The sequence below is a fragment of the Hippoglossus hippoglossus genome, chromosome 8 (assembly GCF_009819705.1).
Source record: "Hippoglossus hippoglossus isolate fHipHip1 chromosome 8, fHipHip1.pri, whole genome shotgun sequence".
Lineage (NCBI taxonomy): Eukaryota > Metazoa > Chordata > Actinopteri > Pleuronectiformes > Pleuronectidae > Hippoglossus > Hippoglossus hippoglossus.
The window spans coordinates 20,888,245-21,028,109 of NC_047158.1; the positions used below are offsets into that span (position 1 = coordinate 20,888,245).

At 45.3% G+C, this 139,865-nt stretch overlaps 9 protein-coding genes and 1 non-coding gene across 16 annotated transcripts; 1 reads left to right on the forward strand and 9 right to left on the reverse strand.

Annotated features, from left to right (window-relative positions):
* Positions 1-4,980: 4,980 nt before the first annotated feature.
* On the reverse strand, positions 4,981-6,432 carry zgc:162612 (forkhead box transcription factor). The gene has a single exon (XM_034593001.1). It carries the CDS (start codon positions 6,058-6,060, stop codon positions 5,116-5,118), a length of 945 nt encoding a protein of 314 aa, XP_034448892.1. The 5' UTR covers positions 6,061-6,432; the 3' UTR covers positions 4,981-5,115.
* Positions 6,433-39,699: 33,267 nt separating this feature from the next.
* On the forward strand, positions 39,700-43,102 carry s1pr5a (sphingosine-1-phosphate receptor 5a). Its single transcript, XM_034593292.1, has 2 exons — positions 39,700-39,857; positions 40,550-43,102. Exon 2 carries the CDS (start codon positions 40,834-40,836, stop codon positions 42,004-42,006), a length of 1,173 nt encoding a protein of 390 aa, XP_034449183.1. The 5' UTR covers positions 39,700-39,857; positions 40,550-40,833; the 3' UTR covers positions 42,007-43,102.
* A 2,837-nt stretch (positions 43,103-45,939) lies between these two features.
* On the reverse strand, positions 45,940-48,823 carry spc24 (SPC24 component of NDC80 kinetochore complex). 2 transcript variants are annotated; one of them, XM_034593293.1, is made up of 6 exons: positions 48,733-48,823; positions 47,562-47,745; positions 47,255-47,399; positions 47,028-47,132; positions 46,392-46,468; positions 45,940-46,291 (listed from the first exon to the last, which is right to left on the reverse strand). In XM_034593293.1, exons 2-6 carry the CDS (start codon positions 47,725-47,727, stop codon positions 46,185-46,187), a joined length of 600 nt encoding a protein of 199 aa, XP_034449184.1. In that variant the 5' UTR covers positions 47,728-47,745; positions 48,733-48,823; the 3' UTR covers positions 45,940-46,184. The 2 variants fall into 2 exon arrangements, with proteins under 2 accessions (XP_034449184.1, XP_034449185.1); XM_034593294.1 differs by having other exon boundaries at positions 48,721-48,735.
* Positions 48,824-49,556: 733 nt separating this feature from the next.
* kri1 (KRI1 homolog) lies at positions 49,557-55,850 on the reverse strand. Its single transcript, XM_034593291.1, has 18 exons — positions 55,604-55,850; positions 54,534-54,610; positions 54,317-54,419; positions 54,135-54,234; positions 53,836-53,890; positions 53,704-53,753; positions 53,524-53,626; positions 53,362-53,439; positions 53,163-53,269; positions 52,846-53,074; positions 52,555-52,725; positions 51,893-51,965; positions 51,556-51,665; positions 51,309-51,471; positions 51,104-51,234; positions 50,621-50,685; positions 50,444-50,539; positions 49,557-50,365 (listed from the first exon to the last, which is right to left on the reverse strand). Exons 1-18 carry the CDS (start codon positions 55,686-55,688, stop codon positions 49,870-49,872), a joined length of 2,292 nt encoding a protein of 763 aa, XP_034449182.1. The 5' UTR covers positions 55,689-55,850; the 3' UTR covers positions 49,557-49,869.
* Positions 50,796-50,894, reverse strand: LOC117767078. Its single transcript, XR_004614839.1, has one exon. It is a non-coding gene; the product is annotated as a Z30 small nucleolar RNA (small nucleolar RNA).
* A 4,567-nt stretch (positions 55,851-60,417) lies between the features above and the next one.
* Positions 60,418-69,996, reverse strand: ldlra (low density lipoprotein receptor a). Of its 2 annotated transcripts, XM_034593552.1 has the most exons (19): positions 69,684-69,995; positions 66,562-66,690; positions 66,349-66,471; positions 65,846-66,226; positions 65,636-65,758; positions 65,428-65,550; positions 65,186-65,305; positions 64,951-65,076; positions 64,297-64,468; positions 63,991-64,218; positions 63,781-63,899; positions 63,522-63,661; positions 63,052-63,193; positions 62,629-62,772; positions 62,456-62,542; positions 62,153-62,383; positions 61,952-62,032; positions 61,685-61,848; positions 60,418-60,924 (listed from the first exon to the last, which is right to left on the reverse strand). In XM_034593552.1, the coding sequence occupies exons 1-19, from the start codon at positions 69,766-69,768 to the stop codon at positions 60,868-60,870; spliced, it is 2,775 nt and encodes a 924-aa protein (XP_034449443.1). In that variant the 5' UTR covers positions 69,769-69,995; the 3' UTR covers positions 60,418-60,867. The 2 variants fall into 2 exon arrangements, with proteins under 2 accessions (XP_034449443.1, XP_034449445.1); XM_034593554.1 differs by lacking the exons at positions 60,418-60,924; positions 61,685-61,848; positions 61,952-62,032 and having other exon boundaries at positions 62,159-62,377; positions 62,451-62,542; positions 69,684-69,996.
* A 5,238-nt stretch (positions 69,997-75,234) lies between these two features.
* Positions 75,235-78,015, reverse strand: LOC117766108 (clusterin-associated protein 1 homolog). Its single transcript, XM_034592818.1, has 9 exons — positions 77,755-78,015; positions 77,561-77,672; positions 77,056-77,320; positions 76,733-76,828; positions 76,343-76,426; positions 76,129-76,262; positions 75,843-75,984; positions 75,467-75,518; positions 75,235-75,374 (listed from the first exon to the last, which is right to left on the reverse strand). The coding sequence occupies exons 1-9, from the start codon at positions 77,885-77,887 to the stop codon at positions 75,235-75,237; spliced, it is 1,158 nt and encodes a 385-aa protein (XP_034448709.1). The 5' UTR covers positions 77,888-78,015.
* A 495-nt stretch (positions 78,016-78,510) lies between these two features.
* On the reverse strand, positions 78,511-91,274 carry smarca4a (SWI/SNF related, matrix associated, actin dependent regulator of chromatin, subfamily a, member 4a). 3 transcript variants are annotated; one of them, XM_034593260.1, is made up of 34 exons: positions 91,061-91,211; positions 88,864-89,127; positions 88,551-88,683; positions 87,483-87,956; positions 87,214-87,312; positions 86,864-87,119; positions 86,427-86,553; positions 86,132-86,305; positions 85,763-85,936; positions 85,505-85,675; positions 85,371-85,418; positions 85,158-85,288; positions 84,919-84,982; positions 84,702-84,844; positions 84,432-84,579; positions 84,143-84,306; positions 83,939-84,005; positions 83,709-83,819; positions 83,354-83,596; positions 83,128-83,241; positions 82,851-82,958; positions 82,613-82,699; positions 82,475-82,521; positions 82,207-82,373; positions 81,911-82,074; positions 81,515-81,781; positions 81,013-81,090; positions 80,695-80,913; positions 80,347-80,606; positions 80,139-80,244; positions 79,939-80,040; positions 79,696-79,828; positions 79,466-79,605; positions 78,511-79,187 (listed from the first exon to the last, which is right to left on the reverse strand). In XM_034593260.1, the coding sequence occupies exons 2-34, from the start codon at positions 89,083-89,085 to the stop codon at positions 79,155-79,157; spliced, it is 4,974 nt and encodes a 1,657-aa protein (XP_034449151.1). In that variant the 5' UTR covers positions 89,086-89,127; positions 91,061-91,211; the 3' UTR covers positions 78,511-79,154. The 3 variants fall into 3 exon arrangements, with proteins under 3 accessions (XP_034449151.1, XP_034449150.1, XP_034449149.1); XM_034593259.1 differs by having other exon boundaries at positions 78,978-79,187; positions 85,371-85,421; positions 91,149-91,274; XM_034593258.1 differs by having other exon boundaries at positions 78,978-79,187; positions 85,371-85,421; positions 91,061-91,224.
* A 1,130-nt stretch (positions 91,275-92,404) lies between these two features.
* LOC117765755 (cysteine protease ATG4D-like) lies at positions 92,405-97,781 on the reverse strand. Its single transcript, XM_034592221.1, has 11 exons — positions 97,623-97,781; positions 95,677-95,929; positions 95,316-95,399; positions 95,039-95,212; positions 94,526-94,817; positions 94,372-94,436; positions 94,087-94,214; positions 93,743-93,821; positions 93,565-93,641; positions 92,993-93,112; positions 92,405-92,811 (listed from the first exon to the last, which is right to left on the reverse strand). The coding sequence occupies exons 2-11, from the start codon at positions 95,867-95,869 to the stop codon at positions 92,641-92,643; spliced, it is 1,383 nt and encodes a 460-aa protein (XP_034448112.1). The 5' UTR covers positions 95,870-95,929; positions 97,623-97,781; the 3' UTR covers positions 92,405-92,640.
* Positions 97,782-100,127: 2,346 nt separating this feature from the next.
* On the reverse strand, positions 100,128-133,871 carry LOC117765754 (microtubule-associated serine/threonine-protein kinase 1-like). Of its 3 annotated transcripts, none has more exons than XM_034592218.1 (27): positions 133,730-133,871; positions 127,058-127,086; positions 117,278-117,372; positions 116,256-116,331; positions 115,283-115,355; positions 114,011-114,171; positions 113,355-113,430; positions 112,410-112,619; positions 111,333-111,434; positions 109,559-109,691; positions 109,402-109,469; positions 108,858-108,934; positions 108,544-108,752; positions 107,981-108,119; positions 107,736-107,868; positions 106,245-106,410; positions 106,028-106,129; positions 105,664-105,786; positions 104,777-104,886; positions 104,528-104,688; positions 104,179-104,438; positions 103,895-104,077; positions 103,584-103,813; positions 102,684-102,806; positions 102,474-102,607; positions 102,200-102,387; positions 100,128-102,104 (listed from the first exon to the last, which is right to left on the reverse strand). In XM_034592218.1, exons 1-27 carry the CDS (start codon positions 133,766-133,768, stop codon positions 100,483-100,485), a joined length of 5,022 nt encoding a protein of 1,673 aa, XP_034448109.1. In that variant the 5' UTR covers positions 133,769-133,871; the 3' UTR covers positions 100,128-100,482. The 3 variants fall into 3 exon arrangements, with proteins under 3 accessions (XP_034448109.1, XP_034448108.1, XP_034448111.1); XM_034592217.1 differs by having other exon boundaries at positions 127,058-127,089; XM_034592220.1 differs by lacking the exons at positions 127,058-127,086; positions 133,730-133,871 and adding an exon at positions 124,997-125,193.
* Positions 133,872-139,865: the final 5,994 nt, after the last annotated feature.

Here is a 139,865-nt window from a genome sequence, read left to right on the forward strand (position 1 = left end):
GATAACTGGAAAACCACCACAACACCTATCGGGCCTTTAGATTCCACAAACTCCGATTCCACAGCAGCAAACACACATCAGCCTCTGGCACTTAGAAAACAATCTCGGGGTCAAAATGAACCAGTTGCTTTGTTTTTAATGTGATTTTTTTATTACTCATCTGAAATATGAATATTTTGACACAGTCTTAAACATAACAAGCTTAACTTTTACCTTAAAACTGTCACAGGTTCATTTTCAGTCGTACAAATCCGTGTGCACGAGACTCTCACTGCTGTTCTAAGGATAAATATGTTATTAAATCAGATACAACAGTTCACAACTGTACTATATGTTGGTTTGAGTATTTAATTACAATAACACAAGATATAACCAACACTGACGTGAAGCTTCTGGAGTTTTGAACTAAATGAAACGTTGTCACCCAGGACAAAGGATTATAAAGATCCGAAAACTCAAAATTGATATATTAATACTCATAAAAACAATATCACAAAGTCTTTCCTCATCAATGTGCTCTGTTGCTCTTCTGTCCGTCCTCAGCGATGGATCCATCACATCTCTCTGAGGTTTCCACGTTTTCTTCCCCTGTTGATATGTTTTGGTTTTTTCCCCCTCACTCGATAGTTGAGGGTTAAGATCAGAGGATGTCGCACCTTGTTAAAACTGTGATTTGTGAATGTGGACCAAAACAAATAAAATGTGATTGATTGATTGGGGTAAAGGTTCATTGGTGCTCGATTATAACCCAGTGATTTGAACTATAGACACTACAGGAAAGTGGGTTGAAGATAAACCCCGTGCCAGTGGGTAGAAAGGAAGACACTGGGCTGATTAACCCAGAAACAATGTAAAACAACAGGTAAATACGTGCACGTGACTTTCACTCTACCCGAGAGGATGAACTTCTTCTCACAGCAGATACAACAGCTCTCAACTGTTCTATATTAATATTCTATAGAACGCTGGATTAAAGATTGATCGTGGGCAGAAAGTCGCCCGAGACGAAGGATCATTCTCATGCTAATATAAATAAAAACAATATCCCAAACACTGGATCAACTCGCTGTCTTGGGTTTTCTACCCACAAGGAAACAATGACATGTTGCTGTGGTGCTCAGTTATAACTCATACACACTCTGATACAGTGTGTTGGGTTGTTTGAACTCAACATGACTGTTACTGACACTGACTCAGAAGCATTAACCATCATCTCTGCCTTTGCGAGTTTGATGCTGCTCCAAATTAGGAAATAAAAAAGAAAACCCATCAGGCTCGAAGACAGGAAAAATATATTCGAGGGGAATTTGGTCCAAATGGTGCATTTCACATTCTTCTGGAAAAAAAACCCACATGGGCTCATTGATGTTTCTGTCCTGACTGGACCAGCAGGGGTCATCCCAGAATGCACCTCTCCCCCGGCCTCTGGAAGCAGGAGGAGTTGGAGTTTATCTTGCCTGTTTGGCTTGGCCTTGGCGAGTGGAGAGCGAGCGCATGGCAGAGCGGCCATGTCAGGCATGACTGCAGATCTGACTCAATCCACTCGCTCTTCCCAGGGAGACGACGTCCACATCACAGTGACGATAACTCAGAGCCGATCATCCACGTGGAACTGAGACGCTGCAGCGGTGCAACATGGCACGCACCACTGACAGGCTGTCACATAAATGTACGTTCAGGACTTCCACTGCAGAGATGAATCATCTTAATACGACGCCGGGTGAAGTTCTCTGGTGACAAATTCAATCTGAAACTCAATGCCCTTGTTTCAGATTCTGAGTGACTTTGCAGATTACATAAAATTTTACAGTTTCGAGCCATGAAGGAAAAGAAAAGAGTTGTGTTAAAAAACAGGAAAATCTTGCTGCTGATCATTAAAAAGAGGCTTTGCCTTTTAATACCTGGCGAAGATTTAATAAACCGTGTCACACTCGGTGACGCACAAAGGAAAAAAGGGAAAGTAGAAAGAGTTGCAGCGGCGCAACTGGCAACTTTTACCTCCTTTAGGATGGAAAACTGATGTGCAGTCATAGCCACACACACACACAGACACACACAGACACACACACACACACAGTCTGGAGTGTCTGACTTGCTTATTTTATCAGGTGCACCAGCTTCCCAACACCCCCTCCAAAGAAAAGACCCTGACTCCTTTCCCCCCCACCCCCCCCCCCCACCCCCCCTGGCTGCTGATCAGCTGCTGCAACTGCTTCACTTTCTCTTCTCTGAGTTTCTCGCTGAGAAAACAGGCTCCAGTATAATGAAAAAAGATTTCTGAGGTTGAACCATATTCACTCAACCTTTACTTCACCTCTGGATACAGAGGATCTCATTTACTTTGAGAAAGTACAGAAAATAAACAAAACATTAAAAGGAAAAAAGGTCGAAGAAGAAACAAGAGGAAAAGTAAAAGTCTGAGGAATAAATACAGAACATTTGATTTAAAGCAAATGAATCAACTAAAACAAGGAGAGCAGGAGGTGAAATGAGGTGAGATGAAGAACTTTAAATACCCAAAGGATGAAAATGAGTTGAGCTTCAGATTGTTCTGTGTTGTTTCGTGTTGCAGGTGCATGAGGAGACGAACTGGAGCCCAGTAAAAACAGTGCTTCCAGTGTATTTCAGTGGTTTGACTGGGTTTGCTGGGAGCCTGCGTTAAACGGACAGAAGTGAGGAGAAGCACCATGAAGCTGAACTGCAGCTCAGAAGCTTCAGCAGGACTCAGTCCCTCCTGCATCAATGATGTGCAGACACGGGACGTAAACTTCTTCAAAAGTTTCACGACTATAGCAAAGTACTGAATCTCAGAGGAAACATTCGTACGTTCATTTGTATATTTGGTTTTTTAAATCAGATAAATTCTAATAGCAGAAATACTGTGGTGTGTGATTTGAATCTCATTTCAACCGCAGCTCGTGCCGCACTGTTTAAGATCAGCCGTGCAAATATTAGACATTTGGCTATGGGGAAATAAAAAAAAAAGGGAGAAAACCTCAAAACAGATTGGATTAAATCTAACCATGTGAAAGTTTGGGCCAGTTTGTGAAGATGTCCCTGAACGGAGGGAAATAAAAGAGGAGGCTGAGTGAGAGAAGGAGAGAACGAGAGTGAGCTCTTCTTTCTCTCTCTCTCTCTCTCTCTCTCTCTCTCTCTCTCTCTCTCTCTCTCTCTCTCTCTCTCTCTCCCTCTCAGGAGTGGGCAACTTCACAGCTCAGCATCAGGTAACAATCTTTTTATTTGTTTCGGTCCCTGACTGTGCCAGAGTCTCTGGAGCTCTGAGCGTGTGGTGGGATCCATCAGCTCCGTCCAACAGCTCCAGCGTGGTAATCCATCTAAACCAGACTCGGGAATAGAATTAAATAAATACTTCCATGCTCGGGAAACCTAGAATTATTTTACTACTGTCATTCTCAGGGCAGAGCGGCGCTGCCTTTCGCTGAAGTGAAGAAGAAAGGAAAAATAAATGGGTTAATGTGAATTAGGGCCACGGAGCCACGGGTGGAGAGTTACGAGCTCGTGTGTCTTAGAGGAAGAGACTCGTTAGGTGGAGCTGGTGAAAGATGATGGATGACGAGTTCATCTCGTTGACTTTGATTCAACCAGTTCAGTTTTTTACCTTTTAGAAACAAGGAGAAATTAACCTGTTAGAGGTCAAACTGTGAGATGTCACCAAACAGAGAAAATCCAACTTTTATGATGGTGAAAATTAACTGATGGATTATTATTTTATAAGAAGTATAAACTAAATTCTAATTAAACCCACCACAGAAGACAAATGTCTTTTAAATGTTATCATTCATCACGTGGCCTATAATTTAAATTAGGAATTGATCTGTTTATTTAGGACTTTTAGGATTTATTTAATGTGCTCAAATAAAATGACGAAAACATAATTAGAAACATATTTTGGATTTAACTTCCTCATAATAAACATCGGACAGAAGCTTATGATTAAACTTATCTTACTTTTCTTGTGTTAACAGGGAGACAAGTGTGTGTGTGTGTGTGTGTGTGTGTGTGTGTGTGTCAGCAAATAAAGCATTTTTTTTAATTAAGCCAATTACACACACACACACACACACACACACACACACACACACACACACACGCACACACACACACACACACACACACACTGACAGGCCTGTGCGCTTATCTTTGGTCTGAAGTTCATCAGCTGCTGATTAACAGACTAATTCATCCTGTTTTATTATAACTGGTATAATAAATAATTATAATACAACATAACAATAATATTTTTGCATTAATATAAATGTTAATCCGGACGTTTCCAAACTTTGACCCTGACGCAGCAGGATTTTATCCAACGTGATGCAAAAGGTCACTTTATCAATTAAACATTACACAATATAAATATCATATAATATTATTTTACAAGCTGTATTGCAGTTTTATTTTTATTATCACAATATAATAAATAATTCCCTGTGATTTACAATTACGCAAATAACTGGAACTGAACCGTGATTCAGTGCATTAGGCCTCATCGAGCTGCAGCTGATTTAAATGGAAGATTTAATTTTCTATAGTTGCATTAATACATTTTCTTTACCTGCCAATGCAACACTTTAATAACCTTTCAATTAAAAATATTTAACGCTTTAAATAATGAGGAATAGTTTGTTTAAATGTCAGAATCACGAGTTTTATCCTAATGTTAATTCGAAGCAAGAAAATTTAAGCTTTAAACCTGAAATGTTTTTTCCTCCACGAGGGAAATAAAACACGAGCGCGCGGATCTGCACAAAATATACAACTGAACCAAAAAGTTTAAATATTTCCTTTTTTTATTTCCAGAAAAAAAAAACGTATAGGAAACTCGTCATTTAAATATATTTTTTTAAAATAAAAAAAGAAGACAAATCCAGATCAAATGATAAAAAAAAGCACCTGTTAAAAAACGTTTTTATCCAAAAAGGGGGGGGGGGGGGGGGGGGGGGGGGGGGGGGGGGGGGAATTAGGGGAAGAGTTATTTTTTTTTATCTACAACATTCTTTAAAAACACATCTTCCTTCTTCCATCGCTGCAGAAACTCGGAGCTTCTGCTCGAATTGTCTGTTTTACCTGAGAAAACAACGAGTTCACCGCGAATCACTCGTTGCTGCTGTGCATGTGTTTGACCAGGGCCACGCGCTGAGTCTGTAGTTTCTGGTACTCCTGCTGTAAACTGAGGAAGTGCGGGGCCGCGGCCGGGTGGAACAGCGCCGGGGAGCCGTACGCAGCCCCGGGGGTCAGCGGGGAGGCGTAGGCCGGACACTGGGCCGCGGAGAAGGGTTCGATGCCCGGCTGCGAGTGGAGGAAAGCCTTGGCTGTGAGCGCGCTGCGGGAGAAGAAGCTGGACAGGGCCGGCAGGATGCTGCTGACAGGTGGGATGCCGGCGCACGCAGAGGGCGCGTGGTGATGGAGGTACGGGTAGATCTCCAGACTGGGCAGCTGCAGAGCCGCCGCGCCGAGGCCGTACGCCCCCGGGAAGCCGTGCAGTCCGCTGGGCTCCAGGTGCTGCTCCTTCAGCGGGTCGAAGCGAAAGTGCTGCCGCTTGAAGCGCTTCCTCCGCCGCAGGAAACTGCCGTTCTCGAACATGTCCGAGGAGTTGGGGTCCAGGGTCCAGTAGTTGCCCTTCCCGGGGTTGCCGGGCTCCCGGGGCATCTTCACGAAGCAGTCGTTGAGAGACAGATTGTGCCGGATCGAGTTCTGCCAGGCGGGGAACTTCTCCCGGTAGTAGACGAAGCGGTGGCTGATGAAGTCGCAGATCTCGCTGAGGGTGAGTCTCTTCTTCGGACTCTGCAGGATGGCCATCGTTATCAGGGCGATGTACGAGTACGGAGGCTTCACCGACGTGGGACCTTTGGTCTTAGCGGGGGCACCACACTCCGGCGCGGGGCTGTACGTGTCCCGGTCTCTGCTCGGGCTGCTGGAAGCCTCCGTGCCTGGCTCCTTCTCATCCAGAGGGTCCGGCTGCTCCTCTCCGTTATCTTTGAGTCCTTCCCCTACCACGTCGATAACAATATCCTCCATGATGTCCAGACCCAATGTCATAGTAGATTTCCGCGGGTGAAGCCGACACCACCTGCCAACAGGTGGGAGAGTGACAGCTCTTCTCCTGAACCGGGAAGCCTTTTTTACGCACGACTTGTCTCCATTCACAAAAAAATTGGAGCAACGGTGGAAAATCCGAATTCACTCCTCCCCCCCCCTACTTCTCTGGAACCGGATTCTCCAAACCGCAACACATCGGTGCTGATTTCCTGTATTTCGGTGCCTTAAAGCGCAGAAGTGCAGTCGGCGAGTGGTTGTGCGTAACGCGTAAAAGTGCGTGCGCTCTCCGAGGTGTCCAGCATCTTCTGCAACCTCCGCTGCTTTCCTGCGGCTCGGGTGGATGTGATGTCACGTCGAGGCGCGAGGAAAAGGATCCTGACCAATGGAAACGACGCAAATGGTACCAAGGAGGCCGATACACCAGCCTCCGAGCGCACTCTCATCATCATCATCATCTTCATCGTCATCATCATCACCCGAGCATCCGTGCCAAGGGGACGCGGGCGATGGAAAACCAGCCTCTAAAAACATCCGCATGAACAACAAGGAGTTTGATCCGGAGAGGAACAAAACTTAGAAATGTTCAGTTTGATCAAATCTGAATCAAATAAAGGAGAAAAAGAAGCTTCTGATCATTTGGAACAATCTGATCCACCAACTTTTATGGAGGCTGCTCGTGAGCTGTATAACTTTTTTTTAAAGTCATTTTTTAGTTTTCAGAAATGATTCAGAAGTTTTCCAGAGTAAAACAGAATAAGAAAAATTACGTGAAATGTTTTATTTCTATGTTAAAAAACTAATTTTAAAAACGTATTTTTAATATATACAAACAAGAAAAGGGACCAAATAAAACACAAAACACTCAAAGACACAATAAAGATTTCTGAATAATCTCAGAGACTATTTGAGGACATCACATCACCGAGGGGGGGGGAAATCCCCAGACACTTCTGTACGTGAGGCAGGGATTTAAACCCTAATCCCCCTGGAAGGCTCCTGCAGACGCACGTTACGCACACACTTGACGCACAATTACACGTTTTCAGACGTACAACAGAGGATAACAACCGCAATGACTGATTTTGTTGCTGCTGGGGGAAAATAATAATTTGTCGCCTGCAGCTCTGCGTCGCGGCGTCTCTCGGGTGAAGAGGTTCAGACTCTGGAGGTTTCGCTCACACCTCAGTCCCCCCCCCCCCCCCCCCCCCCCCCGCTCAAGACAACATATTGAAAAATATCCCCCGTGTGTGTGTGTGTGTGTGTGTGTGTGAAATGGAGAAGGGATAAGATTTAATCTGCATAACCTGAGATTTTTTGAGGCAGAAAGTGCGCAGTGTGTTTTCCATTTGGGGCTCAGACCTGAAAGTCCGCGGTAACCCCGCCGGATTATCTTCTTTAATAATGGGCACCCGAGAGCAGGACGCTGATATCGGGATGAAAGTAATAGATTTTCACTTGCGCAGACATAAAAGCGGGGAGCGGGGCGCGGAGGGCGCTGCTGGTATCGTTGGGAGGCCTCTGGTTGTTTGTGTTTAATGATGGAGCCCTTTGTTGGGGATTCCCACATTTCCTGCCTCTAATCGTATTGATACCCCGGGGCAGTGGGGGTGGGGGTGGGGGGGGGGACTGGGTCCGGGCTGGGTGGGCTACACGGTACCAGGCTAAAGCTGCAGATGATTTTCCCAAATTCATCACGCATGTCCTCAGATTGGAAACAGCCCCCCCCACCCCCACCCCCCCCCAGTGTGCGCGTTGTGTGGCTCCACGCGAGGAGCAGGGGCGTCAAATCCCCGCGAGGAGCCGAAGGTGAATGTGGCACCGAGGGTTCGATCGTGTGGTGCCACGTGCTGGAGTCACTTCTGGGGGACGAACGATGACGGAGATAGAAAAAGGCCTGAATGTTTCCTGATGTTATACATTTGCAGATATGGCCTCCAATTATGTATATTGCTGGTAATAAAGCCCCCCCCCCCCCCCCCCCAGCCCCAGCCCCCCCACCGTGACAAAGTTTAAGGTGTTTTTCTTCCTCTTCTTATAAAACAGGGCGAATCCACGAGGCCCCTGTTTTTACGCACAGGTTTGAACAACTGTCTCTCACAGAAAGCACCATTGTTAGCGGGTCCTATTTGTTTTGTATCGCGGATGAATGAGTGGGAGGCTGAGCTGCGGCCACCAGGGGCTCGGTGTAATAACATCATCTGGCAGGAACTAAACAGGCCCCGGGGATCCCGCTGGATCACGGCGGATAAATGAAGGTCAGGCTCCGGCGGCTGGATGAAGCCGCGACTGGCTCCTTCAGTTAGAGATGTTTTCTTATCTCAGTGAAAACCTGAAGCCGCTCGCATGATTCAGGGACCGATAATAATGAGAAGAGTGTTTCTCATTGGGAGAGTTTGAAACTGCTTCAAAGGGCTGAGGTTGTTTTCACATCCTCCTCCTCCTCCTCCTCCTCCTCCTCCTCCTCCTCCTCCTCTTCCTCCCTCATCTTGATTCCCTTACAGTCTTGGCAGCGCACTGGACAATAATACAACGTGTAATTTAAGGTATCGTGAATCATAACTGCAAGAAACAAAAGTCAGAGGAGCCAAAACACACATGTGAGACACTTGTGAGCGTTAAACACTGACATCACGTTTATGAGCTGATGAACTGAGCCCGTCACGTGCACGCGCGGATACAACCTGTTCACTTCACTGTGTGTGTGTGTGTGTGTGTGTGTGTGTGTGTGTGTGTGTGTGTGTGTGTGTGTGCGGAGTCTTTTATGAGGAGTGACGGAAGCAGAAGATCAGAGGACCTGTCAATCACAGCAGAGTGGTGAATCTGACCGTTTGGCGACATCTGGTGGTTCTCAGTGGGTGGTGCACTGGCTGGCCCTGAAGTGAAGATCAGTAGAACAACAAATCACAAAATACAACAAATTAACAAATGAATAAATAAGGAAACAATAAAGGAAACACAACATGAAGGCAGTAAATAAAAAACACAATAAATAAGAAAACAATACAACAGAGAACAATACAACACAACAGCAAATTAACAAGTGACTAAATCACCGGAATAAATAAGAAAACAATAAGAAAACATGACAGCAAATAACAAAACGCATTTGTCAGCATATTCCTCATAAATAAAAACGAACAGTGTGTCGATCCAATCAGCGACGAGCTTCTTCCATTGCACCATTTAGGTTAGAAGTTAATTCCTTTGTGTTTTAAGATCGGTTGTGATTTGCACCGATAAGAAATCACTGCTCAATAATAACACAACAACAATCTGGAACGTAAACAACGTTCAAAGTGTTTCATCACGACCTCATCAACTCTCTGAAGGTGGATTTTATTGTGGGGACGTTGTATTAGAAGCTAATTGATCAATAATCAGCCGATAGATACATGAACCTGAGCTGATAAACTGAGTAACTGAGTAAAGTTTGGTTTAAACATCTAAAGTATTGTGTAATTATTCAAACTCTCGTGTTAATCAGGTTCATGTCTGAATATGAATGTCCATGTGGACATCGTCAGAAAGGAAATTCAGAATATATGTTTGATTCTAATGATGTTTTTTAAGATGACTTTATAACTTTTTACAACTAAATCGCTCCTAAACAAAACAATAAATAAACAAACTAATATTAAACTAGATTTGTGTCAAAACCTTGTAATTGGTGGATTTTCAGGATGAATTCAACATGAATAATAATATTTATCTGGTAAAACATGAAGTTGATTCAACCTTCATCAGGAAAATGTGGCCTATTCATCTCTTTCAACTCTAAAATCAAATTAATATGTTGATATGTTGAACAATGAGCTGATGATTCTGGATAAACAACATTATTTTGTTACAGGGGGAGTTTACACAACTTTTTAATGTGAGAGTAAAAACAATTCACAGCATGAAGATGATCAATTAGTTGATGTAACTGGAATTTATTTAACACCTAAAGTATTCTGCACTAAACTCAACTAAACACGCTCCTCACCTCGTCCAGCAGGTGGCGCTCCTACACCAAATATAAGTTCTTGCTTTCCAAAGAAACATTTAGTGACATTCATTTCTAAACTTTTGAAGATGTGGACAGACACTCGACTTTATAACCACACACACTTATCCACCTCGGTGCTTTAAGGTTCTGGAGACGTCTCCTCCTCCCAGACATCATCGTGCTGTCAGACCCCTGACTGTTTATACAGTGTTGGACAAGTAAGACAAGTAAGACACAGAAACACACTGCACTTTGGTGTCAGGACTCATCAGAGCTCGGCTGAAAACCTCCTGCCCTCTGCCAGACGCTCTTTGGAACACACAGCGGAGTCTTCCAGCGTTTCTTTATATTAGGACTGACAGCGGCGGTTTGTCTCCAGTGTCGAGTTCACCCCTGAAGTCGGATGAGGCCTGAGGATGGAAGGAATGCACGAGCAGTGTTTCAAAGCCCAGTCAGGGGGTCAGGGAGCTGGCTGCTGCTGCAACAAGTGAGCTCATGAGCCAGGGAGAGTGATGAGAGGAGGTGAGGCTGGGCCTGACGGAGGTGGACGGAGGTGGATTCGATGACACAAGTTGTTGTTGGCGTAATAACAACTAGTCTGACACCTCCTGTCACCCAGCGTTTGGTGAATGTGGGTTTCTCTCTGATGTTGTATATCTTGATCTCACTGTGTAAAATACTTTGAGTTTAGACTGCCGCAGGGCCACAGGCGCCTCACAGCATGAAGGTTCAAATCCCGGCTTCGGAGAAAGAGAAATATGAAGAAGCCGAGAGGGACTGGTGTGTGTTTGTGTGTGTTTGTGTAACTCAGGCAAATGCATCTATAAAACCAATCCTGCATCTTGTATTAGTGTGTGTGTACATGCAGATCGAACATTTATCAGAACATCAGAGTTGAATTTAGACGTAAAAACATTAATATGATTAAAATGGGTCTTTTTAGTTGATATGAAACCTCCTCTGGAACCAGTTAATGTTATTATTTCAAAAGGAGGTTCATGTATGAGCGTGCATCATGACAACATGTCAGCAAAGTTCAAAATGTTCCAATGGAGGCTTTGTGAAACTCTTTAAATTCAGCAGATCCAGATTCTGATTTGGATCGAAGACGCAGATTGGCGTTAAGTTAATTGGAGAATCTAAATTGGCCGTTCACGCCGTGTTCACTTCTCTTTTCTCCGTCCTGCTGCCTCAGACTTATACAAAACGCATGTAGTGTTAATGACATCACGTCAAAAAGGAGCCGTTACAGAGAAGTGCATGTGATGTGCATGTTCAGACGAGGATCTGAGAAAGGAGAAGATCTGAGAGCTGCTGGGACGCGAGATGCACAGAGTCGTGGGCGATGATGCTGAGCTGCAGCCACACACTTTCTTTCATGAGGCCGCTCCCATGTCTGGATGTAAGAGATCTCAGAGGTCGAAAGGGGCGAGACCACCTGGTTTTGGTAAGAACTGAACTTTAAGATGGTTTTTTTCTTCGACTGAAACCTCAGAAAACCAAACTTCTCCTCTTACTGAGCACAAATCTCCTCGCAGCTGCAAAAATCTTCCAGGTTTACTGAGCGAGATGTTCACACGCACACACAGAATCACTCTGAAGGTGCTGGAACATTTGTCAGAACTGCTGCTGTGGCACAAAGGCGCCGCAGTAAATTACTCCCTGACATCTGAAGCAAGTGGTTGGGTCACATGCTCTCTCGTGGGGGGAGAGGGGCCACACGGCAACTGGTCCCAGGACGCCCGGGGGGTCACGACCTCTGGGGGCTGCAGTGTGTATTTAGAGGTCAGGCTGCTACAGCGAGGGCCCGGTGTTCTCCCAGCTCCGGCCCCTTCCTCGGCCACCGGCACCCGACTGACAGACACACACATGTGCACGAGGGGATTTGTAGATGAATGAGTGTGTTTTTTATTATTTTATTACCTCCATCAGGGAGGTTTGGTTTCCAGTCGAGTTATTTTAGCAGGATTAAGCAAAAACTACTTGATGGAAACTTCGAAGGATGTTGAACCGTTCAGGGACAAAACCCATTAAAAGTTGGTGCAGATCCGGATCAGGGGTCAGATCCAGATATTTATGAGTTTGGTGCAGATCCAAATAAAATGACTGATCTAGTGAATTTAAAATGTGGTGAGTTTCAAACGACAAAGCTCTAAGTTTTCTGTTTATTTGGTTTTTCTTGTACATGATCTGGTTGAAATAATCTTGTAATTTGGGACGTGTGTTAATGTGGTTTGAAAAATCTCAAAACATATATTAACATGACATATTATCATCTTTATATCTTATACATATTTAGTCTGCATGTGCACACACACTAATACACGATGCACGCTGCTGGATAAATCCTACAGACATGGTTTTATAAATATATATTCTTTAAGTTTTACACATTCACGGAAACACAAGCTCACACCAGCCACACTCTGAGATTTCTGTTTCTCCAAAGAGGAACCAGGATTCAAACCTTCTTAAAGCTTTAAAGGTAATAGAAATAAAACCAACTAAAGAAACAGATAAATCCTGCAGGACAGTTTGCTGCAGGACAGTTTGCTGCAGGACAGTTTGCTGCAGGACAGTTTGCTGCAGGACAGTTCGCTGCAGGACGTCCACCGACACTCGAGCTCGCACCGGTCCCCCCTCGGCCACCTGATCCCGACGCCCTCAGCTGTGATTCTAAACACATTCCAGGGGTGATTCCCACCGGACAAGTTCCACGCTGACAGATACATTCCTGCACTGACATGCCGTCCACACACCCACCTGGTCCCTGTGAGCTGCCACATGCTCTGGAGGCTCCACTGTCCCCGCTCCGTGACCCCTCCGACCTCTGACAGCCGCCGCAGCACAGGCGCAGAGACGATTGATTGAGACACATAATAGATTTGTTTCATTTGTGGTGGACGCTGTGCCCTCTCTGCTGGTTTTTCCACTGCTAATGTCTGGAGAATGTATTTTTGTTGGCGCGAGACTGTTTTCTCTGGAGAAGTGAAGCCGTGCAGGATGACAGGCGGCGGAAGGTTCCAGTTTTACATTCTCGCTCCGCGGCACGAACCCACAGGCACAGTGCTGCACCGAACTCATCATCCAGGGGCAGGATGTGCAGGTTATGTGGACAATGTGCACGTTGCTCCAGATCAGTTGTTGACAGACGAATGTGAGTAAATTCGAACAGAAGGGAAACAGCTCTTCAGTAGGGTCGGTGTCACGAAGCAATATTGAACTTAATGTCTTCAAGACTCAACAAAGTTCACTACGAACTTCAGATTTGTGGATTTGAGACTTTCTAGCACAAACCCTGTGTTGGTTTTGGAGAAGACGAAGTATCAAAAGGTCAAATTGTGTTAGTTCTGCTGACGTGACACTGAGGTGACACATCAAAGTTTGAAAAGGCCGCCGGTCCTGTATAAGTTTAAAAAACGATGATGTCGACACTCACAACTGCTGCTGACGAAGAAAACAACCATCATCAGCCCCGGGTTCCAGGGTTGAACACAACATGGATAATTAACTGGAAGCGTATCTGACCCTGTTTGCTCTTGCTAAATTCTATGTTCACAACAATGCAACATGTTTTCCTCTGACTGCGACTCACAGGTGTATCCACCCGTCAGCCTGACATCACCATCTCAAGCAGGAACAAAGGGCGGGCAGGTTCTGACAAGTCCTGCATGTTGGAGTCAGGACTTAATGTCGTGTACGGGAACATTTCATCAGGAAAGAAAAGGATTTCTGATCTGCTATGACAGAGTATCGATGACTGTATCAGCGTGAACGTGGGAAAAGTGCTGAGCTGGGAAATGACCAAAGAGACGACGAGAAGATTTCCCAGAGGCTCCAGAGTCCGAGCTTATTGATGAGCCAAAGAAAACAGGAACCAACGAGACGACTTCCTGTCCGAACTTTGTCTTTGCCTCCTGGCGTCCGAACTGATTTTCTATTTTCTAAATGATTAAATCTTTATTGCTGTTGACTTCACTTGACAGTTTCACAGTCGAGCACCGGGAGGGAAAGTGAGAGTGAAATACAACGAGCTGTGTGTGAGGTGTTGGTCTAAAAAGGAGAAGTGATGTTTCATAACACAATGAGGTGAATGCAAATTCACAACTTTAAAACAAAGTTCAGATTAAAGGTGTGGACTAAGGAAGGTTTATCAGAAAGGTTTATTTAAACGGCTCATTAGACAGATGAAAAGCACATTTTGTGTTATTTAGCTGTACAATTTAAATATATAATAAATAATAATAATAATAATAATGTTATCTTGAATGTTTTTTAGGATTTCACTGGTATTTCACCTGCACCACTCACACGACTCTCACCAGTTTCAGTTGTACTTTGTCCTAAAGTAAGATCAGGAGCTGCACGTTGAGTCAACACTCGTCTGACAAGCTGCGTGATTAAAAGCCTCATAATGTTTATTACACAGCTGCTAAAATACACAACGTGAACACAACTGATATCACATCCAGCAAATGTGTGTTTAGTGGGATATTTATGGCACAAGCGGAGCCACAGTAACACAATCAATGGCACCAATATTCTGATATTAACCCGATAAAGCCAACAGGTCAGAGTCATCATCAGATTATGCTCTGTGACATATGGACATGGATTATTCTATTAATAACTAAACACACAGTAATCAAAGTAATGTCTTATTCAGGATAAGGTCAATATCAGAATATTTGAGTCCATGTAAACGTGATCAGTGTCACTTTAAACCTGTTTGATCCTGGATCCAAACAGGTTTATAATCACATGTAATATACATTTCTCGAGTCTGTGACGTTTTGAGACTTTAATCTGTAAAACTAATGAGCTGAAACCATCGACATGCTGAGATCTGGACGTTTTCCATCTTTTAATTCTACTTCAATCTGTGTATTACTCTGTTTCATTGTGTATGTACATGCTGTGCAGACCTACATGTGTCTGCTTTGCCCTTTTAATCCCTTTGCAGCGTCGGCCCCATTTTCCTCCTGCACCCGGCACCGCGTCCAGGACACGTGTTCCCAGAACAATGAAGACATTGAGTGGAGCCATCATCCCCCTGCACCCCTGGTACCCATAAATCTTCCCCGAGGTTCAGAGGAGAAAATTCCTGCAGACGCACTGGACCTCACGCTCGTCTGATCTGACCGGGTTGGGCAGACACACACACACACACACACACACACACACACACACACACACACACACACACACACACACACACACACACACTCACACACACACACAAATGCACGCACAATAATATGTCATTATGCAGGTGCATAACCTGATAAACTTGGTTAAAAACAGGAAACTATGTTTGCTTGTCAGATGAAACGATGAGGTTAATAATGAGGTTTCCTGAAATGTCTCAAAACCCGTCATCACCTCAATCATCTCAATTTCAGGACTTAAAATGTTAATTTCATGTAATATGAGTAAATAAAAAGTCTCACACACCAAGTTTGCTTGATGTCCTGATGATTTTACACGATGATATCTCTGGAAACTTGAACCAAGAAGAAACAACGACCACGAAGCGTTGACGTTGGACCAAAGGTTGACGATAAAGACGTCAGGCAGGAGCTGAACGATCTTAGAGGACGTGATGAGATTCACACTGTGTGAAGCTGTCCACTTCGCTCAAACGGTCACGGAGTAAAACGGGGTTTTACCGAGCAGCTCTTAAGTGGTGAAAGTCACAAATCAATCCAGACTACACACACACACACACACACACACACACAGCGCTTGGCAGCAAAGCCTCAATCACACGATACAGAAATCCCTCACAAGCTGAACAAGCTCCACGATCTGCACTGAATTCTTTCTTTTGTGCAACTCGAGCTTTGTGCAGAGCCTTTTTAAGCAGAGTCATGTGAAAGGGAAGTAAAACAGGCTCCGAGTTCAAATAAACCAAATCTGCTTGAAGTCTATAAATCACCTACAGTTTGTCAATGCACAGTATTTTCCTCTGACCTCAGTTCAGTGACTTTTAAATCCCGGTCGTCTTTTCAAAGGTCCTCACTTGTCAAGATAAAACTCTTCTGAACAAAAGAAAATTCGCTGGCACAACTTTTCCTCAGAAACTTTCGGAGTCTGAGTCAGCCTCAAAACTCTAAAAAATCGTGTGGGTGAAGGAAGGAGCTGCACATGTTGTGTGTCATTGTGTGAGTCTGCACATGTTGTGTGTCATTGTGTGAGTCTGCACATGTGAGTGAGGTGGCTGTGATTAGAGGGTGGCACTGCACTGTTCCCTCCAGGCCAGTGCGCCCTGTTATTTTCCCCTCGTCAGCCCGTGCTCTCAACTGGGAGGGTGGGTCCGTGACCTCCCTCCCACGCACAACCACGGGAGAGGGAGGCACCCGCTTCACACAAGCCTCTTTGGTGACCACAGGAGAGTTCACAGGAGCCCCCCCCCCCCCCCCCCCCCATCAGCAGAACTCCTCAGAGCTCGTGGAGAAGAGCTTATCACTGAGCTGCATCCTCCACTCTCTCCTCCTCACTGTCAACAGACTCCAGCTCCATCTGGACTCACGGGAGTCGTCAGGAGTGATGCAGCGACGCAGAGGTCACGGCAAACTTTCAGGGATTTGTGCCGCATTCCCTTTAACTGTTACAACTGCAATAAGTAAAGAGACCAAAGCCTAATTCGTGCATCTTCATTGAATCTGCGCCGTAGCTCCAACGTAGTCTACGCATAGACGTGTCCTCCGCCTCCATCTCCTCCAGCGTCTTTCTCTTCTTCGTTGCAGTTCTTTTAGAATCAGTAATTGCTCTTCAACACCGATCTGCTCCAACTTGACGACACTCGCCAAGTAAACACAGACGCCAGAGAATTTGTAAATAAGCGAACCGGAAACTCTAGCTGCTGTCAGACATGCAGTGAACTCCGGAGAATCTCCTGACATCAAGTGGAGGATGCATGTGAGTGAGAGGCTCCGGACTTTCTGCGGAGTTTCTCCAGAGGATTCCTCACAAGCGAGTTGATGTTGTTTTTAACACACGACAAACAAGTAACTCAGTAAGAGAGCTTTGGGTGATAAGGGCCGAATTAATACATCACGTCCTGCCTCCTACATGCTGCCCCCCCTCCTCACCTGAACGCTCCAGAGATGTCTGTGTTGTTTTTGAAAGTCCAGACTGAACTCTGTGCTCATCTTCCAGAGTTCATGTCTGAAGACGGCTTAACTAAGTCTCCCCCCCCCCCTCCCTCCAACAGAAACCCTGAAAGGACGGCACCAGCGTGGAGCCATGTTTAGCCGGGTCGCCCTCTAAAGACTCAGGGAACCGTCTCACGGAGGGAGCAGGGGGGGAAAAAACAACAACAGTAATAAAAAGGCCATTGTGATGCACACAGTGGAGCCAGTTTAAAGTTTGGGTTCATTGAGCTTTTAAATGGAGTCAGAAGAACAAACTGGACAGTGGAGGGACTCAAGCTCAACAGCAGCACAATGACTGGCGTGACGCTGGAGTTCCGCTGGCTGCACTTGGCGGCCCCCCCCCCCCCCACTACCAACGGTCTTTTGATCGGAACTAGAACCACAGAGTCCGGACACGGACAGGAGAACGAGTTTAGACTCAACACAACAATGCACAGGACGTTATAAAGATTTAAACACATACAGTAGTTTGCAGGTTTTTATCATTGTAGTGTAATGTTGCTTCCTCGCTATATAACCTACATTTAAAATAAAATCTCTCTTATAGTGTCGTTGGCACAAAAACGACCTTTTCCATCACTTCATATTAAAATTACATATTTTAATAAAGAAGATGGGTTTTTCCAATTCAATCTAAATGTGGTTTAGGAAAATATGACCCACTTCTTTTTATTTCTGAAAAGTGATAAAAGCCCGAGTCAGCTCTGATTCCATCCAACATGAATTCAGACGTGGACCCCACAGGCCGACCACACATTCCTGCCCCAGCAGTTCCCAGACTCCCTCTGCAACCGTAAAACATCACAGGAAAGAAAACTACGAGCCAGAAAACACCAACACTTGAAAAAATGGCCTTCCCACTCGTCCGTCTGGGGGAGACAATAAACGAGCTTATGGGGAAATGAGGATGACACATGAGAATGTTTATTCTTTCGAAGAGGCGTCCTGCATGAAGCCTGAGTTTCTGCTTCTGGTATTTCACACACACACAAACACACACACACACACACACACACACACACACATGTGACAGCAGAGAAAGAGAAAAGAAAGACTGATACTAAAACAAAATGAAACACACACACAAGAGGAAAAACAACAGTGGGCGTCAGGCTTCAAATACAAACCACAGAGAAGCACACGTCTGTCTGCTGCCTTGGAGAATTGCGGTTGAAAGTTGGTACATGACTCAAGCTGATCAACACCTATCTGGGTCAAACCTCTGCTCGCTGCTCGCGTCCCCACAGTGTCTGCAAACCAGCCCCTGAACACAAGGGGGGGGGGGATTCATGCCATTAAAGCAGCTTTCAGACGAGCACCGAACTCCGCAGACGCTCCGTATCTTCTCCGGAGGGGGTGCCGTCTACGGACTTTCTCCGCCTGGAACTCTGAGTGTAATATCAGTAGAGCTCCAGGAGAATCCGATGTGAAAAGAAAGCAGAGGATCCTTTAACCCTAAAGTTAAAAAACACAAATAACCTCGCTGTCTTTCCTAATTAGCTCAAAGTTCTCCCGGGTGCCACGTTTCCATCAGAGCCGATTAAAACCTGCGTCCATTTGAACCGGGACTGATTCACAATTCAGTCTTTAGCAGACAGAAGCCAGATGTTCGCAGCTGTCAGTGGGGTTTTTTTGAACAGTGGAAAAGGGGCTTTTATGTTCTTAATCTCACAATGGTAAAGAAAGTGAAAAACAAATCTCGGTTCAACAAGAAAGTCCTGAACAAACAGCACCTGGAGGTCGTTACTGTCAGTTTCGGGTACAAGTCCTTTTCTAACAGGGATTCATCGCTGTCTCTTCTGAGCTGTCAGGAATCCATCAGCTTCCCTCCGTGTGCCGTCGGGCCCCCTGCAGGCAGCAGCTCAGAATGCAGTCTGTCGAGGTTGAGCTCGAGGTATTTATGGGATGTTTTTTTAAAGGAGGAAACATGGGGGGGCTGTTCACATCAGGAGCGAGAGACGCTGGGAACCCGAAACACAGTTACATCACTTCAACAAAGGAGAACTTCACAGAGCCAGTGAGCACTTTTCATGTTTTGATGCCGTTCAGACCCGTGTTCTGTTTCTCGTCCAACATGTCGCTGTTCCCTCACTGTTCCCTCGTATAAAGACCCCCCCCCCCCGCCCGTAAGTCGGTATTAATCAAGCTCAGCTCATTTAAAAGGAGCAGGAGGGAGGGCCGCTCTCCTCCTGCCGTGTTATACAAGCCGTGATTAACTGTGACAGAAGACAGAAGAGGGGATAGCGGGGAGGCAAGGGGGCTCTGTTCACCAGGAGAAACACGACTTGTTTGTAGTTGGCTGACTTTATCTTATCAGGAATCACACGCTCTGTTTAGTGTCTCCTTCCAGAAGATGCAGAGAACAGGTTTACAGTGTTAGGTGGAACCCCACAGCTCTGCAGGCTCATACCTGTTTGTTCTAATGTGATCCTGACACTGTGATTCTCGATCTGAGCCGCTGGTGCCTCAGGTGCCAGGAGGAGAGATTGATGAGCGAGTCAATTAAAAGTAATGGACAAACAATAAATAGGTGTTTCTGCCAAACTAACGTCTTCCTGCATGTTTGAGCCTTATGCAAATTTAAGTCAATGAAACTGGGATTTTCTTTACAGATGCTTTCTGAACAGCAGTTTTTAAGAAATTGTCCGGGGAAACAATGACGTTGCAGTTTACATCACATGTTTGAACCGAGATATTCAAATGCAGGGGACAAGGCCTCAAAGTGGCAATAGACCATTTTTTTGCTTATTAATTGAGCAAAACAACTTGTGTTACTTTAGTGAAACTTATTACATCATTAATAATAAGCAACACGTAGTAATGGTTATAGAACGATGACACCATCGAGGTACAAGCCTCCCTTTCACTTCATCATTCTGTCAGACACAAGGTAAAGAATATCCTGGGGAAATGACGGACAAAGGAAATGTGTCTTTCACAGCGAAACCAAAACAGAAAGAGGAGAACACTGGTTTTCCCCGGTCGATACGTGTAGCTTCCCCCAGGTAATGGAAACGGTGAAATATGCAGAAAGTGATGGAGCAGACGAGCGTTTGAGGTTTCGTTCATACAAACAATGACACACATCTGTGGCAGAAACATCAGCTGCAAGAAATGACCTCAGTGACACAAGGCCTGACGTCAGTGCCAGTTGAGCTGGGAACCACAGTCACCGCAGTGTGTCTCTGCTCAGTGTGTCTCTGCAGGTTTCGTCCTCACAAGCACGGAAAAGGTAAAGCTGGGTATTAGCTCCATTATATTTATTCCTTTACACGTATAGTTTAAAACTCCAACAGGAGGTTATACTGTGATTAAGACGTATACGTGTTCACATAATGAGACTTTACGTCTTGATTCCGTTATTGCTTGTTCCAGGTTAAAGTTAATCAGATCAGGTTGATATCAGAATAAGACCAATAAGAGGCGTGTTGAGGGATTCCTCAGGGCTCCGACTCCGGGCGGTGAACAAGGACATGTTTCATAATATTTTCTAGAAAAAAGCCGCGCAGCCGGAGAGACGGTGCAGAGGACAAAGGAAAGTCAGTGAGAGTCAGTGAAAGTACAGTTTGTACAAGAAGAGAGTTGCGGCCTCTTGTTCCCGTCTCCATGGTGCTGCAGAGTGTTTTCACCAGACCTGGCCCTGTGCCTACGCAAACACCCCCCCCCCCCCCCCACCCAGACCGTGACTCCCCATGACCCCTCAACCCTTCCACTAACCCCCCCAGATGTCACACAAGACCACAGCTGCATCCCAGAGTCTGAGGGGAGAGAGAGGGCGAAGGTCCGAGGAGGGCGCTTCTTCCTCTTTTAGATCACGGGGAGGATCTTCAGAATAATTCATCTGCCTCTAAGTGCCGTGTTTCGGTCTTATCGCCCCTTTTTTCCTCAAACTGCGTCCGACACAGGGGCTGGATGGAGTTTGTCTCTGCAGCTGGGAGGTCGGCTTCCCTCTGGGACAATGTGAGGATATGAGTGTTTGATGACAGCTCGTGATAAGGAGCTCCGTGTGTGTGTTGTGTGTGTGTGTGTGTGTGTGGGGGGGGGGGGGATGTGTTGGGTACAAGGGCAGCCAGACTCTCTTTCACTGCCACTGTCTTTCAGGCCTTGGAATTTTATTTCTAAACATCTTTCTTGTGTTTAATAAATCATCAAATCATCTACTTATTGTTCAGCTGATACTCAACTGCTGTTCTCTGTTATAAACTTGTTTTACTTGTCGTATAAGATCCTTGCATGATCACATTGTAATTCACTAGTAACTCATGTGTATCCAGATATGAATACATATATAATATCAGTCCAAACCAGTGCATTCATTTTTATTAATTTGGGTATTTTTATCTTTTGGGCCTGAAAAAGCATTGCAAGATAAGATAAAATAAAATAAAATCCTTTATTAGTCCCACTTTGATGTGATAGAAAGAATAGAAACATAAATAAAAGTAATAAATAAGTAAAATATAATATAAATGCAAGGAAATATAAATATTATACGATGTAAATATAGACATAGATTGCACATGAGAGGTTTAATGCATAGATAGAAAATGAGTATTGCACATTCTCACTATTCATGAATGTGCACAAATCTTTCAAGGACGATTCCGTGAGTCGAAGCTGCAGCAGGAAGTCGCGTGTACGATGACAATGAAAAGGTGAGTTTACAGTTTGTCTATGTTTCCTCTGCTGCTCCGCAGGACGGATTAAGTCTGTTATGTTTTCAGATTTCAGCGATTACAGGGATGAACATTGTTTTACCAGAAACACACCGATGGTTGAAGTTCCTACGGATCAGCTGGATCCTGTGTGACCCTCCAGAGAGTCACAGCTCAAGAAATCCCTAAATCCAGAGCCTGGTTGATCCTGGTGTGCCACACTGACCTTTGGGGTCAGAGGCAACAACAAGGGACAGAAATAACTCAGGCTGCACAGCTGAACGTGAGAGAATAAACGGTTTCCTGTTTTGTTGGGCTCCTTCTCTTTGTGCCTCTCTCACTTTGAAAAAAGACGCCCTCCCTCCCATGTGATGACGGACGGGACTGCGTCACACAACTGAGCAAATGGCTTTCACAGTCACAGCACAATCTGTTGTTTGGACACAAACTGAAAACACAGCCGTACACTGGCAGTTAGAGGGAGTTTCTCTGCGAGGACTTCTCTTTCTCCTGGTTGACCTCAGCCCACAGGTTTGCAAACTCACTGGATGTGTGGTTTCTGCGCCCAAACGCCATGAATCCACAAGTCGGGTGCATCGCTGCCACGACTGTGACTCAATCCGCACGGACGACGGGGCAGTTTACGGTAATGTACCTGCCCCGTTTCCCGTGCAATCACAGGAAGGGAAGCGGACTCATCCGTGGTCAGCGAGGCCATGTGTTTCCTGACCCGCTTTCAATAATTAGCAAACACGCATCCTCCTGCAGGCACCTATCTGCTCCCTGAGCCCACATCAAGGCCTCGGACTGTCCTCGGAACAATGGGCTCAGGAATCCCTCTCTCCGCTCTCCAAGTCATTTAGATAACTGTATCTCTGTGTCTAGACACACGGGACACGTCGCTGGTATCACTCGTTGAAACAATGCCATGTTAATTGCTATTAGAGTGACCCTGGGCAATACAACAAACACCGAGCAGAGACGGGGAATTCGAACATTGTTTCGGAGAATTTGCAGATCGACCCCCTGATTGCCGGTGTTTGCTCGGAGATGAGAACCCACGTGTGTTTGTCGGCGGTAGAACATTTACATATTCCAATGTGAAGGACATAGGAGAGAAAGAGAAACACAAAAAAACACTATTCCTGATGCCAGCTCTCGTCATAAGGGGATTTTTTTAGTATCAGCGCCAGAATCTGGCGGGTCAAGAGACACCCACGACATTCCAGACCTTCACAGTGAGAGCGAAACTATAGTAAGTAATGACTTCCTGAGAAAATGCATCGCAAGAACTGTTACCACTTCCCTTCATTTCCCGTCTCATCTTTCATGTTGGACTCGTGAGGATCCCAGAGGACATTGTGCAAAGTCCCAGGCCCACCAGCGGGTTTTTTTTTCTGTCATAATTGGCTGAACACTTTGGAGCGAGGAGAGCAGAGCGAGGCAGGAAGAGGAGGGAGGAGGTTTCAAAGTGGGCCCTCGGTGAAGAATGGGTATTTTCCAGTCGTGTTGTGCCGGCTGGGTAATTCTGAGGTCCTGTGCTTTACTAGAATCTTGTGCAAAGTGAGAACCCTCATGTGGTTCACCACCCATTACGTCTACCGCCGTCTTGACACAAACCAGCTGATAGAACAGGGAAGGAAAAAGTGTGGAATTTAGGCAAAAGTTCATATCTTCTCGTTTGGATCTGGGCTTTTTATAACGTCTAGTAAAAAGGAAAGAGACGGAGACAACGTAAAATGTTGTGCTGCAGTGGAAAGACGTGCAAAGATACAGTAAAGTTGGATGTTCCTTACATCTACCTACTAATTCTGTCTGTCTGTGGAACGAATATCTCACGAACCGTTCGTCTTTTCACCTTCACTCTTGGAATGTGTATTCTTAGTGACCCGGGGAAAATGCAGTGTCGAACTTTATGCGACACATGATTTCCATCATGGCAGCAACATTCATAGAATCACTACCTCTTTAGCGATTTGCCTACAAAGTAAAAGCACAACGTTTTGTTGCTATAATGCTTTTTTATCAAGTCGAGCCCTATTAAATGCGCTGCCAACGTGGAATGTGTAAAAAAAGAGAAACAGCATTAAAGTAAATCCTTCAAACTTCAAATTGAGTAAAAATAAGATCCGGACGCACAACGACTTCATTGCAGATAAACCAGGCCGGATGAACACAAAAGTTTTCTCACTTCATTCTGCACCATAGACTGTTTATAAAAAGTGTTTGAGGAGAAGAAGGAATCAATCTGAAGCAGCTGCGGAGCATCAACACAGGTTTATGTTGCAGGTTGAGAATGGTCACTGCACTGATTTGCATTAAAAGAGGAAGTTTCCTGCAGTGAAACCAGCGACCGCCCCTTCAACATCCCAGCACGCCCCCGCTGGGATTCTATATTTATTGTCATGCCTCCTACGCAGTAAATCTTATGTATATAAACGATAAATGTAGATTTCCATCAATCATGCTCATGCTATATATAGTCGTGGAGAGCAGAGCACATTTCACTTTGTGATGCAACGTGCTGACCACATGTGGACCAGGACAGCAACGACCTGAACACAGTGAAGTCATGGGAAACAAAACACACACACACACACACACCTCAGACTGAAACTGAGAGAGAAGAGACAAGAGGCCGAGGTGTTTACTCACTTTAACGTTTTTAATACATTTATATTAAAGCTTCATTAAAGATTAACGAAACGATGGAGGGAGGGGGGAGTCATGTTCTATAAAAAGAGGTTCAAGCACCCTACTGGCTTTCAGCTGCGTTTATTTAATGTCATGTTCAGCAAAGGGAAAAATGAAAAGATTGACATTACCCCCCCCCCCCCCCTCGCTGTCAAACTGTGAGACTGGTTGGACAGCACGGTTACGACCTTTTTATAAACCTGCCAGGCGATAAAGAAAACAGAGGAAAAAGGAAAAGCATGTTTAAAATGGCCAAAGAAGGCCAGAGTCATATGGTGTGTGTGTGTGTGTGTGTGTGTGTGCCTGTGTGTGTGTGTGTGTGTCTGTGTGTGTGAGACAACCTGAACAAACATGGAGGAGGGAACAGAGAGCACCTTCTTTAACATCTGAGATATGTGAGATTTGTTATTAATAGTATTTTAGTATTTGTTTTGGCAAATTCCTCTTTTTTTTGTGGCCTGTTGGAACAGATACCTTTGTGCCAAGTTTTAATTTTGTCCAAGAGGTTTTGACATTATCAGTTACTGACTCTTTGACTGTTCACATCTTAGTCACTATTTCCAGCTGAGATCTCTGGAGCACCAGGGACGGAGCCGGGAGCTGTGAAGGGATTTTGATGTAATAACAGCGTAATATAATATCTGTGTTTATCACATGAAGCAAACTGGCTCTGAAAATCTGTTTTTCCACACACATGACCAAGGTGAAAGGAGGAGCTGCAAACCACAGACCTCTTGAAATGACTTTTTACTGTTTTATCATCGTTCCATCTATTTTGTCTGGTCACATCTAGAAAGACTGGAGGAGTTGCCTGGTGAGATGTAAGAGTGACACTGTAAAGACACTTTTCCACTGGTCATAAAACCCACAAATATCCACTAACATCTGGAGTTTGTCTGCATTGTGAATGGGTTCGATCATCGTTCTGTCCAAGGTCAAAAGAGTCCTCGGTAGACGCAGGGGTTTTTATCGGCGCCGATCAGCGGCGATGGAAACGCGACACCCGGGTGAATTTGGGCGAGACGACGAGGTGAGAGAGCGTCTTGGTGCATTCGTGACTTCGAAAACATGATGCAACAGAAACGCAATCTTCTCCACTGACAGCGGGAGAAGGGTGGAAACAAGAGGAGTGGTCCAGTCCCCGTTCCCGAAGACAAAACAGCTGAACTGGGAACATTCAGTACATTTTACTGCTGAACTGCAGGAAACTGGTTTTCATGTGAAAAGCTCTGAACATGATGGACAAGAGAGGAAATACACAAGAATAACAGGAAACCTTGACGTGATAATGCCGAGTGTTTAGTGACCCGCAGGCATAAAGATTCACAGGTCAGGAAAGATTTGTATCCTTGCCCCCTGGTCCGATTACACTGTGATATTATCTTATCAGAGATATAAAGAGATCCGGAGGGAAAAGAGGTTGTTTTCCACTTTTTAAAAAAGTTCTCACGGCTCAAAGTTCAGGTTACGTAATAAACTGGTTATTTAGCTTCACCCTCATGCAGCTTTTCTAAAACAAACAGATGACGCGGCTCATTATTTAGGAGATTCTAGCATCTTAAACAGCAGTAACTCAAAGTGAGAGCTGCATTATCAGACTACGTCTTTGTCTGAGGCCCCCGAGCGCTGCAGGGAAAAGACGTTCACACATTTCTAGAGACACGAGTGAGAAGACAAGTGAAGGGACGAAGTGTGATGTTCTGTGGTGAATCACCTGCTCCACCCAGAGTCACTCAGAGCCACTGGCCTCCGCCTTTAGCAGAACGCATCAGGTCATGTACACAAAACAAAGAGTGCAGTGATGTATATACAACAAGAGGAGGAGAAATCCCAAAGGATTCACATGAAATATATATTATAGTATATAATGCATGTCTTCTTCTACGTCCTCGGATAATTTACCGCCATCAAAGCAACATTCATAGAATCAATTCTTGTTTTTTGGCAATTTGTCTTCAAAGTAAAAGCACAACATTCGTTCTGTTGCTGAAATGGTTTCTAACGAGCTGAATCACAGAGCTTTTATTTTGAAATGTTTTGAAGATTAATCAACAGACTCTGAAGCAGCCGAGATGCAACGTATGGAAAAAATAACAGCAGCTCAGTAAATCACACTTGAACAGTCGTAAAGAAAATTCAGTTTCATGTGATGAAAAAACATTGACTATAAATATCTTCAGTGCAGATAAACCAGGTAGGATGAACACCAAGTTGTCTAACTTCACTCTGCTCCAGAGACTGTTTATTAAAAAGTTCTGCACACAAACAATAACAAGTGAAAGAATATTGTAGCAGAGTTTGAGGACGACTCACTGAGGAATACTTCTGAAGCAGCTGCGGAGCATCAACACAACATTTACAAACCCTGCAGGAGTTTTAAAGCTGCCAGGACAGGGAGATGGTTCTTACAGACCAGGAGTCCGACACCAGTCTGACACAGATCTCTTGTTGGCTGGAAACATTACTGCTGTGTGAGAGGAATCGTCTGTGGGCCTGTTCCGCTCATGCACCGGTCAGCGCAGCGGAGCCAGCCGCAGCTGTGCACTGCAAACATTTCACCCGTCATCGAAAAATGCTCTCCTGGTCTTTACAACTGGCACAAAGACGAGCTGGAAGTCTGAAAAAAGCCCAAATCCTCTCTTTGTTTCCTGTCGGTGGCCTCGGTTCCCTTTGCCCTCGGCCTTTTCATTTCACAGGTGTGGCTCCGTCAGGCATGTCAGCCCAATATTTGTCACTGGGCTGTTTGTGACTCAGCCGCAATTAGTCCGTCTGGGGCTAGTGTGCGAGTGGGTGTGCAATTGGTAGTTGTGTAGAAGAAGTAGTAAGAAATGGAGAATCGCCTGTTGTGTTTCTGTGGAAGGTGTGAAAAACAACTTCTTTCACTAAACCTGTGGTGCATCAACATTCTCTGCAGTTCCTCTCATTTCCAACAAACTGGTGCCAAACCACAAACTACTAACGCGACCGCCCTCAAGCTCTCTGCCACAGTTTCCTGAGGAAATACCCACAGCCTGAAAACTGCCCAGCATGTTTCACAGGTCTGAGACCAGAAGGTTCACGGCTTCCTCATGGCATCTCACTCTCACACACACACACACACACACACACACACACACACACACACACACACACACACACACACACACACACACACACACACACACACACACACACAAACACAGAATATAAACAAGTGAACTTAGTGTAGGTCGTTAGCGTTAATTGATTAATTCGTGTACTTGATGTAGGATGAAAGCAACTTTAAACTACTTGCACATGTAACCTGAGTTTTATTTTCACATTTATATTTAGATCAGAACTTGTGCCGTGAACGGACAGAAGAATAAAAGCATCTGCAGATTTCTGTGCAGTTTAAAGTTTATAAATGAATCCAGCTCCTTCCTCACCTGTCTCTCTGATTTATGGATTTAACGACTCCCTCGACAAACCACAGTGTAAACATTAATTACCGAGCTGCTCGTTCCTCACCACATACAACAAGTGAAGTGACGGGGGGGGGGGGGGGGGGTAATCTTAATGGTTCAAATATTCAAGGAGCTGGACGGCGAAGAGGAGGTCACTCGTGATACGGGAGAATCATGATCGATGCCTTGCTCAGACAGAGAGGGAGAGTTTTCTCCAGGAGACGCAAACATGTGCCGAGCAGACGCCCTCAGAAGAGTTAAGTCCTAACAACACACACATGGCAGCCGGGCCTCTGACTGACGGAGATAGCTGGAGGCAGGATCCTCTCATTAAAACCGCTGGTATCCAAACAAGAGCTGAAATCCACTCATGCTCAATCATCTCCCCTCACAAGCTTTCCAATAAAACCTGAAACAAAAACCTTCCCATCTGATCTCAGAACCGCACTCGGCTCGCCACGCTGCGATGATCCGTTTTGTCGTGATTAGGCTTCGGATGCGGCTCTGAACCTGGTGCGGGAACAATGGAATAACATTGACTCCAGAGCTGAAGGACAGTGGGGAAGAGAATACGGGGGTGGGGGGGGGGGGGGGGGGGGGGGGGGGGTGGTAATTCGGTTTTGAATTGATACACGACGCAGGACGGCTGGAGCTGCTTCCAACGGAGGATCCGACCAAAGAACATTTTGGATCTCGGGGCTAATCTGGTCATAGTAACGCAAACCATGTGTTTGAATATAAATTTACCTTCTGCGGTGATGACCACAGCTCCTCTTTCACTTTGGACAGCTCATCATATAAACAGTGAAGCGGCAGGCAGACTGTCGGTTTCCAAGCAATATCATGAAACACACACACGATCGCTCGGAGCTGCGAGTCTCTTCTGTGAAAGTGTCCAGACGAGATTTGTCTCGTGGTCTGGGAACAGAAAGGTGCGTCGGGCTGCTGGCGTTCTTCAGAGAGGTCACGGTTTCTCAGCCCAGAGGGTCAGACATGAGGCCGGGGAGAATAAACGTCTTGTTTCCTGGTCGGGCTTTACAGTGGAATACCTCACATACCTTCACAGCTCACTGTAGCACAGCTGGGACTCAAACCAGCGGGGGGGCCGGGTTCCTCTGGCCCCATGTGGTCGGCCGGAGTCACAGAGAAAACCATCAATCACAGCAACTGTCTCTTTCATATCAGAAGACAAAGATATTTCAATAACACCCCACAGACGTTTTCTAGAAAATAGGGTCCAGACATTCTGTTGCATGTTAAAAAACGTCATCAACACGTCCGCTTTGAATTTTCTGGACATTTTCCTGCTGGATTCTCACGTGGACTTGGACATTTCACGAGGCTGCAGGACAACTTCTGCAGAAAAGTCTGCAGCAGCTGACTCAGACTCTCGTGTCCTCACCTACGGCCCCTCGGGGGAAAAATATCCAGAGATCAGAGCGTGTCTGAAAGCAGCTTTATAAATATTGTCAAATCGGCACAGTTGACTTCACATCGCGTGTATCTAAGAGGAACATGTCGTGAGAATAATGTTTTATCTCCTTTTTGAACAAATTACGGAGAAATGACATGAGATCAGCCGGGTGCGTGTGTGTGAGTGTGTGTGAGGGTGTGTGTGTGTGAGGGTGTGTGTCTGTGAGGTGACTTATGTGAAGATAAAAGTGAAGATGAAGTGCGTCTGTGTGACTGTTTAACTGAATCAAGCGTGCAGCCTGCAGACAAGTTCAATAACCCGAGTTTCACACTGTGACACAGGGTGTGTCTAGGTGTGTGTACAGTATGTGTGATAATCACACACTCTATACAACGTGTGCGTGCTCACACTGTGTGTGAGCACGTTTTACAAGTACGTGTGAGTGTGTGCGCGCCTGCCGAGCTGGTTTTAATAGGTTCCAGAGGTTGAAATGTGTCAGCCAATAAAAACACAAGAACCCACAAAATGTTGTGCAATTCACTTCCTGCAGCAAAAGGTTTATTGGCACAGCGAGTGCCAAAGAGAGATGACCTGTTCTGTGAGTTACGTGCACGGGCTTATAGCGATTATACCTTGCTCCAGCCGCAGGATACGACATAGGAAGGAGAGTCAGAGCAGCAGAACTCGCATGACGCAGGACAAGAGGTTCAGGAAACGCTGCTGGTCCCGCTTTAGTTTGAAAACTCTGGGACAAGGTTTAAGTCTGGACGGAGAAAAACAGAGATGTTTGGAAACAAAGACGTGGACACTCACAGCCGGCTGTTGATTCGGTCTTTTTCACAAAGTAGCCTTCACTGACTCAACTGGCTTCAGCTTCCAGTGTCGGACACAACATGGATAAATAATTACAAGCGTTGCTGACGCTGTCGTGCAGTTAAATTCTGTATTTTCCAATAATATAAACTGTTTACATGTGTAGGAGACGAGTTATCACTTGAGCAATCTGCAACAATTCCCGTTACCAGCGAGACATGCATTCCCAGTTTAAGTGACTGGTCACGTGATGGGTTTTCAGATGTGTTAGTACGGTTGTGGATTCAAACCGATGTGCTCGAGTGGACAGAGATCATTTTGCAGCATTTTGTTGTTTTCAAACTAAAACGTAATAGTATGGATGTAGTACTAAAACTTGTCCCTGATCCAAAACCCTGCAACCAGAGAGAGAGCTCATCTACAACCCGGTAATTTTAAAACAATCATCCTTATCTTCTGCTCATTACAGCGACTTATCTGATAAAACACACTCCACATGCTTGTAGTGAAAGTCTGACGCCCACAGACGTTTAAAGTCCATCCACAGTGCCTCCCTTTCTCTTTGGGGCTTTTCATGACGGACTCACATGAAACCAGAGAGGGAATAACAATACTTTTGGTGTCAGTTAAGTACAGGATCAGTGAGACGTCCCCGGCCTGGCCTCTGATGGTCAGGGTGAGCCAAAGAGCCTGGTTTCCCCCGCATGGGCCCACACCGCACTCACAGAGCACGCTCGTAATGAAGGGTTTCTGCTCGGGGCTTTTTTTTGGAGCCACTACGGGAACAATGTATTATATTTACTTTCAGAAAACTAACTCAAATATAAGCAGAGAGACACTGAAGAGGGGAGATGTTCAGACGTCACAGTGTCGGTACGAATCTACGAAGTTTGTTGTTTCTGTCATAATCACAGAAGGTCTTTTTTATTTTCCACAGGTTTCCGTAATAATCTCAAGTTTGTAAACAAATATAATGTAATTCAATAACTGGGATTGTTGAATTACATTATATTTGTTGTGAAATGTTGTGGCTCCGATTATCTGTGTTTGTTTACAGGGTTGAACTCTGAAGAGTCTCGTTATATAAAAGGCCACAGGAATTAATTTCCACTGAAATCGCGTTCGAGGGAGCCAAATTTAATACAAACTCGTGAAAGATGCTCTGATGGAAACGAGCCGGTGGTCTGAGCCCGGAGCAGCAAATCCATCCATCACCGCTCCGGGATGAGGGACGATCAGCTGACCGCTCGCTGACCCCCGCTCGTCCTCCGCTCGTCCTCCGCTCGTCCTCCGCTTGTCCTCCGCTCGTCCTCCGCTCGTCCTCAGCCGCTGTCGCTCAGACTTTCTGTTCACGTGCAGAATGAAATACACGTAACAATGATACTATGCACACGTTAATGTATTTTTATGCACCAAAACCCAGACGTTTAACATGCATCTTAACGCGCCAGTTGCCAGAATCGTTATTTTCATTATCTATTCATCATAATAATCATTATTTCGTTATGTCCGTCCTTCTGTCTCAGCCTTGTGAACATGATATCTCCAGAACACCTTCAGGGAATTTCTTCAAATTTGGTACAAATATTCAGTTTGACTCACCGATGAACTGATTAGAATTTAGTGATAAAAGGTTTAAGGTAAGAGTCGCTGTGACCTCACAGAGCACCTTCTTTTGACCTTTTGAACATAATAACTCATGAACACCATAAGGGTGTCTCTTCAAATGTTCGACACATGTTCACCTGCAGTCAAAGAAGAACTGATTCAAGTCTGGTGGTCAAAGGTCAAAGGTAAAGGTCACAGTGACCTCATAGGGATCTGGAAAAAAATGTATGCTGACTGAAACTGCACTGGTCGGTGGAAACATGCAAACGCTGTGCGATGTTTCTAACGGCTGCTTCTCTAAATCTGCCGCTGATTTCAGGACTGACTCTGCAGCTCAGCGATGAAATGGATCTTGACGTGAGACGGTTGCTATTTCCAATGTGACAATTATGTTTCTTTCCAGAAAGACTTGCTTTTGGTGAATTGCTGAATAATTTCAAAATCTGTAGATAAATGCAATCTAATCAAATAAAAGAAAAACAAAAGCTTTGTTTATAAGAGGTCACGAGCCAAAGAATTCAGGAAGCCATTGTGTTCAATTGCAATCGAGAAAAATAATGAGCGTAATCAGTCACCGGCGACAATCTGCCCAACACGGCCTCATATTTCCCTTTATCAGCCTCCTCTCACACAAGAATCCTTCTGGACTGGAAGTTCACCTCCTGAGTCTGTGAAACCTACAGACGTATTTTCATTAGGAAGTGAAAAGCTCCGACAACAGAAATGTGTGTGTGGTGATTGGCCGGCGAGAGGCACAGCTATTGACCGTAGACAATGGAGTGTTGTAACGGGGTATTTTTAACCATCATGCTAAGCACCGTAAAATGACTTCTACCTCATTTACTGTGGCAGTGATAGACTCCATTCATTATCCTTCCTTTTGGCTAATATGTGACATTTCCTGCATAGGTATTAGATTAGCTATTGTACTACTAATCTGCCCCAGCCTGTTTGCAGCCAGGCTTCCTTTATATACAAATATCCAGGTTTTGATCCGTTGACTAACACCCTGGTGGGAGTCATTTATCACTTTCTCCTGGGAAAAGCTGCAAATAAAACCCGGTGAATGAGCTTTTCTGGTGTTTTACTAAACAACTACAGACGCACACGGGACTTCTTCAGCCCCCGAAACTCTGACAAAGACTGAGTATCGTCCCCTGAGAGTGATCGTGGATTTTCCCCCCAACATCGTCATCGCACACAAAAGAAGCACGTGCACCTCCGCTCCCTCTCTTCCCAGAATCTGACCCCGGACTGGGGCTGGTGGGCCGTTGTTGGTGTGCCTGTAATTGAAGAAGTTTGAATAAATCTCACAGAGGCCCGGGTCCTAATTCTCATGACTTCACCCCCACCTGCAGCCCGTCATGCATCCCACGCCCCCCCCCCCCTCCCCTCCCCGTCTCCCATGTGGGAATGCTCCCTCGCTCTTTCTTCCACTCTGTCCTCCAGATGAACTCATCCCAAACCGCCGCTTCACGAACAAAACCAGCTTCATAAAACTGCCCATTCACATCTCAACCTCACTTCAACAAAAAAAAACGAACGTGGAAAAAAAATACATATGTATTACGGCATGAGTGACCGCTGCAGGAGAGCCAGAGAATCGTAAATCGACAAACTCCCCGTGAAGGATCAAATATTTTAGGAATAAGGAAATGTTTTCAGATGATCGTACATTTGTGGCTTCTCCACTTTATGCTTTGGATCGAGAGAAGAATAATTTGAAGACCAACAAAAGTGGAGCCTCACAAAGACGCCCCTATTAGGAGAGAAAGCTTCTTTATCAAACTGACCCTGTGCCTGTTCTGGGGGCTTATCAGAGAATGTGGGGCAGCGAGAGGGTTAAAGGGGTGGAGGGTTGAATTGTTCAAATGTGGGAATGGGGGAAAAACCATGAAGGGAAACAAAGCCTTCCATGGTTTGCAGAGGAAAACAGGAGCACGGCTGAAAGGAATAGTTTAAAGATTTTACACACTGACTCACTTTTTACCGAGCGAGAGATGAGAGGATTGATTCCGCTCTTGTGTCACGTACATTAAATGCTGTTGGCTGCGCTGAGCGTGAGACTGGAAACACTGGGAAACAGCCTGGCTCCGGGGCGGGGTCATAAAACACACCTCTAAAGCTCAGGACATATTTTTTACATACAAAAAGAATTACAGATTTATGGAAAGGTTGTGGTGGACTTGGATGAGCCCAGTGGTTTTTTGGGGGGTCTCACCAGACAACTTTATGTTTAACATTGTCGGAAAACGATGAGATTAGAAAAGTCATCTTGTATTGGTGCTTTCGGACATGCACAGAACTCTGGAGAAGGTGCACGTGTGAACGCAAATGTTCGAGACATTTTCCCGAACTTTCCCCACTGGCCCCTTGTCAAATATCTGGAAAATGTCCGAATGAGCCCATGTGAGAAAACAACTTGAAAATGTCCCGAGGTTCGACCGAGTGGGCGCGTTGAGGACATTTCCAACACGTGACACAAAACTGGAAGAAACTAAAGAAGACAAATATCTCAGGAGACGTTGACGTCAACTCGGAAAGACAACGAGATTCCAGAGCTTTTGGTAATAAGGGCCGATGTGGACGTTCCATAAACAAACTTATTTACAGAATTATATACGTCATGTCCTGCCTCCTGCTGCTGCTCTACAGGCTCCACCCCCTCGCCTGACTGTTTCTGTTGTTGTGGACGAGTCGGACCCGAAACAATCTCCTGCTGCTTCTTCTCATGTGAAAAGTTCATGTCTCCATTGAGCCTCATATGTGTTTGCAGATTGTATTTCTAACTTCAGGCGGTTTCCACTCTTTATCATGTGCTCATCTAAGCAGCTGGATGGCTTCATATTTACTTAATTAAAGGGTGATCATAATCTCCTCGTGTAACTCTCATGAAAATCAACATTTCCAAGGATATTAAACCGGCCCTCTTTAGGAACGAGAAGCTGCTGGAGGCCACAAAGACGCGTCGTACCACTGAATGTGACCACGGCTAATTCCAACAGGAGAACCAGTGGCTTCCTGACTAATGGGTCAAACACTTGTTGTCAGTGGATCACTGAGCTCTCTCTTTAATAATAAATACCATGTTGATTTCCTCTCTTTTCAGGCCAAAGAATCTTGGCGCTCGGGCCCTAGAACGCAGCTCGGGCGAGTTTGCGGGATTCAGTTTCAGCGATGCCACGGTGGATTTTAATAAACACAGCTGTAAGCGAGCTGAGACAAATTCAGGAATAAGCAGAAAATGACCGGACAAAATCATTTCTGTGCCGTTCGGAAAGAGCCGGAGCTGCAGCGGCGTGCCAGCTCACGAGGGTGAGAACCGGCGAAGGTTTACATAGGAAATGAGGATGTTTGTGTTTGCGTATAGACACAACTCACATCCACGTATACTGGGTGTACGTCTGATTAAATTTGTCCTGAATGGCAGCTTCTTCCTGTGTTTTATTTGCACCAGAAAAATCCCCTCCGACTTTAGCAGCTTTAGACAACAAATCTTCATCCGCCTCAAGACTAAAACATCTACTTGGAAACAGATTGGGGGGGAAAAAAAATCAAACTTCAGGGAACTAAACGAGGGTATTTTTTATTGCTCTCTGGCTTCGACACAAAAGAAAAAAACCTCCAAGTGTGTGTTCAGCTCGTAAAACACGAGGCCTGGATCCGAGCTGAGCGCTATTAGACGGACAGCTCTGTTGAAAGGGTCGACGCATTCCACAGAACCGCTACATAAAGCAAAGTATGTAAATGTCACTTTTTTTTACAGCCGTTACAGATTTGCATCTGTTTGCATGACAGAGACGACAAATGAGGAGCAGGAGAAACGGCTGGAGCGCCCGACTGTGCGGCGGCCGCACTCGGGTTTGCGACACGCAATCCCATCTGAATTGGAATGGGCATTAGGTCGTGTTGGATAAGAAAAGAAGGGACAACACACGGGGAAGACGGAGCAGCTGGAGACTGCAGCCTGGACGGAAAGAGAGAGAGAGAGCAGCTCCAACATTTACACATGTTCTCCTCGTTTCCGCCGAGTTAGAAGCTGAGAGTGAGGTTGCTGCCCTGCACAGCTGCACGAGGAACACTGAGGCCGGGAAGCTGGACTTTCACAAAGCCGAGCTATTCCTGGGATTTCCCATAAATCTCTGGCGGCCGATGTTGTGCTGGACACTGCATTAGTTTATATGCACGACAAGTTTCTCTCTTCTTTTTTTCTGAATCCCCATGGATCCGCTCCTTGAAAAGCAAACAGCGAAGATTCATGGCCTCAACTTAACGTTTGGATTCAAGAGAGACGTCTCCTGTGCCTCCTGTGCTTCATTACGCTGCTTTCAGACGTGAACAAACATTAACATTAACACATTAATCTTTCTCTTCTTCTTCTTCTGTGTTGTTTCTTAATGAATAGAAGGAATCATTAGTGGCCAGAGTCGGTTGTATCAGCCAGAATCCTTCATCCACTCTGACATCAACCAAAAACCTGGATTTTTCAGGTGCGAAGTGAAAATTTCTACTTTTCCAACTCACGTCACTGACACATATTTTACATCAGGTGTTTCCTCCCATCACAGCATAAACATCTGGTTAGTATTCATCACAGGCTTCGAGTTATGAGCCAGATTTGAGAGCAGTTAGCTTCACCGTGGGGAACCTTTAACTGCAGCTGATTGAGATTAACCCCCCCCCGCCCCCCCGCTACATACTGTACCACTACACCCTACATGCAACATACACATGGACTGGTGTTAATCTCTAATATGTGACCAGTCTGAGTCAGAAGTCGTTTGGAGGGTTTGGAAGCTGGATTTTCAAAATAAAAAAGCCGTAGACTTTCAACAGTATCAAGAGCACGGAGGGGGAGGTTGGACATTCACAATAAAAGCACCTCAAAAGTAAATAAAGCTTAGCAGCCACCAACGCAAATAAATGTGAGCTTTCCTGAAGTCAAATTCCCTTTCTTCAGAAATGTAATACCACCATAAGCCCCCCCCCCCCACTGTTCAGATAAAACAGATGAGACATTTTAATGGATTTAATGGATTTCACTTCTGTTTCCAGTCCCAGTGAATCTTCGTTGTCCTCAAACTCTCGACAAGAAAGCAAATAAACATTGTGGTTCTCAAAACGCTAATGATTCATTTGACATGAAGACGATCGACTCTGCTCAGCAAGCTGCTGAAGTGTGTGACCCGGGTTCTACGCTCTACATACAATGTCCACTGGTCGTTTGAATTGAAAAGGTGTGAATGCTTCTCTACTGCGTGTGTGAAGTAAGACTGCGCTGGGAAGCCGTGTGTGATATTTAACTGTGAGCAAAAGGTGAGACTCACAGATCCAGGTGTGATCTTTGCAGCATATGGGGCCTCGACTAACACCCCCAGAATGCAACAGGCTTCAGGCCACATTCATGCTAGTACGCTTTTGTTTGAAACACATAAACTCTGCTACAGATGCGTCTGGCGCCCACGCTACTCCAGAGTTTAAGAGAAGCTAAATCAGAGAAGAGAACGATTAAACGTCACATTCCAAACTGGGACATATGGATGTAGCCTTAGGGCGCGAGGAAATGAAGCAACATCGGAAACAAGACGTACACGGACCTGTTCCTAAAAGATTATAATTACATCTCAATCCGTCACCGACAAACGGCAGCCAGACAAGAGCCAAACAGAGTCAACACAAACGGGAGTCAGGCAACAGGCGGCTCGCGACAACGACAGAGCGACTGACTTCCTGTCTGTCGGCACATTAACGTCACGGGAACAAAAATCACCCCGAGCCAGAGAGAGAGGAGTGTTGGACTGAACATACTGAACATGCACAGGGACCCTCCCTCCCCCGACTGGGTGGGTCCGGACTGGTCTCGGTTTTGCTGGCGGCCTGAGGGGGAAGGAGCAGTGACGGAGCAGATCCCTACAGGGGCGTGGGGGGGGGGGGGGGGGGGGGGGCAGGCAGAGAGGAGAGTCCCATGCTGTCATGTCTTTGTGTGTTAACTAATCAGAGGCTGCACACTGAGAGCTGCTCACTGCGGGGGGGGTAACTGCCACTTGGGCCGACAGAGAGAAGAGCAGTCGGACCTGGTTATCACTTGGGTGGGCGTCAGGGAGGAGAGGGAGGACGGAGCGGGACGAGTCAGGGGACACTGCTGCTGCTGAGACGCCAACTGCAAATCACTGACTGAGACACTGACCCCAGAGCAGCAGGTGTGGAGCTAAAATAGGACAAATTCTGTTGATGCAAGGAGAGAGAAATAGACTTTAAACGTTCAACCTGAAGGACGCCGACGCCGGGACCACACAGGAAGGAGTCTCTCCATGAAAACAAAACCCCACTACATACTCTGCCCCATTAACACAAGGTGTGGAAATGAGTAAGTCGTTTGGGTTTTGGTTGCTCGTCACCGTGTCGACTCAGTTCTCCCTCGTCCCGTGGTTCAATTCCGACCGATGACTTCATCTGTGTTTCTCTGAAGGATATCCCTCTCCTCTCGAGGCACAATGAGGCAGCTTCCTGTTTAGAGAAGGCCACGTCCAGGCTGCGCTCAGCCGCCCTCGCCTTTACGTCATTTCCCCGTTGTTCTGGCCCAGAAATGTCACCTCAACGGTTCAAGATGAACCCTTGTTGTTGTCAGTGTTCGGGAGAAAGGCCTGGACATGTTTCTACTAGAGTTTTAAAAAAAAACTGAACTGAACAAAAGGACGTTTGAGTCATTTATCGATGCAGGTGGAATTTTTGGTCTCAACTTCAAACGTGGGGCCTCAGGGGTGAAGCTATTAGAAGAAAAGCAAAGTCTACACACATTAAAAAAATATTCCAGATTATGTTTTCAACTGCGTTTGTTTGATTTTTGGTTTGCAGGAATGTTTTTTCTCTTTTACAGCCTTTTCCTTGATTTGTCCGAGAACAATTCATGGATCTAGATAAAAAAAACAATCAGGCATTTAAGCGACTGATATTTATGACCTATTTGTGCGATTTGATGCCAATTCAAATAAATAAATCTGCACCTAGTGAAGTTAAATGTGTTTTCATAAGGAGACTCTTGGGCCTTGGTGGATATTTGTATCCACATATAAATCAACGAATTGATTAACCAACAGAATGTCTAAGAGGATAATCAGTCAAAGGTAGTGGGAGGTTTTAATGATGCGACTCTTGCTGTGATCTCGATCTCTCTCTCTCTCCAGTTGTGTTTGCTAATGAGATAGTGAATTAGACTGAGATGTCGTTAAACTCATTGAGTCACAGTCGGGAGAAACATTAGTTATCCTAATTTATTTAACACCTTTCACCACTCGCATACAAAACAAATCCCGGAGGAAGAGAAATAGGAGCGATCGTCAAAGGTTTTGTTACCTCACATGTTCTAGGAAACGCAGCTGAATAAATCCCACGTATGTCTTCAAATAAAAGTGTTTTTTCTGTTTTCATGTTTCAGCTTTAAGATAATTACAGATGAGGCCTATAGGAATGAAGCTATTTTCTGAAATGTGGGGTTTTCTGTGCAACAGGCCCGACCACACCATACACTCACAAATTACTATTTTTCCACTGGCAAATTAACTTGTGGCTTTTAGTTTTGAGCTCACTGGTGCGAGTGTGACCGTTTCTTTCATATCAAACGGTTGGGAAAGACAGATTTCCAGCTAATCTGACAAACCTGATCAACAAGCCATGCAACGACCTGCTGCTGTAATTACTTCTGGAAGGATCAAGCACCTGAGGGCAAACTGATAAGGTGCAAATCTCAGTTTCTTCCACAGAAACAAAACAGAATCTCATAATCTGTCATGTAGCTGCAGTCCCTCCTGAGGGGGGGAGGGGGGGGGGGGGGGGGGGGCACAGTGTTGAAGGGGTCATGCAGGAGAAGGAGGGAGAGAATCGTTGAAGGGCACAATCATTAAGGACCAACCCTCTGCGTGTCGAGTCCTGCCCTGCTCCACTCGCACATCACACTGCGGTGCGCGCGGATCCACGGAGCCTTGCGTCCTCCTCTCTCCTCCGCGGCTGTGAAGTGTCTCTCTGGATATTTACAAAGTTTTACAGGTGCGTGGTGAATGTTCTTTCTAACGTGTTGCTCCGATACGGTGCGGGACGTGGGTCGTGAAGTGAGGCTGTGCCGCTCAGAGATGTCACAGTGGTGCCAGGGGCGACTTTTACGCACGAGTATGGATAATTGTGATGTTAAACTTCATAGTCACATTCATTTACTGAAACATTTCTCGGTTTCCCATGAGCCATTATCTGTCTGGTTAAGCTTTATAATTCGTAATTCCCGGTTTGGATGCGCAATGCGTATTTACGCATAGTTACGCATGAATGAGAAGTAATAAGCTGCGGGGGAATTTCTTGTTTTGAGTCTCAAGTGGCAGGAAAACACTAAAGTCAATGGATTAAGGAAAATATTCGATTTAAACTTTGGCTCCGATTTTAAACGTTCCTCGTTTTACACTTAAAGTTTAAACTTAAGCTCAAGTTTAAACTTTCAGGCTTAAAAATGTTTCAGCTTTTTATTTTTCCTCGTAAAAGAAAAAACGTTATTTCTGGGAGTCGCCACTTCCCTTATCACAGGGGTCCCCCCCCCCCCTCTTTATTCAAATTGATAAGATCGCAATTATGTGTTAATTACCTCTTTGCTCTCTGGCTGTTGGGGACCGTTGCTGCTTTTATTCAAATTCTCTGTTTCCTGGCGTGTTTGTTTCCTGCCACTAACTTTCTTCTCCTCTGGTTTTACGCAGACTGGCTCTCATCGCCTCCTAGTGCGCAGCCCGGGCATCGGAAAATGTGATTTTCTTTTTTTTTTTAAAAGGAGGAGAATTCTCAAACCACAGGAAATCCTATTTTATAACTTCAAAAGGAACTTTCCCCCGCAACAGCTGTGTGAGTCTGTTTGTTAACTTTCACATCCAGAGAAGGAAGAAATAATGCACAACCTGAGGACTATATGAGAAACTGTCTGTGGATCTGATTTAAGGAACAAGAAAAGAACAATCAAGGCACTGACTTGTGGGAAATAATAAAAATGACAGATACGTCTGCGATGCCAGTGTCGCCCTCCTCAGGAAACCTGCTGAGGATGTTTCGTGAGTACCAGAGCAACTCTGTCATCTTAAATCACTACAACTACACGGGCAAACTGAATGAGAACAAGTACAAGGAGGGACTCAAACCAGAGACCATCGCTTTCCTGCTGGTGTGCCTGCTCATCGTGGTAGAAAACGCCGTGGTGCTAATCGCCATCTGGAAGAATAAGAAATTCCACGTGCCCATGTACTACCTACTGGGCAACTTGACCCTCTCCGACCTGCTCGCAGGTTTCACCTACATGGTGAACCTCATAGCATCAGGAGCCAACACGCTGAACATGACCCCGGTGCTGTGGTTCCTGAGGGAGGGGGGGGTGTTCATCATGCTGGCCGCCTCTGTCATCAGTCTGCTGGCCATCGCCATCGAGCGTCACGTCACCATGGTGAGGATGAAGCCGTACCAGGGGGACAAGCAGGGGCGCATGTTTGCCCTGATTGGGGCGAGCTGGGTGTTGTCCGTGTTCCTGGGGGTCCTGCCCGTCCTGGGCTGGAACTGCATGGGACAGCTGGACCAGTGCTCCACGGTCCTGCCGCTCTTCGCCAAAAGCTACATCCTCTTCTGCATCACCGTCTTCAGCGCCATCCTCATGTCCATCGTGGTGCTGTACGTCCGCATCTTCCGCATCGTCAAGTCCAACACTCAGCGCCTGGCTTCGGTTCCCCAGCGCAAGGGCCTCTACCGCAAGTCCCAGAAGTACATGGCGCTGCTGAAGACGGTCACCATCGTCCTGGGGGTCTTCATCGCATGTTGGCTGCCCCTCTTCATCTTCCTGCTGCTGGACTTCTGCTGTCCGGCCAAAAGCTGCGAGGTGCTCTTCAAGGCCGACTATTTCCTGGGCATCGCCATGTTCAACTCCCTCCTCAACCCCATCATCTACACGCTGACCAGCAAGGACATGAGGAAGGCCATCATCCGGCTGCTCTGCCGGCCCTGCCTCCTGACAAAGGACGGACAAGTGAAGAAGATCGGGATTCCTTTCCTGGAGTGCAGCACCAGTAAGACCGACGTGGCCTCTCACAGGCTGGAGGGGCTGGAGACGACGGTGTCCTCCGGTAACTTTACACCCTCAACGATCAAAGCCATTTACCCAAGGATGAGCAAGACATGACACACGGCTTTGCCCTGAGAGCAAATATTCAGACTAAGAACTGGGGCCACTAACATGTGCTGGGAAGGGCCGAAGTATTAAGTTGCACTGCATCACAGTTTCGGTTATTTTTTTGTCTTCGCGAGGAAACATAAGCTCAACGTACGTGATAAATGTCCAAATTGGGAGAAAGAAATAACTTCTTAAACATTTTCTACGATAGTATGATCATGAAAAACACATTAACCTTGTGTGAAAAGCTAGTATTCAATTTGTCTCTTCAGACAAAACAGGGCCAGTACTTGTCAGAGGAAATTCCATCTGGCAAAATGTCATTTCCCCCCATGAAGTTACAGACTGCGTGTGGATAAATACAGCCCGGCACGCCGAACATCTGATAGTCGAGGGCCCAGAGCCCAGGAAGCAGGAGATTTATCCTTATCTCCGCTCCGCGTGCAGCGTATAATCACACGTTGTTACAAACACGGAGCCTCCACACCCAAACTCTGCAGCCAAAACCATGTAATTTCTACCATGTGCGTGTTGGTCAGCGTCGGTGCTGGGGAGAGGCCCCCCCCCCCCCCCCCCCCCAACACCGACATCACAGGCTCCGTGGGCTGGGGACGCTTCTAAAGACGTCATATGGCGAGCTGGCTCTGGGTGGTTTGCAGCTCTGGAGGCCCCCCCCCCCTAACATATGTAGCGACACATGATGAATGAGTAAAAGCAATAAAAGCTGACAGTGGAGGTTTGTTGACGCCTTTTTTTGGGTTTAACAAACTACAATATTGCAGTTTCATGCTCCAGCTTGTGGAGGAGAAATACGAGTCTCCAGAGCTTTGTTGTTTGGGAGAAACTTCACCTCAGCAGGGAACAATGTGATTCACCTATTTCATAATATATCATAATCCAGAAAGACGAAACGGGAGGATAAAAATAATCTCGTCTTTCAGATCAGCGAGCGGCTGATTTCATTGTCTGGACACTTTTCCTAATTATCCACCTGTATATAAATGTAAAGAAATTAAATATATTTTCACTGAGTTTTTTTTAGTACACATTGTAAATATCTTTACCTTTTGTCTGAGCTGCATTTTGTACTGTAAAAAAAAAAAAAAATCATTTAAGTTATGTCAGTTTTATATGTGCACTGAATAAATATATGTGAATTGTGTTGAAATCCAGGTTTGTTATTTATATTTGTTTGTTTGTTATTTGTTTGTTTGTTATTTCTGAGAAAAGGGGGGATTTCTGAGTTTCACTTTTCTCACCGGACGACGTCTTGTTTCGTTTCTCGCTGCAGAACAATAAATATAAACATTGTGATTATACTGTACAGATGAAACTCATCATCTAATCTGCAGTAAAAATCTCTATGTGAATCATATTAAAAACGTTAAGTCCTTGATCTCCACACATTGCAATAAAGTGACTCAAATCAATTTGTTATATTAACTTATTACATTTTTATTACCATATGCCTCAGTTTTAATAATCAATTTTTTCACTGAAATTAGTTGAACCACTTCATAGTCTGTCAACACAAGGATATGTATCAACTACTTTTGCTTATTTTACCATTTTCTATAACTTATAGTCAATGGTTAAACTGGTTTTCTCTTGTTAACTAGTTTTTTTACAAATTAGTTTGGATTTAATTGCAAATCAAATGCAGTCCAGGGACCCTGTGATAAATTATGAGTATATATTTATGAGGTTATTTTGGACTGATTCAACACAACTGTAGTTAAAAGGGAATTCAATGCAACGCCAGAACTTCCTAAACACCAAGTTACGAATTCTAATGGAAATAATGAGTCATCTAAACTCCAAATGATGCTAATGGAATATTTAAACATTGCGTTTTAATTAAACAGTCCAAGCCTGAGTTGCAAAACAACAGCAGCCATGAGGTGCTTGGTGCTAAATGACAAACCCGCCGCCTCCTCGCGAACCACCTGTTAAACCACAGGATTCGACGCGCTGAGGAACCGATGAAGATGCAGAAACCTCGATGCCCTGTTTATCGTGTGGAAACCACTCGTGGGTGTGTGGTTCCTACATGTGATGGTACGTGTGACTATGAGCCTCCCCGACACTCTCATCCTGCCCACCGTGCAGCGGCGCGCTGCACCGCGCTGCTCAGGAGGACGAGCGGGTTTCACTTCTCAGCAGAGGAGGCCTGCGGGCAAATCATGAGCAGATCAAATGATGTGCTGTGCGTTGCAGAAACAGTCTGTGGGCATCATCCAGACACAGGTTTGTGTCACAGGATCTTTGTCTCATTACTGATAATTCACTGTACATGTCAGTTCCCTGCTATCATCCATTTCCACCATAGATGCTTACGGGCATCTATGGTGGAAATGTACTGGTTCAAGGTGGTTTGTAAACACACCAGTGGCAGATTTTAATCCTTGAAGTGTCAACCGATAATCAATCATATTAGTTTCGAACAGTAAAATGTCTCGAGTCTCTTCTTCTTCTTCTTGTGTGAACTACACTGATGATTAAGATCAACTAATCGACATTGTCGGAGCAAACTAGTTTTCAGTCAGAGGAGTTGAACGATGAGCTAAAAGTAAAGATTGAAAAAAAGTCAGTTAACAACGAGCATGAAAGGCTGCAACAGTATGAACAACACAGGGCGATAAAACAATAACAATAACTGTAGAATGATTGAAACAGAATTTTCATCACTAGCAATAAAGCAGCAATAGATTTCGATATATTGCTTTTGCCTTGTGAAGGTTCAGTGAGGATGCTTAAACACATTGTTGATTGACCTCAGATTAATAAAATGTTTTGTTGTTTGTCAAGAGTTCGGCATGAATATGAGTTTAAAACCACAACCTTCTTAATCAGTCTTTAAAGTGAAAATAAATAATAACCCAACATTTATCGTGATAATTATCGATATCGACTGATACGAACATTTTGATGTCACCAATATTTTTGACCATATCCTCCAGGCCTTTGTCAACAGTTGGAATAATTACTATAAAAAAAAGAAATCAATAAACTGCTGGAATAAAATAAAACATTTGATATGGCTGGATAAAAAAAACAATAAATAAATTAACCAAAACTAAATTTAAACAGTTTGTTATAAAGGAGATGGATAAACAGCTGAACTATAGGTGAGGAATATTCAGGTAAAATAGCAGATTAAACATGTTGGTTATAATAATAAACTTCTGCCTGTAGCAGAGAGAAAGTAAAGGTCGATGCAAACAAAACAAATATTGTAAATCAATCCATGTGTTTTCTGTTCCACTTCTGCTTTGAGGGTCTCGTGGGGCTGGAGCCAATCACCGCTCACATGGTTTATACAGCTAATGTTGTTATTAAGACATCCACATTAATATCATTAGTAGAGATCATTTAAATCATTAATAACAACACTGTTGGTACTTGACTGGTGATGTGGATGAACAGAAAATAAGGTTTCTTAAACAATCATCTGAGTAAAGCTCCATAAAACCCGTGTTGAGCTTTTAACAGCTTCTCTCTGTCTTCCCCAGTTCGTCTGGTTGTCAAGTGACACCAGTTTGGAGCTGGTTTCATCTGAGTGTGTGTTGCTCTGAGGAAACCACGTTGGCATTTAAACATTTTCACATGATCACACCTCAGCACTGAAAAGCTCTGCAGCGCCACCTAGTGACCGACCGGCACTCGGCCTGGTCTGAAAAACCACAGAACAGCAGGTTTCAACAATTACACTTAAGACTTTTAAAGACTATAAAGGGATGAGATTTAAAGTCGGATATGAGGGAATATCAGAGTCTGAGAATTACTCACACTTTGCAAAGAATTGAAGATAAGTTGAAGTAGCCAAGTAGAGAGCAACACTCGAAACAAGGAAACCACAGGGCGGAGACAGTTTCTATCTGTAACCTTCCCACAGACAAGCCGAGGGAACCAAGATGAATTCTGAGTCGGCTCAGTTATCAGTTCCATGTTTGTAGATTTATTACAACGTGCTCATATCTGTATCATCGAGGAAGAACTACAACACGGAAACATAAAAAAAATATGAATCCATGAAGCTGAAACACATCAATAGAAACTACTAAACCATTTATCAGAAAGATTTAATCTTTTAAAACAATATACATGTTATACTGAAGATAAGAATACAACAAACACACAAACACATAAATATACACAAGGTGCCCGACTGCACCCCCGTCCTCCATCTACCACTTAGTGCTGACAAAGTCCCACAGCCGGTCGCTCACGTTACTCCGAGTCTGCACTGACGTGTCAATGCTGACGGGGGTTGCCAGGTCTGCACCGTAGTGAACTGCAACAGGAGACAACGCACAACGTGAAGCCGTATTGTTAAACCCAACACACACAAGAGACTGTGAATACACACGTGACCACACAAAGGAGAATCATACCTCCTTTTAGCGTGTTGGGTGGTGCGTCGTATTCCCACTTGATCTTGGTTATCAGGTAGTACACCTGAGCCACATACCTGCAGTGGATGGAATATTAAAAATACATCAAACAATACTCAGCACTTGTGGATATCAGGTTAAACACTTGTTACTGGGGTAAATAACTTTCTGAACTTATGCTGAACTGCTAATCTGCTCCGGAGCCGGTAAAGTTTAAGATAAGAGATCAAAACCCGTCAACGGCAGAACTACCGACCAATCAGATCAGTGCAAAAACCACAGGATCCTGACAGGGTGGAAATTATGGTTTTACTGTTTCAGACTTTCCATTTGTTCACTCTGGGTTTAAAACAGATCTGCTGACAAACGCAGGGAGAGTTGATCACATGAAATATATAAATATAATAAACAGATTTCACTTAATTTGATTTGATTCTTGACAGGATTTCCTCTTGATGCTTTTACTCTCTAATTCTATCACTGCAGCTCAGAATAACACGAGGAGACTGTGTCACTATAAACTGAAATAAAAACTACAGCCTCTGATGTTTTTTTTATTAGAAAATGATCCACACTGTTAAATAATCCCCTTGATTATGAATGAACAATGAGCGTTACTTCTATCCTAATGCTCACACTGCTGAGGGGATGACCTCTGTGGTGTCCTCGTCCACTTCGCTCTGAAGAGTCTCCAGCTGGTGCTCAGTGCTTCTCACGCTCTCCAGCTCTCCCTTCAGGAACCTGGACGAGGGTTAAGGACGCTTACACAGAAAACAGCCAAATGCAGCCAGGCGGGATTTAGAAAACACACTTAAAAAAGACTCTTTACATTCCAAACACAAGCACACAAACACAAAGGATACTGCAATTCCGAGTCGGTGATCTGGCTCTTGGCGATGCACTGCCTCAGCTGTTCCTCCAGACTCTGCAGCTCCCGGTCTCTGTGCTGCTTCTCCTCCTCCATGTCCAGCAGCCTCTGACTCACGCTCTCCTCGATCTGAGCCTCTTCTGTGGGTGAAGGACAGTGATTGACGGATGAGCAGACAAACAGATGCAGATGAAAACAAGGGGGTAACAAGCTCACTGCTGCTGACATGAGGGGACACTGTCCTGGACACAACCATGACAGTGACACAGAAACAAGACGTCATCAAATGTCCGATTACTCGCCTTTTAAAATCTGCGTCACGATCTTCTTTGTAGCCACGTGCTGGTCGAACAGGGCCTGGTGTCCGGACTTCAGCCGCTTCAGTCTGTCGGACTGGCTGCTGCTGATGTACTCCAGCAACGTCTCGCCCATCTCCTCCAGGTCGTGGAACTTCTGAGCCTTCGCCATCGTGGGGAGACTGGGAAGCTACTGGGAGACATCGAAGGGGAGATATTACATGTTTGTAAAAGAGTACAAAGTGGAGAAGATAGCAGTGAAAGATATGGTTAGAGATTAAAAAATTTCATTCAAGTCATACGCATATTCTCACGATACATTTTAAATAAGTTTAAAGTCTAGTTTGTGGTTTTAAACTGTGTGTGAGGTGAGAATGACACCAGACAAACTGGATCCATTATGTGTTAAACCTCCTCACTGTGCTCGCACAACGCAGGAGCATGATATTAATGTATATTAGTAAATAAGTGGTAGTAGAGTATATGTTTTTAAGTCCTTAAAAACAGGGATTCACCGTATAAATGTAAAAACAGAAAACAAACACACACTTAAAAGAATAAAACAAACCTGGCACATAAATCACTTGTTCAAATTGTTTTTAAACTGGGTTTTGAATTAATAGTTTTAAAGATTTAGGTCTTTCCACAACTTCATCTAAAAAATGAACAACACATTCAACTTCTGTCATATTGCTGCTGATGAAAATAATAATACTACAGTTACTGGTGTAGTTTTATTATACAGTGAAATAACACTATTATAACAACATATTCCGGATATTGTTGTTTACTGAACCAGTGAAGTATTAAAGTATTCATTTTATTATTCGTTATTCTAAAATGTACCTTTCTGAGTACTTCTGGTTTTTGATGCTTCAGTTGAATCCACACGGAGCTGAATGATAAAGTAAGTTAACGGTGAATTATTATTATTATTATTATTATTTAATATAGATCAGTCAGAGAACACGTTAGCGTCGCTGTGTTTCTTTACGCTAACGACGATCAGAATAAACGTAACGTGCGGAGCTAACGTGAATTAAAACACATAACATGTAAGTTACTGTCTCATGTTTAACTTCATAACTCACTCTTTTAACCTAAAGACACGAAAACAACTTTTACACGAGAATTAAATCTGTTGTTGACAAACTGAGAAAAGAACAGGACTAGTTACCGAGCAGCTACTTCCGGGATTCAAACGTCAGCCCGGTGCGCGCCTCTTTTTCTTCTCTTCTTCTTTGGTGGATTCACAGCAGCCTCTGGCGTTACAGCGCCCCCCTGCTGTTTTGTACGGAAAGTGATCCAATCATTATATTCAGTCTATGGATCTAATGTGAAGTTTCCTCAATTCACTTTTCTTTTTCCCCTTCTTCCTCAATTTGTATAACGGAGCTTATGACATTTTGGATTTTACTCTCAGGTCTGGTTTATCTATAAACGTAAATTTGTATGTGTTTTTTAAACTGTTAACTTGTGTCCTCTTTCGCTTCCGTCTTGTGCCATGTTTTTCTCACTCTTTTTGCATTAAACAGTTTATTTCTTTATTTACAAGAGCTATTGTTTTACTATTAGTTGTACTAAAGTCTCAATAAGGACTTATTTGTCCAAGAATTAAGGTTTATTTTATTCTTAAAACTTTAAGCATATGTCGACTAAACTCCATGTTTGTATTTGAAACGTTTGAATCATTTCCTGTCGTACTTGTCAGGTGGTGCAACCAAGAAAATTAGTCTTAACTAAAATGTGAACCAAATTAATATACAAGAATGGTTGTTGTACTGAACGTATTTGTGTAATTATCTTTAAATGTACAATTGGACCCTTTAGATTGTGAATACGAAGCCAAAAGAGGGGAAAAATTAATTATTGTAAATTCAAAACAACCATAAAATAGTGTCAGGCAGAATACACTCAAAGGGATAAATAATCTAAAGCACAAGGATTCTGTAGAAGCTCTAAACAAAGTGTTTCAACACAACTCCACTGTAAACCACACAATGTTGGCAAGAACTCATTTTATTGCTTTCATCCATCAGGCTCACACCATGTCGCACAAGTATGTTTTTACCAATATACACCAGAAATCACAGTTTACCTGCATGTTTATTACAGATTCTGAAATCTCAATGTTCACAGCATGAAAGCAACAAGCTGAATTCCAGACTGGTCCCAGAACTTGTAGGAATTTTCTATTGTAAATGTTGTAGGTACAAATATTGTTGAAATCTAAAAAGGTCAATATGAAACAAAATGTATTGTATGTATTTAGCTGTTAAAGCATAAAAATGAGTGGGCTCAACAGGAGCTGTTATCACTCCTTGTTTTTCTGCTTCTCCATCTTCTCCCTTTCTTTCCGTCTTTGTCTGCCGAGCTGTTTGAAGTACAGTCTCTTGGGGTTCAGACCGTAAGCCTTCAGTCTCTGTCGACTGAACTCCCGGCCGCCTATCGTCAGCCCGGAGCGAGCGGCGAGGAGGCGTCCGCCCGAGCGCTTTAACTTCTTCTTGGGCAAGTTTGGCTTCTCAGTCCTGTTTTTCACCTCGACGACTTTAACTGCCGCTTCGCCAGCAGCAGGCTGTGGTTCCTCTTCCTGTTCCGTCTTTTTCTTGGTCATCAGGAACTCTTCCTCCTCTTTTTCCTCCATGCTGTCCCCGCCCTCTCCAAGAGCCTGAGCAACTGTCTCATCAGTTGAGTCCATGGCTGGGCCTGCGTCACCGTTCTCTGCTGATGTACTTTGCTTCTCAGCGTTGTTCGGACGATCCCTCCTGTTCTTCCCCACCTTGGTTTTAGCATCTGCCGACTCGTCTTTCCTGTAGATCAAATTCATATAATTATCACAGTAAAGGTGGATTCATTACTGATCAGTTTACAAATTGTGTTTTACTCACTCAGCATAAACGGAGCTCAGGATTTCTCTCTTCTTCTTCTCATTCTGGGCCTTGATCTTATAGTTCTTCAAATCACTTACCTCCTCCCGGTCAGTCCTGAAAGAAAAAGATTCACGTGTGGTAAATGACACGAGGACAGAACAAGTGTAAAACTTGTAAGGACGGCAGCAGCAGTACCTGAACATGCAGGTCTTCTTCAGAGAGCACCACCGGTTCAGCTCCATGTCATTTGCATGTAAAATCTGAAGAAAGAACCACATTTATTCAATAGTACGGATCAATAATTTACATCTTTATGCAACAGAACTTTTAGAAACTACTTTTGCATCTTTATCTCATCAGTGCGAGTGTCCTGCTCAGAGAGAAGATTAAATGTGAGATCATTTCCTGGTCAGAGTTTCCCCGGAGGGAAGCAATACCAGTTCATTCACCTCATGACTCATCACTGCAGCATTCACCAACATCCAGTCACGCCACATTATATTCATCTTTACCATAAAACAACCGACTGTTCACAAATCCCCAAATCACAACTCCAGAGCCGCTATAAGCTTGGAAACGCTGCTGGGCCCCGTTTTAGTTTGAAAATTCATGTCTGGAAGCAGCTGAAGAGACGCCGGTCTTTGTGAACACTCAGTTATTTAGGTCCAGTGTTCTCACCTCCTCTGTGGAGAGACCGAAGTCGTTGGCGAGGACTTGTCTGTAGCGAAACCTGCACGGGAGGTCGTCTATAATGTCCTCGTAGTCCAGCTTGTAGTACTCATCCAGGTACTGCTCAAAGCTCTTCTCCTCTGAAACACAAGCAGCCTTCAGTTAGATAACAACCACAACACAGATTCTGAGTGAGGAGACCCAGGACACTTACGAGGATCAAACACGGGCTTGTTCTGGGTGATGGCCTCGGCAAAGTGAGACTTCTTTCTCTTTTTGCCCATCGGTGGTAAATCCTCTTTCTTCATCTTCTTCCTCTCCTTTTTCTTCTTCTTCTTGGAGGCAGGCTGCTGACTCGGGTCGTAGTCTGCGTCCATCTATTGCAACAGGATGAACTGAGTGAGCGATCCGAGCAGCGGAGGATGAAATGATGCCTTCAGGTAAAATGATATAAGACTCACAATGAAGTCTTGATCGTCGCAGTGTGGCCCAGAGGCATCATGTTGCTCTCCCTCTTCCCCGTAGACGTCCTCTTGTCCCTCTCCTGTCCACGTGTCCCAGTTCCAGTGCTCTGAACACACAAGACGCCACAGGTCAGACACATTCATACAATTACCTGTTCTAACGTTCTAGACTCAAAGCTACTCATATACAAATCTCGAGTTCCACCTTGAAGGAACTTGAGTCCTGATTCAGTTCAAATTGCAAAGTGGCAGCAACAGGTTTCTGTCCACGCAAATAAAACCCGCACAGCTCAACAACGCTGCACAAACTAGTGTGAAGAAAACACAGGCCTACCTTCATCATCTTCATCATCAAACTGAGGCTTTTCTTCTTCTTCTCCTCCGTAATATTCATCTCCAAAGAATTTCTGAAAGGAAAAGGAGAAAGGTTTAAAGTTGTTCTCTTGATCAAGGGCAGTGGGAGCAGAGTGGTTACTGGCAGCAGAGTGGTTACTGGCAGCAGAGTGGTTACTGGGAGCAGTGGGTTTTAAAGACTGAAGCTCTGACTCAGGAGGCAGCTGCACATGTTCTCAGTCCAATTAACCAAACACAAAGCACCTGTGTGAGCTGGGTAGCACACACCTGGGTTTAATTACTCCCATGATGCATCTGTGCCCCCTCAGAGGGGGGGGGGTCATCTGAGCGGGGGATCAGACCACAGACATTTACATGGACGCCAATATTCTGATGTAAACCAGATTGAGACACCTTCATGTAAACAGCATCTTTTTATTACCTTAAACCTGAATTAGGTCATAATCAGAATCAGCAATAAAGTGGAGTATTCTGACCTTAGTGGCTTCATGTAGTTTTAATGTGTGAAAAACACACTGAGACGTCTAATTAGTCAATAAATACACTCGTGAGCTGGGGAATGAGTTGATCTGCACTTTGCCCTGGAAATGGACGGGAGTCTTAACGAGGGGCTGTTAAACTGGAGTGTTTGTATCCACCCACCTGCATGAGCTGGTCGTGCTGCTGTGGGTTGAAGTCTCCCTCCAGGTCCACCTGACTGAAGGCCAGCTGCTCGTTGCCCGTCAGCTCCTGAAGCTTCTTCAGCTTCTCCATAATCTCGTTGCGCTTCAAGTTCTTCAGCTGCTTCAGCTGCTCCTGCTTCTGCTCTTTTTCCTGAGAGAGTTGAGAGACAGAGGTTGACGAACGTCCGGGGGCAGATTATCATTTACTGCTAAGAAGCTAAGAGAGCAAAGGTTTATATTTAGAGATCAGGAGCTTGATTGGATGTGAAACCTTGTCCTTTCTTTCTTTCACTTCATCCCTTTTTTGTTTTCTGCGCTCGTCTTTGGAGCGCACGGAGGTGGCGATGGTTCGGGGGTAGGTCTTGATCTGCGTAGCGTCAGGCTCTTCAAAGCGGAAGTTGTAGCTTTTCTCAAAGTCCTCCTGCCGCTGCAAGAAGGTCTCCCCTTCCTCTTCAGAATCACTCGGATCATCCTGGACCACCTCGTCGTAAGTTGGGATCCTGAACGGACCAGGAGAATTTATATATACACACACACCTTCAATTCACGGCCCAAGAAAGCAAACCTAACATCCAGACAGAGACGTACCGGTCATCATCGTCTCCTTCCATGTAGCCCTTGTTCAGGACGTAGTCTCTCAGGAAGCACTCCTTCTCATCCAGCTCCGGGTCATTCCAGTAGTCCCTCAGGTATTTCTGTCCCAACACAAACCAGCGATTAAATGTTTCGATGTTCCAACAGGATTTCTTTCACTTTCTCTCTCTCTCGTCTAAACGCAGACACTCACCATGTCCTTCACCTCTTCTGGACCGTCCAACTCACCCTGACCTTTCAGCCAATCCACGTAATCGGCCTCTTCTTTATCCTACAAACAGATACGAACAAGTTCAACCTGAGCTCTGATGCTTTTGTATTATTTCAAGAGGAGCAGCAGGTTCCAGCGTCTGACCTTCTCCTCCTGTGATTTGATCCTCCTCGTCAGCAGCTGGGCTCTTTCGTCCTCCTCAACGACCTCTTCCTCCTCGTCACTGTCCTGGATGAACTTCCGGAAGCTGACGAGAGGTTTAGGTTTCTGTAAGTAGCCTGTGAGTGATACTGCAGCACAGTTTCTAGATGGTTTGAGTCTCACCTTTCCTTCAGCTGCTTCTGCTCTTGAATGTAGCTCGGAGAGGCGGCTCTCTGTCGAGGAAAAAACAAGTTTAAAATATGTGACGCACGCGAGGATCAAGAGGCAGCAAAATGACCGTATAGGTTTCACTACCTCTCTTCTCATGGCGGCCTCCTCATCATCGCTGTCGTCCTCATCTTCATATTTTCTGCGAAACAATACGATTTCTTGTTTTAGAAGTTTATCAATATATTGTTTTTCAAGACGTAAAGTTTCCAGGTCTCCTGAACATCAACACAGATCAGAGGGATTTCCTACAATTAAAAAGTTGCTGTAACTCCTGAAGATCGGAGCCAGAATTTGTTACTGAGGATTTTAGCCCAGTTAGGACTGACATCACAGTCGTCTGGTTGAGGTCCTGACGAACACTGTAAACGACGGAGCTCGCTCACCCTTCTCTTTCCAGTATGACTTTACGCTCGTAGTCCTTCAGATACATGGGCTTCGCTGCTTTCTGTGAAGCCGAGGGCTTCTCGTCACCGGTGGACGCTCCTGAAACCAAGAGATTGTCTCATCATCTCTTCACATCATCACAAGTCTAAATGTGAAGGCAACACCGCTGATGGTCCATCACCTTCTGAGTAGAACGTGGCATCTTTCTCGTAGATCTTCGGATCTTTCTTCTTCAGCAGTGACAACGTTCTGTAAAAGTCTCTTTCGACTGCAGGGTCCAGCTCCTGAGAGAGAGGGGGGGAGGGAGAGAGAGAGGGCGGGGGGGTAGATAACAGTCAGAAAACCTCAGTGAGAAAGTTTTATCTACAAACCGAGAGGGAGGAGGAATGGATACCGACCACTTCACTGTCATCGGAGCTGGACTCAGACGTCTCCGAGTCACTGCCATCTGCTCGGTCTCCGTATCGATCCTTCACTGCAAAACACAGAAAGATGACATCAAGTAACAACAAGTTTTATTTTATTTCTCTCTTCCTTCTTTGCTGAATCTGCATTTGTTTTTCCTTTTACCTTATTTCGTTATAGAAATGTGGACTTTTAATTCAACATACTTGACAAACAGTCAAAATAAACAACCTGTTAAATAAATACATATCACAGCCGCAGTTTTGTGCCAGAAAGTGATCGTCTGCTGGATACTGTTAAAAGTACATGTTTGAGTAAAGAATAAATAATCACATTCATGGCCAAAGACGTGTTTAGAGCGTATATAAGGTACGACAATTAGACGACGCTGTTATGGACAATAACATTGTTTCCTATGTGTGCAGGTAAAGTTTAATGTTTAATATCCTTTTTATATTTGTAGCTGGACAGGAATCAACAGGGATTATGAGATAAGATAAGATGATCCTTTACTGGTCCCACAGCTGGGAGATTTGATTTGATTGATTTAAAAATGCAATATGACTGCAAGGGGATATGAAAAATATAAAAATAAGACAATGGCACATGTAATAGCATTATTCACTATTGGTATCACTTATTTTAAATGTCAACACAAACTCAAGACATATTCAGTTGATGATCACACGTGAATATTTGAGCATCTGAGATCAGTTTGGGTTTTTAAAAATCTAAAACAAGAGGAAAACAAATCCCAGTTTAACCCACTGACTGATGGGAGAGCGGAACTGGGACCACTCACTCTGAATTATATTTGAATGTGTTTGATCTAATGCTGGATTTGATTACTAATGTCTGTGTTTGTTATTGTTTCTTTAACTTTAAGTTAACGACAAGTTCATTAAATCCCAGCTACAAACTCCGCCATGTTTACATGCATCACATCATCCTCGTGTTCGTTCATTTCCTGTTTATTAACAAACACACAAGAGATAAACAACTTAGCTAGCGCCGCTCCCCCACGCTGCTCGGTTAGCTTCCCGGTTAGCATCGTCACACTCACGTCGCTGGAGTTCTTCCCTCTGTCGGTATTTATCGTAGTTCTGCGCAAACCGCGGGTTGATCTTCAGCTCCGACTTCCCCGACATGTTCGAATCCCGGCGGGGAGAGAAACCCACGTGAAGCTGACACGCGACGAGCTAACGACGAGGAGCCATCTCAGCTGCAGGAAACACACGTGGGACGGGGGAACACACGTGGCTTCCGGTGCAACAGGCGGAGGGTGTTACACACGTCGACCTGTAGAGGGCGCTGTCGTCAGTTTCACCTCCTTTTAGAGAAATAATTAAAATTCTAGGAAATGTTGTTTAATTTGATTTCATGTGAAAAATATTTTCCACATTTTCTTTTAATAAGTAATAACAGGAAACTAAGATATTATTTGTCATCCTCAAATCACGTTGTGCCGATAATAAACATTTACAAAGACAATATAGAAAATAATCAACTTTATAATACAAATAAAATACATTTCTTAAAATACATTTTTAACACAATGCGACGGAGAGAATAAATGTTTGTGGGTCAAAGACATGGAGCTCGTCGATAATCATCTCAGCAGATAAACATAAACCCCCCCGACCTGGTTCTGGGACGTCAGCGAGGTGAAGCAGACGTATGACACTGGATGTTGATCACAGACAAGACAACTCACACAAGTCGCACGTAATGAAAAACAATATGGAACAACATGGTTGTTCCCATATCTCTTGTACTGTGTATTTGCCAGTGTTGAGCATCATGTATGTAAATCAGCTAATCCTAATATTTGAGATGTTAAAACCAACAAAAAGCTACTGAATAATAATAAATAACAACAATAATAATGTGTTTTATTTGTACAGTGCGTTTCTATGAACAAAGACCCATTGGATTAAAAGAAAGAAACACTAAAGCTCTTTTGATAAATCTGTCTCTCTCTCTGGAGGCAGACGATATATTTTTCATGCTTTAATCCTTTCCCACATATTTCCTATTGTATTACATGTTTTGTTCGTGTGGGAGAAACAGTCGAATCTGGATAAAAACCAGTTCAACATCATGATATTCAGTTTTCAGTTTCCTGTCTCTCATGAACAATAAATGAATCATATTCTCTCTGAACAAGTTGGATTAAATACGATTAGAGGAACCAGCCACTGTCTGAGGAGTGTCTCTCTCTCTCTCTCTCTCTCTCTCTCTCTCTCCCCCTCTCTCTCTCCCCCCCCCCCCCCCCCCCCCCCCCCCCCCCCCCCCTCTCTCTCTCTCTCCCCCTCTCTCTCTCTCTCTCTCTCTCTCTCTCTCTCTCTCTCTCCAGCAGAACATAGCCTGAGCAAAGGTCAGAGATTGTCCAGGGACGGAGCCTCCAGCTGGGTCTGTTTGTTTATGTAGGCGAGCGCTAATGTTGTATTTCCACCCACTCAGCGATCGTGTCTCAATATCTGGTGACATTCGCTGGAAGCTGGACAGAAACGTCCTCCGGTGGTGTGATGTCCATAAGTGGAAACAGGGAATGAACAAAAGAGGAGTTTAATGTTTCTTCCAAACCAAAATGTAAATGTGATCACATGGAAATACACATTTGTTCGACTGTTTATAATAAACCTGAGATAAAAGCTGAACTAAAAATGAAAAGCTCGACATTAAGGCCTTTGTACAAACAGAAAAAAGCCTCAGTGACCTCAGATGTATTTATTCCAATCCGTGGTCGAACCTGGAATGATCCAGCTGGTCACGCTTGACCTTCTGTGTTCAAATGAATGATTACTGATGTCAAAAGATTCAGATTATACCTTTCTTTGAAAAACCAGACATTTTCTGTCGGACGTGCAAACAAAAACAAATGATATCAAAGCAGAGGGAGTCTGAAGTTATTGATCTGACTGAGAATCTGAGAATGAATGTATCTGTGTTAATGTTTGTCTACAGTTTATGTTTTCCCTGGAGAGTATAGACTGAAAGTCAGCATCAACTGGTTTGTTTCTTATCTGCGTGTTGTGCACTTTTCCCTGACTTGCACTATCAGCTCATAACTTCCGCTCCTCCTTAAAACCTTGAGCTCTGCACGTGACGGGTCTAGAGATGCAGATGTTTGGGGGGTCACACAGATGTTTGTTTCCACACATTCTCTTCTCTGGTAGTTGTCAGGTCGTCCTAAAGCTCAACAACAAACAAATGCATCACAAACACATCATGATGATGTCCACAAACCGCTCGCCCTGCTTGTGCAAACACAAATCAGTTCAATAAACTGCACTGATGGTTCAAAAAGACCTCCGCCATGTTTGTGAAGTTGAAAATGACCAGGTTATAAATGTGTCCAGACTTTATTCATACGTTCCATCCTTCATGTCATCATACCTGTTAATTTCACGAGGAAACAGATGAAAATATGTTGTAGAGACGATCCCACAAGGCGTGATGTTATTTTCCCGACACGTGATCTCACAGCGTTTGAGGATTCTAAGAAACCGTGGCTCTTGCTTCACTGTGACGTCTGGGCTTTCCAGGAAAGTCTCGCATTCCACAAAAAAGAACTACACAATAACACAGGCAGGCCCCCCGAGAGAAAGAGGGGGAAGAGGGGGGGGAGAAATGAAGGCCTCCCCCCCACACACCCCCCGTGTTCTCCGCCATGTGTGCATACCAGAGCTATTAAACAGTCAAACATGAACATTTTTCAAAACTTATCTGCCACGTAGCTCAGGTTCAGTTCAGCCAGCAACAACACAGCGATGGAAAGTAACGTGGAGGAGATTGTAGAAAAGAAAAGGAAAAGATTTTACACCAGTGGAGACGGAGAAACGGGCCGAAATAACTAGATCGAGAATAAATGGGAAAGTTCAAGTTGTGGCCGACTGTCGTACAGGAAGTGACTCCCAAACAGAGACGGTAAAAATAACTGAACTCAACTCAAGAGGATAAATAAACTAAAACTGGTTTGTGAACAGTTGAAGCTGTTTGCTGAAGATAATGGACAAATAGTTGAAATAGTTTTGAGTATCTGTTGCTTTTAGATTGCTAATAAATAAATGTTGGAATAGTTAGTTCATGAATAAACAATTGAAAGAAGTTAAAACTATGGATAAACAATTGTAAATCTAATATTTAAACTGTTGAAATAACATCATGATTCCATTGCATTTAGTTGGCGATAAGAAATCATAACAATTAAAACTGTTACTCAAAACTGGTTTATACAACGTTGAGTTTGTTAGCTGAAGTTCAACTGATGCAACAGCCAAAGATAAACTTTGAAATAGTTTAAAAACAACTGAAACCATCAGCTAAAGCTACGTGGAAAATATTATTGTGTAGCCGTTGTGTTTAGTCAGCTAAAAGTAATGATACACAATTAAAACTATTTGAAACTGTTGAAACAGCAACGGATAAACAATTACAAAAACTAAGTTAAGGATAAACAATTGAGCTATTGGCTGAATCTAATAGATAAACTGTTAAAATAACATTGTGTATTCATCATTTTAAAAGTATTTACAACATTAAACAGTAGCTGGTGGACAAAGTTCGCTGAATGATGCAATAAAAAATGCCTAAGAATGAATAAATAGTTAAAATAGCAAAAACTGATGTTGAAACTGTTTTTCTCTGTATATGTTTGTGTTCATATTCATATATTTATCATATATATTCAATATTTTCCACTGGATCACATGAAGGGAATAACTTTTAGTGCATCCGTGTAAATTCAGGCACAGAAACCAAACCCAGAAAGAAGTGATTCTATAATAAATAGAAGCATTTATTTATGTACAGCTGATGTTTACAGTTTACAACAAATGCTAAACCACTGACATTATTACCAAAAAACAAATATTTACATTTATGAACATGATATTTACACACTTGATCTGCTCGCTGGTCAGTGAATTAGATTTTTTCTTTTCGTACAGCTTCACTCACACTTGAATTATTTCTCTGAGAAAAAAGCCACCGGCCGTTTGTCCGGTGCACGTGACGCTGCCACATCCCTCACACGGTCCTTTGTAAACAGGCAGACACGTTGATTGTACACACACATCCACTGAGTTTAACAACACGTGAACAAATAAAGTCATTAAAAAAGGCACACATTTATCAATACACATGAATCAGCTCAAAAAGAGAAAAAGCCACGACGGGCACCTGGCTTTGTTTTGTCAGGAGAGGCTGGAACAAGGCAAGCCGAGGTTCTGTTTTCAAGGCAGGATGTAAATACACACACACACGTGGCCGGGTACTGGACACGAGTCGAGGCCCCATCGGTCGCACGTGACTGCATCAAAAGCTTCTCTGACTTCGAGGAATTCTGCGGGTTCCCCCCGAGAGGCGCCGAGGGAGGGCGAGTTTAAAGACGTCTCTCCGGTGTACTAACAGCCGACCCACAAATCATTAGAACGGAGCAGGAGAGAGTGTGAAATTACAGACAGCTGCTCGCGGACACTGGGACCAGGCTGTAAAGGGAAGCGGGGGCACGGCATTCGAGGAATAGTGTGTTTTCTCTGAGGTTTGCTACAGAAGCGGCTTCGATGTGGAATTGGTTAAACTGTATGAATTCTTATTAGTGTTTCACCGACTGAACTTTAAATCAGCTCCAATGTCTGTGTTTGTCTTGGAATAAAAAACAGACAACAAAGAGTGGAAGAGTTTGACATTAACGGGGGGGAAGTCTGACATTAGAAGATTGCGCATAAAGGCCATTATCAGGCGACCTGGCTCTGTCCAAACATTGAAATAGCTCCAAAAGCTCAATTATTAACCATTTCATCATTTAAAATGTACAAAAACATCAAGTAAAACTTACTTTTGTGGTTCTGCAGGTTCTGTGACGAGAAGCTAAACGCTGCAGGTGGAGCTGGTGCCTTCATTCTAAGCCAAGAAAGCACTTATGCATAATTTCCCCAAAATGTCAACTGCTGCTTTAAACTACAAATAGTTCAAGATGTGATCGTTCAAAACCAGTGGAATACAAAAATAACAATATGTGATATTTACAACACTCATTTGTGAAATCCATGTAACGTGAGTCCGAGGCTTGTGTCCGATGGGTTCAGTTAAACTGACGCAGTGATGTGGCTTCAACAATCTCACAGTTCTCCAGGTTAAATCATCACAGTTTGGACAAAAGTGTTTCTCCACTGAAGAGCGCTGGTTCCTCTGGGAGGATTTAGTGGTTCAAGCTTGTCTGGTACTGGCTTCGACTTCCATATAGTTGTGCTGAGTGAGGTAAAGAAACAAAAACACACAAGAGGACGTCCAAGGTAGCTTATCGTCTTCTCTCCACCTGGCTCAGTTTTCTGTGAAGGCTGGATTGTCTGCCTCTTCATTCAAGCTCACAACTTGTCTCTGAGGGGACAGCAAATAAAAAAGATGTCAGACAGAGAACAAAGTGTCGCCTGCAGGTGGTGACAACAACAAAATATATCATTTTCAAATATTTATAAATCTACGAGGGCGTTTTAACACCTTCGGGTTTTAGTCCGGTTTCAATCGCACTCTGGTTTCTGTTTTTGTTTTGTGGTGGGATCGGGATCTGACCCCGACCCAACTACCTGGTGTTCTCTGTGAGTTTGAATGACAGGACTCCTGTGGGCAGCAGAGCGGACGTACCACGGCGGCCTGTGTGATATTAGTAGGCGGCTCCATGTCAAATTGCTGAGTGATGCTTCTGTCACAGAAATATGCACCAGACCAGAACTAAGGACCTTCCTCCTGTATTTACTGTTTTGTTCCCGCCCCAGACCCATTTGACCGAGAGTGAACCTCCTCACATGGTTTGCGGTGATGTTTTGTTATGATGGGATTTTGCTCAGTGTGAAAAGAAAAAGAGCCAAGAGGAAAAGGCTCCAAGTTTAAAAACAGATAAACTGATTGAGACCAGATCGAACAAACTACAGGTGTGAGAACGTCCTAAAACAGATGAATGAATTCAGGCTACATTCAAATACGTTTTCATTTGAAAACCAATTGATTAGAAAATGATTTTTACATTGTTTGGCTCCGATTTTGGGCTTTTTGCTGTCGACAACTTCTAAAACTTGTCGCTGACCAGAAACTTGGGCTAAAGTCGTGTAGTGAGAACTCTAGTGACTCCTATTAACCTCACCTTTGGGTAGGAGTAACCATCGGGGCTGTTGCTCCTCCAGATGTGCACTTGGTCCTCGGTGGTCTTCTGGTACACGGGGTTGTCAAAGTGAATGGTGTTGGTGTTCTTCAGCCTGTAGTTCCTCCACAGCAGCACGGCACCGACAGCCACGAGGCAAACGATCGCTGCACCAGGGGAAAGAAATCCAGAGAGAGGTGAGACATGAGCGGTGATGTTTCGAAATATTTGGACATTTTCCATGTGGACTCGGCTGCCGAACCTACTCACCCAGAGGTAGGACGATGTACAGAGCTATCGGGGTGGGGGAGGCAGTCTTGGGGACGGCTGCAGCAAATTCAGGTTGCACGTCTGAGGGAGAAGTAAACACAGTGAATGATGCACTTCACACCAGGCCGGTGCAACGTGAAAACCAACTAGCACTGGGATAAATCATGTTTTAAAGGATGCAAACACCATGATGGCTCTTACCTGGAGAGGTGACCGGAGCCTCTGTGGTGGTCTGGGCGATTTTAGGCTTCACTGGCTGGGGAGTGGTGGTCCTTGGCTGGGGTGTGGTGGTCCTTGGCTGGGGTGTGGTGGTCCTGACCAAAGGCTTGGTGGTGCGTGGTGCTGCCTTGGCTGCAGAGCTGGTGATTACGACAGGCACTGGAGTGGTGGTGTGGACCTGGGGCTTGGGTGTGGCTCTGGTTGTGGCTCTGGTTGTGGCTCTGGTTGTGGCTCTGGTTGTGGCTCTGGTTGTGGCTCTGGTTGTGGCTCTGGGTGTGGCTCTGGGTGTGGTCCGCGGTGGCGCCGGTGGCAGACGAGGAGGACTGGTAGGTGGAATCTGAGGCTGCGCAGGAGCTGCAGGTGTAGGAACAGCTGGTGGAGAACAGAAGGTAAAAGGTGAGAGTCTGATTATCTCTTTTCTTCTTCATCATCATTTCTCTTTTTGCTGCTTTACGCACCAGGCACACACGTCCTCATATCTCTGGCGAGCATCATGTTATCCGGACAGACGCAGGTGTATTTGGGCGGATGTCGTCCCACCTGAGGAGCTGCCAGGCACATGAACTCACAGCCGCCGTTGGAAACCTGGCACCAATTCCTCCCTGTAACAAAAACACAGATTTAAGATTTTAGATCTGGACGTAAACCTAAAGTGGCCCATGTGGTAAAGGGTGAATATGGCATGGTTGACATGCGGTGTGGATATGGTTCACTTGTGGCCCAGATCTGGCAAAAACCGGAGCATATGATTCATCTTATGTGCAAAGATAAAAACACTTGTGACCATGGTTCTGAGTTTTTCCCGAGGATTATTCACCGGCTCCACTTCTACCTCAGTCACCAAATCAAGATGATAAAGATAATCCAGTAACGTCTCTTACCAGCAGGTTGTTTGAGGTTGTGGTAAAGAATAACGTCTTCTGGTGATGATAGGTTTTCGGCCACCGGTACAATGTCGGCGCCCGTCAGCCTGTTTGCACTGAGGATGGCGCTGTTACTGACGTCGGTCCAGTAAACTTTCTCCTGGAAACACAAGAAACGACAGAAGTTGAACATTCAAGAGATTATGGACAGAGCTCATGGTACTGTGTGGACTGATGGCACTTGGGCGGTCCGCTCCTGGGCCACAACTAAGCCATAGCAATGCTGCATGTCAACAAATCGAGATTAAACCTTGCAGAGAGTCGGCCACAAAAATATTGTTTGGGTATATTTTGGCTACATTTGCGATTTTAGGCCACATCCATTTTGTCCGGGCCACACGAGGCCAGAAGTCCTGCATCATCGCCTGAAGTGACCCACATCCGTGTGCTATCTGGCGTGTGAAGTTTATCAGATGGTAAATAACTACCTCAAACACAGTGAGTCCCAGTGGGTGAGCCAGCTTGAGTTCGTCAATGATGAGGGTGTGTCGGCCGCCGCCCTGCACGTCGATACTGGAGAGGGTGTGCAGCTTGGAGTCCACCCAGTAGAGCCGCTGGCTCAACAGGTCTGTGGAGGAAGCAGGCGGAGGGTCAACAGGTCGCACAGGAGTGACCACGGACATTCATGTGAGTAGATTTTTTTAATAAAAGACTTGAAACCAGAGAAACGTGAATGCTGGAGTTTACCCAGTGTGATGCCGTTGGGCCACTCAATGTTGTCCGTGACCAGAGCAGAGCGGTCTCCTCCGTTCAGACCCCCCTTTTCTATCTTAGCAGGATTTCCCCAGTCCGTCCAGTAGATGAAGCTGAGAGGCGTAAAAACAAATAAACACAATGAGTCTTTTAGTTTGTAAGCACGTAAAGGAAATGTCTATTTATCAATGCTGTCAGACTCACTTGCTGTGGGGGTCGACCACTATGGCCCGGGGCTTCGACAGGTCGCGCTGGAACAGAGTTTTGCGACGGCTCCCGTCCGCGGTTGCCACGGAGATGGTGCTGCGAATGCTGTCGGTCCAGTAGAGGTTCCCATGGACCCAGTCGAAGGCGAGGCCTTCAGGAGCATCGATGTCGCTGCCGATGACCGTGCTGTGATGAGCGGAGTCGTCGGCCACGTCCATCTGGGTTCTGGTGAAGGTGACGACGAGCGTTAAACAGGGAAAACATGAAACAGGCTCTTACTTCATTCTGATGGTTTTTACTCACCTGTAGATTTTCTTCTGGGAGATGTCAGACCAGTAGATTTCTTTGGTGGCGATGTTCATGTCCAGCGCGACGACGTTCTTGAGACGGGGGATCACTCTGGTGTACTCACTTTTGTCCAGGGTCATTTTTCTGATCTCATGGCGGTTGGTAAAGAAAAGGTAGGCTATCGTTCCTACAAAATAAGAGTATATGTTAGGTGATAGAACTAAAAATATAAAAATTTTAAAAAGCACTTGCTTCCGTACTTGCTCCACACCTTTTTATTTATGGGAAAAATTGTGAACATGAAACAAAAGTGATTTTTATTGTATATACATTTCCGAGCTATCCAGCAAAAGGGCCAGATGTCTTGAATCACTCCACAAACTCAACTCTTATTTAGAAAAAGAGGAAAAATTCCTCTTTTAACCACATGTTTTTAGGCTGGACGTGGCTATGACGTCGTCCAGAGACTGATTCTGTCTCTCAAATATCAGTTTCTACAAAGACATGTCCAGAAAAATGTAAAATGTACGATATAAGAGATTTTGGCCTGAACAAAAAGTGACTTTAGCAAGTACTCAGACTGTTCCACACTGGGTGAAGATAAAACAAGGAGGCTACTCAACATCTAACCTTCACTCAATACCGACAACAAAGAACACTCCTATTTACCGATGGCCTTGCAAGCTTTGCTCGCTGGGTCGACTTGGTAACCCTCCTCGCAATCGCATTTGTAGCTGCCGAGCTGGTTGATGCAGATCTGGCTGCAGGTGTCCGGGTTGGCACACTCGTCGATATCTGATTCAATGAGGAGAGAGGAATGTAAAACATGCAGCAGTGTATCTAATAAGTGTGCACATGGATATTTGACTGTTTCTGATGGTAGCTGGGAGCGGGAGGCCGTTACCTTCACAGAGTCTTTCGTCCACCAGGCTGAATCCAGCAGGACACCGGCACTCGAAGCCGATTCTCAGGTCTTTGCAGATATGAGAGCAGCCGCCGTTGTTTAACAGGCACTCGTTAAAGCCTGCAGAGGGAAGAAGAAGAAGAGAGGGTTTTGTGTCTAACATTCTTGAGCTGCACCCTCATTAAATACATAGAGGTAGTGATTAGCGGCGACGGTAATGAACGAGGGGCCTCTGGACTCACCACATTCCCTCAGAGGCTCATCTGACCAATCCCTGCAATCGCGGTTCTTGTCGCACACCTTCTCCATGAGGATGCACTCCCCGCTGCGGCACTTGAACCTGGTTGGGCCGTCACAGTGGGTCGCTGTGCGGGACGCATGAGAATACAACATGAGGTCACCTAACACAGACACAGGTTTGAGATCTGACGTAGGAAAGTTGATTCGTACCATTGACGCAGCCGGTTTCATCGCTCCTGTCCCTGCAGTCGTACTGATGGTTGCACTGACGGCTCCCATGGACGCAAGTTCCATCACCGCATTCAAACTCATCAGGACGACAGGTCAGACGATCTGCAGGGAACCAAGGGGCAGAAATTAAGGATTGAAACTAGTGACAGTGTGTGATCGACAGGTAAAGGATGACGTAACCGTCCTCACCACAGTTTGCTTCATCCGATCGATCGTGGCAGTCGGTTCCTCCGTCACACTTCCAGCTGCCGTGGATGCACTCGCCACTGCCGCAGCGGAACTCCAGGGAGGTGCACTGATGGGGGCTAGGAGAGGCAGGACGCCTCGTGCCGCAGTTCTGAGGCCACTCGTCCGAGCCATCGGGGCAGTCCATGTCACCGTCGCAGGCCCACAGGCGCGGCACGCAGATGGTGTTGTTGCACTGGAAGGCTCTGGGGCTGCAGGTGGTGGCCGGACAGGAGGCCTCGTCGCTGCCGTCGTCGCAGTCCGCCTCGTAGTCACACTCGAAGGAGGCGGACACACACTGGCCGCTCCTGCACTGGAACTCGTTGTTGGTGCACCGCCTCGGGGCTGAGAAGGTGAATGTGACAGATCAGAGGAAAGAACGACCTGGGAAAGTTTGGAGCACCAGAAGAAGAAGCAGTGTGTATGGTGAGTTAGAGGTCTTGACCCTCTGAGATCGATAAACTCACCACAGGTCTCCTCATCTGCTCCGTTCTCACAGTCAGCTTTTCCATCACAGCGCCAGGTGCTGGGTATACACTGGTTCAGACGGTCCTGGCAGCTGAATTCCGTCGGCCGGCACGTTCTAGCCACTGAAAGTGAAACACGCCGAGAAAATATAATGAGACCAAAGGAGTGTGGGATTGGTACGTGTTGAAAACCATTTCAGTCTTGATACTCACAACAGGTAGCAGGAAGTTCATCTGTGCCGTCGCCGCAGTCGTCGGAGGCGTCACACACCCATCTGACCGTGATGCATTTCCCATTCCCACACTGGAACTGCTTGGCTCCACATGTCGTCACGTCCGCATCTGTGACACACATCAACACACAGCTCAGTGTAAAGACTCAATTCAGTTCATCTATCAAGGGCCAAAGGAGGAAGATTCATAAACACAGACATTATGCATTATGAGATGACGAAAGAATCTCAACGACAATGATCACACGCTGATTTTAGCAGCTTTTTGGTCATAAACCAAAGTATTAGATAAAATGTTCATCTGATGATTGTACTATCTGGAAAAGTAAAAGAAATCGTAAATGTTATCAAGATTAATTCGGGTGCGGAGGATCAATGTTTGAACCAACGCACCAAAGTCAACAAGCTCTAATCATGAAACTTGATTTCCTTAAATCCTTCTGCTGATGTTACAGGTCGAACTAATGAACGTATTGTATTTAGATCCTCATCCACCCAATAAAAATAATGATAACAATGAAAAGTGATAAATGGTGAACTTCCTGTCCAATGAAAACAAGTTTAAATCCTTTTTTTTTAATGGATTTTATGCAGTAATTTTCTACAGAGCAGATATTTAAAGAAATCAACGTTTGGTGTTATTTTCCTTGTTCCCACTTTTCACACCCCCACTTGGGGGGGGAAACTATGTGTTATGGTGTTCGACACGCTGGCACAGGAGTGAGGGCCTGGGGAGTGTGTACTCTAGCATGACGCACACATGATCAAACACACACATGCATGTTTCTGCTTGTTTGAATAGGGCAGATAAAGGGTTACACTACAAGTCAAACACAGATCCTCACGGCAGCTACGTAAACAAGCCGCAGCTCTCACCCCCGGCAGAAAGCTGCTGATATTAACAAGTAGATGATCACAATAGAAATCTCATTATCCGCCATTTAATGTCCCTGCCAGCAGAAATACTCAAGACAGTGTCGCTCTCCCAACCCCCATCTTCACTGGAGCCAATGGGACCAGTGAACTGGAAGAAGCCATTAGACTGTACATCAACACGGAGAGTGGAGCAGTGTGTACGAGGGGGTACTCGAGGTCGTTCCTCCAGCTGGACACGTGGGTTCGAAACCTCGCAGGACCACCTGTTTCTGACGGGGGGCCACAGAGAGGTGTTTGACCGTAACACCACCGGGAGCATGTGGCATGTGTTACTCCAATTAAAAATGTAAATCTGTATCATTAAATATTCACATTTGAAGCTTGTGTCCTACATGAATGGATGGAAACCAGATAAATCCCCAGTAATGTGTGTGATAAAGATTTTACAGCACAGTAAATCATAACGGCTTCTGGGTGAAGTCAAACATCTGGCGCCGTCGGTCACGGCCTGAAGAAATGGTTCACGCCACTGTTGTAGTATTTTTATATGAGTCAGTAATTCCAAACAGTCGGGTGAACATTAATCATTTCTTTACGACTCCAAGCGAGAAGCTGTGCATTGTTGCCTTCGCCATAAAGATAATGATCAGTTTCATGTTGACCAACGAGGGCTTATCACACGGAAATCCTTGTGAGTAAAACACACAAAAGAAACACAGGACGAATCTCTCAGACGGTTGAACTTGGAGGTGGATCTGAAACTTTCCCTTTTCATTGTTTTCACTTCAGAGACCGGCTCTTGTTCCCTGGAACTGATGACACAGAATCCAAGTTCATGCTGACTATTTACTCAATGGGCTTAAAGTTCAGACCTTGAAGGACGAAACTGGACTAAATGGCAACATTATTGATCCAGTAGGGATCCGTGCTGGGAGAATAACAATCCTCTGGTTTACTGGTTATTTCTCTGAGGATCTGTCTGCTGTGTTTTATGGGATGAGAAACAGATGAGGGACGCTGCTACAACTCTTTTAAGTGCTTTACAATAAAAACCACAATGTGTTGATGTGCCTATCGTTCTTTTTTATTATTTTGAATCATTTTTTACTGAGGAGTTGGACTTTAAGTGTCTTTTAAAACTACTTGTTTGTATTGTCTTCTGTTTGTTTGTGCACACACTTCGTTCCACTGAATCTTTTACGGATTTGGACTTGAACTTGAACTTGAAACTATCTAACTTAAATGAAACCATTAACACCTGTGTAATCAGGAGTGAGACACAACTATTTCTCAACATCGGGGAACAAAGATGACACTTGTGTCTTCGGCTGCTGAGGCAATAGGCGACAACCAGTCCCAGCATGTTTCACCACACACACCAGTTCCCAGAACCGACAAACTGGTCTGACAGTGACTTCCCAACCAACCCAGTGTGCAATCCAAAAAGTGGAGGAATGCAGCCCTGGGACAATGTCCGTGTTTGTATTGGAGGATAAAGTTGGAGGGCGCGCGCACTCCTTCCCACAGCGCAGGGGCGTCTGAGGTAAAAGAGACAGAGGCCTCCTGCAAACAGGCTGTTGCATCATGTAGGAAATAACACACACGCCTGTCAAACACACAGTCATGCTGCTGCTGCGAGGTTTCTTGTTCAGTGACTGAAGTGCAAGTGGCGCTAATTTCCATTTTCAGGCTTTTTTACGCACAGCCTGTGTTTTCACTCTGCTGAAACCTGATTGGCCGCCGGAGGACCTGCAGCGAGAGTTAACGAAAAGCACAACACCACGGAGGCATCATTCAAAAAGAGCGGTGACAATAAGATGATCACAAACATAACTGAAGCTGGTGCCATTCTAAAAAAAGACACATTACGCATGACGATGGGGAGAGAGGGAGAGGGAGAGAGAGAGAGAGAGAGAGAGAGAAGATGCGGTTCTGCTTTTTTCCATAGTGAGTGGGGGGGGGGAAAGCATACAGGAGATGTGACCTACATTCTGGAGATAACTGTGCCCCCCCCCCCCCATCACCTTGCATCCGGTGCTGTCACAGGAGTTCAAACCCAAACACCCTGAATACATGGCCAACAACTATAACCAGACACTTAAACAAGTGCAGAAACGTTTTCTATCAAGTTAAAGCAGAGCCTTGTTTTGTTTTTTTTTTGCAGAATGTAAATAATTAATTATAACACAGTTACTGAGATGAAGATACAAGGAGTTGGAAACTTACGCGTTTGGAGCAGGGAGCAGACGAGGAGCAGCAGAGGCGCGTAAAACGGCCGTGCCATGGTTTTCAGACGCACTGGAAGACGCATCTACAGAGTCACCCTGTCAGGTCTCTGATGTGTGAGTGTGTGTGTGTGTGTCTTTCTCTGTGTGTGTGTGTCTTTCTCTGTGTGTGTGTGTCTTTCTCTGTGTGTTGAAGCACTATAATAATAACAAGGCTGTGCTGTTGGACACCACACACACGCGGTAACAACGGCTCCCTGTGCTGCGCTGCGTCAAAGATGCTCTGAGGAGGAGATGCTCTGTACTGTTTGACAACATCAGACCCATTTCAATGTGGTCCAGCGGTGGGTGGGACCGAGAGGGGCCCATGGGGTGGGGGGGGAGGCGGGCCCCGGAGTGGTGTGATTCCTGAGGCGCACAGACTCAACAATTGGGAGGCGGAGCTCTGCGGAGATGTGTTTTTTTACTATGAGTTTTTTTTTTTTTTTTAACCCTTTCAGAGAGACGCGCACATGCACACGCACTGTTTGGTAGTTTCATTCCCCGGAGGCAAACCCTGACCCGACCACCACCACACATACATACAAGCCTGGCAGGGGTGTAGCCAGGAATTCTGACGACCTGGATGTGATTATCTCAGGGGCCCCTGTAGTGGGGCAGCAGGAGGAGGAAGAGGGGGGGGGGGGACAACATGTAGAGATGTACTGAATAAGTTCTAGATATTCAAATTAAAATCTGAAATACTTCAGGAATAAATAATAAAACCAAAACACTGTACACGTCTTAATATCTCAAATATTCATATATGAAATATGCTCGATGAAAGCCAAGTGTGGGAAGACACGAGATACATTTAACTACACTGGCTCTTTAAGATCATCATCATCATCATCATCATCATCATTTTATTTCACAATTTCTTTTTTAACAAATGAACAATTTAAGTAAAATCAAGCATTACAATTTAAATATAAATGTTTTTTTCTTAAACTCTTTTTACGGTTTTCCCCAAAATCCAAATTACCTTTTGTCTAGAATTTCATTCCTCATAATACAATAATATTTTTTCTGGACTTAAATTTTCTCTTCTTTTTCCTCATCAGGTATAAATGTATATATTTACTGCATCTAAAGTGATAAATATCTATATATTTACACGTTTTCTGTGTTTTCAGGGAGCGATGGGACGAACAAACATGAGAAAATTGGCAGCTTTATATCGATGGATCCTGGAAATGTGTGTGTTCTGTTTGGTTTTTGCTGTGTAATCATCAGGTGACCCCTCTGGTGACTTGTGACCCCTCCTCCGTTCAGCTCGGGTTGAATCAAACTATTACAAAACCAACTGTTTCATTAAGTAAACACAAGGTCGATGAGACCATCAGCCGCTGATCCACAGCCGACCTTCATCGAGGAACTGAAGCAGTTCGGATCATGTGGTTTACACAGAGTCGCTGTTGAACTAGCGGGTTTAACATCCTAATAAAATCTAAACCGAGGCTGTAAAGTCATCAGCACGGCTTTCATCTTCATATCACCACTTCCTAAACCAAGGTTTGTCATCGCTCATGCAACAAAACAAACCTGAAAAATCTGCACATGTTCAACCAGGTTCAAAGTCTCAGCTCCAGTGAGTCTGTAGGATAGTTTACGACGAGATTTACATTCACAGCGGTGCAGATAAAGCCCATCCGAGGAGATAAAGCTGAAAAACAACAGCCTTGAACCGAGCCCGGAGCGTTGAGCGTCAGGAACATCACAGACACTGTCTTTGGAAACTGAATTAATCCAGATGTTTCTGTGAACGCACTTTGGAGGAAAATCAGTCGAATGTGGACACAGGTTCAAAACAACAAGAAGCTGAGGCACATCAGAGGAAATGTATTGACAAGTAAATACATTGACCCTGCGACTATCACAAGAAGGGTTAGAGATTCAGATAACATGCCCCCCCCCACCCCCACCGTCCCTCTGCATGCCCTTTATTGACCAAGTCCATTTTACCATGTGTGCTCGGATAAATGTGCACAAACAATAGAAACGTCAAAGAAACACTCTTGGGCACGTGAGGGATTCACAGAGGAAACGTAAACACTGGGTCTGTGTCCCCGCGGGCTGTGATTATTGAGTCTGTTAACCTGCTGCTTCACGTGAAAGCTGAAGCTCCACCTCACACAAGCTGCGAATGGAAGTGAAGGAGCAAGGCCAAGGTCGTCACGCTGCAGAGAACGTGGCACGGATACAACACACAGATTATTCACCTAATGGCACCGAAATAATAATGTCGAAGTCTAACACCCAAACTACAAATGATTAAATGCTCCCTGTGACTGAAATATGATAATTTATATTATTACCTGACCGTTAATACTGAGGCATCAATGTGTTTTGTTGTTGTTGCTGCTGGAATTTCAGTTACTGTGGTTTTAACTACTTTACTGAACAGGCAGGTTAGTCCAGATGTTCCCAGTCCACAGGGACTGGGCACTGAGTCATAAATCTCAGGCGTCATGAACAGTCAATCAAGTTATTTCAAATTAAAGTTATCCGTTGTGGGAATAGAATTTGTTAATTCTAATCTGAACAAACCAAAAAATTTTTAAAAGTTGGTTGAACAGATTTATTTTTTCAGTGTCAAGTTAAAGCCAAGTACAGTACAAGTCCTTGTTCTACTTCCACTGTACGTCAGGCTACTGATGTACTTTTGCTTTTCACCTTTTGCTCCACAAAACGTATTCCCGGTATTGATAATAGATTCATGAGCAACTGCTACAGATTAAACTTCTAGAAAGTAATATTTAAACCTTTATTGATACTCGAGGAATCATTTAAGTGTCGTTCTGCTCCTGCAGCAACGATCAGAGTCGTTTTCTCCCTCAATTAAAACTCAAATTATGATCAAACCATTAAAACATTCTACACATCAAACCACCGTCTTCATCAACAAAGGCTGGCACTGTACATGACACGTCCTCTCAGTGGGGGAACCCGCCCACCTCCAGCCCGCCTGTACATCGAGCTGCGTTTGATAAGAACTGACAGGGAATTTTCCGGCCTCCTGCTAGAACTGGGCGAGCGGCTGTGACACATGAAACGTTTGCTCGGCGGCGTCGGGGTTGACCTCTGACCTCCCGATGAGATGCACTCTGATGCCTGCGTCCTCCTCCTCCTCCTCCTCCGCCCCTCGTCCACCCTGTTATGAATCGCTGACCGAGCAGATGGGTCGCGCTGCAGGGACGGCGAGCGGCATTAATAGAAACAAGGGTGCAGATGAGGTTAAATTCCTGTGACTGTCTTTTCTTCACGAGAGCGGAGAACACACCCCTCTTCTACAACTTCTCTCTCATTTTTGCACAATCTCAGCACCCCCCCCACCCACCCCCACCCCCCCACCCTCTGTAAACACTTTCTGGTTCTTCCAGTATGCTCGCCTGCACAATCCCTTTCACAGTTGCTGCTTCGCCTGACAAAACAATCGGCGGCTGTGTGTTGGCTGCAACTGCTTCACTCTGTCTCTCTTCAACTGAAGGTCAGATCAGGTTCTTCCAGATGCAGTTTTTGGCTCCTGTTCACCTCACACAGCAGAGCCAGGCGTGGGGGGGGGGGAGAGAGTGGTTGGGTCTCGCTCAGGCCTCAGAACCAGCAGAGAACAGAGAGAGAGAAATATTTCACAATATTTCTGAGTGGGTTCAGTCCCCCTGCTGTAAAGGCCCCGTGTCGGCTCGGGGACAGATTCCTGGACTGCTCGGCTCTCGTGGACGAGCAGCTCAATAAATAACCTACTTCTCGGGAAGGGTTAGACCTGCAGGCATCACCTTGGCCCCTGGAAAAGAAGATAAGGTTGTCGCGGTGATGAAAGGGGATGAAACAATAAAAAGGCCATGTGGGGGAAATGGTTCCAAGATGCCCTGAGCTATTATCAAGTGAAGGGCGGGTGAGGTTTATCTCAGATTCTGCTCAGATACGAGTGAGTAGCAGGACAGGAAAAGAAAACGGGTGAAACTGCCAGGGGGGGGGATTCCTGAATTAATGACAAAACACACTCATGTAGTAAAATGTGTCTGCAGGGGACACTCCTGCTGGGGACACTCCTGCAGGGGACACTCCTGCTGGGGAGACGTCCCCTCCTGGAATCACCCCCCCTGCAGATTCGTAGCAGACATGTTCCCCTGGTGTTTGTTTAGGTGTTGAGCGGATGTGGGAGCGTCAGGAGCTGGGACCTCACGTGGATTTGTCTCTGAGACTCTGCACCGTGCCTCCCCTCTCAGCCCCCCCCCCCAACTCGCCTCCTTCCTACACACTCACTCAAATATGTGAGGACGGTCGCCTCCAGGATGATTTACAGCTGCTCGGAGCTGCTTTTTACTCGTCTTCTTTGAATGTTAGGTCTTCATAAGCTCTCCTAGAAAACAGACTCATCATGAACTGGACCTCGGAGGGACAGGTGATCTCCATGGGACTGACCACTTATACAAACACTTTGAATTTGAAACACTTTGACATTACGTTGTTTTTTCACTCAATCTGAGTCCCGAAAATAATAAATCTGCAACAAAGAGGAAGCCGGGGGATGAAATCACCTGCAGCGAGAGGATTTGGTGAAAAGAAACAACACCAGAGACGAGGAATCAAGGAGAAGAATTGCTGGAACTGAGTCAAGAACTACAGGCTGCAGCTCAAACCCCACAAAGTCAGACGAGGACAGTGGAGGCGTCTGCAGATGCATGTGTCGGAGGCCCCCTAGTGTGCACGTGAGTCGCGTGCAGTAAAACACCAATAAAGAATGAATTACTGTCTGCAGCCAACATCCACACTAATTAATGTTTTAGTTATGTTTTATTCTCTTTGCAACTCTTTTTAAAATTTTCTTTTTAAAAGCTCTACGGGTTTATAATAAAGATCCGGTTCTATCAGATCAGATGGAAAATTGTGGAATATCTGTTTCTTAATACCTTTGAATTTATGCTAAAGACACAAACAAATGTTTCTTTTCCATAATATTAAGAAATATATAAAAGAAATACAGTGAAAATACACACGCTTGAAAATAAATGTTGTTACGTTTGCTTTTAAACGAAAAAATCATCGACATTTAATTTAAATTGACTGCTGACATCAAAGTAGTATTTTGTCCTCAACAGTGTATTAGAATATAATCTTTAATTTCACAGTATTGAAATATCTGATAGTGTAGACAGATGAGAGGGGGGGGGGTATGAAGTTTCCAGATTAACACAATGGGGAAACATCTTTAGTTCATATTCCTGAGAGGAAATGAGACGCAGTGATCCAAGTGTTAAACTGTGTGTTTCCTTCAGAACTCGTCACTGATGGACGACAGACAGACAGTCGGGGCCTTCGTGGAGGTTTGACCCCCCCCCTGGACACCTCACACATCCTCCTCTTCCTCCTCCTCTTCCTCCTCCTCCTCCTCATCATCACCATCATCATCCGTCTGAAAACGCTGATTAGAAGCACATCGAAATGTGTTATAACGAGTGAAAACAGAATAGTGTGTGTTTCTGATCGACAATAAGACACAGCATGACACATCAGGTGACACTGACCTCACTGACCTTGTTACCCAGTAAGGCCTTGATGAAACTGTCCCCTGTGGCCTGGCGACACTCTTCTCTGTGGTCGCCGGGGTCTTCGTCCTCTGAGTTCTCCGAGTCCGAATCCTCGTCGGCTCCTGCACGAATCACAACAAAGAAGAAAGGGTTTGGAAAACAAGGGACGAGGTCGCGTCCGGACTTTCTGACTTTTTGTGTGTGTTTGACTTACCGGCGCCCCACTTGCTAAATCTCGCCATTGTCCTACGGGCGTTCACAGCCTCCTGCGGGGGCGACAACAAGATTCACACATCAACGTCAATATACGTTCTTTCAGCCTCAGTGTCAGTCTCTCGTCTGAATCTGAATTTAAAACTGTGCGATGTAGTTTTCTCAGCCTGCAGATTATAAGAGGACCACTCAGTTTTCACAGATCTTACAAGTTCCCACGCTCTTTTCAATCATGCAGATTCCAGATTTTCTATTTTTGCATGTTTTCAAATCCATCCTAGCAAACAGGTCTTTGATGAGCATGACAGAGACAAAGTGATGATGATGATTCCTTCTGTAAAACACTCGAGAGTCTCGTCTCATACAAACTCACACACCTGAAGCTTCTGCTTCTCCACTTTGCTGTACTGATCCATCAGACATTCCAGGTGAGTGAGGCACTTGAACTTCACCACATAGTTCTCATGAGATTTTTCCAGCTCCGCCTCGATCTTCTCATATTCGTCCATGTACACCGGCCTGTTGAACATAGACGTACAAATGTTTTGTTGAAGAAAGAAAACTTTAAGATATCGCTCAAGTTGAATGAAGAAGCGTGCAAACAACTGCAATTAAACACTCGTTGGTTTTGCCTCTCTGCTTCCTGTCCCGTCACAAACTGACCTGATACTCTGACACGTCTGGAGTCTCGTCTGAGTCCACTCCACCTCCTTCATCTTTTGCTCGATCTTAGCGTCCAGAATGGCCACATCAGACTCAACAATACGCAGCAGTTCTCCGGTCCTCTCTGCACTCAACTGGAAAACAAACACAAAGACGAGGTGTCAGAGTTTGCGCCATTTCACGGATACGTGTGATTTTCTGGATCAATACGAACCAAAACCTCCTTGAGGGCGTCTTCGAAGGCCTTTTCCGTCTCGCTGATGTCCAGAGGTCTGGAAATAGCCGCGGTTCTCTTTTCCTGTTGGGAAAGTGGAAACAAGGACAGAGTCGTCTCCTGCAGCACCGACACTGGTGGGTTTTTACATCAACTGCAGCTTTAAAGGCCACATGACTGTTGGTGGCAGGTGTTTTAGGGAAGGTGTAAATCATAAAAAGGTAAAATCATCTGTTCATCGGTTGTGTCCTAACTTGTGAGACACGACTGCTTCCATAACACTTCAAACGGTGAAGTGACTGATCTAAAAATAGCCACACGTTGACTGTGTGGAGTCCAGACGAAGGAAAGTGGAAACCAGTGTGTCAGTTGTTGTGTGTGCTTCCTCACCCTGAGGGCCACCTCTTCTCCCAGTAAATCACACAGAGATGCTCCTGAGGCCATGACCTCGGACGTCAGCTGTCGAGCTGCTTTCAGATCAGACATCTTCAGAGAAGACGGAGTGAGACACAGTCAGCAGCGCACACTTCACTTCCACCTAAGATTTGATGTAACTCAAGCTAAAGTATGAGATTATACAAATGAAATACCACCATAGATGATGTTTAAACCAAGTAATGCAGTAAAGGTTCAAAGCTACTTAAATTCTTTCTACCACTAACGATAAAGAAACATGGTCGTTAACATTACTCAGCATAAAAGCTGCATCTCACCCATGAGCCGCGGTCGAACTTGAACTCGCTGTCGTCCACCGCGACCCGGTCGTCCGGGGTCACGTGCTCCTCGCTCAAAGCGCCGTACAGCTGCGAGGTGATCTTCAACATCTCTCTCACCGCGTAGCCATCGGCCTGGTACAGATGCTTCAGGTTGAGTTTCACGTGAGCCTTCGTCACCATGAACCGGGCCACAGCTCGGATGAAGGTCACCCTGGAGGCCTTCGTGGCCACATCGGTGGGAATGTTCACGTGAGACTCAAAGCTACGTGGGGGGGGGGGGAGTGAGATAAGACAAAGGGAATTATCACATTATTCTCTGTTACACATAAAGGGAAGAGAACCGCATGTTGGGCCACAAGAAGGCAAGACTTCCTGAAGTGGCCCACATCCGTAGAGTGAGTGAAAACATCTGATCCACTCCAGAGTGTTAGAAACAAACCATCACAGGTTTTTAGGACTTTGTAAACTTGAAGAACGCAGGACGTGTGAAGTTCAGTCGTACCTCTTGACGAGGAATTTGAGGATGTCTGCCAGCAGAGGGAAGTTGGGTCGCCTGAAGCTCTCCATAGAGATGGACCCGGGGTATTCCAAGGTCCTCATCTGTTCAATGAAGTCTGCCAGGGGAAGATGTAACGCCAGTGACTGACAATACACTCAACAACTCTCAGTTCATCTGACACAATGGGCATTACTTACTTCTTATTTCTCTGAAGGACATATCGACTGGTTTGACTGGTTCCTTCAACTGGCAACAAAAGTAAGATATGCCTTTAAACACAGGAGTTATTGACAGTGCAGCCTGATTAACCTTGAAAAGATGTTTTAGCATCTAACAAATGTGTCAAGGCAACTTCAGTCCCAGGAAAAAGCGAATGCTTGGTGTCACGGAGGGTTAATATTAGGTTATCTCGTAAAAACAACAATCTTTTTGAATGTACGGTCTCTACAACATACTGAATCAATGAGTATCTATGACGGTCTTTAACAAACCTAATGAAAATGCTTTATGAATGTTGAGCTGCTGAAATGCTTTGTCAAATCAGTCTGAAAACTGATTCGGAAACTGAAGGAAACCTGATGAATACATCAAAGCTTGATCAAAGGAATGTGATGGCATCACAGGTACCTCTTTCATATGGTACTATGGCAAAGATCAAAGACTTGTTTCGGTATATTGGCGGGTGGCAAACCAACGTCACGGTGCACTACTGCCATCTACTGTATCTCTGAATGTGTCACACTGCCACAAAGACACCACTCCCATAGAAAACAAGTATATATTCCAAAAATTGCAGAATAAGCTGAATATTTCAAAAAGTATAAATATTTGAAAGTAAGTTGTATAGAAGTAGAAATGTGGTTGAGAAAGAACATTTTGACGATTGCATGGTTGAAGTGAGTATGGTATTATTCTAGTTAGCAGTCGTACAAATAAGTTCACACAGCAGGTTTATTATGAGATGCCTTTATTGTAGTTTTTGGAATCCAGTGACACCGACACGAGAAAAATGGTCCTATCCTTCCCCCCCCCCTCTTACATACACAACCTGAGAGGAGGGGGGGGCTGCAGGGTGGGATGTACCGCAATCCCGCTTGTAGTCTTAAATTAAACACAGAGATAATAGCAAAGACACATCCAGGTGCATTTCCACAGACACGCACGACATGCATTCAAAAAGGGAAAAAGGAGGAACGCAGTGACTCCTGGTTCACATGTACGTGTTGTCCCAAAGTAAAAGATGACAAAATTAATATCATTTTTAAAAAACAGTTAGCTGTCTTAATGGCCCACGATCAGTCTATAATTCAGGCTCTGTCAATTTTCCACTTACAGGAGAAAACAAAAAGGCAAAGAGACACACTACTACTCATACAGGGAAATGGTTTAAATATGGAAGTGGAGAGTTCATATCTTTCATATTTTTTTTTTAATTAATTGTATACTTTAATGAGAATACAATTGTCCCACTAAAAATCAGCTCATCTAGGTAAAACTAGGCCCTGTCCACTGACTGTCTCCCTGCTGTGTCTAAGTAAAATATATTAAGTCCAGTAAGGGGCTCAGTGGGCCTTGGTCCGATAAGGAGGGGATCACTTCAGTCGTCATCGCTGCCACTGGCCGAATGCTCCTGAGGGAACACACACAATGGAAGCACAGATTTAATGACGCTATTCAACACAACTACACAACGACCCCACAGGGATGGATCACTCATGAACAGCTGTAAAAGTCTCAGAAAGTAAAAGACCTTAATTAATTACCCGTTAATTAATATTCTGTAATCGTTTTAGCCTGAATCTACTGTGCACATGCACTAAAAGTACTGTGATGTATTCACTGAGAGGCTTCCTACGCATTAAGAGTTTATTTACAGTCGTTGGGACTTTGCTCTTGAACTCCTCTCACCTCTTCCTGCTCCTCCTCACTGTCGTCGTCGCTCACCACCGGCTTAGCCCGAGAGCCGCGGCCCCTTCGTCGTTGTCCTTTTCCTGAACGATCGCCCTTTTCTTTCCGGCTCAGCTTGATCTTCACTTTCACCGAGCGGGCTGACGGAAAAAACAAAGATCATATAAGCATCACTACACCAACTCCTGCCTCGCTGTTCTGTGCAGAAACGCTGCATTTCTCACACTCACGTTCAGACTCCGAGCCTTCATCCAGCTCCTCCTCCTCTTCCTCACTCTCCTCTCCTTCGCTCTCGTCGTCCTTCTCGATCTTCTGCCTCACACTGGTGAAGACAGACTGAAGCACAATGGAATCCTCGTAGATCTACAACAGAGACAGTGAGAGAGATTATAAAATTATTATAAAAGCTAAGCATCAAACAGAGGCTCCCTCATTTGTTTTAAGCACAGTTCACACTACATGACTGGACTCACCAAAGACCCCTCCAGGTTGAAGGTCTGGGCATTTTGACACAGCAGCATCACGTCCTTCTCCAGGTCGTTCAGGCTGCGATACTTGTGGCTCCTGATCCTCTCCTGATGGAGGGAAGCGACGAGAGGAAGCAGCAGTTAAACGCACGTTCGATAGCGAGATGAGAAAAATCACACAAAAGAGGAAGTGGAAGGTTCTTCACCTTGATCTTTCTGAAGTCCACAGGTTTGCGGATGAGCTCGTAGTACTCAGGCAGCTCCTTGCGAGAGGGCAGCTGGATGAAGACCTCACTCAGCTGTCGCCCATTACTGCAGAGACAGGGAAGCGGTGTTAGCATGCACCACTCGCTGGGTTAAATATGTCCTAATAGATCTAGAACTTGTGTTTATGAGATGCAGTTCTGTTCTCACCCATCCTTGTATTTGATCACAGCGTCAACTGTCTTCTTCATCTTTTTAGTGAGGGAGAGGGGGTTGGGAGAGAGTTTCTCAGCAGGCGGGCGACCACGTTTCTTTGCTTTCTTCACCTCCTCGTCCTTGTCCCGCCCTCGACCGCTGCTGGAGCTGGGTGTGGCCGGGCCGTCGTGGTCGCGGTCTCTCTTGCGCTTTCTTGTTGTCTTTTTGTGACGCACTTCCTCTTCAATGTCCTCTAGATTACCTTCTTCTATGGCCTGTGTCGAGTAGAAATCAGGTCAGAAACTCTGGATTTAACGTTGCCAACATAATATTTTCCAACAGCCTAACATGATGAAAACCCACCTTGAGCCACTGCTTCTCAGTGAGCGAGTCACTGTAGTCCACCTCCTTCCGTTGGCGGGAACCTCTGCCGAACATCTTCTCCTCCTCTTCTTCACAAGTGAGCCTCTCAACCTCAGCGTCGTCTTTCAAAATCCAGCTGGGCATATCATCTTCCTCCATCAGGCGAGGTTTCCTCTTGGGATTGCGAGCATCCTCCCGGCGTCGGTCTAGATCCATGCGCTGAGATAAAAAAAGAAAAAATGACACAGCAGGGGGGTTAGTGGGTTCAGATTTAGAAATTTCAAAGTCTCTAACAACTGCAAAGGAAATGGTACCGACCATGAACAGCTCAAACTCCTCTTCACTTCTGGCAATCATCTGGTTGACAGTCTCATCATCAGGAACCTCATCCTCCTCCTAAACACACACGAGACGGAGGAAGTGAGAAGAGGCTCGCGGCAGATTTATGTGGCACCTCAGAGCCAAGTCTCTGAACTAATGACTTATTCACACAAAGAGCAGTGAAAGTAACTCAATGTATATTACATTTTAACATTAATAAAAAATGTATTTTTAAAAAAATCAGCAGAAAAGGGAAATGTTTTTATGTTAGTGTAGGAGATAAAGTTTCATATTAACCATTAAGGTTTGTGTAGAAGCAGAAAAACAAAAGGGAGAAAAGTCTGGATTGATGAAAGCTCAAAAATCCTGAGAAAACAGGGAAGTAAGGAAAAGAGATGGAAAGAGGAGGAGGGAAAAAAGAGAGAATGAAGAGGTGAAGCAGCGCACAGGCGCATGTGGGTGGGTGGGCGATGTGCGGACAGGTTCAGTTCACACCCACCCACGCCCCCCTAGTGCGGCAGCCACCTCGAACCCCGACTTCGTCCTGTTCCTCGTGCTCCAGGATGGCCTGTAAGAAAGCCCGTCGCTCACAGCCTGAGGACTTCTGGTCGAACATGCCAGCCTGGATGACCTTTTGGTCCACGTTCAGTTTATACTTTGCCGCAGCCAGAATCTTCTCCTCCACACTGTTGACGGTGCAGAGGCGGAGGACGCGCACTTCGTTTATCTGCCCGATACGATGGGCTCTGTCCTGCGCCTGCAAGTCCTGTAGGACAGACACACACGACACTTCTAGTTAATCCTCCTCAAGGATTCAGGTATTGTTGAATACACTCTTCATTCAAACACATCCTTTGCCATAACTGAGACCCTTAACATATATTGACATGAATACCTGATGTGGGTTCCAGTCACTGTCAAAGATGACGACTGTGTCAGCAGACTGCAGGTTGAGGCCCAGGCCTCCAGCTCTGGTACTGAGCAGGAACACAAAGTACTCAGAGGCTGGGTCATTGAACGTCTTGAGCAGCATGCCGCGGTCCTCCGCCTTGGTGGTTCCTACGGGGGGGGTGGGGTGGTGGGGGTGGGGGGGGGTGGGGGGGGGGGGGGGGGGGTGAAAGTGTGTTAAAAAGGTGAATACCAAATTATTAAAATCGAGTGTTTATTTATGCTAATAGAAAACCGCCTTACCGTCCAAACGCAGGTACTTGAAGCTGCGGTACGCAAAGTAGTCCTCCATGATGGTCATGAGTGTGGTCATTTGACAGAAGAGCAGCACTTTGTGGTCGGTGACCCTGAGCTTGGGCAGGATACGGTCCAGCAGCTCAAACTTCCCAGAGGAGCGGTACAGGTCAGGCCTGAGCAGGCAGAGGAAGAACATGAGCATGAATGGACCAGTGTGCAACGTATATCCACACCTACACACGTGCTGTGCAAACCTCCACAGTGTAAAACTTACCCAGAGACTACTCCACCGGAGTAACCGAGATGCTCAGAGAAAGACTCCTGTGAAGCAAACAAACAGGAGTTCAGGTTAATTCTTTTTGCTGTGAATTCTGCATGAAAATACTGGTTAAAGTCAAGTTTCTTCTGGAACCTCAATGTGCTGGAACATGTAAGGGTGGTTGCAAATCTTCCTCAGCTGCATGATAGTGTTCATCAAGGTCTTTGTGCCTCCTTTACCCTGGAAGATTTAGAAGGAAACAAAAAGACAAAACTCGCATTAGTTTCCAGAGCTTTAAATTGAATTGAACATCCTTGTATTACCTCAAGCATCTAAAACATAGAGCTAATTTGTCCAAACAAAATCTAAGACATACTGATCTCCTACTTACCTTCTTGTCTTTTTCTGAGCCGTCTGTGAGCAGGACTCCCTTGGCCTGCATGTGTCTGTACAGAACCCTCTGCAGGGCGGACATGTCGCACTTGATCACATACTCCACCTGGAAAACAACAGTGAGGGAAAAACTGAGGAAACGGTTTGATTTTAAATATATATCCACATATCTGTGTCGAGGACAGTGTGAGAATATGTTGCCTGGTGAGAATAGAAGATGAAATAGTAATAGAAGCCAACTTTAATAAGGTTAAATAAATGAAATGCAGCCGGACCTTCTCTGGCAGCTGGGCCTCGACTTCTTTCTTGAGTCGGCGCAGTAAGAACGGTCGGAGAACCTTGTGTAAACGACGAATGATCAGAATGGTCTCTTCTTCATTCAGGTCAACCTTGGTGGAGAAAAAAAAAAAAGATAACAAGGATATATTCAGAATCCGAACATGTTTCATGGCAGCTCGTGTTCTCTGGATGTTTGTTTTTACAGTCTGCTGTGGTTATCACCTTCTCTCCAGTCATGGCGAAGGGGGCGTTGAACCACTGCTCAAAAGTAGTGCAGCTCTTGAAGATGGTTGGCAGGAGGAAGTTGAGCAGGGCCCAGAGCTCAGGTAGCTTGTTCTGCAGCGGGGTGCCCGTGAGCAGCACACGCCGTGGCGCCAGGTAGTGCGTGTTCAAGACCTGGGTGAGCTTACAGTGGTGGTTCTTCATACGATGGCCCTCGTCCACAATCATGTACTTCCAACGGAGCTTCGGGAGGAAATACAGGACGTTTAGAGGTCAGACAGAGAAACAACACATCTGAGGCAGATTCAGGGATTCATTTGAGTCTCAAAACTAAAACACGTGGACGCTTCCTCACCTTTGCTAGCACTTGTTTGTCTTTGATAATGTACTCGTATGTGGTGAGCAGCACGTTAAACTTGCCACTGCGCAAGATGGGAACGAACGCGCGCCGAGCAGCGGGAGACCCCTGAAAGTGAACAGGGTTCCATTTATTTCAAAAACACAGAAATGTATTTATAACCAAAGATTCATTTTTTGTTTAGGACAAATAGGAATAAATTAAATATCCAAGTAGGTGCCACCGACCTTGTAGGAGATCTTGTGGACCGATGGCGCCCACTTATCAAACTCATAGACCCAGTTCGATAGAGTTCTGAGAATGAGAAACAACTCTGGTTTATGAGATTTTCAACATATGAACACAAAAACACAGTTCGTACAGATTGCCTATTAAATTTGTGTTTTCACAGATGAGCCCACGGGGAAGCGAGGGAGACGTGTTGGACTCACGAGAGAGGTACGATGATGAGGAAGGGCCCGTTGAGGCGCTTGTTCTCCATGAGGTAAGTGATGAGGGCGATGGTCTGAATCGTCTTTCCAAGACCCATCTCGTCGGCCAGGATGCCGTTCAAGTTGTTGTTGTAAAGTGACACCAGCCACTCCAGACCCTTGATCTGAACAAAAAAAAAAGATGGAGAGTTGGTTTGGGTTTGTTAAAAAAATCATTAAACCATGTAGTCTGGGTTTCTCTTCACATGGGAGCTACGAGTGATTCTCCTCTTCTCAGCCGGTTGTGTACCTGGTATTGCTTGAGCTGCCCGTTGATCAGCAGCGACGACTGTTTGTCCACCCTCTCTGTGACAGCATGAGCCACAGCGTAGTAGGACTGCAGGCCTCGGTTGAAACTCGCAGTACCGTATTCATCATCTACATCCTGCTTGGCGTGTCTGGAGGGTGGAGGATACAGAACAGAAATCCAGTTAAGATACGGAGAGAACATGTGCTTCAAAATGACCATATCAGGACCTAACTTTAAGGTTTATGGTCGTTTTAGACACATGTATCTTACTCGATGATGTGCAGGACATCCACTTCAGATACTTCTTCAGTATCAGGGTCAGGAATCTTCTTCTTCTCCTCTACCGGAGCTGTAGAGGGCTGAGGCTGAGGCGGAGGGGGAGGCGGAGGCGGAGGCAGCACTTCCTCTTCCTCCTTACGAAAACAACGATTAGAAAAACTACGGCAGGACAATTACAAGCTTTGGTGTTGAGTTCACGGTTACGTACCTCATCCTCATACTCGTCTTCTGAACCACTGTCTTCACTGTCTGAACGTGGCGCAACTTCATATCTGCGGAGGAACAAAATGTTTTTGACAAAGTCAGATACATTCAGACAGGTCTGTCTCCTCTTCTTCAACATTGAAACTTTATCCCACATCTACCAGCATGATTAAAAACAAAAGGAAGGAATTATCAGTTTCCACACGATCGTTTAAAAGTGATAAAGGCCGATGTGGCTCTTACCCTGGGTTCATTTCAAGCCAGGTCTCCAGCTGACCAGCCTTAGGTGCTTCAATCCCAGTCAGGATCTTCCCACTGTCAATATGGATGAGCTTCACAGGCAGGTCACTCATTTGACTGGTCTCATCTAAAGGCTGAGAGAAGCACATGAAGATGATAAATCGTGACATCTTATTGAAATATAGGGGATCTGTCAGATTCTTGTTTGACACTCACCTCTCCATCAGGTCCCAGAGCAGAAGAACGACCCTCTGTGGCCTCGGGCTTCTGAAACCGCACAAACAATTGAAGTCTGCGTAATGTTTAAAATATAACGAGACGTTGTACGACTGCTCGCTCCAAACACCTACCTTCTTTTTCTTCTTCTTCTTCTTCTTCTCTTTGAGAGCTTGCACGGCTTTGTGGGCTCGCACCAGCTCAGTGAGGTTGGCCACGTATTCGTCTGTCTGCTGAAGCAGGTAGGCCAGACGCTTGTCTTTCTTCTGGTCGATAAGTTTACGATATCCTTCTTCATCTTCAGCCTGGAATCAGATTCACTCAGGGGTCAGGCGCTGCCACTGGACTAATAAACAACCACAACAGCTCGGCGATATATTTCTGAAACTCACCATCAGCCTCCGCATTCGCTCCTTCTCAATGCGCTCGTTCTCTTTCTTCTGCTCTCGCTCGGTGTTGGCATGATAGGTGGCGACAGCTTTGGTGGCCTTCTGGATCTTCGCTGTGATGGAGCGGTGGTACTCCTTAAAGTCCTTGGCGTGCTGCAGGATGCTGTTGAGGTATTCCTGTCAACAGAACAAATACACCACTATTATTAAATCTAATAAGTAATGTGAACTATATCAAGCTCTTCAAAATCCCTACTCTCCACTTTACACTGGCGTTGTCATGTTTTCCTCTGTTAAAAAAATATCAGCACTCTTTGTGAAGTAAATCCTTTTGCCCTGTTAGAAACCCTCTGGTGTTTTCCGACAGTTTACCTGGTGTTTCTGACGACGCTTGCGCTCCTGTTCGATCTTCTGTTGTTTCTCGAGCTTCTCGGTGATGCGGGCCTCGCGCAGAGACTGACGTTTGCTGCGCTTGTAGGCCTTAGCGTTAAGGGCGGTTTCCAACGCGGTGTCACGCCGCATGCAAACCACCACCTCCTGACGCAGCTGCAGGCACAAAAAAAGGTCAGAAATTATTATTTAAAAAAACTGGAATACTAGTGTAACAGTGTTGAATAAGTGGAGGTCGAGCAGGCGCTTCAGTTGCCTGTGCTTTACACATCCCTACCTGTCTCTGGAAGTTAAGCAGCCTCAGGGCCTTCAGCTCGATGGTGGCCTTGGTGCGCAGGTCACCCGCTAAAGAGCCGGGCAGGTTCTCCAGCTCCTGGATACGGTGAGCGATACGGGCCTGTAGCCTGCAACATATATGCAGAAAAAATTACAATAATGACCATAAATTAAATAAACTCTTCTAGCTGATAATCACAAATTTGAAAAAAATACTCAATATGGTAAAAGAACTGTATGTAACACACTCTGCTTAGGATGAACGGCAATACAACTATTTCCAACTTTAATCTATAATGTGCTTTGCAGAGGTAATATATTAAATTTAAAAGGTTGATGTCAGACATTGGTCCGTATTTATAGGTGTGAACTACTGACTCGGAGGAGAATGGTTCATTATATGATAAGATTTGATGACACGCGTGTTTTTCCACTCACCTGTATTCTCTTTCCTGGAGGATCTCCACTGGGTCCAGCCCGCGGGGTTTTTGAATGGGGGTAATGCGGTTCTGCTTCTGATGCAGCATCATGGGAGGGGGCTGGGCAGGCTGACCCGGGGACTGTGTCTGAGGGGGCATTACTGGGGAGGCAGCGGGGGGCACAGAGGGAGGAGCGGGCGAGGGTCTGCCAGTGGGCTGAGGGGGAATCAACTTCTGGGGAGGATTGGATGGAGCAGCAGCATTCACCATAGGTCCTGACAGGTGTGAATTTAGAAGAGATCAGTTTTGCTGCATTGGCACATAAGAACACACAGAGTTCATTGAAGTGAGCGTCAAGACCACGTTTACCTTCAGGCCATGATTTAGGAGGTCCATTGGTCGGCGGGCCTTGCATACCTGGGGGAACCCCTGCAGGTCCGGGGGGGACCATATTAGGGCCAACCATGCCTGAAACATCAATGTCACATATTTAGATGAACTATGATGCAGGAATTGACTAATGTTAAGAAATGTTCAGCCACCAGGGGTCTCTGTGGAGCTATCTCATAGTCTACCTTCAGTAACATGTTAACATAACAAACACATTCTGAATATGCTGAGGGTCTTCTTTAACTCACCGTGTGGTCTGTTGTAGTTGGCTTGAGCTGGTCCCGGTCCAGGCCCAGGCCCAGGCCCACCTCCGGGTCCCGTAGAAGGTGGCATGTTAGGCATGGGCTGTTGCTGCATCCCTGGCATGGGCCTCTTCCCCTGCACAGCCATCTGCAGGTGATCTGGTAGGGGCTGACTGCGTGCCAGCATCTTGTAAGCCATTATCTGGGCCCTGAGTTGGTGCAACTGGTTCTGGTTGAAAGGAGTGGGCCCACCTGGCCCGGGTGCACCGACAGGTCCACCTACTGCTCCACCTGGTCCAACTGGACCCTGGGGACCGCCACGGTTAGGTTGACCCATGCCCTGATTAGGGTCACCGCTGCCTTCCATAGGGCCAGCGACGGGGCCAGGGGGACCCACGGGCATCATGGGGCCCGAGGGGGGGCCATTGGCTGGGCCAGGGCTGGGTGCATGCTCTGAACCACCCAATGGTGACGGGTAACCTGGGGAACACAAGACAGATCCATGACTGGTAAGGCAAAGAAATGATGCAGGTATCATGTTAAGTAGGTTTGATATTTAAAAGGTTCTGTATGTCCTGCTGAGTTCATTACAGAGAAATCCGTCCAAAGGCAACTGAGAACGTTGGGGAAGGACTTGTTCTAAGTTACGTTCCAGTCTGTTCACACATTGGTGGTTAATACACGTAGCTGCTTCACGTTGTTACATAAAGAGCTTTTAAGACACTGAACTTGTCAACTCCAACACTGCTGTCACTGAAGTGCTCCTGTGAGTGCCTCTCTCTTCTTGGCTTTGTAGAAGCAGCTGCTGTTCTTTTTGTCTGATGGGTAAACCCCCTTTTAGCTCCTCCCCTCCCACTGTCCTGCCCACAGCTGTTTGCTCATGCTGCCATATGAGCAGTCAAAACAAGAGGAACCGGCTGGATGGGAACTCGTTGCTCATACTCGAGGTCAACGTGACAAAGTCATGGGTTCACCTTGAATGGAGTTTTTGTGGGACAAGTAGGAGGTGGTCAATTACTATCTCTCTACACACCTTGTATGTGAGAACTCATACATTACTGTGTGTTGTGTTACCTTGAGAGTGTTGGTCCATGGGGCTCGGAGGGGGTCCCATACCACTGTGCCCCCCTGGTCTCATGCCCATGCCCTTCATCTGTCCGTAGCGAGGGTCATCGGGCATTCCCTTCTCATGCATGGCTTCCATGGGCTGATGAAAAGACACAGAATATTCAAAGGTTATAGTTTTACAGTCCTAGAGTGTAGAGTATGTCCACTCTGAAGATATTTAGGTTAAAACATTTACCACTACTAATTTAAATCAGTGTACATCCAAGAGGAAAGATATTTAAAAAAGCACATTAAACAAAGGAATAAGAATATAAAGTACTTTGTGCATCTGGTGCATGTTTTCCTGAGGATATCCTGAGGGTCCCTGTGGAGGGTGGGGGTGCCCAGATCCAGGGGGCCCTGGACTGGGCCCCATCATGCTATGGGCTGACCCTGGTGAGGGACCCGGACTCGGGCCCATCATGCCTCCTGGAGATGGCCCTGGGCCTGGGGAGGGTCCAGGCCGAGGTGTCCCTCCCATCGGGGGGTCAGGAGTGGACATCTCTCAGGGGAAGTTGGGAATGTTTGGCAGCAGCAAGGTCCCCTGTGAAGGGAGACGACAACGGGAATATCGTAAACGGTCAGAGTATGTGTGTGTGAGCAGCAGAGCTCACTTTATGTACTTTACAGGAGCAGAGCAAGTCCAAATATTTAAACACCAAACGCAACAAAGTCCAATTTGATTATACAGCAACAAGTGGGTTGAGTCACTGAAAACAGCAACAGAGATTCTGCAGGTTGCAAAGTTTCTTTAAGCACAAATTCACCAGACAAGATTAGATGTGTTCTCCACAACACTTTTAACAAAGCCAGCAAGCAACAAGTATTTACATCAAATGTATCTATCAAGTATTTGAAGTAATTGATAAATCCTTTAGAATAGTGAATATGAGAAAACAGTGAAAAGTTTTCAGGTTGTTTGTGAAGCCCAGCCAACACTTCAAAACTTCAACATATTAAATTTTACAAGAAGTCAAGACACACAGTCGAGTGGGTGGAATCAGAGATGTGTTGCTTGACCTGCTGCTCGAAAATTGAGTAAAACAATTAATCGATTATCAAAACCGTAGCAGATTAATCAAATCAATCCCGATTAGTTGGTGTAAATCTCCATACGGCGGGTGGATCACTGTGCATACGCCTGTAGAGCGACGCTGTTGTTGTGTTTCGTGCTTTGCAAAGACAACAACAAAACACAACCAACACAGAGGAAATAGTTATGAGGGGGCCGGAGCTTTTCTACTATTCATCCTCCTTTAAAAACACACTTTTTAAAAATCTAACCTTGTTTTTACACTTTTCTCATCTGTATCATTCTCACTTTGTAATTGTCTTCTGATGCCATGTGAGCTTCAAACTGCTTTTAAATGTTTCCTAATGTTTACAAAAGTTTGTGTGCCTTTAATGTCTTTGATCCTTAACTTTGTAACTGTGCTTGGAAACATAAACATAAATAAAGTTGATTCTCATTAACACCAGTATCATGAATCTCCCCACTGCTGATCCCTCATCGGTGTGGATGCAGGTTCCGGGTTTGAAGCCGTTCACAACACTGAGAACACAACACGGCCACACACACACACACAGAAGCCATGTGACACGTTTCCACCAAATGTAAACTCCAAAACACACAGTTCGAATCCCACAGGCTTCAAATCTGTCACTTAACGAGTCCCAACTGAGGTCAAGTGAAAGCCCTGACAGACGGAGCCCTGCTGAACCACAGACAGATGTGTGTGGGGGGGGGGGACAACGACGAGAGAACATCTGGACACACACGTTCAAAGCCCCAGCGTTAAGCCCGCGTTGTTTACAGTTACAAGGAAATAACAAGCGGGTTAGCTATTATTAGCATTGTTAGCTCGGCTAGCGGCTAGCCAGGCCTAGCCGGGGGTCGGCAGGTTTAGCGTCGCATAACGTAAATTAAACCCCCGATATCTTAACTTCTCGTTTCCTCACGAAGCCTCGCGGGTTGCGAGGTGTTCACCGGATTCAGGGCGAAATGTGAAATTCGAAAGTAAAGCCACAAAGAGCGAGTAGCCGAGCTCGCGACCCGCCGACTAGCTAGCTTAACAAAAAAAAGAAGAAGCCTACAACAACACAAGCTGGCGAGGATGCTAACGAGCTAGTGGGGGTTAGCCTAGCCGGGCCATGCTGTCCGAGGCCAATCATGCAGGAAAGCGGGTGTTGTTTGCGGGGAGACGTTCGCCCGAGAGTCGGGGACGTGTGACCGGGGAGAGCCCGGTCCATCCCCGCCGGGGCCCCGATTGATCCATCGCGCCTCCCGTACCCGGTGCAGCTCCCACAAGCGGGTTTTCATTCATTGCTCCGCGTCGCGCCACAAGCGACGTCGCGGCTCGTCTTTTCTCCCGCAAAACACGCACAATACCCCCGCGGAATAAAAAAGCGGATTTCCCCTCGCGCCCCGCGGGAGAGGAGGGCCCCCTCGTGCAGCCGCGGCGGGGAACTTTACTCACGCTGGCGGTGAAACGCGATGTTTGAATCCTCGCCGGGTCGCAGCGTCTCTCGCTTTTTCCTCCAAAGCAGAAACAAAGAGCGACCTACCCAGTCGGTTTTTTTCCTTCACCCTCCTCCTCCTCCTCCTCTTCTCTGGAGATCGTATCGCGGGGATCGGCCTGTGCGACTCTCCAGCGCCACCTATCCGCCGGCTCGCTCACTGCCCGCATGCCCAGTGAGGACCGGGGGAGGAATGAGGGAGGGAGAAGCCGGCGTGGGGGAGGGGAGGCCCGGGAGAGAGAGGCGACGAGAGGCCCGGGGAGGAGACTCGCACACTGGAGGAGCTCCATGTTTCTGTGTGGTTATAATAGTCATAATCATAACATCATCTTTATTATAGCTTTATATTATATAAACAGTTCCTAGTCTCTCTTTCCCCCATTATTAACAGAATATATACAGTGGGTTGCACACACAGACACGAGTATTGCACAGTTAAATGATTTAAACCTGAGTTTATAGTTCATTCCTTATTATTATTAATATTTATTGTTGCATCTGCCTTTAACAACCAGTATGACAGAGCTTAAATATGACGTCACACAGCAGTCCCTGGTCTCTCTTCCCCCTAATAAATGTTATTATTAATAATAAGATAATCCTTTATCATATCATAATAAATAATCCTTTAATTTGTTGTGTGGCAGCAGAGCACAGACACATATTCTACCTTTACTGTCAATGACTCCCTTCATCTCTAACAGATATTTTCTTATGTATAAATACTTGACACACTTTTCCATAAAGAAACAGTTTCTTCAAATCAATGTTGTAAATACTCTTATTTTGAGGTTTCTATGTTTTTATTTGGGAGTTTTTACTCTAGTTGAGGGTAAAGAACAGAGGAAATTGTGATTTGGGAATATGGGCTATACAAATAAAATTTGATTGGTTGGTTTACTGCAGTAAAAGTAATAAGTAAACATGCACAGCAAATACAAGGAAATATGAATACAAATAATATATATAGAATATATACAGCACAGACAGAAATGAGTTTTGCGCGGGTTCCTTCGTACTTTATCAACTGTTTATTTGGATAAAATACCACAAAAAAATAGTCCAGCTCATGAGAAAACTTCTGGTAACTTTATTCCTACACAGCATTTTGACTAACTACCCAGTGAAGTCATAATCTATATATTCATGTGTGAGTCACATGTTAACAAGTGTCCAATTTTCTACTCTATTCAACGGCAGCACATCCTGTCACATGACATGAAACAGTAGGAGGCTGTGTAGCTCAGGGTAACACTTTCCTTACGTTTGTCTCTGGGATACATTAGATGCCATTATTATATTTTAATTCATTTGAATAGATTAAGTACAAGAAGAAGACTTGGTGGATTTATGAAGAAACACTAATAAAATTATCCTCCTTTATCTCACAAACTTCAGTTTCATCTTAAAACAATAAATATTAATATTAATGAGCCAGACATTCTTCTCACGCTCAGTAGTTGCCACAGTCTAAACTTCATATCCATGTGTGATCATTGATCATCGAACGCCCCTCGGAGCAGGTTTTATTTTCTTCTGTTCATAATAGAACAAACTCGTCCATGCTGTTGCTGGTGGCGACTCTTCTCAGGTCATCCTTCCTCTGGATGTAGGTGATGTTGTTTGTGGGCGTGTTGTTTCGCTCATGTTCTTGACTATGTCCCTCTGCAAAGATGAACATGGGGTACGTCTCTGTAGATGTGGAGAGAGCCTGTGGGACAAAGAGGTAGAATACACATTAAAACCCTACATATGACATTTTGTTAATGGACATCCCCGTCTAAAATCTACAAGAATTCCACCAAATGAGATGCAGAGGTTATCATATGATCCAAAAAGACAAAGCAGAGTAAGGATCCATGATTAAAAATTCAAAAACCCTGGTCACGTACCTCAGTAACAATTGTGCACAGTGATTCAAAGTCCTTTTGACATTTAGCATAAAACCCTATGGTGCAGCTGGGGTCCATGCGTGAGACGGCCATTTTCCTGGGATATTTGCAGTGAAAAGACTGAAATAGGTGCAGAGAGAGAGAGAGTAAAAGATTATACTCATCAGAAATAATCTCACAGACAATATCTCTATATCTCAAAGTTCCCATGTGGATGTCATCATTAGCATTTATACTTTTAGAAAGTTTACATCAGTATTTCCCAACCAGCTTGTACCCCAAGGGGCAGGGTAGACACAAGCTGCTTTCAGAAATACACTGAAGTCCAGAGTCCAAGTTTTCTAGATATTTTACTGTGCTCATATCTAAAAACAGCAATTGATTGTGAAGCATTTCTTATACTGAACACATTGAGCCAGCTCTAACACATTTAGAACCCAGCTGGTGGTGTAGCGCTGTGGGAATCCATCTGAAGAAGAAGTGGTGGGAACCACTGGTTTGCATGTCCGTGCAGACACAGGAGGAACCACACAGAAAGCAAAAAGAAGAATGGAAACTTTACTTCCTTTTACCTCCAGGGGAAAGTTCTCCTTTGTTATATCCACCGTGGGCTGACAGTAGTGAGGGTCCAGGTACAGCAGATTGTCGTCTTTAGCACGGCAGGGCCAGAGGAAGGGGAAAACAAAGTGTAAAGACTGATACCAAACACTTACTGCACAGTTATTATCATGCACACTGCCCTGCACGTACCTTGGAAGCCGACGAAGAACAAAGAGTGTTTTGGTTTCCCTCCGATGATTCCGATGCAGCATTGAAGTGTCAAGAGTTTCTACGAAGACAAAGAATGCTTTGTTGTTCTTTGTTCATTGCAACACAGTGATGTTTGCTTGTGCTCTGCATTAGAGCAAGGGTTCCTCTGTTTTCATGTAGCAGCCCACAGCAGAGCTAACACACAGCACCCAGGGAGAAGGAACCTGTATTGAAAACACTCTAAAGAGGAATCTGAGAGTAAATCACTTTGAAGCTGCTCTACTTTTACTGGAAAGTCAAAGGATGCACATTGTAGTGAATGTAGGAAAATGTAGTTTGGATACTTTGACACAGGTGATGTAGGCGGGGTTGAGATCTTGTCCTCCGAGTCGCACAGGAACCAGGATGATGACGGACTTCCAGGACTGCGGGGGAGGCCGCTCACACAAGCTCTTCACATCCGCCACGTAAACTGGACACATACAGAACGACAGAAACACACACACGTGTTCCCAAACTGCAAACTCTACACTCCATAAATGTAAATAAATGTCTAAATAATTACTGAGCACAGCTACATTTTGCCTCCAGAGCAGACAGCAGAGACGGTGATGAAAGAAACGACTCACCGGTGCAATCCTGTGCAACATACACAACCAGATTGGGAAGGTCTGCGGATGCTGCCACAGCTTTCCTGAAACAAAAGGGTGTCCACAGTTACATCTTGATAAAAACCTGCAGGTTCCGGTGTTTGTGCTGGTGTGTTCTCGCTTCAGGTCTCACTGGAGGATGTGTGCCGCGATGGAAGGACCGTACCAGTCCCCAGCTTTCTTCCCTGAGCTTTTGCCCAACTCCACCAGCTGGTGGATTCCAAAAGGGGCAGTGGGCTGGTCTGCAAACCAGGTTACGGCCCTTCTGTGTGTGGCCTCCATGGGTCTGTCCAGGAGGGAACCCAAGCTCAGTTTTCGACACCTTTTATGCGGCCCTTCCTGGAAACTCTGTCCTCTGTGGGCAGAGCGGCTCTCGAGGTCCATGTCGTCTTTGACCGCACGGTGGCGCACAGACCAAGTCCAACCTCAAGGTGATGAAACCAGAAAGCGACATGAGTATTCTGGAATGTGACTATCTACTTGAAATAGTTTATCATGGGACCGTGACAGATTCTTTTGTTTGATGCTACAGTAAAATCCCCTTGTTTTCGAAGCTGAAAGAAAAACTCACAATCTGACATCTAGGGGTGGATGGAACAAAATGTTCCGTGCAGCTTTTGATAATTTAAATCGTGTGTGTCTTTACCTGGTGGCATGAGGTGCAAGAGGAGACCTTGTGCCAACAGCATCTGCCCCGAGCGTAGAACACAACCCCAGCCACTGTCGGTGGTCAGAGAAGAGCCGGCCAGCGGAGGGAACCCACGTCGGTACGTCAACCACAGGAGGGACACGAAGGAACTACGGAAAAGCTCTCTCTCCCCTGACATAGGTAAAGAGCTCGGATGTAAAAGTTGCCCCATGATTTTCACAAGAACAAGATCATTTTAGATTTGGGTATAAGGGCCACATGCTCGAGGCCTCACCTTGATCCTTGAGCTCGTAGGATTTCCCAAGCAAGATCACAGGAGAGCTCTTGCTGAATTTTGATTTCTGCTTCAAGGTCCAGCCTGATATATTAAAAAGGGAAAAGAGAAACAGTTTAATCTCACAGGACAAACGGATCTGCCCTTATTACACGGTAACATAAAACTGTTTCATGCCACATGGCTGAAAGCATCGTTTACATACATAGATATCTGTCTTACAATATATGTAGAGACGTTTTTAAAGGAATTGAATAAAAGGTATGATGTGTATTTTGTCATATAAGCACATGAATTGTTGATGAGTCCAAGTGAACCTTTGCACCAAAGCAGATGCTACGACTGAAGCATAAAAACTGACCATATTTGACACTGTTCCAAGCTGAGACCAACTTGGACCTGAGTTTGCTCCTGTCCACGGCCTCCTGGACGTCCCGGCTCACTTCTAGGACCCCAGGCCCGGCAGATTCCGAGGAGAGGAAGAGCCAGTCGTCCATTTCGTGGTCTGCAGAGGGCAGTCGCTCGCAGCGGGACGTGGCCATGCTGGGATTCATAACAAGTAGAGATGACCAAGACTAGAGGAGAGGAGGGTTGCTCCTTATCTCCAGGGTAACCTAAACAAACACAATGGCAGAGCAGACACAGATGACGCAGCAGTGAGGTTTTTCTTGAGACCAACGAGGTCTGAACCCGGAAGCGATGGGTTAATGTTGAGCACAGCGAAGTCAATAATTCTCCATGACAGTAAGAGAAGACTCAAACCACATGACTGCACCCTGTGACTCGAGGAATTTCAGATATGTCAGTTTAGCTGCCGCGGGAGAGATGCTGGTGTCCAATGATTCTCAAAAACACTTGGTCTGCGCCTTCTCAGATGTTACACTGACAGGTTGAAGGATTCATTCAGTATATGTGTCTTATACGTCACTAAGGTCTACTGACCAGGAAGTACTTGTCGTCCCTCACTCAAGATTAAAAACAAAACCTCATCACACATTTGAAGCCATGCCTACAACACTTGAAATATTCTTCCTACTGACATAAGATCTGCCGTCTCTGTGGATGCCTTCAAAACGAAAAATTCATTCATTCAAAAACAGGCATTTTCCTAGTTTCCTACTTTTTTTATGTGTGCTAATGCCTCTTTTATTGTTGCATTTTAAACAACTGTAATCTTGTGAAGCACTTTTTTGCGACTTGACAGAAATATCACTTACTAGAATATCATTTAAGCATCAAGAGTAATTGTGTTTATTCTGCAGCAAGTTCCCTTATGAGAGAAATTCTATTTTTGTATCAGATCATCAATAGTCATCTGTGTGACCGCAGCCTCTTCCTGTTGTGGCTGCCGGAGGTGAAACTAGCTTGTACAGTTCAGGGGTTTAGCAGCGTATCTCCAAACCTCAGCATCTGCAGCTCCACAAGGGGTCACAACATTAATCTGATGGGGTCATATCTCAGAAACAAAAACAAAAGCTCTGCTACGTCAATTCACATCAGTGTTTTAAGACTTTGTTAAATATGTCCTTTGTTTGTGAGATGTTGGATAATTTTACTTCTTTAACTTTGCTGAGGTTCTGAGGAGAATTTTAGTTTTTGGTTTTCTTGGGGGTTGCTTGGTCTTTTATCTCTATTATTATTATTATTATCATGATTATTTATCTACTCCCTTCTGTGTTCTAACCATTTGCTTCCTGTTGTGTAGTTTCTGTGTAATCCTGCTAACTCAATGGAAATAATCAAGTAATTTACATCTCGTACTTCAGTACTTAAAGTAATGTACAGTTACTTTCCACCACTGGTAATTACAGTCATATGATAGTGTGACAGGAGACTATTCTCTGATTTAACACAACATTTTACTGAACACAAAAGAAAATGATTCTTTAAAGTGAAACAGTGGAAACAGTTTAATGTGTATTTTATGCACAAAACATCTGTATTTCGGCCTTTTGTTTTCCTGCTGAGCTTCACACTGTGCTCTATTAATTAAGTTATTATATAATATTTAACTAAACTCATGACTAACAAACCCTCTGCACATTATTTGGAAACACCTGATACAACAACCATCCACACACTCTGTCACTCTGCACCTCAGGATGTGTGTAGTTTAAGTTGTGTATTTGACTTCCTTACAGCTCACTAAATCCCAGTCGTGTGATATCTTGCGAGTTAACTCTAGCTGTCGTCTTCTTGTTGAACCTCCAGCCTCGGACCCGGAGCTCGTCCTCCTGCAGACGGACCCGAGCAGCTCGACAACAACATCTCCTCTCCACAGTAACCCGGGGGACCTCCTGCTCTTACCTCCATTCGGGCTCCGGCATCGCTGCTCCAGGACTTAGACCGAGCCCCTGGACGAGCTTCACCCGCAGAACTTGCTGTAATTTCCCGTCACTTTCAAACATCCGCAGAAAACTGACAACCACCCCGCTCGCACACTTCCTGTTTATGCGTGTCACGTGATGCGGGGGCTGCTCTGGTTGGTCGACGGAGGACCAATGGGATCGAGCGCTGAGGTTCCCCTGCATGATAATAATAATAGTTTTATGATTATTTATTATTGAAGCCAGAGGAGCAGCAGGGAGCTCACTCCTCTGACGTAATAATGCTTCACATGAATACAGGAGATACTCAGACTCCCACTGATCAAATCTGCTTCTCCTCCACAACATTTAAACATTTAGTATTTTGAATTTCTATATATATATATATATGTATGTATTATGGTGAGAGCTTAACGCACTGCAAATCAAGAAAACACATACAAATACAGAAATGCACTGCAAACAGATGCTGCTCAAATAATTGATGATGTAGTTTTTTTTATTTTGCAGTGTGTTGAGCTCTCTCAGACATCGTAATATATATATATATATATTAATTTGGTAATTCAAATTTAACAGAGTGAATACCTTTTATTTTAGTTCATTCCTTTTATTGCCATGGATTTTTGTGAGACATCTTTTACTTTCTAGAACAGGATCCAAATGAAAGTGAAAGGTTTTGACATGGATCTAGATCTGTCAGTTTCTTGGGACGTGGATCTTGAGGGAAAAAATAGGAATATTCAGGGAACTGATCTACGAATATTTAGGGAACTGATCTACGATACGAGGGTGTGTAATTTGGTGCAACTTGATTAAATCTAAGTGGCCTGTTGGGCCTTGGTGGAATGTGTTCTACAGACTTCTGCTCTAGTTTCTGATTCGTCTCTTTTGCATGATTTTACATTTCTACAGTTTTCTTTATACCTTTAAAAACAGTCAGACAAACGTTTTGGGGGTTTCACTGCATTTTATTACATTTCTGCACTTTAGGCTTTTTTGCATCAGTTTTTCACAACGGTGGCGAATAAATCTGTAGCGACGGAATGAACAACACGAGTCAGGGAAAGAGTTGCAGCTGTAAAAAAGTCAAACACTTGGATAGAGATGGACATGACAGCAATATCACAATGTCAGATTTATGGAATGACAGAGTCGAAGCTGCACAGGATGGGGCAGCCACACAGATTTGGTAGATTTAAATTCATAAATAACTAATTTCAGTCGTAGAACAGAAATTCCCCTACGTCATGACACGTAAAAACATTTGAATAAATAAAAAAATTGGTTTAATAAATAGAATAAATAGAAAAAATATAAAAGAAATATGTAACACAAGTTAATCAAAGTATCCGACACAAAAATAAAGTGCAAGTTTGTCACATCACACACAAAAAATGACTGGTGTTGAATGTCCAGAACACTGGGTGATGTGTGTTTAAACCACTACGTCACAGCTGGTAAAGTAAAGACTGCAGAATGTGTTTGTCAACAGAAGGACGATGCATCGGACTCATGATGGATGAAACTCAAAGATCCACAGGCAGAGATATCAGAGGTCTCGTTACACGTAACCCAATCTGTTGTTGTTCCTCAGGGCCTTTTGTCAACGCCCACAAGGTGGCAGTCTCCGGCAGCTCTGACTCTTCTGTCCCAAACATGTCAGGATGATTTTTTTTTTTGGTGACACACGAGAAGACGCTCTCGACAAATCTGCTCCTGGCTCGGTGCTCAGTCGACCACTGTGTCACGCGTGCTCGTCTCTGTGGAACTGGGCACGCATGGATTGCATATTATTACACATTTAAACAAAAGACAAATCACATTATCTCTAATAAATAAAAACACTGGCACTTTCCTTCACACGTGACAATAAACTGCATAAATAGAAAAGAGTGGATGAACGAGCGTTTCTGAGACGACTCGACTGTGACTGCTGCTCTCACACACTTTGATCGGACTCAGGTATTCGTGTAATCGGCCTACGACAAACAGTCCAGCGTAATTACACGTTTCTCCACGATCAGCGGAGGCAACTTTTAAAACAAAATGCTCGACTTATTGCGACCCTCACGTCTCTTCTCCTCCTCCTCCTCCTCCTCCTCCTCCTCCTCCACCTGACGGACACACAATGTAAACTGAGTAGTCGGGGACACCAAAGGGAAACTGGCGTGATAAGCAGATTGCATAGCGTCCCTGTGCAAGTTCATCTAATCGACCTCGTTCAATCCCACCGAGAATCAGCCCTTAAACCCCCTCGGGTTCCATCTCTGTTGTTCCAGTTTGTTGAGTCGCTCACCACGTGATACAAGATCAACCTCGTCCCCTTTCGAACTTCAAGGAAACACAGAATAAACTAACTGATGGCACTGGAGCTGATCTGGAATATGAGTAATGCCCATTTCTGACAGAATCCTGCTCGTGTGACGTGCAGCCGACGGTTTGGCCGCTGTGGTCGTTTTTGAAATGTTGTTCACAGTGTTCACTACCTCCAGGTCTGCTTTATATTTTTCACCTCCTTTTTTTAAATATGCTTTTCGTTTTTCCACATATATGTAAGACATGCGTTAGGACATACACTTTTTTTTTTTTTAAACCTATATACAAGACATGGGGATGGACATACAGTGCACACACAGGCCGACATTATGATACCACGTGCACACATCTTCCAACAGTAGCTGCTGCATCTCTGTGCGTCTACATGTCACACGTCATGTGTTATTTCTTCAGGCGGTTGTGTCTCCCCTTCATTCCAAGTCACGCTGCTTCATGATATGTCAGTATGATGCTACAGTAAAAGGCATTACATGGGAGAGTCTGACTCGTTCTGACCCTTATCACGAATGATGCTTGGAGCTCCGACTGGTTCCTCGATCGGACTGGACCGGGCCGGCGCCGGCGGAGGATCCCGTCGGAGCCCCACGGCGTCCTCCCCCGGTCACGGCCTCTGCTCTTCCTGCTGTGGTTCCCCGCTTCTCCTCGCCCGTCTTGGAGGCGTCTCGGATCTTGGCTCCCTCTTGCAATCCTCCCTTTATGGGCCCGAGCACTGTTTTGGCCACGCTCGTCAGCTGGGTGACGAAGCTGGCTTTGTCCCCCGGAGACATGGGGCGAGACTTGCTCGAGCAGGGTGAGGCTGCGTTAGAGGAGGGCGACATGGGATTCTCTTCCAGGACCTCCAAGTGCGCCCTCTCCTCCTTTGCGCCACAGTAACGGCTCGATACCTTCTCCGCTTTGGATCTGGCAGCAGCCGGCACATGAGCTGGAGGGCGGGTTGGAACTGAAGTGGGAACTGGGGGTGCAGGACCTTTGACCTTAGTCGTCTCAGTTGCTTTATCGCAGCCGCTGACGCCTCCTCTCTCTCCCGTCTCGGAGCCTTTGCGTGTCTTGGACTGCTCTGAAGAGGAGGCTCTCTGCATGGGAAGTTTTTCAGCCTTCACTTTCTCCTCAGCCTTCTCCTGAGCTTTGGTTCCAGCTCCAGCGTCTGTCTGCGGCTTGCTCACTTGCTGTTGGACGCTCTTTAATGTTCCCGGAGTGGAGATTTTCTCGCTGAGTTTACTCTTGGACACTGGTCCCATCGAAGCTGAAGCACTTGCATTTGGAGGTTTGTCCCCAGGGCCCGGTTTGGTCTCTGCAGTGGATGGAACCGGTGCTGGACGAGACTTGGTCTCCGCAGCAGCTGCACTAACGTTACTCTTCAGAACCACAGCAGCAGACAGTGTTTTACTTGTGTCGACAACATTGGTTTTGGACTCAGCTTTAGTGATGCTCTCAGATGCTGTGGTTTGAGTATCTTTATCTCTGGCTGTGAACAGTGTGTCACGGCTGAGCGGCGACTCCTGTCTCCCCAGCCTCCTCCCAGGCTTCAGGCCTCCGATCTCCCCTCCCATGGGAGGAGAAGGGGAGGAGGATGATGAAGGGGAAGGTGGAGCAGGTCCGTTCTCTCCCTCCATCTCTAACAGACTCTGAAGGCTATGCTCACAGTGGAAAGACTCTCTCCTGTAGTCCCCGTGCGTCACCTCCAGGCTATGCTTGCGTAACGACACCCCGCCTGTCAGAGGAGAAGGCGACGATGATGACGAGGAGGAGGAAGGCAGAATCGGTGCCCCGAGCTTCTCTGCCGACTGCACCCGCTGCAGCAGAGGGGACCTGGGCGGCTCTGCGCTCTTGGGACGAGGGCGGGCGACGGGAGGCGACGAGTGCAGCTTGACGGGAAACATCTGTGTGGTGTTGGAGCTCCCCACCGTGTGGCCGGTGAGGGGCGGAGGGGAGGAGGTGGTCGGGGAGGGAGTGTGAGCCAGAGGGGACAGAGGGATGTTGCCGGCTGATTTGCACCGTGCGGAGCGGTACTGGCGGTGGAGCTTGGGACTCAGGCCGTGCAGGGAGCTGGGCCTCATGTGGTGGGAGGCTGCTGGGGAGTTCGGGGTGCTGGTCGCTGGGGAGCTGCTCTGGGAGGAGTTGGCTGAGAGGAGCAGAGAAAATAAACTTCAAACCACTTCAATAGCAATGTTTCCTGCAAACTAAAACGTATTAGTGTGGATGTGGCCTCATACTAACCCGGGTGAGAGGATTCCAGGGTGGAGCGGTAAGTCTGAGTGGGCGAGCGGGCGGAGAGGCTGTGGGTGGGCGAGCCCGGGAGACTGTCTCCAGACGACAGCGAGCGGTTCAAGGAGGAGAGGCTCCGGCTGGTGTGGAGCAGGTTGGACTGCTTGGTGATTTTCCTGAACAGGGAGTTGCGTTTCTTCCTGAAAGACACGACAGAGGAAATGTTGAGGAGAAGAAAACGCACAGGAAGCAGAAAAGTGTGATAATGTGCTTTGTGGTAACTCACTCCGGTCCCTCCTTGGCCCCGGTCCGCTTGCTGCGCCGCGCCATCTTGGATTTATAGCTGGACTTGCGGGCGGGACCCACTTTTATCGAGGTGTTCTCAAAGGGAGTAGTTGTAACCGTCACTTTATTTCCACTCTGAGGAAAAATACTCATGTATGTTATTTATCTGAACAATTAAAATGTAAAATATAAACAGATAGATGGGTCTCACCTTGAGGATGAGCTCCACCACCTCTGTGTGAACCAGACCGTGGACCGACTCCCCGTTCACATGAGTGATCAGGTCCCCAGCACGAAGTCCAGAATCCTGGGCCGGACCTCCGTCCTCCACATGCTGGGATCGGAAGAAATGATTAATGTAAGAGTGTCACGCACACACACACACACACACACACACACACGCACACACACACACACACACACACACACACACACACACACACACACACACACACACACACACACACACACACACACACACACACACACACACACACACACACACACACACACACACACACACACACACACACACAGTGACTCAGCTGAACTATAAGACAACATGATGACATATGCAGATGACACACAACTGTATGTGTCATATTGTTAGCAACTGATGACTACAGCCATCATGAATCATTTAAGCCCAATTTATTATTGTATATACTGTATTTTTACATATTTTCTTATTTCTAAAAATGCACTTTTGTCTTACCTCTAGTTTATATTTCTACGTATTGTTATTGTCTCTGTATATTGCTGGAGCGACTATAATAAAACCCAATTCCCCCTGGTATCAATAAAGTATTTCTGATTCTGATTCATAGATCAAATCTATATTTGGTCAAATGTTTCTTTCTGTAAACATCTTTACTGAAAGTCGAATTTTATATTTGTGTTGGCAGTTTTTTTTAACTTTGTTTTTATTTCTTCACACGTTTGATATGTTTACAATTTGATCCAAAGCCTTTTCAGCTCCATTGATGAATATATGAAAATACAAATATGTATATACATCATTGTTATTACTATAAGTAGTAGTAGTGGTAAACATATTTCTGTCATGCTGAGTCATAAAGAACTGTGCGTAGTGTAAACTCTGCTCCCTCACCCAGACCATGTGATGCACGCTGTAGACGTCACTGTCTCCCATGTAAACTCGGATGGCTCGGAGCGTGAAGCCGTACTTCTTCCCTGAGCGATGGATGGTGATCGGAGAATGTAGGACGTTGACCATCGGAGAGTAGTCTCTGCTGGGGGACGAGTCACGGGACGAGGGGTTGGACGAGAGGGAGCGAGGAGACATGGGGCTCGCCAGAGGGGACGCAACGTGCTGCTCCACTGTGGGCGGAGGGACGGAGTTAAGTTACATGACAGTGTGTTAAAAAGGGTTTTTACAGTTTTACAGTGCGACATCTTCACCTGCAGGAATGATGACAGACAGAGCCGTGGCAGAGGCAGACTTGATAACTTTGGTTCCTGGCAGTGAGTTACGTTTATCTCCCTCGGCCGAGAGCTGGTGGTGGCGAACTCTCCGCAGCACCAGGTCAGTGGCGGCCCCGCGGGGCCCCTGTGCGTCCGGAAGCCCCAGAACAGTAGCGCTGCCTGGAAGAGACAACGATGCATCAGCAGGTCGCAAGAACTTTTTAGTTTGGGGTCAGAGATCAGATGTTTGAGTGACGCTGCGCTGCCTCGTCCCCTCCTACCTCCAGCTGTGAGCCCGTTGCTGTCTTTCAGGTAGGCTCTCAGATCGCCTTGAGAGGAGATGGTCCCCATGGCTCCTTCCAGGGAAGTTCCCCTCGCCTTCACTGTGGACTGCCTGCAGGAGACCAGCAGCTCTGAGTCAAGTTCCAGAGGGGAGGGCAAGCGGTGAGTATCCATGAGGGCAGAGAAACGTCTGCGTGTCCCGGACGGGGGACTGGAGTCGCTCTCCGTGAAGGAGGATTCAGAGCAGGACAAACGCTTCCTGGAGGAACAAGACAAAAAAAAGATTAGAACCAAACAACCAGTGTGCAAATCATTCAAAAAGAGGATTGGGCTGCAGCCTGCACTCACATCTCAGGTGATCCAGTCCTCCAGCTCTTGTCCCTGAGCGTGACGCTGCCCAGACTTTCCCTCTTGGCCATTCGCTCCTCCCTGGGGACCTTGTGCTCCCGTAGAGTCACACCATGGGGTTTGTGCTCCAGCTGGGACAGATGCTCCATGCTGCTGTACACCTTCACCCCCCCACACAACCAGTCAGTCACACTTTCTGATGAACAACTCAAACATTACTACAAAGACATGAGAGGTGTCGGGTCTGACCTTGCTGAAGCGGGGGGAGCAGGAGGAGAAGCGGTGGATCTCCACGGGCTCATCGTCGTTGGTATCGTCTTCATCGTACGATTGCACATGGTGGTAGCGCTCAGAGCGAGCTGAGGAGGGAAAGTCATGAGAGAACAGTGTCCTTATCTTTATCTCTGATGATCTCACCCGAACACACATTAGATACTAACTCTGGCCCATAGACGTGAATCACTGTGTTTGAGAGCTTGGTCTGAAAGCTGCAAACTCAGAGCGGCCCCCCCCACCCCCCGCTGGTGCTCGAGTCTAAAAATGCACATAATGACCCTTCTGCAGTTACTGTGGTTATCATGGTAACACAGGAGAGTCAAAACCTAAAAGGATGTGTGTTCTGCAGAGGTGGCAAAAGTCCACATATTCTTCACTCAAGTAGAAGTACAGATACTTGTGTTCCAAATGACTCAAGTATAAGTACTGATTCACCCTTTTTACACAAATAAAGGTATAAAAGTACAGGCTCTGAATTGTAGTCAAAGTATAAAAGTTCCCCTAAAGGTTATTTCTACTGACTCTTCAAAGATGCTTTAACTTAAACCACTTCAAATCAAATAAGAAACAATAAACTGAAAACCTGTTAAAGCAAGAAAAGTATTTTCTGGGTCATTGTCCATTTAGGTCGAAATCTGTCTTGATGTGTGGAAGGTGGCGCTCGATGACGCAAAATAAAGATTTTAAAAACAGATATTTTCCTTAAAATGCATTTAAACCATAGTAAAGAGTAGGAGGTTCAGATATTTATGTTAAAATATAGCGAGTAAAAATAAATACACAAGTAAAGTACAGATACCTGAACAATCTACTTCAGTACAGTGACAAAATATCTGTTCTTTATTTCTGGGACGACTTACTGTCAAAATAACTGGTGTCTTCCTCGGACTCCAGGTGAGGGATGAACTCGGCCTTCTGTCTCAGCAGGCTGTTCCAGTCCACCTCCGTGAAGAACGAGTGCTGCTTCACTTCAAACGTACCTCCTGCAGTGAAGAGGAGGGGGGGGGGGGATGAAGAGGAGGAGAGACAAAGGCAGACGGGTGATTTCTGCAGCCTGAGAGAAAGTGAAGGTACTGACAGCCCGGACCAAAATACCCACATGTCAGAAGTTAGAGTTATACCGCATTCCAGATTTAGATAAATAAACAGATTGAATGCATAATACATAATATTGATGAAGGAGTGTGGGAGTTTACTGACTGCAGGAAACAGCAAGTGACTCACCTGTGCCCAGTCGAACCAGTGGATTCGTCTGCAGGAGCGAGGAGATCAGGTGCTGGGCGTCGAGAGGGAGAGCCTCGTCCCCCTCAGGCCAAACGATGTCGTCTACAAGACAAACCGCAGAGAGGAAGAGGAAGAAGTAAATTAGAACGACAGTTTGCTTCATCTTGTGTTGAATGGATCCACCTGAACATACTGGTCCTGCTCGGACGTCTCTCACCTGTGATGACTTGTCCGAACAGCTCCTCTGTGGTGTCTCCAAAGAACGGCACCAGGCCCACCAGGAACTCGTACAGGATGATGCCCATAGCCCACCAGTCCACCGGCTTCCCATAACCTTGACGAAGAATAACCTCAGGGGCGATGTACTCGGGGGTTCCACACACCTGAAAAAATACATTTTCGGGTTAGAATTAGTTAGATTTTATGTGAATTACATCTGACCCAGTCCAGAACCTGGAGAAAACCTGCGCAGACTCGGGGAGAACATGCAAACTCCACCCAGAAAGAACCAGGCTCGGAACCGGGGAACCTTCCTACTGTGTGCTAACCACCCAACTAATAATGCTTTTGTCACATTTAATATAACCTCAGATAATTCAATTTCAAATTCTGTTGTTAATGAAATCACTCAAGATTATTCTAAACCTACCATTAGATTATCTGAGCAGGAGAGAGTGGGTGAGAGGAACACGCGTGTACGAAGCATGTGCTCTTCTGCCAAGTGGATCAACGTCACAGATGCCAAGATAAGATGAAAGCCCCCGGTGAGCGTTTTTAATGTGCACATGCACTGAATGCAAATAGACTCCTGGACCGTCATGATGCAAAAAAAACACAAGAAACAATGAGGCTGAGATTCAAAGCAGGACCAGTGAATGAAAGGCCCGAGGAAATAAGACGAAGCTAAAAGGGAAATGATTATAATAAGAGTGGAAGGCCCGGTCCTTTTGTTCTGCCAACTGTTAACGATTCATGCCTCAGATACGACTGGCACACAATGACACGGGAGTTCTCTGCTTGGTGCATCGCTGTGACTCTGCCAAAAAAGACGCAATTTACAGTATATATGAGGTTATTTTAATCATTTAAACTAATTTAGAATTTGCACAACACTTAGTTTTATTAAAAGTGAAGGTAGATTCTAATGACCTCAATACATTTTAAGTAAAATTTGGTTCTGACTCCTCGTATGTGTTCCTACTTGTTTATTCCATGTTCAGAAGTAATGCACTTTGAGTTAGTCACAGTTTAAATAGCAGTAAATTCATCAGTAATGATGCTAAAGTCAGGTTAAAATCTGTGAAATGAGACGTTATTAAAAGTTAAGTTAAAAAGTTAAGTGCATTCATGGAGTGTGATAAAAAAAAATTATGGTAAATAACATTCATATGGTTAAAAAAAGGGTTAAAATGTTAAAACCATCGTCGTCTAACACTTGTTTTATCTTCACAAAGTAGAAATAATCTGTAAATCACATCGTGCTCTTATTTTGAAGGCGAACTAGATTGTTCCCCAACCACAGACCTGAGGGAACTTGCAGCGTTTTTTAATTATCGGAGTAAAGCTGCTGTTGTGGAAACACTGTGTGGTCATTGGTCCCCGTCTTTCAGGTAAGTTGGTAGATTCCGTCATGTATTTGATATGTTACGAGTTTCTGTCGTGAATAAAACGTGTTGTTAGATGCTGTGATGCTGTATTTTTGTCTTACCTGTTTATCCAGGAACTCCCGGGTGTCCTTCTCTATGTGTCCTTCATACAAGTTGGTGGTGAGACTCATCAGTCCCATCTTGGACAGGCCGAAGTCCGTCAGCTTGATGTGTCCCATCGAGGTGATCAAGAGGCTGGGGACAGAAACAGTACAGTACAGACTGAGCTATACGAGCTTTATATACAGTGAATCCAGTGCAGTGATTAGGTTTTAAAGTAAAACTACATGAACTCCCATCTTCTTACTTGTCAGGCTTGAGGTCACGGTGCACAATGCCATAGTTGTGCAAGTACTCCAGCGCGAGGACGGTTTCTGCGAAGTACATGCGCGCCATCTCCACGGGCAGAGCTCCGATGTTCTTCAGCAGAGTGGCACAGTCTCCTCCTGACAGCACAGTGAATGATTTCATTAGTCATACCGCCGACATCAGCGATTAACATGTCTCCTGGGTTCCTCTTGTTCTAGAACATTCTCATTTCCATTTAGGACGAAGGGTGACGTGCACAACCGAACTCGTCGTGACGGCAGTTCTGTTCAAGGACATCGGACACGAAAGATATCCTTCAATATCTCGACTGTTGGGTTTCTCTGTAATATTCGAAGATCTTGATCTGACTATAGCTGCTTTCAGACCTGCACTGAACTCCGGATAATCTCCAGACATTATCCAGAGGGGGTCGTATGTGAGAACGCAAATGTCTCCAGAAGTTCTCCTTCAAGACTCCTAATAAAGAAGCCATACACGTAGAAGACAAGTAGAAAGATGTCAAGATCGCTGCTCCACAACAACCTGCCCCCACACACTCACCTTCCACGTACTCCATGACCATGCAGAGGTGTCGGCGGGTTTCGAACGAACAGAACATGGAGACGACGAACGGATTCTCTGCGAAGGTGAGGATGTCTCTCTCCACGAAGGCCTGCTGGATTTGGTTCCTCAGGATCAGGTTCTGCTTGTTGATCTTCTTCATGGCGAAGCGCTGCCGCGTCTCGAGGTGACGCACCAGGTACACGGCGCTGACACACACAGAGGCACGTGCACGCATTACTTTCACTTTACCACATCTTTTGCCTGACTTAATCATTGGTGACATCCTCGTCCGCAGAGAGAAGAGGACTCACCCGTACGCTCCGTTACTGATCAGCTTGATGGTCTGGAAGTCGGCTTCTTCCGGTGGTTTCACTGCTCTGATCTTTCCCTGAGGATCAAACATCACAGAACTAATTGTTACTATCATCTCTTAACAAGCGTCAACACAATCTCTTTCATTTCAAGCTGCAACAAATGATACGGTGACCACAACACAGACGCACTAACAGAAAACACAAACGCAATGTTAAACAATCAAATAAATGGACAGGGGTGAAAATATATAACCTCCCTTGCAGACGTTATAACTATGAAGCTGCCTCAGTTCATAACTTCAGCCAGTTGGACGAACGCCCAACGTTAGAGGGGATATCCTGTTTTTCTTTTTGTACCTCAGCATAAATTAGCTGAATAAAGTGGATAAAGCTTGTAGCCAAGTCATTAGCAGATGAAGCAGACGCTGGCCGGCCGGAGCTGATGCTGTCATTCTGCAGAAGGCAGGAAGTTAATGGATGAATGTGGAAAAGGACGGAGAGCTTTAAAGAATTGATGAGACTGAGGAATAACCAGTCTCACCTCTGTTGAGTCGTCTGTCTCGGGCGTTAGTGGTCCCTCGCTGTCGTAACTCTCGAGGTTTACCATCTCTGGAAACAGACACATGACGGATCGAATTAAAGAGAGTTAAATTAACATCGCAACACTTTCTAAATCTGCGTCTCTGTGTCCTCCTCACCTTCAATGGGGTCCCGGGTCAGTCCCAGCTGGCCGATGATGTATCGAGGAATGTCCGTTTTCATCAGATGACCCTCCTTGGCGTGGTCCTCCGCCGCCTCCAGCAGGTGGTAGAACTCCTCAGGGTTAAACTCCTGGAAACCAGAGCATCAAGACTTGAACCGATAATGTCGTCAAGCAGCAATTTCTTTTTGTTGAGTTTCCTCCATTAACATTAACTTAGATTGAGGAGCTGATTGATTTAAAAAGGCTCCGTGTCGGCCTCCAGGAGCCGATTCACGATTCACTGCCTCTGGAGCGGCTCCAGGATTCGTCTCTGGACGACAGCGTCACTGCAGTTTGTGCTGTTACATGAATTTACTTGTTTACTTTATTATTTACTCTGTGTGTTTACGCCTCGCACTCATGTTCCCTCCTGAGACGTATATTTTAAAAACTTGCTTATACGATGGGGCCCTGGATAATAAAGGAGTCAGGCACCATTGATGGAAGGAGGAAGTACTGCAGGTGGGGACAGGAAGTGAACATCTTGGGGCCCAGAAGGAATTGGAAAGTACCAGAAACTCAGGCTACAGGCTATTAGGCAACTGTTAAACTTTATCCTCATCCTCTTCCTCCTGATTCAACGTGAAGGAGGAGGAGGTGGAAGTGAACAAGCTTCTTCAGCTCCTCATAAGATGCTTAACGACACCCACTTAACTTAATCCAATCAGACCTGAAGCATCTCATTCAAATCCCTCTACTGTCAGTCATTGTGTCTCTAATGCATCTCCACGCCGCTGAGACAAGCTGAATCACTAACGACGCCAAAATCATGCAACGGATCCCGAACATAATCCAAACGCAGCGATATGCAGAAAACGAGGGTGGGACTGATTCGCTGAATTGATTCTCCACGTCTCCGTCTCAGCTGTCATTTATAATCAAAGCCCACGTCAGGGTGGCATGACTCATCTTGGAGGACACAAGATTGATACCCTGTTATGAAACAGAGTCACGCTGGGTTACACACAAACACAAACACACACGTTGGCGTCCTCCAGCTTTAAGTGACACCACGGCTACAGTGTGAGTGAGTCAGGCCTGATGGCAGCCGAGCATTAGGGGGCCGCTGCCTGGTGTTAGTGCGGCAGGGCAAATTTTAATCTAAATGCAAATACGTTCGCCACCCAGACAAACCTGGATCAACTCGTACAGATCAGTGTTTGCTTGTTGGGATTTTCTGCTCCTGCTGTGTAATACGCCGCGGTGCTTAAAGGCTCATAAAGTAACCGTGCTCAAGTTTGTATCAAGAAGAATGGATTTGTTTTAAGGTGCGAGAGGAGCATCAACCGTGAGATGTTCTGAGATGAAGGATTTTTAAATATTGCAGTTTAGTAAATGACTTCCACAAGTGTTTGTCTGTAAGTGGACGGTTTATCTCCAATTCTCCAATTCCAGTTCATGGAATCACTTCCTCTTCAGCAATTTGTTCTACAACGTAAAAGCACAACGTTTGTTTTGGTGCTGTGATGCTTTATTCCAGGCAGAATTACAGATCTTTTATTTTGAAAAGTTGCGAACTTGGGTGTAATGATTGTGACGTTTCTGAAATAGACAAAATGTAATGTATGACATCATTCAAACTTATATATAAACCACACTCGTGAACAGTAATAAAGCAAATTCAGTTTCATTAATATCAAAACATTGACTATAAAATCTTCATGGCAGATAAACCAGGTAGGATGAGCACAAAGTTTTCTAACTTCTTCACTCCGTGTGTGTTATCTTACCAGACACTCCAGAAGTCGGGCCGGTCGCGAGATGATGATGAGGAGCTTCTTCACCAACTCTGTGACGAAGGCGACCTCGGTGCTCTCTGAACGCTCAAAGGCCTGAGAGAGAGAGAGAGAGAGAGAGAGAGAGAGAGAGAGAGAGAGAGAGAGAGAGAGAGAGAGAGAGAGAGAGTCTAATAAAGTACATGAATATACGATAACATTTGGTTTCACTGACACAGTGAGTGTTCGAAGCTGTAGAGATACGAGAGTTCCTGATCACGAGAGACTCGATCAAACCAAAAACCAGGCAACACAAACTAATCACTGCGATTTAATCAAGCCGTCAAAATTGAGCTGCTGATGAAAATCCCCGATGCCTGTTATCAATTCCCCTAAAATCATGAGCTCAATTAGCTCCAATCTCATCTCTCAATAAAGGCTCATCAGGATTTAAGACTTGAGAGAAACCTCCACAGCTGCAGCACACGTCCACACACACACACACAGACTGTGGTGGTGGTGGTGGTGGTGGTGGGGGGGGGGGGGGTGGAAGTGGACAGTGACGGAGAAGAGGATGATGGGGAAACTAAAAGCCATCATCGCTCTCATCGCCTCTCCGCTGAGCCGAGGCGACTCCGGAGCACATTCAGCCACGTGCCTCAAAGTGCTCGAGGGGCTCCGTCAGCCAATCAGACGGCAGAACGCCACAACGCCACAGTGCCGACAGTCTAGAATCCACAAGGCAAGAAACACTGCTGCACATACTGCATCTGCACAATTACACAACTTTTATCTTTGTAGATATAGTATAGTACTTCCATTTATGTTGTATACAGATTTTAAATTTTTATCAAATTTACTCTAGATTCTGTTTCTATTCTTATTTCTTACTTTATTTTTCCCCTTGTGTTGCTGTGTCAATGTTAAATTACCTGTATCAATGAAGGTACATCAGATCGTATCGTATAATATCATAATACAGTATTCAGTTTCCCTTTAACATACCAAGAAATTGAGATAAGAAGGAACAGTGTTGAAGTCTGATATCGGCCGTGCTTGAACTCGTGCTGACGTTACATCTTTTACACTCACGTCATTCAGGAGCTTCTCCAGATTCTGCTGCAGCTCGAAGAAGTAGACGGAGGTGATGAGGCCCTCGCGGGCTTTGGTCAGGCAGTCTCTGGACAGCTCAGCTATCTGGTGGTGGATGAAGCTGAGGACCCCGTCAGCGAGCGGCAGGACGTTTTCGGGAGAGAAAGCGTGGATGAACTCGGCCAGCCTCCCCTCCATCTGAGCCGTGGCCTGGTGGAGGGGAAATGACAAGAGATTACGTCTAGAAGAAAGGATTGGATTTCTTTAGAGGAGCCAGAGGTACGGGACAAAAAAAGTTCGGGAAGTAATTTCCTCCGTGGCCCAGAATTCACAGCGACTTCAACACAGCGTCTTGTATTTTCTATCTGACTTGTGTGAGGACAAACCGAAGGAGCTTCTACCTCGAGTGAACTCCAAACGATAACAATTTCCTGAGGCTGGATTTCTCTCACTGAGGAAGCTTTCAGCCTGTTTCCTTTAAAAACCTCCCTCAGCCCACGAGACAGCGACAGGGAGAAGAATGAGGCAAAGGAGGGAAAGTCGTTTTTTATTTGGCCGTTCAGCCGTGGCAGCTTTTAAGAGCATGTTGGAGAAACGTAATATTCTCCCTGAAACATGTCTGGCCTGGCAGTGTCACATAATCTTGTTTGTGGAGGTTTAACAGCCTCCATGGCTCCTTTCTAACTGGGTTTGGATGAATGATATTAAACATTCATACACATTCAATCATAACATTTAAATCCCCCTTTATTTGTGTTTTCTAATATTTTAGCTCTGAATTAATTGGATTAGTCGCAGATATGAAGGATTGAATGATCAGGTTTATGCTTTGGAGGCTTAAGGATTTGTTTTACGATAAACATCATATTTCATAAAAACTGTGTGTGTGTGTGTGTGTGTGTGTGTGTGTGTGTGTGTGTGTGTGTGTGTGTGTGTGTGTGTTACCTTTGGAAAGCGCTCTTTGTACACATGGTTCATCATGACTATCTCGTTGTCGTAGCAGGAGGACGAGCGTCCGGGGCTGCAGGGGGAAACAGAACATGATGGAAAACTGTCGTGTGATAAGAACAAACTAAAATTTGTTTAGTAAAATGTATTTCACGTGTACTTTGACTTTTGACTGTCCCAAACATTAACATGGAGGTGGTGGGGCCTCTACTGCAGCCAGCCACATATGTTTTGGCTTCACGTTTGGCAGCTATAAACTTTACCTACAGTCTATGTAACCAACATTACTGAATCTCTATAGAAATATAGTTGTAGATGAAGATGATATCTTATCCTATTTTGTTTAGTACATTTTTAGGGGTGATTGTATGTATTTGATTATCTAAACTTTCTTTAACTGTTGTCTCCAAAGGTTTGATTGATTTATCTTAGATGTATTATAGCTTAGATAAACTGCCGGGTTTATTTGTACATTTTGCTGTCTTCCTGTTTAAAAAAGGTCATTCTCTGTAGCTTACAACAGGGAAATAAAACGAGAGGTTGTATAACAGCAAAAACAACATCAACCAGGGGTCACCCCCGTAAATCTGCTCCCAAAGTGTCCTTTAAAAAAGAGAGCAGTGTTTAATCTCATGGGTTCTGCTGCTGCTGACCTGAGACTGCGGGAGCGCAGCCGCATGTGGGGGGAGCAGCGGCCCCCGTCATCGTCCGTGATGCTCTCGGTGCTGCCAAAGTGCTTGGACAAGAAGTGGAGCTCGTCCATGGTGGGCTGGGAGGGCAGCTGGTGCAGCCGCTCCTGTGACGAGCTGGAGGACTGCAGCGACAGAGGAGGAGGAAGAGGGGGATGAAGGGAGGGCGAGAGCAGAGAGGGGGAGGAGGAGGAACAGGAAGCAGACGAGGGCGTGGAGAGGATTAGGACGACGGGGGGAGAGGAAGGAGCGAGTTGGCAGACGAGGAAGGGAAAAATATTAGAGAGTGGGTGGAGGAGTTGGAAGGAGAAAAAAGAGAAAGTGCCAGAAAGTTAATGAACCAAAACTCCAGCACATTATCCTAATTAATCTTCATCAACCTGATAATAACTTCAGCTCTTCATGCTCTGAAAGCTCAATTACTACAGTATCACCAACGTTACAGCGGCTGGTCCTCGAGGAGCCGAGACGTTAATGAACTAGATCCGTGAATCTGTGACTCAGACGAACATCATCCATCGCTCTCCTTCTTTCCTCAGCACCTCAGTGTCTCCGGAGCGAACTGAAGCAGACTTTCGCTGAGAGGAGCACTTTTTTTATTGCGTCACAATTCACCCAGATGCTGAGTAGATGATGTTTTAAAGAGATTTTCGTTTGCCCACAACATTTATTACCTCAAAGGTGTCGTTCAGCATTTTTGTTTGACGTTATTTCTTTGAGTTGTGCAGTGACTTCGTGAGCAGGGACTTTTCTGTTCAGAATAAACTTCGTTCATTTCAATAAAATATCTCTTTGTTTCTAATAATAGCATCGTGCTAAATTAAGGATGTGATAAATTACATTGGAGCAGAATGTGCTTCATCTAATTCCAGCTTCTCATCTCTAATGACCCTCTCATCCCGCCGTCCTGGCACTCGTCACTTTCCCCTCCTCGCTGTCCTCCCTCCCTCCCTCCCTCCCTCCCCTCCTCCATCCAGGAGCAGGAACCAGGACTCTGGACGTTACGCAACAAGATACACACCCCGCAGAAAAAAATAGGAAGTGACAACCTGCTGCAGTTAGTGTAGAACTTAAATCTGAAGGGAAGGCTGCTAACGAATGATGCGGGGGGGTGAAGCGGAGGGTCGGGCACCGTGAGAATAACTCGACTCAGATGCAGATATTTTCTTTCATTGGATATTTTCTCTTTTGTAAATTGCTGATGTAAGAAATAAAGACGGGAGTGAGGTGATTTACCGTTGAGCTAGGGGTGTTGGTGCCATATCCAGAAGACGGCAGAGATGCCAAAGACCATCGGCGTCCGTCCGCTCTGCAGAGAAAACACAAACGTTACATCAGTTAAAAGCCCGATGCGACTCTCAGACTCTGCCATAAACACAATTTCATAATTACAATGCAGCATTAGCTTGATTGTGTTCAGAAGAAAAACTTTAACTTTAAAACCAGTTGTTTTTTATTGCGAGTGGTGAGATAGTAAGTGTGACTGGAAGACAAAACCCACATCCTGTGTGTCAGCATCACACAGCGACAGGCAGACGAGTTTAATAAATGAGGACGGAGGATTTACAGGAGGAGGGGCAGTATCCCAGAGTTACCCTGTGTCTGACTGAGGAGGGGCAGGGGCCTTTAGCTGCGACGCCTCCATACGAAGGCCTGACGAATATCTTAGAAGCTCCTGAATCTGCCTCCTTACCGGAGCAGCCTGAATAAACAAAGGCGCCGTGAACGTGACAGCTCGGCTCCGTCGGGCTCCACGTGAGTCAGCCTGTTACGCTGCGAGAACCTGCGAGTGCTACAAGAGGCTCCTCGCTCCCCAGGATGTGTGAGACCTCCAACAGAAACAGATTCTCCATATTGTGTTCTACACTGGAAGCCGAGGCTAATGTCGGTAGCTTTCTTCCAGAAGGTGAAAGGAGCCTGATCGATCAGCGAACGCTACGTCGTGACCGAAAAGACCCAATCAGCAAGAGGTTGTGAGCATCTACTGTTTCCAAATATCTCGCAGCCCCTGAGTTGTCAAACTAAAACTGGTCCAGCAGCGTTTCCAAACTCATAAAGAGTTTTATGTGTTTTTAAATGAAAACGTAGAAGTGTGGATGTGGCCGCTCTCTCTCCCAGCTCTGATATAAACATAACTTGAGATCAGATCAGTCGTAAACACAAGCAGGAGTAAACACGCTCAGTAACGTGGTGATTTAAAGGCAGCGACCTTCTGGAGGAGGCGAACGAGAAGTGAGCCGGGTTACTGGGAGAGAAGTTCCGTGGGCTGTCCAGGGGGCTGCTTCCTGTGGGGGGCCACAAGAGAAACACAGTGAGAGACACACAGACACTGTACAGGAACATGTGACAAACACAAAATCAAGCTTTGTTATTTAATGAAAACCCCCCTCATCTGATTCTGAGTTCAATACGACAATGTGACTTTTTCACAATTATCAGGTCTGAGGGGGTGAAATTGATTTAGATTGTTTTTCCAGACCATAAAAGCCTGACATCGATTTTTAGACTGATGAACGTTCTGCAGCCGGAGATTTGTACGTGTCCTGTTCTGTGGACGTTAATGTCGGTGTTTTGATTGATGGACATTTCATAGATGAATGAATACGAGCAACGAGCACCTTAGTCAAGTCGTCTTAAACACTTAAAACTTAACCAGGTCAAACGTGGAACTGTTCCACATTCTGGGCTTATTTGTTTTCTTCTTAGATGACAAGATACCACTTTGAAAGGATCCTCTCAAGGCATTCCTAAGATATTAGGGTCAAAAGGCAAAGATACAGTTTTTTGAGGTCACAGCAACCTTTGACTTCAGGTCATCCTTGAGTCCAAGTGATTGTGTCACATGTAATAACATTTCCAACGGGTGTTCCTGACATATCACCTTCACAAGAACATGAGACAAAATCGAACCAGTTCATCTTTGAGTCCAAGTGAAGATTTGTGCTCAATTTGAAGATATAATCTCAAGATGTTCTTGAGATATCGTGTTCACAAGGCAAAAATTGTGCTTCCTGGGGTCACATAAACCTTGACCTTTGACCTTTGATCACTAAAATGGAATCACTTCATCTTCGAGTCCAAGCAAACATTTTTACCCAATTTGAAGATATTCCCTGAAGATGTTCTTGAGTTATCGTGTTCACAATGCTACATACAGAGGGACGGACAACCCCAAAACTTGTTAAGCTTTCTGAAAAAGCTCATAGCTAACGTGATGTTGACTGTACGTACCGAGGTGTCCAGGGAGTGGCAGCGGGGAGTGTGGGCGAGGCAGCGTGGGCGAGGTGGTGGTCAGGATCAGGCTTTTCCTGTTGCTTGCACGACAACTGCAGAGAGAGAGAGAGAGAGAGAGAGAGAGAGAGAGAGAGAGAGAGAGAGAGAGAGAGAGAGAGAGAGAGAAAAGAGAGAGATTATTATGTGAGGGTGCAAATCTATATGTGCAGGCGAAGCGTGCAAATGAGTGGCTCGCTGTGGGAGCACCACCGCGATAAAGAGGATTCAATTTCCTCCGTCATTCATCCCTGTCTGCTTCCCCTCGGCCGAGATAAGAGGCGAGGGGAGAGCGGGTGGAACAAGATGAAAGAGCGGCGAAGTTGGAGAGATTAGCGGCAACAAGCAGAGAAGAAAGGAGAAAGATTAGAGCAGTGAAAGAATCGACTGTGTTTGCAGAAAATAAACGTAACGCAGGAGAATCAGCTTAATTGTGTGTGAGGTACTTTGCAGCCGTCACAACCGCGGTGAGTCACTCCAGATGTGCCCGTGGACACGGTGTTACTGTACCACATCCTCAGCGTCAGGCCGCGAGTTAAACAACCTTTTTATATTCACACTTATTCTGTTTGAACTCTCGCTCTGCAGCCGTTGTTTTTTTATTTTCAAAGGCTTTTTAAACATGCACGGCACAGAGTGCTCCTGTTCTCCGAGGCGACGTGAGGGGCATGAATAAATGCAAATAGAAAACAGAGAGGAGAGAACAAACGCAAACAGCAACACCATCATGTCCGCGGTCAGATGAAGAGAGGGGTTGGTCCCACCCCCCCCAAGTGGGACACTACCACCTCCACCACACACACATTCACCGGCGGTGTAGAGACGTGAGAAGACTGAGATTGGATCGACACGTGAAGACGATAACACCTCGACCGCTTATTAAATAACACATTTGGATATGAATGATGTCTCCGCTGATTGAAGTAATGAATGATCTTCCAGGGATTTCACAATTACACAAACTTGAATAGAAGGTCACTCAGGAGAGCTCACACCTCACAGTCCTCACCCACACACTCATTTATAGCAGCTCCCTACAGGTGCCGGGTTTTTCCATCAAAATCCAGATATTAGTTTGGGAAAGCGGTAAAAAATGTATCTCACAATGTTAAAGAAAGTAAAAAAAACTGAGTGGGTTCTTCTCTGACCCAGATCCTCGCACAAAGTTTTGACGATTTGTCCATGAATGAATCAAATGATCAAACCAGTTGGTTGAGAGCCTACGGTTGTTGGGGAGAAGGCTGCATGTAAGGAAAGTGGTATTTAGGCTCTTATGGATCCAAAGAGAGGATGCAGTCAAGTCAAGTTACGTTTTTAACAGAATTATGCATTTGTTTCTTTTCCGCTGCTGAGATGACCTGATAAACACGGAGCTCCCTTCCCACCAGGAGACACTATCGATCCCAGCCAATGACACGAGGCTGTTCAAACCCAGTCCGCTCATACTGGTGAACCCAGTGAAAGCTGTAAACTCAGTGGATCAAAATATTACGACAGGGTCAGAAAACGTTGCCTCGTCTCATCAGCCTCTTTTCATTATGTTAACAGGTCGCAGGACGCCCTGATCAATCAGATCTATAACAGGTCTTATAGATATTGATCACAAATGCCAATGGGGGGGGGGGGGGCATTTAACCTGCAGGTCCACTAACTGCGATCGTGCCATTTCACACTTTGTAAATTGGATCAATTACATCCGGACATTGTTTTATAGCTGTGAACCTGTTTCTCTGAGGCTGCAATAATCTCAGTGTGACACACACACAACCGGATCCTGCTGATATCACTCAGTGTGTGTGTGTACTTGTGTGTACTTGTGTGTACTTGTACTTGTGCATGGAGTGAGGATATTCTGGTCCCTCCTAACTTCTTGGCATGGACAACACTGGTGTTTATTATTACATATGAATTAGGGTAAGGAGTTCAACAATGTGTGTGTGTGTGTGTGTGTGTGTGTGTGTGTGTGTGTGTGTGTGTGTGTGTGTGTGCGCTTCCTCCTAGTAAAGGGAAGGACAGAGTAAAACTAATAAAAACCAAGCAGCAGGACTTTTAATGGATTCTCAGTGCTGCAGGAAATCAATGGAGGTTGACTGCGAGCGCGCGCGCACACACACACACACACACACACACACACACACACACACACACACACACACACACACACACACACACACACACACACACACACACACACACACACACACACACACACACACACACACACACACACACACACACACACACACACACACACACACACACACACACAGCTGTCAGTATGTTACCATGTAGAAACAAGCTGACATGTTTTTACTTTCCACATCCACAGTGCAGATTTCAGGGGGGGAGCCCGAGGCCAGTTTCTTACGAGATGGTCAGTAAAGATCAATAGGTGGGGGGGGGTGCACTGGGCTGTACTGGCTGTTGTGGTTGTAGAGGAGCGATGGAGAATAGGGAAGGAGATAACTTGTGTATCTCCATTATAGTGGCAGCAAAGACAACAAATCAAATATTTGCGTATAGGGCGGGAAGCTGAGATCTGATTATGAGACGCACGTGGGGCCACATTGTAACACCAGGTGTGAACGGGGCCCTTTGTTACACTAGAAAATCCAAACAGAAGAAGGAAGTGAACTGGTTTCCAAATAACTTTATCACGGTGAGAGAGAGCGAGAGAGAGAGAGAGAGAGAGAGAGAGCTGTGAACACCGGCCATTACATGAAAGTGAGAAAAAGAAAAGTGAATCCTCGTAGTGTGACTGCAAACTGAATGGAAATATACTGGGGGAGAAAAACTAGAATTAGAGATGCAGGTTGAAAGCCTCCCAGTGGTGCTCATCACCCACACATGAGCAAGGCAAACATGACCCAATTTCTTCCCCACACACACACACACACACACACACACACACACACACACACACACACACACACACACACACACACACACACACACACACACACACACACACACACACACACACACACACACACACACACACACATTAGGAGTACATGGGGAAGTATTGTTCGCTGGGAGCAGATGACACCGAGGGGGGGGAAATCATGGCTCTAACAAAGCCAGACAAACCGGAGCCTTCATCCTCTGCATGTTCCTCCCTCTCTACCCAACAGCAGGGGGACCATTAATATTGATCCGACCAAAGCACCCGTTCATATGAGACTGCACAAATGTAGCAGTGATACACAAAGTCAAATGGAAGTGGATGAGAGGCGGAGTGGAGGAGAGATTGGTGCAGCAGAGAGAGAGAGAGAGAGAGAGAAAGCAGGGCTACGAGCGAGAGAGCGCTTCAAAGAGAAAGAAAGGCGGAGGCAGAGAGAAAGAAGAAAGAAGCTGGCGAGAAGTTTGTTTACCTCTGCAGCCTGGGGAGAGGTGACCGGAGAAAGGGGAGCGCTGAATAAATCACTGGTGTGTTGGTGGAAAAGACGACTGGGAGAAATCAGGGAAGGGGTGAAGGAGGAGGAAGGGGGTGCAGAAACAGAGAAATATCTTATTTTCTTAGAGAGCATCTCTTTTGTTTTACTGTCGTGAAGTTTTACAAAGACTGGGACACGATTCCAGAGACGAAGACCAAATTAAATGTTAGCCGGCGTCCACAACAATGCGAGGAGTGGAGGGAGATGTGGTCACATGAGGCCTTGTTGCTACGCAGCGTGCAGCAGGGAGGCTTCTGATAACAGCGACCAGGGACCAGAGAGAAGAACCGCTCATTAAAGGAAACACTCCTGTCACTGTTGGGGGGGGGGGGCGAGCGAGTGAGATAAGAGAATCAGAGAGAAGAGGAAGGACACAATTTATGACACTGGACGGTGGAACAATGTCAGACAAACACCTGGTATCGGATAAAAGGAAACTAGTTTTTACAAAAGTGGGTAACTGGGACGTGAAGCAGTTTTTATGAAAACAAAACCTACACAGAGGAAAGGAGAGGAGATTAATATCTGCTGTTACGACTCTATTTAATCACCACTGAAATGAGACTTCCCAAAAGTCCCATTGAAGCTGCACCCGACTGCACAAACTCCTAAATATCAGTTCCCCTAAATATGCAAGATTCTTTTAAAAATCAAGACGCGTGAATTATCCTCTGAGAAATAAGTAGAAATGTCAGAAAACGACCTATAAAAATCATAAAAAACTTCCTGGATCTGCACCAAAATGAACGGGTTCTTGCTTCCACCGAATTAAGTGGAAATCCGTCCTGCAGCTTTTTGTGTAGTATTGCTCAAACACAAACCAACAAACACACAAGAGGATTTAACTTCGGCAGTAAATAGAGATGCGTCCTCCATCTTTAAGTCGATGCTTCTACACAGATGGTGAATGTCCTGCATGTGCCAGCTCTAAACTCTTGTATTTTTCTGTTGATGAAGTGATTAGTGAAACAGTCATTTCAGCTTTTACACCGTGAACAGCGAGGTAACAGTAAATAAACAGGTTATTGATTCCTATTCCCACAAGTCCCTAAACCTAAGCATCGTGTCCACTGGGTCACAGCAGCAGTAAGAGGGGCGGACAGAAGCTAAATGGTCGTGTCGAGGGCCCGAGGCGGAGACACTGTCCTCACTTAGCTCAGATCTGCACCCGATTGCACTGAACACTTCGGTTAACGTCAAAAACGTGGCCGGACGAGGAGAAAAGTCACCATTTCCTCTTTTCTCTGGGGTCTCAAACATCCCTGACAGCACTTCAAAGCCCCTCGGCCCCGACGGAACTCCATTTTCTCGTTGGTTTTTCTTCCGGTAATAGTCTGAAATGTAGAGTCTCTGTCTGAGGGGACTACACAACAGCTGACTGTAGCAATATCTGTCATATCGGGTTGGATTTAGTGCCGTCGGGAAGTCTGTGTCCTCACACGTGCTCTCCTGTAAGAGAGGACGGGTTGAGCCCTGAGAGGAGCAGCATCAAAGAGAATAACAGTCCCATTACTCTAACAGGACGGAGACCTTTACTGAAATCAGCAGCTAATGGTGGATGTAGCACCTGTGTGTGTGTGTGTGTGTGTGTGTGTGTGTGTGTGTGTGTGTGTGTGTGTGTGTGTGTGTGTGGTGTGTGTGGTGTGTGTGTGTATCGAACCCTGGGCTCCTCCTGAGAAAAGCTGCGGCTTTTAGAAGCTAAGACTTTGATTCAGGTGCCTCGTCCTCTTTCTGACCTTCCTTGGTTTGCACGTAACTGGGTTAGTGAAGTGTAATGGCTTATTTAGTTACCGAGAAGGTGTGTGTGTGTGTGTGTGTGTGTGTGTGTGTGTGTGTGTGTGTGTGTGTGTGTGTGCACCGTTGCCCCGCAGCACAGAGCAGCTGAGTCGGAGCTTCCAGCTAACTTCCAGCCAATTAACGAAATTCCCTAAACATGTTTCCACTTTGCTTTTGATGCGACATCTGACGCACGTTACAGATTCATCATCAAAACACATTTGCAAACAACAGGTCCTTGTTTTTTTGACGGACGTAAAACCCAAGGCCAACTTCTATCTTTTCTTAATCCACCCTGACGTGCAGAGGAACACAGACGGACGAGTGAAAGGAGAACGAAGGAGGACAAAACGAAAGAGAAGAGACAGAATTAGAGAGAGAGGCACTCGGAGCTAGTTTGCGTGTCTGCCTTGCTCACGTAACCTCAGCGAGCTGGTCCCTAATGGAGGAGCCGACACAGAGATCACCCCAGGGCCCTGCGCTCCATCTCAGCCTCTCCTCTTTTCACCTCTTGCGCAACCTCCCCCGCTTCTTCCTCCTCTTCCGTCGCCTTAATCACTTTTTTTCCCCTTCGCTCGTTCCCGGCTGAGACTTTGCTTCGTGATCTCGTTGTCGTCGCAGCTGAGAAATAAACTTTTTCAGCAACTGTAGGGAACTCTCTCCGTGCACGGAATACATTTCTTGAAGTTATTCTCTGAGCATTGAGCCGTTATTCGATAGGACAGATTTAGGTGTGGAAGGGAGAAGACGTGCAGCAAAGGGCTTGGACTCAAGCTCCCGTACATGGGCCGCCCGCTCAACCAGGTGAGCTGTTGTTTGCCCCAGATTTTTTAAAACTATTCCTCCTGGGTGTGAGCACCACTGCAGGAGGGTAGTAAGCATTAAAAAAGGTGAAACCTCTGCAGTATTATCCATCTGTTCGCCTGCGTGCCTGGGCTCAGGTGTGCCACAGCCAGTCTCTGGTTTAATCCCCGATCAGCAGGGGACAATGAAGTCACTCTGCGAGACTCAGCGTGATGTCACTACTGCCGCCGCCGAAGAGGAAGCCCCTGGGGCTTTAATGCCAGCTCACATTTACAGACTCCTGACATGAGAGTGACTGAAAGCATCAGTTAAAAACACAAAGGAAAATACTGATCATTTCATAACTGTGCGACTACAGGTGGTAGGGATTCAAAAAAGTATCGCACCGCTTTGTTTTATCCTGAGATATTAGTATTCTTTCTGAAACTCCAGAGAAAGTCCAGAGCCTCTCACACTCGGCCTCTCCGGAGAATGTCAGGAGATTATCCGGAGTTCAGCTCATGTCTGAAAGCAGCAGCTTAAGTTGCACAAGGAAACTTCAGCGAGATACAAACTTCAAATAACAACCAGCCGAAAAACCCAACTTCAGAAAAACATCTCTCCGTGTCGGTGAATCAGAAAGATTCCGTCTCTTGTTGTGTGACTCATCTTTGACTCATGTAATCAGGGTTTGATCGGACGGTGAATCAGTAAAAACTGCAGCCCGGCTAAATGTCACTATGATGAGTCACAGCAACTTAACGTTACTTTAACGTCAACAAACACATAACCAGGGTCACAGATACAGTTATTAAATGAGCTATAAATCTCCATCTCAAGGTTTTTATACTAAACTTCCATTTCAAACATGTTGTTAATGAGTCTATGGCTCAGATATATTTACATAAAATTAGAAAATGTGGTTCATCCATCCTTTATACTTTGGCAGATTATAATTAGAACATTAGAATATTAGGCAGGTTGCCACAGTTTCGCTAATGAATGGGAAACGATGTGAGTAATTGTCAGACTGTACTTAAGCACAAACTGCTTTGAGCTAAATGCTAATGTCAAATCGCTAAAATATTCATAGTAATGCAATGACACAGCACCGATGTTCAGCAGGTGTAATGTTTTGCATTTCCTTTCATTATCTTAGCATATTAGCATGTTAATGTTGGCCAATTAGCATCAAACACCGAGTACAGCTGAGGCTGATGGGAATGTGATTAGTTTTCCAAAAAAATGTTGTCAGATTAGACGACGAAGATAGAATTTGATTTAATGATAACATGAGATGAAGAGTTAGAGGACGGGAACCATCAGGGCCGGAGCTCTGGACTCAGTGTGACCAGAGGAGATATGTGATAGCTTTTATTTATACTGGGATTTTGTTATGTAGAGTTTTGTACCTATTTATATTTGTTCATTTAAGTTAACCCAACCTGGAAACCATGAACTATGACAATATTCTGCAATAAACTAAGAACCACTAAGAATCTCATCAACAGAACTGAGCAGAAATCCTAAATCCAAGTTCCACCCCCACACGAGCCTCTGTAATGTTTACTGAGCCTGTAGCTGAACAGGGAAACGGGCCGAGCAGCTAAGACCGAGAGGGAGGAGAACGGAAAACAAGAGTCACGTCACTCGGAGGCCGAATGATCTCGCCCTGCTCTCTTACCTTTTCGTGCGTCGGAACATGCTGCTGGTTTTAGTATCGAGGCGTCGCTCTGAGCAACAAGCAGCAGCAGCAGCAGCAGCAGCAGCAGTGGAGCCGTGAGGGAGTCAGAAAGCAGCAGGTCGCTGAGAGGATGTCATCGCAATGCAACGTGTTCGGTGGCTCTGTCTGCACAACCTTGAGATGTGCGTCTGGGCGAGTGTGGCCGAGAACGAGAGAGAGAGAGGGAGAGAGAGGAAGAGAGAGAGAGAGAGGGAGAGAGAGAGAGAGAGAGGGAGGGAAGGACGAAGGTGGGGTGGTTTTGTTTTTTTAATGAGGAATAACAGAAAGGGGGAATTGTGGGATTGTGGGTAATTTTCTCAAGGCCGGTACACGGTGTAATGTTTTGATTTATTCATGCTAAATGTTGTGTTGTCCTCTGACGCCATTGTGTGTCCACGGAAAGAACCAGAACCTTGACTGCAGAGAGAGAGAGAGAGAGAGTAAAGGGAGGAGACCTCATCTCAGCAGAGAGACACAACACCACTTCTGGGAGCTGTTATATAACAATGAGACGGATTCTGAATGGAATCAAGTGACGGGGAAGAAAATGAAAACACACACAATCTGATTGTTTACTGGTGAAAGGCAGATTGAACGTGAAGCCAGCTCCACCGGGCTCATCCATAATGGATGCTGGGCCGATAACGTCCTGCAGAGGGAGACGGGATGTGACGCTACGGAGGCAGAGAGCGAGCAGTCGGGGCCTGATGGTAAAGTTGGAAACGCGGCGGCGAGAGAGAGAGAGAGAGAAATAGCAGCGAGATGGAAACACAAACAGAGATGCTTTGCTGTTTCATTTCACGTTTGATTACCCACGATGACTCAGGATGAGGAGGCAGCGGAGAAGATGGACGGGGCAGCGCGGGGGGGGGGTGGGGGGGGTGGAGAAGGAGGTAGTGGGCTGTGACGACACGCACACACAAACACACAAGTACACACACACACACACACAAATATTTACACTTACTACTGTGCAAACAGATTAAGCACTTGAGTAGCCTCCATTACGACGCCATCTTTTTTTAATACACTCCTCATCTTCATTTCTTCTAAACACTACGTAGTGACAGAGCGAGTACTCAGATTAGAGCTGGGCAATAAAACAATATCAATAATCATCGCAGTATGTTTCTTATCGTTACAAAATACGTGTCAATATGTTGAGGAGGTATAACACATAACAATTATCAATATCGACCACTGTGAAAATATTTATCTTCATATAATTTTCACAGAGCAATATTAGTCATGTTTTTGACCCTCTGATGGTTTTAACTATAAATATATCACCCTCCTTCTTGCTCAGGTTTGGTCTCCACCACCTCCTGTGGTATATATCTGGCTCTGAGGTAAATGCTAAATGTTCCACTGTGTTGGCCATACTGTTGAATAGCTGAATCTATAAAAATTATCATATTTTGTGAATGAATCATGTGTTTTTATTCAGAATCCTAATCTATAAATTGTGCACATTGCTGTAACACGTGTAGTGCGTACGAGGGAGACAGAAAGCAAGAGAAGAGGGATCGGCAGAGGGGAGCTGAAAGGTCGGGGGGGTGGAATCGAGACTGTTACAGAAACAGGATTAATAACTGAGCGAGAGGAAGAGAGGAGGAGGAGATAAAGAAAAAGGAAATGAGAGACGGGGGAAAGGACAGAATGGCTTTCAGCACCATGGACAGCATCCAGAGCTCCCAGCTCCTCCTCCTCCTCCTCCTCCTCCTCCTCCTCCTTCACACGAGCATCACACACTCGAACACACACAAACACACACATCACACACACTCAAACACACTCAAACACACACGAACACACTCGAACACACACGAACACACTCGAACACACTCCTGCTAGTCTGATGTGAGCTCAGGAGCAGAGAGACGCTGTTGACGAATGACCAGAAGCACAGAAGCTTCAGTCATTGTTTTTCTTCATGGAGGAACCCAGACTCTCCCCAGAGAGGAGGGAGGGAGGGAGGGAGGGAGACAGAAAGAGGGAGGGATGAATAAAGGTAACACCCACCTGCTGTTCTTGCGAGGCAGTGGCAAATCCTTCTGGAAGAAAGACAAAGAAAACAAAAGAAAAAGAGATCAGGTACAGAAAAATACAATCGTTCACATTATAGCGATGTAGAAAAACGTGACAAAGATTTTCCAGTGAAGGAGAAATTATCCTGAAAATTCATCATGTGAAAACAGAGAGATTGACACGTAGCCCACGACAACAGCAGCTGAGCAGGGTGGTGCTAAGTGAGTGTTACTCAGTTATACAGCTCACCTACTGGGGCTTTTAGAGGCCTCTGGGGATCTGGAGAAGGTGGTGATTCAGAAAAGCTGCTGTAATTACAGGATTCTGTCTGTCTCTCTGTCTGTTTGTCTCTCTCCCTGTCTGTCTCTCTGTCTGTAGGTGGCCCAGAGAACCCTTCATCTTATCGGTGTGTATTGTTAAAGGCCTAAGGAAGTTATATGTTGGTTTGGACACGTGATAATTTCAGAAGCTCTGCGAACTGTGTCGAGCTTCATCGAACGCTGAGCAGCGCCGGTTCGGTTTCAGGGTTTTGTGGCTCAGCAGCAGATCTTTATTTGCTGCGGCTCAATTTCTGCAGGTCAGTTTTTACAGTTTCACAAAGAAAAGCTGCAACCAGCATCACCACAGACGGAGGAAACCGCCCATTCCAAATTGGCAGGTTTGGAACGGACGCTGCACCAGTGATAATTAATCTGACCTGAATATATCCTGGTTATCTTCGCCTGCACCCACAGTACATATTTGCATCAATGTTTGTTTTCAAGCCAGCCGACGTTCGACATGATTTGAGCCAAAACTAATCTCCCTCTCCCTCTCACTGGGACATTGGGCTGAAACAGCAGCAGAATGAAAACAGTGTGAGCGGAGCCAGATCTCATGCCAGCACAGTCGGGCTGTTTACAAAACCTGCACGCCGAGATAGAGAGAGTGGGTGGGGGGGGGTGGGGTGTAAACAAGGGTGGAGCAGAGGGCGGGAGGAGAGAGCGACGAGGCCTTATCCTTGAGCCTGCAGTCTTCTGGCCTTCAGCATCGTGTGTGTGTGGGTGTTTCTGTTTGTGTGCACCAGCCACTACTGATCTCCGCTGAAGAACAAACTACGCATCACACTGTGGCTCAATGAGGCTCTGAACACGGGAACAAACCTCCGACGCGGCGGCGGAGTGTTTTCAAGCTGTCCGTCCACAAGGTCAAGTCTATGTCGTGGATAACGATTACCTGAGCCGAGCAGCGAGGAGCCACGACACCGGGGCGGAGCGGGAAACACTCAGGACAGGAAGGAAAAATAATAATCTTGCCATTTACAAGCTGCAGAGCGACTTGACTCCAGGTCCTGAGGCTTTACGTGTTAACAGAGACAAATCCCTCTTAACAAGGACGACTGAATATTCAACCCATTGATCCCCCCTTCACTTTGTCCTTCATTGATCAGGCTAATTGACCCTGAGCCGTCAGAGCAGAGGAGGAGATGACTTACAAGAGGAGGCCTCCCTCTGCGATGAGGAGGTTTAACTGTACAAATAAACCCCGACAAGACCCAGAGAAGCTGTTCACTCCAAACACAACCACATAGAACTGTGTGTTGAATAAAACTGTCTTCATATTCATCCCCCATCTTTCCCGTGAGGAAAACAAGTGGCAAGAAGGTTCCAGATTCAATTGCAGCTTCTGTGTGGAGTTTGCATGTTCTCTCCCCGTGTTCTCTTGAGTTTTCTGTAGATACTCCAGCTTCCTCCCACAGTCCAAACACATGCAGACTGGGGATAGAGACTCTAACGACTGCACTGAACTCCAGATAATCTCCTGACATTCTCTCGAGAGGCAGCATGTGAGAGCTCAAATGTCCGAGTGAGGAAACAGCTGGAGATTCTCCAATAGATTCAGATTCTATTCATAAATATTACATTTTCCATTGCACCCAGTATCTCTACAGCTGGTAAATTACCATGAAGATTTGTGCAGAATTTTGAGGTGACCCCTTTTCCCTCTAGCGCCCCCAGTGACTGTGACGTGTACGTGTTTCGAGCGAAATGTCTTTATAACCTTTCACGTCCACCTCAGGATGAATTGTCTCAACGTTAGTGATCCAATCATCTGTTTAAGGAGAAGCATCAACATTTTTACGTGTCCAACACTAGAGACACTCTCATCGGGTTCAGCTGTAGTTTGTGTTTAGAGCTAATTAGCGAGCGTTAGCATGTAAACACATAAATAAAAGACTATTTGCTCGTTAAAAAATATGATCCTTGCATTTGTGCAGCGCTGCTAAGTGCTGAGCAATAAACAAAGAGCATAAAACAAGTATACAAAATACACATTAACATCTAGATGCATTGCACAAACAGAGCAGACGATAGCTCTTCATGTCTGAACCCAGATCTGTCTGATGTCCCTCTGTCGGGCCCTTTGTAGTTCAGACATGTCCGGACAATAAAAAGAACCCGTTGGCACATTAAACAAAGTGCAGTCGTCTCTCTGTGGCTGCAGGGCCGTCGCTTTTTATTCACAAATTAAATGTTCATTTAAACGTGGGGGGTGGGGGGGGATGTTCTCTCCTGTAATGGCCCATTTGAATTCAAAATATAGAATCTAGAAGCACATCCCAACATCTGTGGAGGACGTGGCTATTTTCAAAATGAGTCGGGTGTCATGTAAAATGTATTCAAACTTGATTAATGGAGAAGCTGTCGGCTCTTTGTAGCTGGAAGAATAAAAACAGAGACAATGAAAACCAAGCTTCCTTCCTCTCGTGACGTGTTTCCCTGAAGAAGAAGAGCCTGAAATACAGAAAGTGGATCAACAGACTGTCGATTAAATCCCTTTCATACGGTGGCTCATTTCCTAAATCCTCAAATGTCATGGCCTTTATTAACCGAGCAGAAATTCCATTACTACATTTCCTAAGTCTGACACTGTCGCATAACATCTGCCGGCGTTTCCCTGCTAATCCTCAATTCCACTTTCATTTGGAAGAAGGTGAGTAAGTAAGTAACTAATTTCCCAGTTCGTCTGTGGTCATTGGACCAGAACGAGAGCAAACCAGTCTGTGGCTCAGACTCACATCGTCTCCACACGGCAGAAAAACAAGCAGATATCATTAAGGAAAAAGGATCCTCGCTCCGCGTCCTGTGACACAATCTGACTTCAATTCTCCTGTGGTATAATTAGTCTGTCAGAACGCCGGGGTCGCACGGCTGCGTTTCCAACGTCAACACATCGCATTGTTCAAAGAGAAGAAGAGACAAAACTGTGTCTGCCGACGTGTCACCGGGTTCACAGCTAGATGCTCTCGGAGCTCGGCTGATGGAGTCTGGCGGTGGTGGAGGGTGACGGACAGCAGATGGGAGGCTCCGTCGCAAACAGGCCCAACGATCACAGATCAGAAAACAACACAGCTCCACTGAATCTGAGGATATTTGCTCCCCTTCCTGACGGCTGCTCTTTTTAATCCAGGTTTGGCTGCGGCTGGGGGGGGGGGGGGGGGGGGTGAACTGAGGTTGGTGCTTCTACGTTAATGTGTGTGATCCTCGTTGGTCCCAGAATGCAACGCTGGGTTGAACATCGGGGGGGGTTGAGGTCAAAACATCTGGTTTCCAAATTACTTAGTGCAGAGTCTGTAAACGTGTGTGTTTGTAATGTTGTGTTTCTCTTGTGTTGATACCATTGTCTATGTTTTTTAGTATTTTCTTGTTTCTTTTATTAATCTGTTGTTGAATATTGTGTGTATTCATGTTTGGTCTGTTTTAATTGTTGTGTATCTGTTTTTATTTGTACATGTAAAGTGTCCTGGAGTCTCATGAAAGGCGCCCATGAACAAAATGTATTATTATTATTATTTAAGATGAACGAGATGTGAAATATGCGTTCGACATACAGACAGATTTATGGAACTAGAAGGTAGATTGTTTCATAGCAATGAATAAACGCTTGAGAAACCTTAGAAATAATCAACTTGCCAGATAAAACCAATGATTCAATGATTACAGGCAGGTTTCGATTATTGGGACGACGCTTGTTTCTCGTGTCCAGATGTTAGAAACCTTCTGTCTCTATGTTGATCCCACGACATGTCTGGGTTGCTGCACGGTAAAGTCAGTCGGTTTGATGCCGGAGTTAAACCATAACAGAGACTCGAGGGGCCAGTGGGTTCACGTGTTCCTGCCGGAATCTGCTCTCATCTGCCTCCACTAAAGGAATCAAACGCCGCTGCGGTAATGAAATGGTATCTGCTCCGTCTGGACGAGGCCGAGCCGTCCAATCATTCTGTGGACGCGCCGAGAAAAAAGAGAGAAATGGTGCCGGGCGGAGCTGCAGACGAACAACAGGGATCAATCAAAGAGCGCCGCGCTGCCAAGAGACAGAGAGTGGACCAGTCATCATCTGCAGCAGAGGCCGTTGGATGTGAGGGAGAGGAGAGGCAGGGGGCTGATGGGGGGGGGGGGGGATGACTCATGACCGTCACGCATGCGATGAGGGTCTGGTGCTTTTCATTTATCGTTCAGCCACAACATGTTTTATTCCTGATGTCCTGAACTTCAGGCCTCTGAAAACAATGACTGCGTTTACACGGACTCCAATATTCTGAATAGTCAGAACAAGACGCTGCCTGTAAACACAATGATCTCATTAGCTTAACTTTAAATCAAATGTCATGTAGTTTTTAATGCAGCGCTGATAAAAAGTGCTACTTCTAAATATTTGCTGCTGCTCTCAGCTAACGGGACAAACTGTCCTGGAGCCAAACGGAGCGCTGCAGTGTCACCGAGAGCACAGACCCACAGAGATGTTCATTTCACGTTAGTCATGTTGAGGCAATGCATCATGGGTGTGACCCCCCTGACCCCAACTGCGGGGGGGCGGGGCGGGCTGTGTCACCATATGGTGCTGGGAGAATGATTGTGTGTGTCTGTGTGTGTGTGTGTGTGAGACAGAGAGAGTGACGGTTGGAATGAGTCCCACGGGACAGACGAGCACAGCCAATCACCCATCAACACACAATTTGAGGAAACACACACATATGGGGGAAAGTTCATGTAAATGAGCTAAACACCTTTTTAACTACTCTCTCTCTCTCACACACACACACAGACACACACAGACACACACATGATACTAAATCGTTCACCTGCACTGCCTGTATCTATAAAATGCTTTTGTGAGTCGGACTCTGTGATGGATGCTCTCTCAGCTCCTGTCGTACATCACCGGGCCGTGAGCCGACGCCGTGGAGGATGAGACACGGAACCATCAACACACCTCTACACTAATCCATCCTCCACCCCCCCCCTCACCCTCCACCCTCCACCCACACCTCCCTCTTCATAACGGGGGGTCAGTGTTCCTCAGAGCGCTCCTCTTCTTCTTCTGTGGTAACAAAAACCATCATACACACAGTGACGTGCACACAGGCCCACAGGAGGCGGCGCTCCACCCGGCCTGCAGGCTGCTCATCTCTGCTCAGTTCACTTGACTGAATCACACAAAGATGGAGGGGGGGGTGGGGGTGGGGGGGGGTGTAAGACCCGTGGTTAAGCAGGCTGCTTCATAATGGATGAACACAGTCCTTGGAACACGTCATCTCAGTGTATCAGAGCCCGGCCCGTGTAGCGTTTGGCTGATATCAGCTGATATGAGCCTCACACCGACGTACTGACTCATGTTTGCTGATGGGAGAGATTTTATTTTATAGAATTATTTGTGTTTACATTAAAAATCCTTTCTCTTAATTTGAGCTCTATCTATATATTTGTATTTTATTTAGTTATTCATACAAAGATTTTTGGGTTAAACGGTAAAATATTCTGTATAAAATGCTGCAATAACATTTGCTTGTCGTTGGGATTTAATAAAGACCTTTTTGGAATCATTGCTAATTTCTTTTAAACGGCCAATAAATCGTTATCAGGGATTTTTTACCCTAATTTTGCCTCCAAAAATCTGTATCAGTCTTATTGACTATTCAGGAGTCTGCATAAAAATAAAATAAAAAGGCTTCATAGTGATGATATGTGAACAACACAAATCCATCTAAATAAGAGACGTGCACCAGTAGGATCCTTTTGTTGCAGTGCACTCATCAGCACACACACCTATAGAACAGCTTTTCGATGGGGGGGGGGGGGGGGGGGGGTCACAGATATTCTGATATAGGAGATCAATTCACAATTACTTGAATAATAGAGTCGGTTTCTGAGCAGAAGGTGATTTGCTTTAAATGGTTTAGTTCCCTGAACATCTGATCCGACTCCATCACTATTTAGATCAGGTGGTTATTTGAGAATATAGATTGGAAGATTAACTGGTGAACGGAAAAAATATATTTAGTCACAGTCCTGCATGCATAGTTTTTATCCTCTAAGCAAATATATAGTTAGATTCTCCCTATAGACTGGTTCTGATGGTTTTAATGGGCAGTGAAGTGGCTCATAATGTAAAATCAACATTAGAGTCAGCATGAAACATTAAATATAATGTATTAAAGCCTGTATATGTGTGATAGTAGGTTTCACTCGGTGCCAGAGGGAGGATTCCTACTGAAAAGTGAGAAATCCCAGTAACGTGTCACCAGTAAACCTGTGAAGCATCAGTGTGAAAACATCTGGGCAGAAAGAGAAAGACGCTTCCAGATGAAACACATCAGCTCATCCTGCGGAAGCTCCTCAGCCTCACCTGCAGCCTCCGGCGCCGAATTATCCCCGAGTCATCCATGGCGTGACGCGGAGCGGCGGGGCTCCGGGGGGGGGGGGGTTCCCCGCACTGGAACAACCTCTGGCCCCTTCACTGCTCTGGGTTCGGACCCGGTGCAGCTGCGGGATCCAGCGGTGCAGCGGCAGCAGCGTCCGGGCGCACACGCGCACACACGCACGCAGCGGTGTCACGTCGATGGAGAGCACGAGAATACGCGCGGTCCAAGCGGTGCCATTGAAGCGTTGTGTGTGAAAAGCATCGGTGGTTTGATTCCCCACTACTGACCCGTGTCCTGTGTCCGAGTGTCCACGGTCATGCTGCTGCCTCTGCGGTGCGCGCTCCTCGGAGCATCCTTGACATTGTGCCAGAGGTGCGTGCGCGTTGGAGCGGGTGTCCGGCCGAGCGACCGCAGGCCCGAAGGACCACAGCAGACATGAAGGATTCAAACCCCTTGCTCCTCTCTTCTCCTCCTCCTCCTTCTTCTGCAACCTCCAGGAGAAAACCTCTCCCCACGTTCACAGCAGCCGGAGGAGACGCGCTCCAGCCTTCAGCACCTCCTCGGTCCGCCGGAGGAGCCTGTCCGCTCCCGTCAACATCACCCGGAGCCTCCTCCTCAGATCACTCACAGTTTCTACTCGCTTCTCCTTCTTCACGCAGCCTCCGATCCTGAAACCTCCGCGTCTCCCGTGAATCTGAGCGACGGCCGCAGCAGCAGCAACGCGAGACTTGTCACCTCCTTCTTCCTGGGTTCGCTCCTCCTCCTCCTCTTCCTCCTCTTCCTCCTCCTCCTCCTCCTCCTGCTCCAACATCCTGGAGATTCACTACATGACCACATGACCCGCGGCCATTCTGTGACACCTGAAGACACCATCACTGCGTTCAAATGTCACAATGAGACATATTATAATTAACTATATAATTAAAACAGGTTTATAATTCATAAAGGAAGACTTTCTGAATCCTCTGCAAACTGTAATTATTTAGTGTTTGAAATTAATTTGTACATGGAGCACACACTGTTTTATTTAGTAGAGTTATTTGGATAAATATTACTACCCCTACTACTACTAATACTAGTACTACTAGTAGTAGTACTAAAATGATTATTATTAATAATAATAATAATAATAATAATTAAATCTGTATAGCACTTCTCAAAATAAAGTTGCTAAGTGCTTCACAAATAAACAAGTAAAATACATTAAAAAAAACATAAATTCCAATAAAAAAACAGTCGTAAAAGAATAAATAAAACAAAAACATGAATGTGTGACATAAATTTAAACATGCCCCCCCCCCCCTCATTACAATAATAAAAAGTAAAGTTGGGTTAAATCCGAAAACGCAATTATGTTTTAAGCTTTGATTTAAAGTATTTGATTTCATTTTTTGGGGATTGATGGATAGAAAGAAAACACACATTGTGTGACACTGTGTTTCCAGTGGTGTTACTGTGTTGATTGACAGATAGATAGATAGATAAAAGGATAGAAGGATAGATAGATAGAAGGATAGATAGATAGATAGATAGATAGAAGGATAGAAGGATAGAAGGATAGATAGATAGAAGGATAGAAGGATAGAAGGATAGATAGAAGGATAGATAGATAGATAAAAGGATAGATAGATAGATAGAAGGATAGATAGATAGATAAAAGGATAGATAGATCGATAGAAGGATAGATAGATAGATAAAAGGATAGATAGATAGATAGATAGAAGGATAGCTAGAAGGATAAATAGATAGATAAAAGGATAAAAGGATAGAAGGATAGATAGATAGATAGATAGATAGATAGATAGATAGAAGGATAGATAGATAGATAGATAGATAGATAGATAGATAGATAGATAGATAGATAGATAGATAGATAGATAGAAGGATAGATAGATAGATAGATAGAAGGATAGATAGATAGATAGATAGATAGATAGATAGATAGATAGATAGATAGATAGATAGATAGAACGCTTGCTGCATTGAGGCCGGTGGACACTCAGCAGCCAGGAGTCACTCTTGATTGATTTCCAGTGCAGGTTGGAGTCCGGGGCGACTCCCTTCATTGGGTCTCCTGATGTCGTCACTGTGGTCTCTGTGGTACACCCCCGCTGGTGCTCTCATAGCCTCTTATGTAATCTGTAATCCCTTTGAGTTTGGAGAGTAACAGCTGCTCAGTTTTGTTTGGAACAGGAGTCGATGCTCTTCTGTTCACGGCCACGAATCTCAAGGACAAACCATCGTTATCACCCCAGATGTTGGATGAATTATAGAAATGTTACAGCTGTTCAGCGCGATCATGACATTAGACAACGACACAGGTCAGCTTCTAAAATTTTCTCTGCCTCTGCTCATTCCCCCCCGGAAACAAAATTCCCCCGTAAATATCCGGATTAGTGCTCAGACACACACTGATTCCATTTCCATGTCCCGTTACACAACACACAACAACAACACACACTCCTCCCTGCTGTCGTGGATATTCTCAAAGGGTTCAGTGTAATTTTATTGGACCGTAAAAAATCCCTCTGAGACTAATCAGTAGAATGAAAACCACCCGTTGTTGATTCTGGTAAAGTTGAGACGTCAGGTTTTCATGTGACAACCACGACGATTTGGATTCAGTTTCGTGGGTGATGACAGAAAAGTTCCAGTCCAATGACCCTGGTTGAAGCAAAACACACACACACACACACACACACACACACACACACACACACACACACACACACACACACACAGGAAGTGAGCAGATGGGAGCAGTGATGCTTTCCGGACCACGGCCTCCTCTCTCATCCAGCTGCAGCGGCAATGAAAAACATCTGTGCACAAAACATGAAACTAACTACAGTGTGTGTTAAGTGCATTATAAGTTCATATATTATAACTGCTATCACAGTGTGTGTGGTCTGTTTGTGATGTTGTGTTCTTTGGTCGTGTGTGCAGAGTGAAGTTAGACAACTTTGCGTTCATCCTACCTGGTTTATCTGCAATGAAACTTTACAGTTTTTAATGAATTTGCTTCATTACTACTCATGTTTTTGGTTCATAGATAAGTTTAAATGTTGTTTTCAAAATAAAAGCTCTGTAATTCAGCTAAATATCAACCATTGCCACAACAGAATCAACACCGTGCTTCTACTTTGAAGACAAGCAGCTAAAGAGGAAGTGATTGTATGGATGTTTCTGCTCTGTCATGAAATCTGGAGTGAGCGTGCTTCCTGAAACCAGGAATCAGGGCTGATGGTGGATCAGGTGAGATCATGATTGATTTCTTCAGTCTGGATTCATCTGCTGTTTGTTGTGATTTCCCTGAACACGTCACCACTCTGCCTCCTGGTGGTGAGACGTGGCAGTGCAGCACAGAACCTGACCAGCACAGAAGTCTCTACTGTTTCTACTTGTTTCTCTTTGACCGCCTGCAAAGATCAGAAATAATATATTCAATCATCGAATATGACAACTGCTCAATCGACAAACAGAGGAAATTAATCCTTCTGTTGAAATAAGGGGGAAACAATCTGCATTATAAAACTATTTAGGTCAACGTTGTTCCCTGGTTGATTTAATTTGTGCTAAACAGATCACTTCCTAAATCAAGGGGACGCAGCCGAGCAGTGGTTTGTTCTCACCCTAACCCTCCAAAGTACAAGTTGTTCCCTGCATCAGATCAATTAGAGCGAGGTGCGTCTTAATCTGTGGGATGAGCACAGGGTCACGACGAGGCCGGAATTAAACTCACACACGATGAGGCCCAAGAGACGATGTGGGCAATTGTCTGAGGTCTGGAGTTTCTGTTTGGCTTCACCAGTTTGAAGGAGAGAAGAGACGAGAGGAAGGATTATTTTTCTGTTTGCTTTTTCTTTGTCTGAAGTAGATTATATGTGTGTAAGGAAAATTACAGCAACATATTTCTCACACAGTATTTAGATCCAAAACGTTTTTTAAAAACTTTTGGTCAGATTTACAGCAATGTTTATAAACTTTGTCACTAAATGTTAAATCTAAATGTCTAATCTAAATTTTTTATGTAAAATATAAATATAAAATGTTAAATCTGGGTGTTAAATGTCAAATGTTAAATGTTAAATGTTCAATCTAGATCTACATGTTAAATCTAAATGTCAAATGTTGATTCTAAATGTTAAATGTCAAATCTAAATCAAAATATGAATGAATATATGATGTTAAATTAAAATCTAAAAACAGACCTTCAGGAGTTACATGTAATGAAATGTGACTGTTATTTTTCAACCTGTGCAAACTTCACTCAGACATGTGGAACTCGTGTGGATAAAACATTTCTCCTTCCTGTTTTCCTCTGTCTCACTCTTTCTATTCCTGTCTCTGTTTCCCCCGGTGTTCACTTACACTCGCCCCCGGCCTGACGTCACCGATCACACGGCCAGACTGAAGCATTAGAGGTAATCACGATGGCCGCCCATGCCCGGGTCTAAAAACAGGCCCTGTCCCGCTGGCAGGCGAGCGGCCGCCGCCCCGCAGGACGTCCTTCACCCTCCTCACAGACTGTGTCCCACATTGTGTCGCACACTGTGTCCCACAATGTGGACGCAGTAAGAGGATTGCTCCAAAATACACAGATGAACAAATGCACAGTGACAGACAGACGACAACACATGTCAACAAAAACATCCAAAGTCATAAAATGTGCATAATCAGAGCAAATATCATTAACTGGATCATTATTAATAGAATTTAAATTGTACACGTTTGAGCTAAATGATGCCGTGAACTTGACCTTTGACACATTTGAAAAAAATACATGTTTACGTCATCACAGGTACATTTTTCATGTATCTGTACTTTACGTAAGTAGATTTATTTTCAGCTGCACTTTCCACCGCATCAGCAGAAGTCTGCACTTTCTACTCCTCCACATTTTCTACAGTGCTCAGTGATACATGTTCATATTGAAACGTCTGAATTAGATGTAGGAGAGGCTGAAACTCAATAATTACAAGTTTAATTGATGCAAATGCTTCCAGTGGGGGGGGCTTCAGCTGTGTCCTTCAGTACCCAATCAGCTGATCTGCAGAGGAAGAGGAAGATAAACTGGGGACAGAATAACTTTGATGAATTATTCATTCTTGTACTGAAGCAACAAGGAGACAGAGAGAAGAACAAATGTTTTATCAGAGCAAAGAACAAAAAGAGTCCAGATTCAAAGCAGCATTGGCAAAAGACCCGACTACACAACAGCTACACAATGACACCACCACAGACACACACACACCTCCACAAATTGGGCCCAACAATCCCCTCAAATCAAAACAAGGCCACATTATGATTCTCAGCTGAACGTCGGTGGTAGTTACTGGTTTCTACTCGTATGTGTTAATAACAAAAAGCCTGAACCCCTGGGAAACCATATTTAAATCCACTGGTGACACTGAGGGTTAAGCTTTGAACTCAGCTATTTAATACTGCACACAGATTACACCTCCACCTCCACCTCCACCTCCACCTCCAGCCTTACTCTCACACCGCCAGGTCCTGAGTTTCATTAGGAGCCGCACAGATTTGCACAAACTCATCGTTACTATCCCATCTTAATATGTCTGAATCTGTATTATATTTATTTATTTATATCAGGATTCACACGTAATTCTCTGAGAAATCAAGGAAAACGCCCTGAAACGTTCATTACTCACATTCCTCCACCGAGCTTCGTGGTATGTGTCCAGTAGTTTTTGCAGAATCCTGCTAACGAAAAAACAAACAAGCGCCAATGAAATCATAACCTCTGAAGTGAAAAGTAGCTCAGATCTGCAGCTCTGAGCTCAGATTGATGAACCTTCTCTGACGTGTGCAGAAAAAAAAGGCTCAGTTTGTTAAATGTGGGTCTTTTGTCTTCTTTCGTCCATCGTCGTCTTCTATTGATCTGCTGTCAGACGTGTCAGCTCGGGAGCAGAGTTATGGGACAGACACACCTGCTCGTCTGGACTTTCCTCCTTCATCCATCTGCAGCTGCTTGTGATGCAAACATGAATCTGTCCGGAGGCCTGTGATGTATCTGCCCCGGAGCTGCAGCCTCACGGCTCAGCCGTCCAGATCTGTCTCTTGTTTGTGTCTCCACGTCCCCTGATTACAGTCAGAATG

What these genes read in the sequence shown, in the direction of transcription:
- zgc:162612 (XM_034593001.1), bottom strand. Translation starts at nt 6,060, where the DNA reads ATGACATTGGGTCTGGACATCATGGAGGATATTGTTATCGACGTGGTA.
- s1pr5a (XM_034593292.1), top strand. Translation starts at nt 40,834, where the DNA reads ATGACAGATACGTCTGCGATGCCAGTGTCGCCCTCCTCAGGAAACCTG.
- spc24 (XM_034593293.1), bottom strand. Translation starts at nt 47,727, where the DNA reads ATGGCGAAGGCTCAGAAGTTCCACGACCTGGAGGAGATGGGCGAGACG. An exon ending in CGTGACGCAGATTTTAAAAG is followed by an intron (nt 47,400 to 47,561) that starts GCGAGTAATCGG and finishes CTTCACCCACAG; the next exon opens with AAGAGGCTCAGATCGAGGAG. An exon ending in ATCACCGACTCGGAATTGCA is followed by an intron (nt 47,133 to 47,254) that starts GTATCCTTTGTG and finishes ACCCTCGTCCAG; the next exon opens with GTTCCTGAAGGGAGAGCTGG.
- kri1 (XM_034593291.1), bottom strand. Translation starts at nt 55,688, where the DNA reads ATGTCGGGGAAGTCGGAGCTGAAGATCAACCCGCGGTTTGCGCAGAAC. An exon ending in TGCCACGTTCTACTCAGAAG is followed by an intron (nt 54,235 to 54,316) that starts GTGATGGACCAT and finishes TCTTGGTTTCAG; the next exon opens with GAGCGTCCACCGGTGACGAG. An exon ending in AAGAAGACCTGCATGTTCAG is followed by an intron (nt 50,540 to 50,620) that starts GTACTGCTGCTG and finishes TTTTTCTTTCAG; the next exon opens with GACTGACCGGGAGGAGGTAA.
- ldlra (XM_034593552.1), bottom strand. Translation starts at nt 69,768, where the DNA reads ATGCGTCTTCCAGTGCGTCTGAAAACCATGGCACGGCCGTTTTACGCG. An exon ending in GTGGTCGACCCCCACAGCAA is followed by an intron (nt 63,900 to 63,990) that starts GTGAGTCTGACA and finishes TACGCCTCTCAG; the next exon opens with CTTCATCTACTGGACGGACT. An exon ending in GGCTCCGGTCACCTCTCCAG is followed by an intron (nt 62,033 to 62,152) that starts GTAAGAGCCATC and finishes CTTCTCCCTCAG; the next exon opens with ACGTGCAACCTGAATTTGCT.
- LOC117766108 (XM_034592818.1), bottom strand. Translation starts at nt 77,887, where the DNA reads ATGCTAAAACATCTTTTCAAGGTTAATCAGGCTGCACTGTCAATAACT. An exon ending in AGTTCGACCGCGGCTCATGG is followed by an intron (nt 76,829 to 77,055) that starts GTGAGATGCAGC and finishes TCTTCTCTGAAG; the next exon opens with ATGTCTGATCTGAAAGCAGC. An exon ending in ACGCCCTCAAGGAGGTTTTG is followed by an intron (nt 76,263 to 76,342) that starts GTTCGTATTGAT and finishes TTTGTTTTCCAG; the next exon opens with TTGAGTGCAGAGAGGACCGG.
- smarca4a (XM_034593259.1), bottom strand. Translation starts at nt 89,085, where the DNA reads ATGTCCACTCCTGACCCCCCGATGGGAGGGACACCTCGGCCTGGACCC. An exon ending in CATGGACCAACACTCTCAAG is followed by an intron (nt 87,957 to 88,550) that starts GTAACACAACAC and finishes TGTGTTCCCCAG; the next exon opens with GTTACCCGTCACCATTGGGT. An exon ending in GCCGCACTAGGGGGGCGTGG is followed by an intron (nt 81,091 to 81,514) that starts GTGGGTGTGAAC and finishes GTGTGTGTTTAG; the next exon opens with GAGGAGGATGAGGTTCCTGA.
- LOC117765755 (XM_034592221.1), bottom strand. Translation starts at nt 95,869, where the DNA reads ATGAATCCCAGCATGGCCACGTCCCGCTGCGAGCGACTGCCCTCTGCA. An exon ending in TTGGAACAGTGTCAAATATG is followed by an intron (nt 95,400 to 95,676) that starts GTCAGTTTTTAT and finishes TTAATATATCAG; the next exon opens with GCTGGACCTTGAAGCAGAAA. An exon ending in TGTTGCACAGGATTGCACCG is followed by an intron (nt 94,215 to 94,371) that starts GTGAGTCGTTTC and finishes GTATGTGTCCAG; the next exon opens with TTTACGTGGCGGATGTGAAG.
- LOC117765754 (XM_034592217.1), bottom strand. Translation starts at nt 133,768, where the DNA reads ATGGATGACTCGGGGATAATTCGGCGCCGGAGGCTGCAG. An exon ending in CAACGGGCTCACAGCTGGAG is followed by an intron (nt 104,078 to 104,178) that starts GTAGGAGGGGAC and finishes TGTCTCTTCCAG; the next exon opens with GCAGCGCTACTGTTCTGGGG. An exon ending in CCTGGAATCCTCTCACCCGG is followed by an intron (nt 102,105 to 102,199) that starts GTTAGTATGAGG and finishes TGCTCCTCTCAG; the next exon opens with CCAACTCCTCCCAGAGCAGC.